This window comes from Triturus cristatus, chromosome 8 (assembly GCF_964204655.1).
Source record: "Triturus cristatus chromosome 8, aTriCri1.1, whole genome shotgun sequence".
Lineage (NCBI taxonomy): Eukaryota > Metazoa > Chordata > Amphibia > Caudata > Salamandridae > Triturus > Triturus cristatus.
In genome coordinates, this window is record NC_140591.1 from 1,480,790,002 (window position 1) to 1,480,933,658 (window position 143,657).

Below are 143,657 nucleotides of genomic sequence, written 5' to 3' on the forward strand. Positions count from 1 at the left end.
TTTTGTCTACACCTCACCACATACAGCCAGGTTTTCGCCAGACAGCCGCAGGCCATGTGGTTATCCTCTCTAGAGACGTACAGACGCGGACAGCCAAGAGTTCGATCAACATAGTGCCTTAGGTGAAGAGAGATTCACAGAATGCTACTCCCAATACTTCCTGGTTCCAAGGAAGGATGAGGCCGGAGGCTTCTGAACTCCTACTTCAAGAAGGACAAGTTCAAATCCTGATGTTAGGCCAAGCTCTGTTAGCCTTGGATGGTGATCCATATTTTCATGTGCCGACCCTGCTGTCCAACAGTTGCTACCTCTGGTTTGTGGTTGGGTCAGAACATTTCCTATTCACCGCTCAGACATTTATGTACCTCGATGACTGGCTGCAGAAGGCAGGCGCGCCTCTGCTGATCTCAGGCCACCTGCAGGTAACAGGACTGGTGTTCTTCCTGATGTTCTCAATCAACAAACAAATATTGCATCTTTAGCCAGTGCAGAAGAGTCCCTTTTTAGGGGCTATCTTGGTGGCTTTAATGGCCGTTACGCCCCCATAATGGGTCCGGGACAGTCATGCCATGATCCCGATGTTTCAGACACAAGCCCTTGTTCTGCTTGTACTGCCTGGTGCCTCATGCCTCCTGGCACATGCGAGCCCTGCAATGGAACATTCATCTTCAGTAAGCACATCACTGGGGGTGCCTTTCAGACAACTTCCGCATGTTGGATGAAGCAGCCTAGGGCTGTTGTGAATGGCAAATACCATTGGGCATGTGGCAGGTTATTCTCTGTCTTGTGCAGGCCTCAGGATAGGACTGTTACTGTTGAATGGCAAATACCAACTTGGCTTGTGGCGGGTCTTTCTCTGGGTAGTGCTGGATGTGTCATTTCTGGGCTGGAATGGCCGCCTGGATAAAGTGAAGTTCAGAGGATTCTGTTCTGGACCCTCGTCTTTGATGACGCTGTGCCACTACATCAGCCTTCTGGAGCTGTGCGCAATCCATGTGCCCTGAAAGCTTTTCGGCCTTCCATCAAGAGGAAGTCTAAGATGTTCTCAAGGACAACATAATCGCCATTTGGTACCGCAACAAACAGGGCGGTGTTGGGTTACCTTGGGATATCTCTAATAGGCAATGACTCATTACATTGCCTGAACATCAGATCAGACAAACTGAACTGATGCTGCCTTCAAGATCACAAGTGAGGGCTGCTTCCAGAGGTGGCACAGAGCATCTTCACCCAGAGGGGCATGCCCTGTGTGGATCTGCTCACTGCTTCTGAGAGCACACAGAGGCTTATTTACAAGGCCCTTGTGCCACTTTTGAGTAATTTTTAACATGGGAAAAGTGACGCAAAAGTGGCGCAAGGGGCTTGTAAATCTGCCCCACAGTGTTCAACCTTCTGCACCCTTGAGTTACTTCCTTAAGCTTCTTTAGCAGAGCTATTCTACCCTTTGATGGGATTCTGGCCTTCCCTATGTGCTTCCACCTCTGCTGCTATTCCTGTTTGTCCTGCAGAAGGTCAGAAGAGTCCGGGTACAGCTGATCCTATGAGCCCTGTCCTGACCTGAGAAAGTCTGGATTTTTGACCTGCTGAATCTGAGTATATGCCCTCCACTTTAGCTGCCAATTCGGGAGGATCATCTGCATCTGTCCTAGCAGCAGGGTAGGGTTCTGCATCTCAAACTCCACAATTTACACCATGCATAGAGATTGATTGGATTAATCTGAGAGGATATGTATGATCTTCCATCAGAGGTAATGGCTGAGATACTGGTGGCTTGCCGTCCATCTACAAAGTTCTTTTTTTCTTGCCACTGGTCTAAATTTGCCACCTCGTGCAAGGAAAGACGAGCCAACTCACCTACTTACTAAGATGTCTGAAGTTTTTCTGTTCATTTTATCTTTGGTCTGGCAAGGATTTGCTGTGGGCACTGTTAAAAGTTACTTATCAGCCCTTTTGCGATTTTTTCATTTGCCCTCTTTATTCAAGTTACAGTTTGTGTGATGTATTTCCTAAAAGGGCTCTGGCTCATATTACACTGTCAGATAATTTTTTTCAGGCAAAGGGAGATAAAATGATTTACCCAGAATCAAACGATGTTGAGCTGATGCCTGGACTCGAACCTGGTTTCCCAGTTCCAAAGTCGACAGCTCTGGCTGTTAGGCCATATCTCTTCCCTTAATTTGTTTCTTACTTTTGTGATGCGTGCATCCTTTGAATCTGCGCGCAGTTGCACCCTGAGACTTTTGACTGTCAAGACTGCATTTCTTATTGCCATTAGTTTTGCGCGCCCTGTTATTGAGTTGCACATGTGGTCTATCCAGTCACCATATATCACTCTTTTTCTTGACAAATTGATGCTTCAAAGTTCCCTCAAAAGTTGGGTCACCCTTTCATGTGATGCAGTCCAACATGCTCCCCGTGTTCTTCCCAGTACCACGTATCTCAAAAGAATAGAGGCCACACCAGCTGGATGCTAAGATGGCCCTTAGTTTGATCGACTAAAACTACATAGCACTGGATCAACGATCATCTCTTTGTTGGATTCACTGGTATAAAGAAAGGAAATGCTGTGCAGAAAATGACATTTTAAATGTGGATTGTCCTTTGTATCAAGATTTGCTAAGCTTTTGCCAAAAGGAGCATCCTGTGGTCTTCTGGCTTATTCCAACTGGGTGACGGCCGCTACCATGGCCTTTACTACAGCCATTCTGGTGTTCCACATCTGCCAAGCTGCTACTTAGCTGTCCATATACCTTCACAAGGAATGACTGCATCGACTCTCAGGCCCACAGGAAGGGCTGTTTTGCCAGGTCAGTGCTATAGGACTTCCTAGTGTGAAGTTCACTCCTCGGCCCAACCACCTTTCTGAGTTTACTGCTTTGGTATTGTTCCTTTCTGTAACATTCTTTATGGTGGATATTCCAGCTATCTGCAGATTCCTCACTGCCAAATCTTCCTGATAATATGGTCACTAGCTAGGTTTCTTATATTGTCATTTTCCCTAATTGTCTGTTGCTCTGCTTAAGAAAGCTTGGAAAATCCTATGAGTAAGTGGACATTAGCACACAGGGGTGGTGCCTATATGCAGCCCTGTGTCATCACATATGGAGGTGGAGCAGAGTCATGGAGATTGGCAGTACACCACCTACTGGCATACTGGAGCTATTGCTGAGTTTTCCCAGCCCAGTCTTTTGCACCTGTGGAGATTCCAATTGTGAGGAATCTGCAGTTAAAGTGACCACCAGAAAGACAGTTACCGAAGGTAAGTAACTTGTTCATTTTCAGAGAAACTTCAATCCTAGTGTCCATAGCATGAGCAAAATGGTGTTGCAGCGCTTGCAATGTAATTCGTTTTATTTATTCATTTATGTACTTAACTCCGGTCGGACATATGCTGGAGTTTACAACCCCCCCTGCCCCACCGCCCTGCAGCACTCCCTCGAGGAGCCGCGACTGGTCACTCATAGTCATTTCATGTCACTCATAATTTCACTCAAATTATGAAAATGTCACACATAAGTATACAAACATTATACTGTTAGCGAGAGTGTCCCTCATAGTTGCATGTCGCTCATAATTTCACTCAAATTATGAAAATGTCGCACATAAGTAATCTTAAAACTTGCCAGCTATGCTGGCCATGTGTTGTTCCTGCAAGAATCTGCAAAGTACTTGACGTGAAACTAAATATTACTGTAAACAAAATCGTATGTATTAATTCGTAACATTACTTTTCTGTCTTTGATTACATTCAATATAATCATGAATCATTAACGCAGCTTCGGAACACGTTTTAAAGTTCTTTCAATTACTTTTTTTGCTGTTTGAAGTGCATAAAGGTAAGGCTATAAATACCAGCTTCAGGTGAATTTGCTTATTTTTGAACCACGGGACATTTAAATGCTGGTGGGGCCGGTAGAAAACAGGCCAGATGGCGTTGGCGACCCGAACTGATAACGACAATTTGATTCTTTTTGTACCAGAATTATTTAATGTCATGTAGAAATTTTTATTTGGGAGCTTTGGTACTTAGCAGTCTTGAATTCACGTGAAGTCTTGTCTTGAACGCAAACTCTCAGCGTGCAGCCGATGATGGTATCACTGACTCACTCAGGCAGGTATGAATGAACTACAAATCCCGCCAGGCAGAGGGATGACGGCGTCTCTGGGTCGCGGGTGACGCGAACTACATCTCACAGCGCGCAGCGTGATAATGGCGGCTCTGCACATCCGATCACGAACTACAACTCCCAGAGGACAGGGGACAACTGCGTCCCTAGCAACGAAAAGTGCACCCGGAGCTAGGCCACCGGGGCTGCACCGAAGGCTGAACCGTGAGCTGCGCTTCTCCCACATTTAGCTAATTGCCTGTTCATCCCTCTATACTACTCGCCAGTCGCCCTCCCCCAATTCACTCACCACACCACATATTTGAGCCTTTCACTCAGACTGTAACCTACAATCACCAGAATCAATTTCCAGCGCCGAGCATCGTTTGGCTCGGGGTCCCTCGCCAGAATCAATCAGCCCCTGCAGCCCCAGTCGCCATGGGCCAGGACTACTATGCCGTCCTGGAAATCACGAGAAGTGCCACCGACTGCGCGATAAAGAAGGCGTAAGTACCCCTGCACCTCTTCTCTTATTATTTTGATGTCATTTTTGACAGGTGACTATAGGTATTGCTGTGGGCAATCTATTATTGGTAGAAGAGATTACACTCAAGAATTAGCCCAAATTCAGAGTCTGTGGCATCCGATCACGAACGAGTTAAATTGTATTTTTTTAAATATATACCGAAATACATAATGCTCTGGGCTGGAATAGGCGTGACAGGGCTGATCTCAAAATGAATAGAAATATACAACTATGACATTTATTTCCGGAAACGGTGCAACACGAACAGGGACTAAAAAATAAGTAAACAACTTCAGATAAAGCTAAATAGACTAGGAGCATAAGGAATGTCAAAAAGAGCTGCTCAGAGCTGTCAGATTACTGTAGGCAAACGCCCCAGTGCCTCACACAAGGACAGAAAGTGCTATATAAATGTTGCATTACGATACAATACATGTGTGATGTGAGGGGCGTTGTACAAAAATTATTCTAAGGGGGTCGTGCCTCAAAAGAACAGCGCAGTGCTCTGTCTCCACTTTAGAGTCGCCACCTTCACCCATGTCTCGAGGCTTGAGCTGTTATTTGACAACACATTACAGCCTAAGTAAATGATGAATGCAGTACAGATGTGTCTGGGATTGCCTGGCTTGGTTTGGTTCTATTGCACCAATTGGACTCACAGACCTGAAAATAGAATTGATTTGGAACATCAAGCTCGGAACTGGCAACAAGAAGTCTGATTCCCAAAGGTACATTCTCGCGTAAGTTCAATTTTACCAGTAAATGGATTGATTTACTAATGCAAAGTGTTTTCAAACTGTGATTTTGCACTCGTAAACCCGTAGACGTATTCACTGTATTACTCAATATTACCATACAATAGTATAATCTTGCGCATGTCTCGCAACAGGGATAGGAAGTAGATCATTCCCTGGTGAAGATGCCTGGAACATTTCAGAACACCCCAAAACCCAAGATTTTGTGGGTGTTCGCAAACATTTTGTTTGGCCCTTTCCCACCCCACACATTGTCAGAGAGTTTCTCCTGTGAAGGTCAGAAGTAAATCATTTCCCAGCATGGCAATGGGACGGCAGCACTCTAAAGTATGGTGTGGCCCTAGGGGTAGGAGGTTTCTCCATAGGGGAAATGGAGGAAAGAAAAGAGCAATTGCACCTTTGGGAAGGCCTTTCCACATGACTAGCTGTACTCTAAACACAATTACCCATGCCCAAACCATGCATTGTCGTAATTTGGTGCTCATAAAGGTTTTCCATGGGTGCTTTTTGCAGTATTAGAGGATGTTAAGGGCAAAGACCACAGCACTAAAATGGTTTCTTTAGAAGAACAGACACCACCTTGTTGTTTCCAAGTGTTGCTTGAGGAGTGATTTGAAAGGAAGTCTGTTTCTAAATGTGTAACCAAGGCCTAGGTGTGGCGGTTTAAACTCATGTAAATTGGGGTGAAATATGAACAGAGTCGATTTTCCTGGGAATTCAATGACATGCTCAATTACAGCATAGGGATTGTATGCTCAAATACAGCATAAGGATTGTATGCTCAATTACAGCATAAGGATTGTATGCTCAATTACAGCATAAGGCTTGTATTCATTAAAACGGTATAAATACCCCAGGTTTAATTTTCATGGGAGTTCTATAATACAGCCCTAAGAGTCACAACTCTGATATCCTTCATTTATGCTTTCCATGGTACCTACTAGTGGTGTAAGAAGTTGTTATATTTTTCTTGTGACCTTCACGCATTATGATCCTAAACTACAAAAACGATGCGAAGGTTCCAAAGTACTACTGGAGCTGAGCTTTCTTGGGATTAGAATGCCCCCTGCATGGCAGCACAGATGTGGGCCCTGCCCTGAGTGATACTGTCTGGTAAATTATCTGGTATCCAGACATTTTTGCACAGCACACATGGTGATATAGGCTAAGCCTTGTAGCCAGCAATGAGTGTCATGGCCTGGCTTGGAGGTCTGGAGGGGTGCCCCAAGTGCTCTGTCTGGTCACCATGGAACTACCATCCACGCACTGGGACATATACATGAAGCATTGGTGGCATTGTACCATTTTTGTGCTAGATAATACTAAAATAAAATAAAAATCATGTGTTTGTCATTTGTGCTGTATGTATGGTGACCGGTAAAAGGACCCCACAGTAATTATGAGCAAGTGGATGCAGAGGTCAGTGGGATCCGTTTTGGATGCCGCTGGTAAGACACAGCACAAGATGGTGGTTGTGGTACAGCCTCCCCAGACGGTGATATTGTACTGCTCGCTTTCCAAAGAAGAAGAGAGTAGCCGTGGTCTAGATACTGAAGTGTGGGAGGGTAGAGACTTACTTTAGAAATGCAGCAGTTACCTTGTTTTCTTTTTTTTTTACTCTCCAGAACCCCATTTTGTGTTATTTGGTTATTTTTAGATCTTCTTGTGACCGGGTACTAGCCCACAGAAATGTCAAGCTTCCAGACTAGGAGAACAATGTAATTTGTATTGTATTGTATTGTATCATAGACTTGTATAGCGCAGACTGCCACCCTACGGGTATCCTGGCGCTTCGACTTATCAGGTGACACCGGCAAAACAGAAATCCTATTTGCAAAATAGAGAGCTCGTTTTACTCATCCCTAGGGAAGAGCCAGGTCTTTAAGCTTTTTCTAAAGAGAAGTAGGGAATTAGATTGTCTAATACTCTGTTGCAGATCATTCCAGAGGCGGGAAGCTGCTACTCCAAATGCTCTGCCTCCCATCCTGATCTTCTTAAATCTGGTAGCAGTTACCAGATTTGCACTGGAAGAACGAAGGTTTCTCCGAGGATTATACCAGGTGAGTTTCTCCTGCAGAGATACTGGGCCCAGACCATGTACTGCTCTGAATACAATGCAGAGAGACTTTAACTGAATTCTCTCCTTAATGGGTAGCCAATGAAGGTCCATTAGAGCCAGCGTCGTTGAGGATCTCCGCTGCCTTTGTAACACCAGTTTTGCTGCTTTAGACTGGACTCTCTGCAATATCTGTAGTACTGATTGTGGTGCTCCCAGGTACAGAGAATTGCAGTAGTCCAGTCTGCTAAAAATTATACTCCTCACTACAAGAGGTCTGGTGGCATTAGGCAGTAGTGGGAGAATCTAGCGAAGTGCTCTTAGCAAGGAGAAGCAGATACTAACCGTTTTATTTTCTTGTGACTCCATTTGGAGGCTGTCATCTATTAAGACCCCTAGGTTACGCACTGTTTTAACTGGAACCAGTGTTTTGTCCTTAGGGGTGAGTCTGAACTCCAGCGGCAGGTACCGAGACATTTTGGCCGTGGAGCAGTACACAACCTCAGTTTTTCCTCCATTAAATTGTAGGGAGTTTGTCCTAAGCCAGTTGAGGTCTGTTGCATACACTCCTGGAAAGTGTCCATAGTTACTGCTTGATTCCCTTCCAGGGAAAACACCAGTTGGGTGTCGTCCACATAGTTAACTAGATCAATTCCGAAAGACTTGATAATAGGGATCAAAGGGCGCAAGTATATGTTAAGTAAAATAGAGCTTATTGCGGAGGCCTGCGGCACCCCATGGTGCACCGAGGTCTTAGTGGATGTGAACGGTGTAATGGACACAACCTGTTGTCTGCCCGTCAAATAAGATTGCAGCCATTTCAGTGCCCGTCCTTTCACACCTATATTCACTAGTCTTTCCAGCAGAATAGTATGGTTCACCATGTCGAATGCTGTCGACATATCTAGTAACACAAGCACAGATGGGTTACCATTGTCGGCTCACATTCTTAGATTGTCCAGTACGGTCACTAGTGCTGTTTCAGTTCCGTGTCCTGGTTGGAATCCAAACTGGTCCTTGTCCAGCAGATGATTTTCCTCTAGTTATAGGGACAGAGATTTGCTAACTGCCTTCTCCAGGATTTTTACCGGGTATGGCAGGAGAGAGATTGGTCTGAAGTTCATTGGGCTTGTAGGATCGAGAGATGTTTCTTTTAGCAGCAGAGTCACCACTGCCTGCTTCCAAACTTCTGGAACCATTCCTTCCTCCAATGACTGGCAGCAGATCTGGCGCAGCCAGGGGAATAATTCTTCCAGAAACTCCTTCCAAATCCTATGTGGAAGAGGGTCCAGAGGGGAGCCCGAGGATACACTTTGGGCAAGACTATTAAATGTGTCCTAGGTGAGAGGTTGAAAATACTCTAAAGCGGGCGGCTGACAGCTATGAGATGTTTCTATCTGTGACTCTTCGGCTGGTATCTGAGGTAGTTCATCCTGGCAGCTGCTGTTGCTGGGGTTAAAACCCCCAACAATTTTGATGATCTTCTCATCAAAGTGAGCGGCAATGTCATCACAGAGTTTTTGCGTTGCAACCACCTTATTGCCCATGCAGACTGGGTTGGATAGGTCTTTTATAATATTAAAAAGCGCTTTAGTACTATTGGGGGCTTGCAGGATGGATTTAGCATAAAATTCTGCTTTGGACCTAGAAATAGTTTCCTTATACAGAGCCTGCAGTAGTTTCAACTCTTTTTTTTATCTAATTCTAGATATGACCTTCTCCATTTCCTCTCGCCCAGTTTGCATTTTTTCCGCATCAATTTCAGCTCCTCACTGTACCAGGGGGCTGAGGATTTATTTCTATTCTTCAGTCTTTTTACCGGGACAATCAGATCCAAAGTACCGTTTATATAGTTACAGTAGGTTTGATAGTTTCACACCAACTCGTTTGCAAACTACCCTTTATATTGCAATGTGTTCAATGTACTGATCATTTGCATTGCAAATTGAATATATTCATAGAGCCTCGCAAACCACCTGCCTCATGAACATTAATGAGTCTGGTTATGGGGATGGACAATTGTGAGGCTCTGCGTCCATTTTCTCTGCTTAACAGCATTTTTCTTTTATATATTTGTCTGTGTCCTTTAAAGAGATTGGTGTTGCTTTGTTGAAATGTTTTGGCATGCTGAGAAGACCTCCGCAAGCGCATGAAGTGAATCCTGGACCACAATCGATCCCCCCTGATCGCCAGCCATGATTCTTAAAGAGGCAGCTGTTCCAAGGGGACAGCTTCCACTTAGTGAATCAGTTACCACCCCTACTCGAGGGTCTGTATCATCATCAATGGTTTGCAATTGGGATTACACACCATTGATAGCGATATTTGGTGTTTGCATAACCTATGCTTTGCTGTTTGCATCCTTTACAACCGCAAAATACCGCCTTTGTACATCATGCTGTAGACAGCTGCTGGGGCGATTCTATTGAAGGCAACCACACTGCTTGTAAGATTTAGATATTCAGAAAAACCTGACCAGGTTTATGTGGAATGTGAATGGCACAAACTTTGAGGAGGGGGTGGATATGAATAGCATGCTATTTACTTTGGTTATGAACAGCACGTTATTTTCTTTGGCATCCTGCTACTATGGAGTGGGAACAATATTATTCGAGGAGGAAAGCACTTCCAGGTAGTTACTGTCTGGGGAAATGGAGTCAGATGGCCGAGGTGAAACTAAAGCACCTCATCCACCATTTTCAGTGACTGTGTGTGAAGGCTTTTATTACATGCCCTATAAAGTCTTAAATGATTGTAGGTGCTCGGGCGTTTGCTTAGAGTAGTGGCCAACCTCCTTGAATAATATTGCTACTGTAAATCAGAACCCAATGGCTTTTTCGAGGTGTTCCTTTGAGAGGTACTCTTTTAAATGGAGGCTTACATGAAAGATCACCGTGCTTCATTCTTTTTGTGATATGACAGTCAACATATGTTTTCTCCTGCTGGTCATTTGACTGTTTTTGCGGCTCAAACCAGGAAATAAGATTTAGGAGGTCAGGTAGAGGACTGAAGTAGAGGGACATATGGCAAAGACTGCAGTTGTCCTATCTGCCCACCGCTCTGCACTGCCACCCTATTTGGAGTGCAACTGTTTACTAGGTTCCCAAAGGCAAAGCCAGCAACAGATCTATCTTCAGAAACACCTTTGATGTTGCAGGCCCTGCTGGTATTGGGGCCCGCCCGATTAAGGGTGGCCTGTCTGACGTCATTTCCATCAGTGTACCTTTTCTACAATGGTTCATGGCATACAAAGGTCCCAGGGCATGAGAGGGGTAATAGTTATATTCTTCCTGTAACTGGACCTCAGCTTTGGAAATCTATCTCCAGGTATTACACAAGTGACAACTGCTCTACTGTGCCAGGAAGACATGGCGGACTTGCTGCAACATTTTTTTTACATGATGAAACTTTCGCTGTTCATGCAGTAGATATTTGCCACAACATATTTTTATTAAGTTGTCCGCCGCTGGCACAACAGCAGTTCTGCAACTGGGTCATCATAGTTCAAGTACCCCCCCCCCCCCAACACCTTGAATGAGGGGCAGACTTTTGAAGAGTGGGTCATTTGACATCTCATGGAAATGGTCCCCACTGTGTAGTTATATTTAATTCCTATAGGAAACTTTGCTATTAAATACAAAAAAAATTGCTGACCTTCCTGGGCGCACCGTGAGTCTGCGCCAAGGTAAAGCTGAAGCTTGTTACTTGACTTTTGCGGGTAAACACCCACCAGTGGACTCCTGAGTGAGTGTTCTTCCACTCCAACCACTGGTTCTGTATACCATTAAGTTTTGGTTTGTCTGCACCATAGTGCCTTTGTTACACAGACCATATTACACTTTTCACAAGGTCCTGAAGAAAGCCACCACACCTCTAAGGAGGGTACTAGGCTGAAACATGTCGACCTGTTTCTTCATTCTATGACAAGTTGAACTCCCTCCTGTCGTAGCCTCGTTTTAATCCTGGCCCAAGGGCACCCTAATAAAGTTTGCAGCACACCCTGGAGTTAGTTTTATCTCACGTTTATTCTTCTTTTTAACTCCTCACCACACCCTGCTCACCTACAGGTTTAATATACCTCTTTCTATCAAAGAAAACATCCCTGAGCTCCTCCCTCTCAGAGAGGGTGTTGTAGCCTGCATTATGACTAAGTTCCTAATGCAAGGAGGTTGCCATATGATGAAGCATGCCACCTTCGGGTGCGTTAGGGAACGCGTCCTTTAAAATGGGCATCCCCGTAGAACTCTTCCATACTCTACAGACCCAGGGGCTTCTTTTGTGTTGTTTGGATGGAATTGTATTTACCTAATTTGACAAAAAGTTAGAACTTCACTCAGAAAGCATGCATTTTGTGATTTATTGTAATTCAGTTTGACTATTTTTGAGAAATTTGTGTTTAAAGAGGGGCTTGGGTTAGGCATGAAGGGGCTGCTAACATTTCAGGTAGGTCTGGACTCCTGATGTCCAGTTATGCTCTGATTAGCCAATTTTAAGGGGACTAGACAATACTGATTGGCTGGCGCTAGCCTGAATAATATGTTGAGTCAGCCATTACAGGACTTGGTGACATGGTCCCCATACATCTGGAAGGATTCATAGAAGCCTCAAACCTCAGGATAATTCAGGTGGTCTGAAAGGATCAGGTAAAATTAGATATTGCTGAATCACCTAGGCGGTTACAAGACAGATGAAAGCAAGATGGTAAAACTTTTAGTTGAGAACACATGGAATATTAATGAGCAGATTAACGTATTGTTGGAGGACACGGACATAATTAGAACATGTGACTAGTCTGAACTATAGTTAGAGGTTCCAGAGACTCAAGAATGTAAACAGTGGCTGGCAAAGATGAGGTAGTTGTTTTTTCATAGGGTGGTCTGAGGTGGGTCTTCAGTCTTGTAAAGTTTGAGGTAATCTTTTAGTCACTTGTGTTTGGGTAGGGAGTTCAAAGCTAGGATCCTTGAGCATGAAGAGATAGATCTGTATACAAACTTTTTAGATTTGTTTGGTTTGATACTGAGGTTGTCATTTAGGAAAGAGAGGAAACTGGTCATTTTCCGAAGATTGGTGGATGTTGTTTCCATTCTTCTCTTAGGGGCAGATTTACAAGCCCCTTGCGCCACTTTTGCGTCACTTTTAACATGGGAAAAGTGATGCAAAAGTGGCGCAAGAGGCTTGTAAATCTGCCCTTAGTCCCTCCATTTCATTTAGATGTCAGGAAAACACAGTTTTCCAGACAGCTGTGACTCTACAATGTAAGCATCTGAAGAATTCTTACATTGGATTCCCACAATGAAAATGTGATCTGATTTGGGGGGGAAATGCTTTCTGACTCCGCTGAAATTTGAAATTTCTATGTAGGAATGTCGATCTCAGAATTCTTTACAATTGGAAGTGCCTAGGAAGTGCCTCACGAGTGATGCCAAAAGTCTAGATTTGTGATCTGGCATTGATAAGTACAGGGTTTACAGCGAACATCTGGTGTATTGGAAACTATGAGCCTAGGCGTGTGGTTCTCAGCTATGTATTCTGTGGACCACACAGAGAACTCCTCAGTACAGGTATCCAGGTGTAAGTCATAGGGCAAACTTTTCCAACATCATGTATACCCTCATGTCTTCCCACTGTGTGTGTACACTCAAACTCTTCCAACATCATATATATAGAATTATAGATGGGTAAAAGTGAATTACAGGGATATTTTTCACAAAGGGGTTCCGAGTGACATTGTTAGACCTGGCATCCGTGGCGTGGTTTCCCTTGACTTTTTTTGCTTTCTGATCTTCTGTTTTACTGACTTCATTTTTGTGACTTTAGAATTCTGGGCACTTTACCACTGCGGACCAGTGCTAAAGTGCAGATCCTTTCCCAAAAACAAGGTAACATTGCTTATAAGCTCTGAATGTGCCATCCACTGCAGTAACCATTTAAAACGTGTCTAAGGCCTGCCATTGCAAAGTCTGTGGGTGCAGTTTTAAACTGCCATTTTGACCTGGCAAGTTAATCCTATTATCCGGTCCAAATCTTCCTTTTTAATACATATACATCACCCCTAAGGTAGGCCCTGGAGAGCCCCAAGGGCAGGGTGCAGTGTATTTAAGAAGTTGGGCATGTACTTTTAAGTTTTACATGTCTAGGTAGTGAAGAACTCTTACATTTGTTTTTCACTACTACAATGCCTATCTTGCCCTTAGGTTAACATTGGTATTGCCTTATTGCACCTTATAAGTGTAATTCCCAATTGGGACAAGGTAGAAATTTCGAGTTCGGTGTCTCTGGACTCACAATTTAAAATCAAAACTTACGGTGAAGTCGGATTTTAAATTGTAAGTCTGAAAATTCTACTTTTAGAAAGTTGACATTTTCTTACTTTAACCATTCTGTGTCTCTGCCTGTCTCTGAATACACGTCTGGTAGGGGAAGGGGCGTGGGGGGGGGGGGGGTTGGTGATAGCTGGACTTTGTGTGTGACTGTCTAGAAAGAATACTCAACGGGAGCTGAGGAGTGACATTCACATCCAGATGGCCTAACACCAGGCTGATGGGCCTTCCTGAGCTAGATGGGAGGGAGATCTGACCCTCCGGACCTGAATAGGGCTGTGCCTGTCCCCACACGAAGAGCTGCATACCCCCTGTAGTGAGTATGGCACCAGGGCAGAAATGGCAGGGACCTTGTGGACTTCAAAGGCCTCTCTTTGAAGTCTCCCGCACTTCACAGACACAACTGGGTATAAGAACTGGACCCCTGAAACTCCAACTCAGTGCACTCGGGACCTGAGGACATTATGCCAGGAAGAAGGACTGCTGTGCTGCTGAAAGGACTGACACTCTTCTGAACTCTGCTGGATTTGCTACACTCCTTTTCTGTTGTGCCTGCCCTGATGTCTGCTGCCCCTTGCCTGCTGGTGAGAAGGACTGAATCTGAATCTCTACATCCCCAGAACCAAGTGACTCCAAGAGCTTGCTGGCTTCTCTCTTGTTCTGAAGTCTCAGGGACATCAAAGACTTCCTTCAACTCTACTTCAACTGCCGGACTCTGCCAACTGCGAGTCCTGCCCTGCCAAGAGGTGCCAATTCAATCCTGGGCCTTGAAAGTGGGTTCTGCGGCTGTTTATTTTTCAAAAACCCATGCATCGTCTGCTGTGCACCGCTTGGAACCGCCGTATTCTCCTTTGACGTCGACGCAGCGCTGCTTCGAGGACATCCCTGCTCGGCTTGACGACGAGATGGGACCCAACTGTAATGCTGCTGCTGACGCATCGCCTGCAGTGTAAGAGGTTCAACGATGATGTGAAACCCGACTGCAGGGCTCGACGATGACACATCACCTTCATCACAAAGGGGTTTGACAATGACATGGGGCTCATCTACAAGGCCCGACAACGATGCATCTACCTGACTGCGCAACTCAGAACCAATGCTTCTTGCTCTCTCTGTCGACGCATCCTCCAGAAAGGTGCTATTTTCCGTGTGGCTTCTGTATCCAACCTGCGCTCCATCGCGGTCGGCTTGTCTTTTCAGATTTGACCCGGTCCAGCACAACCAGATAGCCCCGGTTGGAGCTTTATGACTCTAATTCTAGATATTTTTTAAAAATTCATAAATCTGGTTCTACTTATTGGATCTTTGTCATTTTGATCTTGTTTTGTTCATTAAATTAAGCTCTATTGTTCTAATCTGGTGTGGATTATTTTTGTGGGATGGTTTTCACAGTTTTACTGAAATAAGTGTTGCACATATACTTTACATATTGCCTCTTAAGTTAAGCCTGCTCTTTCCCAAGCTACCAGAGGGTGAGCACAGGTTAATTTAGGGTGTGTATCTGACTTAACCTGATTAGAGTGGTGGTCCTTACTTGGACAGGTGCCTACCTCTGCCAACTAGAGACCTAATTTCTAACACTAATTAAATATACAACAAGAACAAAGCTCGAGTTGCGTATGAAATCACTCAGAACACCGAGGTGAAAAGCATGCCCGTAATTCACTTTTTATCCATCTATAATTTTATGTTCTGAATGGCCCACAAAATCATCTGTCCTGCTATGCAGTGGCAGAAAAGTAATGGGGGAGCCATGTATAAGATCGCCTCTGTTATGTATTCCTGTACCAAAGGTTATAAAAAAAAATTACCTGCCATCATTGACCAACCCTCACCATCTTCTCTGCCTACCCTCTCCCCTCCTGCAGCTGCACTTTCTGCTTTCAGTCAAAGCAGCCCAGCAGCCCAACACTGACAGACTCCCAGCCTGACGTGGAAGGTCTTTATGACATTACAACAGGGGGTGACCAATTTAGTTATCGACTGTTACTGTGTCACAGCAGTGGATTATGAGATTCGGAAACTGAAATAAACGCTAGAGGCTCTCTATGAGCGCCATACATAACATAACCTAAACAGTCTCTCTTCTGCATCTACCTATTAGTAATGTTCATGTAATACACACATCCCTTGGGACATGCACCTGCCCCCACCTACCTCTCACTGCATACCCAGTATGTTTTTTATTTTTCATTCATAAACATAACATCAGTTATTTCTGGATAGGCCTAATGAAATATTTTAACGCAACAATGAAGAGCATTTTACGTGCTACTCTTTGAGAACTGGCTGCATAATGCAGTGTTTTACATGGATTATGGAGATTTTCACAATTGTTTTGCGATAGATTAAAAAAAAGAAGCTAGACTGACACCTATTGGTGATGGGTGATTAGTTCAGGATTTCAATAGCTTGTAATAGACAGTATTGACTCATTAATCCCAAACTGATTTCTGAATTAACTACTTAAATAGTAACAAGAATTTTTTTTCACATAGTGCTTGCTATCACAGTTTTTCTGTATCATAATTCTTTAAATGACAGCTATTATTATTACTAAATGTAATGGCGTTTAAAAACAGGTTAAAAAGAAATGTGTACCTGTAGGAAGCTGGCTCTCTGCACAGTGCACTAAAATGAAGTCCACTGAGACCCAGATTGCTATTCAGAGGCAAAAGTAGATAATACTAACGCTCTTTTTGTGGGAGTGTGGGCGAGCAGTTAGGCTTATCAGAGGGTAGTGCTAAACATTTGTTGTACTCACAGAGGCAATAAATGATACATACACTCAAGAATAAATCAGAGACCAATTTATAAAAAAACACAGATTTTCATATGATTTTCAGACCAAGAACTTAATTCTACAGTAAGTTCTTTTCAAGATATGAATTTTTCAAGTTCACAAAATAGATCACTTTTGTGCACAATTAAGTAGGGGAGAGGATGTGTTCTACCGGCTAGAGCGGTCAACCTCAAAGCTGGGGAATCAGGTTCAAGTCTCGGCAGGGTCGGTCAAAATACTGTGATTCTGGGCAAATCACGTAATCTCCCCGTGCCTAACAAAATGAACGTGTTCTTCTGTAACTCAACTGGTGCTCATGTAAAGCGATCTGATACCTTCAGGTTGACTTCGCACACCCTGGATTCGGCCGGGAGTAGGGTGCTGAGGGCGTTGGTAGCTGGTGCGCTACAAAGAAGGGGGCCACCTGAAAACACACTGCCCAGGGGACTTAAAGGTAAATCCGTGGGGTCCCACTCAAGGGAGCAGGTCACAAGGGCCTCAGGACCACAGGAGCACAGCTGGATCATTGGTACCCATCCCGGGCAGGCTGAGTGCAGAGCTTATAGTTCATCGGGCAGCGCTCGTCAAGAAGTCCCCGAAGTCAGGAACAGGCAGTTTGGAGACGCAATTCCAGGTGAGCTGGGCCACTCATGAAGTGGGTCTCAGGGGTCTCAACATCCCTTGATGAGTGCTTGCTTCATGGGCAGTTGGAGTCCGGATTGGACTCTTCGTCTCGGTGAATGCTGCAGAGGTTCTGGTACCCCGGGTATTGGTGCGGCACGGCTCCGGTAGGTCCTGGTGTCTCCAAACTTTGTGGGGAGATAAATCTGACCCTCCGGGTAGCTGGGGTACCACTTTTGGTTCGAGTGCTGCGTCATAATCGTCGGGAAACCAGATTCTGTGGGTTCGGTGCCTGGCAGGGGAGAAGTACCTCTACTCCAAGGGAGTTCCTTGGTGATTTGTCGAAGGCTGGAAGTGCTCCAGGGTTCTGGGAGGACTCATAGTGGCAGGACAAAACAGCACACCATGATTATCGAGTCCTTAAGGCAGAAGGCAGGGTTTGGTGCCAATTTTTTGCAGCAGGGCTTCAGTCCTCAGGTCAGCAGCTCTTATTTGTTCTTATCTTCTTTGTTTCCATCAAATCTAAGTTGCAAGGTCCAGGGATGCCACCTAAGTACTAAATCTAGGGGCAACAAAGGGAGTGACGGGTAGTAGTCAATGGACTACCTACCTTTAGGGTGTCTACACTTTCTAAGTGACTACTTCCTGTGGGAAGGGGCACTATCCTGACACAAATTGGCTGATTCCTCTCTATCAAACCAAGATGGAGGGAAATGAAAAGTAGGCTTCACATCGTCTACCCCATCATAGGTGTGGTGCCGGCTGAATGGGGATCCACCTCCTAATATTCCTGCATGTCCTCCCACCAAATGTGGAACAGGAAAGGGGGGTTGGCATCATCCACTATATGGAGGTGCTTGGGTCACAATTCAAAGGCGGCATCGCTTTTGAAGCTTCCCACTCTGGAAAGTCAATCTGGCCTGGGGGAGATGTGAAGCACCTCCACCCATAGCAAGCTTTATTCCTGGCCTCTGAGAGCGCTGGGTCTCACCCCATGAGGTCAGAAACATGTCTGGTAGTGGCTGGCTGGCTAAGACTAGACAGAGACCACCCCAGTGTTTGGTAGGTTTTCAGGGGACCCTCTAAGGTCTCACCTGTGTGCATTTATAAATACATCCAACACTGGCATCAGTGAGGATTTATTAAGATGAAATGTTTGGTATCAAACATCTTAGGGTACAGTGAAGCCATCATGGAGCTAGAAAACCCGTAATGACAAGTATCCAGCCCATGTGCTGTCTATGGCTTCAATGAGCACTTACAATATACAAGTAAGTAAGTAAGTAAGTAAGTAAGTAAGTAAGTAAGTAAAAGTACTTCTAAAGCGCTGGCATTCATCCCGAAGGATATCATGGCGCTAAGATTGTACAATATACAGCGAGTTCATAGGGGTCAATACTAGTTTAGTGAGTCTTGGGGAACAACATGGTTTTAAGTTTCTTTCTAAAGATGAGGTAACCGTCGGTCAGTCTTAAATAAATTGGTAGTTTGTTCCACATGTTTGCAGCCAGATGTGAGAAGGCACGGCCACCCGCCCTAGCCTTCTTTATACGGGAATAGACTGATGTATGATAGGGTCATATCTGCTCATACAGATAGTTGCACACGTGGGATATAGTGCAACCTGCCTTAGGGCTGTCAGACCTACAGTAGGGGTGACTTACCTATACCTCATGCAGTGTCTGTGAGCCTGGCACGACTCTTCAGTTTTCTCTGCATCAAGACAAGCAGTCTGCAATGGCAGTTTGTATGGTCTTGGTGAGGGGTCCATAGGGTGCTACAATTTGTACATAAGCCCTAATGGACCCTCTTCAGTCCCAATGCACCAGGTACCAAGGGTACCATTTGCTAGGTACTTACATGGGTGGCAGAAGATGTGCCAATCATGGCACAGTTTTAGGAAAGAGATCTGGCACCGGGAACCTGGTTAGCTGGGACCCACTGCACTTTCAGTTCGAAATAACATCATGAACCAGGCAAAAAGTGGGAGCTAACCATGTCAAAAGAGGTACTTTCCTACAGTACTGCATGTACTCATGAGGTTGACTGCCCAGTGCTAGAGAAAACGCTAGCCGAGACCTCCCAATGCAGATCTCTGGTTGAGCTAAGGGCTGTATATGCAACGAAGTGACAGACACTTCAGTGACGAGTCTTCGACCCATCTAGGGCTCAGCTGTCCCACACTAGGGTGACCACCTCTCGCCAGTTCATTACAGACACGGTTTCCAGTCCTGTGTGATAATCTAATGCATTCTGGGTGTTGTAGTCCTCTTATACTAACATATCTGAATGAGTGATTAGTAGGTAAAAAGTTCAGTACTGGACATTACCCGTTATGTGGGCATCCTATCCTATGCTGAACCTCCGCCCGCCTTAAGCCGACTGATGTGCTTTCAAGTCTCTTTGAATTGTATTAGTTGGAATATAGATAGGGTTAATAGTAAGAGTGTGGACAAGGAAACAGTTTCATTTACTACCTATTAAGGTAATTGTGTATCGTTTGACTGATAGTTTGTACACATATATCTGAGACCTAGCTAGAAAGTAACAAGTGCTGTACAGGACAATGTTTGGCGGGGTCCTCAGTATGACCCATTGGGGAAGTGGTGCAGCGACATCTTAAGAATTTATGGGGCCCGGGCAATATATATTTTGAGGCCCCCTGTTTGAAACAACTTTATTTATTATCCCTTTTGACTCACTCAAGCCCTCATGATACCAAACAATATTGAACTATAAATTAATAGAGACATGCAAAAACAACTGAAAACTCAAGCTACATGCCGCCAGAGAAGCAGTAGCTTGGACAATCATTGATGAAGCCATTTCTTTTTGCCATGGACGTCATGTAGGGGTCGCAACTGTGACCCCCCCCAGCTTTCCCATTCCGACCCATGGCACTGCTTCTGCGACCCATCACCTCTGAGGGAGCAAAATTAGTGCCAAGAAGACAGGCAGTCGCCCTTTGTTTTTCGCCATTTTTTATTGCACAAATAGTGAATAACAGTTAATTATTAACTATTAGTGTAATAAAAATGGAGCACCAGGAGCTAGAACAAGACCTTCAGTGGCAGATCTAGTAAGTAAAAAAAAATGTTTATGAATGTATGTAGTGAGCGGGCTTGGGGGTGAGAGTGTGTTTTGGTGCCAGAGAGCATGTGTGTTTGTAAGCGTGTGTGTGAGTGAGAGCCAGTGACAGGTAGGGAGTGTGAATAAGTGAGCTTAAGTGTCAGCGAGTATGAGTGAGTTAGAATGAGTATCAATTAGAGTGAGTGCATGTGAATGAAAAAGTGTGAATGAGTGAATGTGAATGAAGGCGAGAGGCTGAGTGAGTGTGTTTGAAAATGATGCAGTTAGTGCAAGTGAGTATGAGTATGTATGATTGACGTTACTGAAGGGCAGTGGGGTATAAAGTACGCACGGTTATGTGACTACGTAATCAGAAATATAAATTCATATGAGACTGCATCAAAGGAAATTGAAACAACGACCACAACAACGACCACCCCACGTTGTCAATTTAGTGTGTGCAAGCCTACACACACACTTATAATTTAAACACAGATTCAATTTCCTGAGCAAATTATATAAAGTCCAAAGCATAAGTCCATACAGTAGTTATTTCAAGTGTTCGTCCTTGATCTTTATTCTGTAACTTGTATCTTGGGAAGACTTTTTTGATCTCAAAACACACTTCAGTTCTTCAATGATACAAGCAACAGCCACAGTTCTTGCCAACACTGGATCTACACCCCAGGGACGATATCGGCATTACTCGCCATTGCATCTTGCTGTTTACTTAGAGGATATCGGCTGATATTACTGAGACCGCACAAAGATTGATGATTATGTTTTGATATTAGCTACTGAAAGATTTACATTGTCCATCATATCAGATGAAGGCTGTCCACGATAGAGGCAGTCCGAACCTGTTGTGTTCAATTGATATAGCAGTACACGCCCTGATGAAGTCTTTGGCTATCACCATTAGACGAAACACGTGTTGCCAAGAACTGTGGCTGTTGGTTGTATCATTGAAGAACTGAAGTGTGTTTTGAGATCAAAAAAGTCTTCCCAAGATACAAGTTACAGAATAAAGATCAAGGACGAACACTTGAAAAAACGACTGCATGGACTTATATATGATTGAGCTGAGTTAGAATGAGAGAGTACAAGATAGTGAATAAAAATAAACGAGTGCTAGTGAGAATTAACGATGGAGTGTGAGTGAGAATGAGTGCGAGTATAATTGGCTTTAAGTGAGTGTGAGTGACAATGTCGTATTATGGTTGCTAGTCTACCATTGGCCCTGGCATACTGAATGTAATTCTTGGCTCATAGAGGCACCCATGGGAAGATACTTCTGCAGGCATTCTGGAGACAACTGTTTGCTTGACAGGCACCTGTGACGAAATGCGGACACTGGGATAATGCAGGTCATTTTTGGCATATGAGGGGCACCCCAAACAAAGTGCTTGGCCTTACGCAATGGAGGTGATTTTTGACATAATGGGGCATCGATGGAACATTCTGAAAAAAATGGGGTGAACTGAAGAGCGTCGGGTTTCATAGGTGAGGCGCACCTTGAAAGGACCTGAATATGAATGAGTGCCCTTTCAGAGCCAATGACGTTTTAGCAAATGTATGTGAACATCATGCTTTCTAATACACTTTTTGACTCCATTTTGAAAACCTTTTTCTCAGTCTCCCCCAAACCCACCGAGAAGAGGTCTGGCTCACTACAATTTAGGGTAAGTATTACATTCCACCACTTTCAAAGATCATGTCAGTGCCCTAATATAGGTGGTTTCTAAAATAGTCATTTGCCTGTGTTGTGTTATACTAATAATGCAGGTATTACAGAACACCAGCAAGACACCAGCAAGGTCAATCTGATGTCTTCAGGGTTAAGGTACTGTGATACCACTTCAGGGGACATTTAGGGTCAAAGGTCATATGATGTCACTTCCTGTGATGGTATTAAGGTACAAGGGTGTGGGTTGTCACTTTCTCTATCCCAGAAATTTTGGTGAATCGACATTCGTTTATTGTGTTTGGATCTAGATTTTGTTTTACATTCAACAATAACATTTTATGTAGGTGACTTGTTAGATGTTTAGTGGACTAGAACCTAATTTTACACTAAGACAAATGCTCGTACCACTTGCAATTGTAGCTTTAGTTGACAAATATTTGTAATCACAAAAGTCCCCCCTGCACTACTGCTGTTTTTGATGCAACAGTTAAATTTAAGCACTGCTCCATTGGTTAAAATCTAACAACGTTCTTCTAATTTCTCTTCCAATTTTTCCTCTTCATGTGTGCGTGTCTCAGTCTGTCTACATTATTACCTATAGCCCTGTTAAGTAAGAGAAATGAAGTAGAGCAGATATAGCTGATGGACAGAGACATAAAGAGAGCAGTATAGTGAGAGTGGTAAAGTTGAGGGAAAAGGGGGTAGAGACAGAGATGACAGAGAAAGATTTGTGTGGTGAGAGAAGGAAAGTAAAGAGAGAAAGGTGAAATAGCCAGACGAAAGACGAAGAGAGATAGAAAGAGGAAGGTTTTAGTGTGCAGTAGGGAGAGAGATAGAGATGGGGATAAGTGAATCAAGAGAAGCAGAGGAGTGCCATACTCCAGTGGATAAAGTAGGAAAAGAGGTTATGTAGGCAAAGAGGTTGACAACAGGTTAGACACTGGAGACCTGCAGCCACGTTTGTGCTGCCACTGTAGTGTGGATGGCACAATAGGTACCGCAGTCCACACGTGGCATTTAACTTCCAGGCCCTGGGTGCATTTTCTACACCATATACTAGAGCACGGGTACTCACAGTAATATTCTCAAGGGCCAAAAAGCTTGGTCTGTAGTGTGACCGAGGACCGCAGTGATACCAGCAGGGTGGCGGCGGGTGTGTGCGTGTGGGGGCGAAGATGGTGTTGGGCACTGTAATGTGGGTGTAGGGGAAGTGAAGTATGCACATCTAGTGACTGAATTGTATAATGTGAACCCAGAAAACCTGGGATCAATCCCAGCTTCCCTCTTTGTGTGATTCTAGGCAATTGTTTTATTTCACTTTCCTCCTTTTTCTTCATTATCACATATAAGAGGTTGTATGTCATTACCATGCTTCCTTCACCACGCGCGCCTTTACATCGCACATTTCACAACGCATACCACTACCATGCATTTACATTAATTCACATTACAAGCACCTTCACCATGCATTTCACTACCACGCATACTTTTACCACGCTTACTGCCCCTGAAAAAATATATGACAATGTAACACTGCCACCTACTGTTGAAAATTTATACATTAACTCTTAATACATTTTTTATTCCATTTGTTGTTTAAACATTTGTTAGTAATTGAACATGTTATATTTTTTGGTGGAGAGACCCCACAAGTCCCCTTTTTTAATTATCCTCAAATGCGTGGTTTTGTCTTGCGATGTAAAGACTTGCGTGCAAACAGTCACTAGGATCTAAAAAATGTGTGGAAAATGAACTACGAAGTAAAACTTTGGAGTAAAGGCTGTTTCCCATATAAGAGGACCTTGAAATACAGGACTTTGAGACTTTAGGATGTGCGCTGTACGAAACCTTCTCCGGTGTATGATTTAATAAACTATAATGTTATCCATGTACAGTAACAACCCAGGCCACCCAAAGAGTTCACATAACCAGTAACTTGCCTTGTAGTTCACTATTGCGATTTTGTCAGTTTGGGTGGAAGGCAGCATGAATGTTTCTTAAATTCATGTTTGAAAAAACATCTCTTAAAAAAACACTTCTCAATGCACTGGCATAATCTGATTACTAAGGTGAGCTGCATGCTAATGAAATACACCTTTGGAATTTTGAAGAAGTTTTATCATAGTTTCATCGGTTTGTTGCAAGATGTCTTTAACAATTAAAGTGTTCCTAAAGTTAATTGTTGCAGGAAACCTTAGTTGCTTTCTTCCTATAACTGCAACTAACCTGAAAACAAATGCTTGCCCCTTTATTTTTTATTTTTTTTATGTTAGGGCTGATTCGAGTAAACAGCAGCCCAGTACTGCTGTTGACCAGGAGGCCACATCTAAAGGTCAGGAGGGCCGCATGTGACCCCCGGGCCGTACTTTGAGTATCACTGTACTAGAGACTTACAGGCAATTTAAATGTGCCAATCATGAATAAGTTAGTTTAACCATGTTTAAAGGGAGTACACAAGCACTTTACTCCTGTTTAGCAGGAGTAATTGGGCACACAGTTATAAGGTAAACATAAATAGGGTGCAGAAAAAGGTGAGAGATCTGGGGTGCACATGCAAAAAAGGCGTATTTCCTACTGAGGTGAAGGCAGTGAGAGGTAGAGGTAGACTGAGAGACTTGAGGGAGAACAAAGAGATGTAAGTTAGAAGAGGTATAGAAAATGGGTCATCTAAAGAGTGTAGGTGGAAAAGAGAGAAAGGTTGGAAGAGGCGTGAAGGTTAGAAAGAGGAATGTAGTGTGGAGTGAAAAGAGGAAGTTGAGAGACAGAGAAGAGAGGTTATGTTTAGAGGTAGAGATTTGTGAAAGTAAAATACGTTGAGGTAGAGATCTAAAAAGAATGAGTCTGAGAGAGATTGCTGAGGCGGAGAGGTGAGTTGCAATGGAGAAGGGAGAGAGTGAGTGTGCGTGTGCGTGTGCGTGTGTGTGAAGGGAAAGGAGTAAGATATTTCGAAAGGTGCAGGAAAGAGAACAAAGGTAGAATGAGAGAAAGGGGAGTTGCGATAGAACACTGTCTGTGAGGTAAATGGAGATATTAGGTATTGAGAGACAGTAGGTGGGGAACAAAGATGTGAGGAAGAGAGAGAAATGTGATGAGGCAAAGAGAGGGCTCAGAGAGAGGTAGGTTACAAAATGCCAAGCCCTCACAACATGGAAAAGCTATGAGGGCCAGTGGTCTTTGCCAGAGATAATGTTCATTCAAGACGTAACTTTTTTTCCAAACTGATTTTGAGGGATTCATGTAATACACTAACATTTCCTGAGCACTCTATGGCTATTGATTCGTAAAGTGTATCTAATGCACCTAAAGCGCCGGCTGACAAGGTCTTGGCAGATCAGATCAAGGCCCTTTCAACAAACAGTAGAGAATCCTTACAATGTTCCTGTGAGTCTGTACGTCGATTACAAAAACTAACTATACTAGGCGTGTCTATGCAGAGGAAGTAGTGATGAGCCCCCTGAAATTGACCCTTTAAATACATTTTTTTATTTGTCTGTCAAAACATAAGCTGCATCTGGTAAGTGGGCATTACGCCAGCAAGAATCCGCTTACCCTTACATACTCACTGTTTTGTATGCGTGCATATGTATGCTGTGGTATTACAGACAGAGAACAACTACACCACACCTTACCTGATCTATTTCCTTGAGTGACCAGGCCTCCCCACAACAAATGCAATCAGCAGCTGCTGACTCGGAGGTTCATAGTAACCACTTAGTCCCTTGTAAACAATAAGACAATATTCACATGAACTAACATACCCCTGTCCCAACCACCCTCCAATAATCACATCTAATTGCCTCGGACTCACCACAAACTGGGGTAAAGCATGGGAGTGTTTCTACTGAGGAGACCAGACTAAACCAGCTAACCAAAACCCACTAAATGAACCACTAACCTTCGGTTCCTAAGCCGTGTGCTACTCCACACAAAGTACTTTATTGCCTCACCAGGTAAGCGTAGGACGCGGCACAGAAATACGATTGCGATACAATACAATAACATGGATTGCTTTGACATGAGAACATCATGTCTGGTTTTCTGATCCTATTCACAAAATGAGTTCTTTAGCGGATCCTGCTATCTATTCATTCTTTCACAGAAGCACCCCTTCTTCCAATCAAAAAATAATTCCATATAACTGACAAACCCACCTGGTCTGGGTTGGCGACGACTGCCACCCGATAAAAGCAAAATGTAAACATATGGTTCCCGACACCGCCAGAAACTACCATTGACTACTGTTGGCCAATAGGTTAAAAATGCCTTCTCCATTCAAAGAAGGAGGAATGCACCTTAAAAAGTTTGGATCTCTGCCTGAAATGAATGTTGGTAACAATAGAATTGCAAAAATGATAGAAAAAAATGTTGAGTTTGAATAAATAAATTACAATCAATTACATTTGAAAATGCATGTTTTGTACCGGAAATTAAAAAAGCCAGAAGCTTGAAAATTAAACGTAGTAAATTATGTTTATTTTCTATGTATACACGTTTTTAAGACACCGAAGTTTAAGGGGTAGTAACTTTTCCCATTGGAACATTTATGCCTTTCGAGTTTCAAAGCTCCTTGAAATGCCTTTGTGTTTGAATACAGAGGAGTAGCAGTTCTGCTTTCAAAGGTGGTAAAATAAGCTTTTTTTACACAGGTGTAAAGGTGGAATTGGTGGCCTTGTGTTAACACTGCATGCTGTACGTACATATAAAAACGTATGAACATGTATTTAACAACATTTCCACCTTGCAGGTATCGTAAGCTTGCCCTGAAGTACCATCCATTCAAAAATAAAGAGCCGGGAGCGCAGCAGAAATTTAAGCACATTGCAGAAGCCTACGACGTGCTCAATGATCGTAAGTCAGACCGCCTTCTTGTTTAGACTTGTGTTCGTTTGTTCACACAAATGCTGGAGGGGTGCTACAGAATCAGCGTCATATTTTGGAGAAGTAATGGTTGTATGACGGAATCCTGCATGTCTTTACAACGCAGTCACTACCCCGACTGCGACGTTACCATGTGTTACTTTACCACGCAAGTCGTTACAACGACTTGCTTTAGGGGGCGCTGGACTTTGGAATAGTATATATTACTATTCCAACTCCAGTCTATGCAACAGTAGGGAAAGTGTTGGACTTAAAAATCCAACACCAGTCCAACAACGCAACCCCTACAGCAAGTCGTTGAAACGACTTGCGTGGTAAAGTAACACGTGGTAACGTTGCAGTCGGGGTAGTGACTGCGTTGAAAAGGCAAGTCGTTGTTGTGACTGCGGGGTAAAGGATGTTTCCTGTAGGTAACACTTACGTCAGGAGTATGTTGTACTCTCAGAAAGGCTAGGTGAATTGGGTTATAATCCCACCACTGGTTCCATCCTCTTTTACATTACTTGTTTACTTAGCCAAAGACATCAAGCACCTACTGGGCTGCTACATGGCCAATTACTGTTTAGTTGCAGCCCCCCAAAAGTACAGTTCCCTGCTGCACAAAGAGCTTATCTGAACAGGCAGTGCAGGTGTCCCTCTGAGCTGCATGACTTTGGTTGGCTGACCTCCAGCTTTACATCTGCTTCCCAAGATGCTCTCTGGTACGGGCAAAGACTCAACAGGACACGGTAACAGAGCACTGCTCACACGTCCAGTCCAGCATAGCACTGAAGGACCTACAGTGTGGTGTCACTGCTCACAACATCATTCTCCACTTAACACATCACTGACTATCGAACAACTGTCACCAGTTATGTTAAGCACACATATTTCTGCTAGGGGCATGCACACTCTCCTAAAATATGTGTATGCTACTGGTACACCCCTGCGGTCTCACACATCAAACACCAAGAACATTCACCCACAAATCATTAAAACTCATTCACCAGAGATTGGAACATGTCCCTTTACACAACTAATAGCATATGTTCTCTTGCCACTTAAACCACCATCTGTGAGCAGGACATCAGAACCATTTAGAAAGTTATCCATAGACTACAAATATAATTCTGAAAAGCTGTACCAGCAGCAAGTTGTGCACTCTACAAATACCAGTACCATAGCTTCAGAAATAAGTCTGTTGTTCAAAGATGGTGGACCTGTTGCTAGTGGTACATCTGACTGTGGGTTCAGAAAACCCACCCAGAAGCCTAGTATTTGGCTGGATGACATTAACAAAAAGAATCCTACTACACCAGGGTAGTTCTACATAAGATGGGAAGATCCGCTGACCCGGGTTGTCTGTGGCAGTGCGGGGACGTGGGCACCTTCTATCACATATTGTGGAACTGTTCAAAATTGAGACCGTACTGGGAGACAGTACTGGAGATCATTGTAGAGGTAATAGGGAAACAAGTCCCAATGGAGCCCAAGTGTGGTCTTTTAAATGTATGGGGGCCTACGGACCTTACACATGCCGAACGACACTGGGCAACGACAGGCATGATGATAGCCAAGAGGAACATTGCACAAAAGTGGGGGGCTGGAAATGTACCAGTGGCGGAGCAATTGAGTAATGATATGGATGCTGCTATGGTGGCAGAGAAGACCACATTTGTTAATAGGAAATGCCCTAAAAAATGGTGTAGAATATGGGGGAAGTGGAATGTGTATAGAGGAGAGATATGTACCCCCCCTGAAGAGGACAATGACTCGGAGGATGATATGTAATAATAATGAATGTGATGGTATAGCCGAATATCGCTAAATGTATTGGAATAACTGTACTGCAATGTTTACAGGTGAAAATTGTACATGCGGATCTCTGTTGGTTCACTAATAAAAATAAAAAATAAAAAATATCCTATGTAATATTCCACACAATATTTAACATATGCATATTAACAGAATCTCAAATCAAATCAAATTAGGTGTTTGTTAAGCACGACTACTCACCCGTAAGGGTCTCGAGGCGCTGGGGGTGTGGGGGCGGTTTGCAGGTTCCAGTCCATCAAGGAGGGGGTCTGTCGAAGAGCCAGGTTTTGAGGTTTCTTGCGAAGATGGGGAGCGATGTTATCTGTCTGAGGTGGAGCAGAAGGTCATTCCAGGCTCTGGCCGCGAGGAAGGAGAATGAGCGGCCTCCCGATCTGGTCTTTCTGGTGCGGGGGACCACTGCGTATGAGAGCTGGGCTGATCGTAGGGTCCTTTGGGGTGCGTGGAATTTGAGTCGGCTGTTTAGGTATGCTGGTCCGGTGTCGTGGAGGGCCTTGTGGGCGTGGGTGAGCATCTTGAAGGTGACTCTAGCTTCGATGGGGAGCCAGTGGAGTGTTCGCAGGTGCTGGGAGATGTGGCAGTGTCTTGGCAGGTTGAGGACCAGTCTTGCGGCTGCGTTTTGGATGTTCTGTAGCTTGCGGGTGAGGTTTTTGTTTATTCCGGCATAGAGTGCATTGCCGTAGTCGAGCCTTCTGGTGACCAGGGCATGAGTGACGGTCTTTCTGTTTTCAAGGGGGATCCATTTGAAGGTCTTACGTAGGAGGCGGAGGGTGTGGAAGCAGGAGGATGAGACGGAGTTGATCTGGCGGTCCATTTTGAGCTCTGAGTCCAGGGTGAATCCCAGGTTGCGTGCGTGGTCCGCGGGGATAGGCGGGCTTCCGAGGGCGGGGGTCCACCAGGTGTCATTCCAGGCGTCTGGGCCCATGATGAGTACTTCCGTTTTGTTGGTGTTTAGTTGTAGGCAGCTATTTTTCATCCATTTGGCGACGGCTTCCATGCCTTCTCGAAAGTTGTGTCTGGCTGTGTTCATATAAATAGGGGCAGAACTGTTTTGTCCCACTCTGTGCAATGGCAGTAGTACAACACTACATTTATTGAGGAGACCTCTTAGTCCTATTGTGTCTGGACCAAAGTCTGGAGATGTTGACAAAAAAAAGAGTCATTATGTAAATTAAATACAACTAAATGCCAGGAACCTTGCAGCAACCTTTGGCTATGGATTGAAGGCCAGAGTGGACACAAGAAAATAAGCATTGCTTAGTCCAGGTGGAAGCAGCTGCCACCTTCATTGAAGTGCTATGCTGGGTGACAGCACAGGATGCCGGCACCTGAGTTTCCCAGGGGTCGATGCTTTTCCAAGGGGAGTGGCCCTGTGGGGATCCAGCTGATGTCCATGGGAGCATGTCCTGGACGGGGGGGTGGGTGCGGGGGGGGGGTGGTGGTGATTGGTGTCAAGTGCATTATCTCTCAGCGTGTAAGATACCCTGGGCCCATACTGCCACCTTATGCGCTACTCATCTCTCTCTTATTCCTATGGTTTCCTTTTTGGGGACAACAGCAGTTTTGGAATTTTACTTGAGAATAATAAAATACTACTACTAATACTGGAGTAAAAAGGTTAGAACTCTTAATTTTCCATATTACCATTTGAACCTCCTGTGAGTGCAATGTATTAATCAGTTGTTTTTTTGCAACTCTTCTGTGTATGCTTAATAAGCAGATTTAAAATAAGATATGCATGGTACGTAGAGAGGTAAGCAAAACACAGAAATCTAAAAACAGATTTTGAGTATCTGAATTGGAAGTCTATTTTTAAGAGGCTAAAATCTTAGTAAGTGGTCACTGATGTGATTACACAAGCCCTTATCCCAGTGTCTGGAAGAGAAACTAAGTGTACAATGGATACTTAAATATTTAGAAAACATATGGCTCTCCCAGCTTGCTTCCTGCCTAGAATATTCACCTATGTTAGGTTGGTACTCACACGAAATACTATTTTTATATATTTTGAAAACTACCACAATCCAGACTGACGTCAGTACCACAGAAACTTACTCATGCATTACACCCTGCCCTGTTAACCCTGAACAGTCCTCCCAAATGTTAACAATCGAATAATTGTACAACTCCACATCTTCCCTAAGGGCAGTTACATACAGTGATGGCATCCTTCCCTCCTAGATCATCAGATTCCTTCTGCCTGACTTGCTTTCACCTCTACTTCGAACTGTCTACCCCCCCCCCCCCCCCGCCCCCCCTGTGGTGCTCTCCTACCATGTTCACTAAAGTAGACCAAACCTGTGCCATCCTTAAAAAAACATAACCTGTGTAGGAGAGTAGGATCTGCCTCTTATGGTTACCCCCACTTTGTGCTGCTGTAACACTGTTTTTCGACTTTAGTCTGGCTGGGGCCCTGCTATTCAGGACCCCAGCCTAGCTGCTTCCTCTTTAAATTGATTCCATGTACCTTAGGTACACCACAGATTGGACTCTGAGGTGCCCTTATAAGTCCCTAGTATATGGTATACTATGTACCCAGGGCATAGGTACCCCAGAGGCCTACCAGGGGCTGAAGCATGTATTATGCCACCCCTGGGAAGCCCTCCAAAACGACACCACAGGTCTGCTACTGCAGCCTGGGTAAGGTGGTGCATGCACCCCTTACTGAGATATAGGTTCACTATATCTCTCCATATCACTGCACATATAAACCTATCAGTCACCCCTATGGCAGGCCTTACCAATCCTGAAGGCAGGGTGCTGGGTTTTATGTGAGAGGGTGCCCATGCATGAGCAGAGCCACTCAGCAGCCTTCAGAACCTTTATTCTGGGGTTGTTTGTGATGCTGCCAAACCATACACTCTTAAGTGCATTATAACCAAACGGTAAATGCTAACTTTGGAATGGCTGCACGGAAACATGTTGTATTTGGTGTCAAACACTTTGGAATCATACCCCCACACCAGTCACCCCTATGGCAGGCCTTATCAATCCTGAAGGCAGGGTGCTTGGTTATATGTGAGAGGGTGCCCAGGCATGAGCTGAGCCCCTCTGCAGCCTTCAGATCTATCCTCCGGGGTTGTCAGTAGTACAGCCTGACCATATACTCTTAAGTGCATTATAACTAAACGGTAAATGCTAACTTTGGACTGGCTGCACGGAAACATGTTGTGTTTGGTGTCAAACACCATGGAATCATACCCCCACACCAGTTACTGGTGTGGTAGTATGATCCCCCACCCTTCTAGAGGGAGAGACATGACAGCACCGGTATACCCGGTACCAACTTAAAAGAGCCCTGGCATCACAAAATGGATGCTGCAGCCACAGACACGGGTCTGGCCTCCTGCTGCTGACCGAAACTCCGTCAGGGGAGGCCTGGACAATAGGTTTCCTGTCACAGGGAGGTGTAACCACCTCCTAGACAGGCTGATGTGTATTGGGGCTAGGTGGGAGCACTCTTAGAGTGCTTTGAAGTCCTGCACTGGGGGTACATTTGGTGTCTCTGTGCATAGTCCAGCTCAAACCGGTCAGGGGCTTCCAGCCCCTGCTCTGGCGTTAAACTGGACGAATGAAATGGGTGTAGCCACCCCTCTTTCCAAACCCTCCCATAGGTGGGTCCTCAGAGTTAGGCCAACCCCTTTCTTAGGTATAAGTAAGGAACCCCAGCCAACAGGACTTTAGATATCCCTGGACGAAACTCTGCAACTGAATCCTGGAACTTCGACGCTCTACTCAAGATTAGAGGACTGAAGAAATCTCCCTTGGGGTCAAGGAGTGACTCCCCTGCTTGGCAGGCACCAACAAAGCAATTGCAGGTCTGCATCTCCGAAGCTCCCGATGGACTCCGAAGTATCAGCAGCCCAGGAAGAGGATTTACAGACTTCTTCAGAGGCCAACCCGAGTCCCCAGCAAAGCTGAGACCCGCAGCGCTCGTGAGTAACGTGGAACCGGAACTCCTGGTCACCGTGCACATTTGCAAGTGCATTGACTTCTCAACGTCTCTTGAAGTCGTGCTTTGGGTTATGTGTAGCCCAAGCCCCGACCACCCTTTGTACCGAAAATTGTGGGCCTACACTCCACAAGTGTTCGGTGAGCCCGCTTCTTGCATTTCAGCTCGAGGCTCCTTCGCCATCCCTGGTCCGTCGACTGGTGGGTCCCGGTGAAGGCAACTCTGATTTTCCTTGGACTTACCTGGTTGCTCCAGACGTGCCCTGACTCCCCACCGCGTGGTGAGTCCCTCAGACCTTTCTGGTCTGCAACGAAGCATCTTTCTCCTTTCTGCATGGGTTGCTGTTGCCAAGGCATGTTGTGTCCAATCCGGGTACCGATGCTGCAGCACTCGACATCCTTCATGGGACAGCTCGAATCCAGCTCCTGGTTGTCCTCGACACCTCCTGGTCCTCGTGGCTGAAGAGTCAAGCTTCACCTTCTTCACCTGAAATCACCCGACATCGGTGGGCATTCGTCTAGCGTGCCCCTGGTCGCTGGCCAGTGACCCAGACTCTGTCCCCTCTGCTTTCAGGTTCTTCTCGACTTTGATCCAGGCTTGGATCTCTTCGGACACTTCGCATCTTCCTGGCAGCAGCACTTCTTTCCCAGCTCCCATTGAAAACGACGATGCGACCCAACACCATATGACACCTATGCACCCGGCTTCCCTGGGTGAGGTAACTCGAGTACTCCGGTGCTCCCGTGGGTGATGACCATAGAACTTCCTAAGTCCAAAAGGGTTTGGTCCTAGCTCATCTCTAAGTGTCCCTAATCTTTTAAAATCTAACTGCGACTTTCCCCATAGAAGCTAACGGGAGCTTGCGGCTGTGTTCTCACACTGCACACGGCCCCCGTGGGTCCCCTGTGTCACTACCTTGGGTGGTTTCTTGCGGTCCCAGCGATTCTACAGGCTCTAGGCCTTGTGTCTAGTTAAGTCGCGGTTCTTATTCCACTATTTTAGTATATGGTTTGGCTCGCCCCTAGGGCCTGACGTGTATTTGTGCTATTTTACTGTGAAATTTGAAGTGTCAGTTATGTGTTTTGACCTCTAGTCTCATAAAGAGACTAGAAGGGTGTGTTTAGTAATAAATACATATATTTTATATATATACCTGGTGTGGATGTCTTTCATTTAGGCACTCAAGAGATTATAGACTGGTAAAACAAGCTGCTTTACATTCCTTCAAGACTTAGCCTGAAGGCTGCTCTCCATAGCTACCACTAGGATAGCTTTCAATAAAGGTTGTCTTTAACCTATCACCATAAGGGGTTGTTTGGACTGATACAAGGTGCCCAATAGAACTAGTGGACAGCATATATCAGGCCAACTTCTCACATTGGTGTGCAGCGTGTGGGATTCCAGCTCGCTATTGTTTTACCAGATTGTGAGAGGACCTCGGACATGTCTCTGACCTCGCATCTTCCCCGCTCTTACCTGTGGACTATGCCTGGGGAGACCGTCCTCGAGAAATCCCACGGTCGGCCAAACCCATTACGGAGGCTATCCCCGCCCCGTAACCCTCAAAGTCGAACAGGTCATGGCGCTGCCCAGAATTACCCGGAAGGGGGAGGGACTAAACCCGGATGTCCTTCTTTACTACAGGAGAAAAGCAGGACCAACACAGAAGATGGAGGCACTTGTGCCGGAGAGAGACGGGAGACAGAGGAAGCAGCGAAGGCGAAGCAGGAACCGGAGGAAGAAAGAAGAGAAGCGGAGGACGAGGAGCAGCGGGACGAGGAATCGGAGCCGAGGAGGACCGAGCCGGAGCTGGGAGGAGAGAGAGCGACGCGGCAGAGTCGAGAGGCTGAGGAAGCAGAGGAGGCCCCAGACGAGACGTGGTGCGAGGAGTGGTGGACCCCACAGGAGGAGGCTGGAGAGCGGCCGCAACCAGGAAGTGTTGCGGCGGGGCCGGTGAGTGGCTGAACGACGGGGAAACGGGAACGGGAAGCGGGTGGTAGACAAGGGTAAAGGGGAGGAGGGTGGTTACGGGATCACAGGGTGTTGCTTTGTGGTGGTGGTGGTGGTACGGTGTTGCAGTTTAGAACGTCTCTTTTCCCCTTCCACCCCTTCCCGAAGATACATACCCAGAGTGCCCGCGGCGTGTTTGGTGACCGGGTCTTTTCACCTCCCTGCTCTAGCCTAAAAACCTTCGGTACAGTGTCACAAAACCTCCATCCCATATAAGCCACGGGTGCGGTGACGGATCTCTCCCTTGATTGTAGACTTGATCAGTCAAACTCCCTGACGGCCTCTCGTTTTTCTCTATCCCTCTCATGAGCCTCCCTGGGGAACCCATCTCGGCCATTACAGAGTCAGCAACCGGAAGAGGAGACCGCCCAGAAGAGAAAGAAGAAAAGGAGACCGCGAGACCACGTCAGGAGCCCCTGACATCCGATCCAACAATCCTATCTGCTGCCTTGCCAATAAAAACCTATCCACTGGCTCATTACATTCAGCCTCCGCGTCTGTTTATCCGGCCCGCCCTCCCACACAGATAATCTCAATTAAGTGACTAACTGAAAACCACTAAAGGTACCCTAGGTACATATAATACAAGCTTTAGAATACAGTAAGCCTTTCTGACACCAGTATCAAATGAATATGAAAGAGTGCATTGTTACTGTCCCATTTTTTTTTCAAACGACATTCATAATGCGTTATAAGTAAATAGATCACTCAGCGCAATCAATGTGATCTTGAAAACATGAGAAATCAGTCTGCAGAAACACATAGTCAATGCAAGAGGTGAGGACAATTTACTTCATCATCCAAAAAAGGTGCACAGTGTCCCACACGGTGATGACGTGAGTGAAAGTGCTTCTAAGTGTGATCATGGATGACCAAGACGATGGGAATCGGGCTGACCATAGCAATTTAATGATTACACAGCTATGTCCTGCAATGAATGAGCCTAGACACAGTCTGAATGTAAAAATGTCAGCGACATTTCGACCCTTAAATGATTTCCAAGACCATCAGGACCATTGGTAGTAAGACCTACAGTTTGACTTGAGAGTGAATCTCCAGCTACGTAACGCAGGCGAAGCACAATGGCTAATAAAGAACCTTTTACTGATGCCTCGGATGATAAGGTCTGGGCAGACTAGTAAATGAGCAGATGGCCTGGCTCTTTCCTGACCCTACCAGTGACGGTTGCACTGCCAGCTCGGTGTCATTATTCTAAGGGTGCCGGTGGCCATCTGCTATGGAATAACCTCTCCCTGCACCCAAGAACTGCTCCACCCTTATAGTGCATCAGGATAGACTTTATGGCTTGCCTCTTCCCTATTTCGCCAATAACAAACCTCCCTTTTTCCTCAAAACCTTCATTTCCCTCTTCTCTTCTTCATTGCAGTTCACGCAATGCTCTTTTGTAAACACTCCCACATCGGCAGTACTGAGTGTGGGGGGTGTATTCAAGTACGGCCCTTCATGATATATCTAAATTATTTCATGGGTGGGCGAGCAGCCCCCAATTAAGGGGTTTCTATGGGAGGATTCAGCATGAGAACCTCAATATTGTTAATCTAAATCCATGCAGCTTTCAGTAAATAGTGCCCCAGTTACTGGGACTTTTCAATTGGGGTTGGGTAGTTGAGGGCAGGATAACTGTGTGATTCAGTGCTCTGAACCCCTTTTTAGGTCTCGCCTGAGCCAGTGCATGCGCTGCTCTGGTGAGACATTTAGTAAGTGGGTTTTCAAAGTGCTACCCAGGCTTTTGCTGGCCTCAAGCTTGCGGTTACACGCACAATCGTGCGCAGAGCCGCCATCTGCCTTTCCTTTCCTTTGTTGTCATGGGTAATTAAGTGCCACGCGCGCACCACTCGCGTGCTTTTTAAAAATTTTCTTTTATCGCCACCAACTCCGCAATCACTTTCCGTTTCGCGCCCTCGCGGCTGCGTCACTTTGACAGCTGCGCGGCCAATGTTTGTTTACCAGGCATTTTAGCCTGGCACACGTGTCATTTGTTTAATGCAGATTCAATTTACAGTCGAAGAAAAATTCGAAACAAAACTCGAGGCATATGCGCGCTGTGCTGCGCTGAGCAGTTGGGGATAATCTCATCTGACACACGATTATAGCTCCATATGTTTGGCCTGACATTGCGGGCTGCTGCACTGACATATTTACAACCCAAGCATTATCACTGACCAGATATTTTTAGTGAGTTTGAAAGAGGAAGATATAACATGTGCGTCATGCTGTTTTCCCTGCTCTGTGTGTTAAAAGGGAAAGGCTTTTTGAAAGAGAGAGTTCAGAGTCCAAACACAACACCTCAGGCCTACTAAGGAATGCCACGTAATCACACTCTAACCGGACAGTGTAAAGGCAACGATGCTGGTCGGAACTGGTGCTTGCTGACCAATCACAGGGCAGACCTTGCTTGAGTCCAATAGCACGCTTCTGCTGTATGGTCATCAAAAGGCTGCACTTTTTAAAAGCTCTTAAAGCAAGTGCAATGCTTATTTGAATTACAAGTGTTCGTGGGAGCTCCTCAAGGGCAAACCACAACACGTAATAGAACTTTGCAATAATTTACACCCACGCTATGAGCTCAACCTCATCTGGTTAACATTCGTACAGAAAAAATAAAGAATGTATATTAATCTTGCGCCCTTCCTCTGTTGCAATTACGGAGGGTTAGGATGGGGCACCAGTGTGCAGAGAAGCTGGCAGCTGTGGGTCATGACAGACTCTCGAAATGAGAAAATGCGGATTCCTTTCAGAAACTATGAAAGTTGAGAGCCTGGCAAGAGAAGATAAGACCGTGATCATTTGTTTCTCAAGCTCTGTAAGCAGTAATCAGTTCCCTTTGTCATGACGGTCTCTTCACTTGTTCGATAACTTCGGTGTAGCACGATTCTCTTAGTGGCTGGCCCACGCTGAGCTTGTTTTGAGTATGTACTTTGAAGAACTGCACATCTGCACATGTTTCCCTACCTTCCCCTCCAACCTGAAAACTTGCAAAAATAAAGGTGTAACAAAAAAAAAACTCCTGTTGGTCTGCTGTAAACATATACATTAGATGGATAAGAGAGAATAAGGGGGATGGTTTGCATCACGAGGTAGACACGTCAGAGAGACACAGACCGAAGCTCAGGTTGTCTGTGTCGTCACTCAGAACCCCAAGTTGAACAATTTTTCTGTTATGAATTTCATGTTCTGCATAGCCCCGCCCCCCAGATCATCTTCCCCTGCAGTTCTGTTATTAACATTTAGCCACCTTTAATTTTAGATTATGCACAACCCCTCCAGATCACCTGCCCCTGCTTTCAAAATCCATCCAGGGGCAGATAAGTGATGGGAATCCACGCATAGCATGTGATGTCCTTCCCTGAAAACAAAATATGCCTGGCCTCCTGCCACGAACTTCCGTCACCCTCTATATTTACCCTTACACGACCCAAACTTAAAACAAGCATTGGCATAGCCAATAGGTCTCACCTTTGGGACCTTATAAGTGTTTAACCATGCAACAGTTAATGTTGGTGCACCAAGGATATTGTGCTGCATAACTAAATACTTATAAAGTCCCAAAAGCGAGACCTATTGGCTATGCCAATGCTTGTTAGAAGTAGAACTGGAGTAGGAGGAAAGTAGAAGTAATGTAGAGTTTGGTATTTGAAAGCACCCTTGACAAATGACTTGCTAGTTCCAGAGCACACCAGAATGGGGGGATCTGATACCCCTCACCACCCCACTCCCCAAACGGGCCTGGAAGTGGGCAATGTTGACGGGTCAAAAGCTGTGGCTGAAAATAAGACGTGTTCAACCCAGAATAAGTAGAGCATCAGAGCTGAACAATAGTTCCTTCCCATACTTGTAAACAAACCTTTCCCTTCTTTTGAGTGTGATGCAATGATACGTAAAAGTTCTACTGCACCTCCCCTATCAAAATGTATATGAGGTGAGATGGGAAAGCTGTAAATAATATGAATAATAATGCATCCGACTGCTCCATCAGTCTTTAACAGGTGGTGAAGTCCTGGAGTGCTTAATATTTTCTGCTACAGAGGAGTGCTGTGTTTGCAGTGGAGGATAAGACCCCCCCCACCGTTACATGGTGCGTTACATTCTCTGCCCCGCCCCTTCCAGTCTTGTTTATAAATGTAATGTGGAGGTTGGAGTGGGGGTTCGAGAGGGAGCAGGGGTGATTGACATACAGAATAATGGCACATATCTACTTCAGGGGAATAACGAATGTGAGTAATCTTCATCCTCTATTTCTGTTTCTTGTTCACCAACATCCTTTACAAGGAACCTTTGTATATAAAGTCCTTATTACCCAATCCAAATTAGTTCACATTTCATCAACTTCACCACAAGAATCCAAGGTTAATTTGACTTTGGCAGGATTTAAATGTATGGCTTGTAGATCCCAGACAGATCTCCGCAGGGAAGGCTTTACTCTGAGATTTATGAAAGTGACCACCTGAGATCAGTGAATCCGAAGCGCACATTCCTCCGACTGTGGCAGTCGCTGAGTAGGTCAATGTAAGTAATAACTGAGTCCTCTTGGAGAACTCTTGTACTGCGATAACACTTCAGGCCCGTCAATGTGCCAAAGCATTGTTCTCCACAGTCCCAGCTCACACCACTGCAGGCTCCATCAATCTCTTTCTCGGACTGAAAAGTAACTATACCTTTGTTCTAATATCAGCAGGGAACAAAGGTCTGTCAGGAAGTGGTCTTTAAATCATTTTGAATGTGAAATTAATTGTGACAAGACAGCTTAGTATACCCAAACCAAATCCCTTCGAGTTTAGGAAGCCACATTGTTGAAAAGGGGTGTAAAGGCAAGAGTGAGCAAGCTTACAGTGGTTCCTTGGGGCTTTAATAAAGCAGCCATAGGGTCATCCTCCCCATACAAATGGCAGCTGTGCATGAAAACTGTCGCAGAAGATTCTAAGAACAGAAGTTTCTGACTCCCTGGCACAGAAAGCATTAGAGGTGTTATCGCTTGCACGGTGGGTCCTTTCTGCTGGAGGATCTTCAACTGGAAAAGTCTGCTTCCTCATTTATCACAGGCACAGTGGGGAACTGTGCTGGCATCTGCCGTTCTCTTGTCTCCCTCTGATTAGAGCCAGCAGTGCCTAGAAATTAGGGAGTCAAGAAAAAGGAGCCAGCAGGATACCAGGTGTAGCTGCTCCGTGCTGATGCCGTTCATGCTCAAGTTCTTCTACTGTCTTGGTATGTGAGGAGTAATGGACCTAGGCCAACATTTGCTGGTTCCCGGCAAGAGTACTGTATGGGGACCAGGTCATAAGGAGACTACTCTAAATAGTACTTGCTTGTGGGAATTCCTACTCTACCATACTGTTTAACTGGTTTTGTGGGCTTCAGCCCTGGATGATTTCATTGCCCATTTCTGGGGATCACAATGATATCAGCCGTGTCCTGATGCCGGCGATCTCCAAGGTAGGCCTTCTGTGGAGAACCTGAATTCTTGTTTCACTAGCTGGTTTTCCACCCAACTTGGGTTCTCTGTGGTTTTCTAGGCATTATACCATATGGACGCTTTACTATTCAGAAAGTGGTTCACCCTATGCTGTCTATTACCGCTCTTCCAATCAAGAAACATGGATTGCAAAATCAGGTGTCCGTGGAGGATGGCACCTTATCATGAACATATAACGGGGATAAAAAGTGAGGGCACATGAGTAGTTTATGTTCAAGCGTTGCCCATACAGCAGCATCTTTTGAGCCAAGTGAGAAGCTCACTAGTTGTGAGAAATGAAAAGCCACAAAATATGATGCCACGTGAGGAAGTCTAGGCCCATTAGACGCAGTATGTGGCCTACAGCTTTGCTGATTTTAGTCTTGGTTTCTTCCCACTCCACACATTGGACCTAATGTCAGAGTTGACTTGGGTCAACAATGTTTAGGGATTGAGACTTGTAGCACTGCAGAAATATAACTAAACTTGGGGGGCAGTAACTGCCATTTAGATCATTCATACGCTCCACCAGTGGGAGAAATCAAGATGTGACCATCAACAGGAGCAGATTAGCTTTCAATTTTTTCTCCAAGTGTTTGAGCCACATTGGCATTCTCACATGTTGAAACCATAAATGCAAGCCTTGGTGTTAGATTGTGTCATGGACAATGCGTCCCACTTACCCCAGTTGATTCTATATCCAGAAAACCTGAAGAATGTGAAGATTAGCAATATCACCTCAGGTATGGAGAAGCCAGAGCTGGACAACGTTTGTATCATCAGCATATAAAAACGGTTTAATGTGACCCGCCTTCTTGTCTACCCCATGGATAGCTACTTGCTGATGTATCATCACCAACAGTGGAAGAAAGAGCCCGAAGAAATAGCAGAGGGGACAGTGGGCATCCTTGATGAGTGCTCAGTTTCATCCTAGATAGGAGTTCCCCAGTCATTTCCATGAAGCATACAACACAAATTTGGTGAAAAGTATGTTTCATCGATGCATCCAGGGGTCATAACTAGCGGGCTTCTCCCTGAAGCACGATTCACCCTGAATATAAGATGGAACCAAGAAGAACGTGTACTTTAGATTCACATCAGTGTGCAGCTTACAAGGCTTCCTGGCTTTAGAAAGGGTATCTGCTGCCACTTCCTAGATCATAAAATGTAGCTTCAGGATTTTGTTAGATACTTTTTACCACTCAGCATGTAGGCACAGTGTGACCACCATGCAGATGTATAATCTGTGTTTTTGCTGCCAATCTAAATGAAGAGAAATGGTTTCATCCCAGATTCTTTTTCCACAGCCAGAAAAAAGGCAACTTATGATAAATTTGCAGAGGAAGGTCTGAAGGGAGGAATCCCCCCTGAATTTGGTGGAGAAGGTGCCTGGGTTTCTGGATACGTGTTTCATGGAAATGCAGACAAAGTCTTCCAGGAGTTCTTTGGAGGAGATAATCCATTTGCTGGTAAGAAATAGCAGTGAGTTACTGAAGTTGTATATTATCTTCTACTTTTCTTTTGTGTTTGGAAAAATGAAACCTTTCAACCCGATTTACCGAGCAACCAAGAGGTAAAATCAATCAATAACCTTTATTAGACAAATCATTCCGATGTAAATCTATACCCTCCGGTGAACGTACAGGATTGTGAGAAGTCAGTTTAAGGGGGCATCGGGGTACTGTACCATAGAGAAAATATTGGTCCTCTGCTCAATCAGCGTTATGTGGGGTACCAAGAGGTCTCATAAAACCACCTACCTTGATTCCAGTAACTAATTCCTCCCTTGGCAATGTTTGCTAGCTAATCTACCTCTCTTTATTCTGGCTGCTAAATGTTTGAGAAGACACTTGAAGTGCATGACCCAAGGTTCTGCATCACACGCACCCATGTATGAACACAGGCATACACACATGTACGTGCAAACACACACAATGTTTCACATCAGCACTCAATACTGTACATTATGCAATTCCCATGTAATATAAATACTTACCTACTCTGATAAAGCATTGACCCCCATACCTATTTGTCACTGCCCATGTTCCTGCCTGTCCTTAATATGAGGTCCAGACGTTGTTCCCTTCCACCGATAGGAACCATAGAGAGAGTAAAATGTACAAAGGTAACCGTGGAAGGTATGAGTCCCCAATTGTGACTGACCTAATGGGATGATGGTGAACCTGTAGTCTAGTGTTTTGTGCTGTTCCCACTCCCAAACAGTATTGAGTTCATGTCTGATTCTACAGTTTACCTGGGGCAAACATGTCCTTGTTGATTATGCGTAGTTTCTAAGGTAACGTAACTGCGCAACAAAATATTAAGAAGCATCATAATTGGCAATATGTGGATTACTCCCGGCTGACATTAAAGAATGACCCTGAAAGACATAGTGAGCAAGTCAATGCCGTCCTCTGCAGCCCCACATGCACACAGGGGGTAGTTAGACACACTGGGCCAGTGTCAAGAGACCTGTCGGTGTACGTGCACTCTATAAATCTCCCCTAACATAACATAACATAACTGGACCCTCGCGTGCACTTCATCCACTCGTAGCACTAGTGGCTTACACTCAACTCCCCTACCTGCACATCAGTACAACTGCTCTACCACAATAGTACTGAGTCCAGCTTACCATTACCTTCATAATCAGCACACCCCCTCCTTTATTTATGGATCTCTTACAAAGTGAGAATGACCCAACACAAAGGGGTCACATAACTGTAACACCAGTACTAAGCAAAAACCTATAAATCTCTGAAAGTAGGGGGTATAATAAATATGGGCAAATGTGACTGTCCACCTTTTCAGTGCCCCTAGTGCTCCTCTCGCATCAGGCCCCTTGACGAAAGGGGATGTGGAGCTCAAAGGGGTTTCAAATATAATCACTCAAAAGAGTTTCAGATTTAACCACTCTAACATCGGATTCACCTTCAGTCCTATATATTAACAAAGCAGCATACCTTAGGTCCCGCTTTTGCTTAGTCACCCAAATGAAAGGTTAAGCCAGGTGAGGCTCAACCTTAAGACACAAGCATCATCTGCCTGCCCAGGACCTTCCTCATCTCTGCCACAAAAAGCTGGCCACCATTTATAAAATTATGGGGCCTGGTTCACATAGCCATGTTCAGCCATAAACGGTTAATTTATGCCAGTGCAGGAGTTCACAAAAGGATTTTTAGGATGGCATGAATGAGTGTAACTGATGTGTGCTGCATAATGCACAGAAGTAAATTCCAGGCAAGGGATGGAAAGTGGACGGCACAAAGCATGTGTAAAAGCCTTACCATGAGTAGGCCCGTGTTCTTTTCTTCCCTGCACCACAGCTGCCTTAAGGCCTGTAGGAGGTCAGCTCAGTGCATCTACACATGACATACCCTCTCCAATCCACAACATATGGGATCAGCACTGCCCAGGTGGTCCGAGGGGGTGTGGGGGGGTGTGCAGGGCGTTTAAAACCCATACAATACCATCTCGTATCTCCTTCACACCACCTTTCTGGGGGATCATGTAGCAAAACAGAGAATCTTCTAACACGGCATCTGAGGTGCCACAGCTACCCCACATGGCTTGTCTTAAATATTACCAGACAGCCAAGAATTTATGGTGATCCATACCCTGCCAGCTTCACCTACCCCCTGCCCCTTCCTTTTAAGGGGTGTCATTGAGAACTATGATCCCCAGTGACAACAGGTGAAGAGGGCTAGCAACTATACACACGTATGCTGGTGCAGAAAAAGTGCCTACTGAGCCTAATGGTCACCTGAAGCAGTAGTAACAAGGAAGTGAGGTTTGTATACTGGATGGTGATGGACCTCAGTGCCTGGTTCATTCCTAGGTAAACCTAACCAAGGGGTAATCCTTTTGTCCTTCAAACCTGTGAGTTATCAAAGGCCTGTAGTGGTCCAGACACAGCACCCACTCAGCTTCTCAAAATAGAGGCTTCCAGCTCCTCCACACTGGTCTTCATGCTTCACAATGTCCATGCCAGCTGAAGGTTTTCACCTCAACTCGGTCTTCTATACTGAGGAGTGGGTGTCCGGGCTTCATGACCTAGTATGAGTGATTTCAGAGGCTCAGGAAATACCTGGTGTAAGCCTGTAAATCTCATGGACCGCCTATGAAGTTTGACTATGCTGAGACCCCAGAGTAATATAACCATTTATACCGTGCAGCCTAGGTCCTAACACAATATGCAGAAGGCATTCGTGCATTAAAATACACCCAACATTAACACACGTGGCATACATCAGACTCTGTATAACAAAGGACTTGGGCTATAATATATGATAGTACATGTGGACCTCCTCCATACCTAAAGATACTAACAATCACCTCCACTCCGAGGGTCATTCAAGTTACCTAAAGATTTCTGAGTGAAGAACATATCCGTACATGAACCTTAGGTGTACCCAAAGAGATTACCACCAAGGAGCCACACCCCCTTGAAAGATAATGCTGAACATCAAGTTTAGCCCTCACCTTTGTGCCCATTTTTATATTTATTTATTTGTGGTATTTATCAAGAGTACGGTTATCTGAAGCTCTTCTGGTGCTACTGACTGACATAAATCTCCTAGGGTGAATGTTCCCTTACTGCTTGAAGAGCCAGGTCTCTAACTGTTCCCTGAACACCAGAAAATTAGAAAGGCATCTCATTTGCATGAGGAGACTGACCCTGGCCTTCACTACCTGGGAGGCTAATGATCTACCTCCATGATAGATTTTCCTTATCAGAGGAGTCGTAGGAGCACAGCGGAAGTGAAGCACAGTGGCTCCTTTGAAGAAAACCACTATCCATATCCCATATCTTGTGATCTGTACACTGGGACAGAAAAAGTGGCTACTGAACCCCATGTCCTTCAGGACTCCTACTTGCACATGCCCCACGCATACACAGAACCAGATAAGGGGGAGAGGTGTTCTCTTACTTCGCTCCTAAAGCGTGGAACGGCCTCCCACTTCACATCAGAGCCTCCTCCTCTCTTCTTTTTTTTTTTAATCATTCTTTTTATTAACAGTAACCAATTCGACATTACATTTGAGGTTGTGTATTTCTTGAGACGACACAAATTTTTATCAGCACGTTATTGAGCATTTCCAATGAGACATATTCATTTACAATAATTAGAGTGTGAGCGGTTCACCAAAGGTGGGGAGATCAGGAGGAGCACACATATTACCCAGATATGTGTTCCATTTGCCCCATATTCCGGTCCATTTTTGGGGGCAGCCACGGGCAACATACACCGTCTTTTCCCTTATCATGCACCAGTCCATATCCGCTTTCCAGGCTTCAATCTTTGGTGACACCTCCGCCCCCCACAACTGTGCAATGTTTCTTTTGGCCACCATTAGACCCAGAGTGACTCATAGTTTATCTTTACTGCTTAGGTCGGTTGGTTCCCACATGTTTAACAGACATCGTTTTGCCTCCAGCTCAATCACAGTGTCTGGAACTTCTCCCATACAAACATGAATTTTCCTCCAGTAATTCTGCACACATCTACATTCCCACAGGATGTGCATAAAGGTGCCTATCAAGCCACATCGTCTCCTGCACTGCCCGTCGGCCATCCTCCCCATCTGTACCAGTCTGGGCCCCGAGACATAGACTCGGTGCAGGATTTTAAGTTGGACTAGGCGCAGTCTGGAGGAGATCGCTACTTCCCCGGGCGAGGCCACCACCTCCTACCAGTCCTCGTCATCCAGGACTAGTCCGTCAGCTTCCCAATATTCCCGTGTCTTTTCAAGGGGATCGTCTGTGTTGTTTATTAGCTTTTTGTAGGTCAGGGAATTGCTTTGTCTGGGAGATAGCCGTCAAGTAGCCTGTCTTCCAGTGGAGAGTACTCAGGGGGGTGGCTTTGGTGCATGACGTACCTGGAAGTGTCTGAAATACTCAGTGTCAGCCAGCTCGTGTTCACGCTTGAGCGTGTCAAACGACACCACCTCACCCTTAACCCAAAGGTCTCCGATCTTAGAGATCCCAATGAGATCCCATTTGTCAAACCCCTTTGTTCTCCCCAAGTTGCCCAGCTGTTCCGAGTCCCTTAGGGGAGTGGCCAACGTAAGTTTATGGTCCCACCCCAAGCTCCGATTCGCTACGTGCCAGACACAAACTGAGGGATTAGTTTGTCCTGTTAGGGGGTATCGCCGGGGTCTGGAGTAAATTGCCCTGTTGTAATTTCCGCCTGGGAGCAGCCATTTGTCCATTCTATATCCGGGATTGTCCCCGCCTCGATAGGGGCAATGATTTAAGGCTGCCAGCTGGGCGGCCCAGTAGTACTTTTTAATATCCAGCAGTCCAATCCCCCCATCATACCAGCTGAGTGTATGCTATTCGAGGTCGGCCATCCCACAGCAGTTCCCTTTGCAAGCCCTCAAACTCCTTGAAGTATCTCGCCGGGACTAGGTCCAGAAAGTTCTGTAGGGCGTAGAGGAAGTGTGGGAGTACCATCATCTTAAAAAGTGCCACCCGTCCTAGCAAAGAAAGGGACAGCACCTTCCAGCTTGAAACATCTTGCTTCAGTCTCTGCAAGGGAGGAAGGAGGTTGCGTTCATAGCAGAGTTTGGGGTCTGAGGTGATGTATATACCCAGGTATTGGAATCCCGCCTTTGCAACTTGTATCGGACAGCCCCGGGGGGGGGGGAAGGAGGGGCTCCATGCAAAACGTACAGTAGGGACTTGCTCCAGTTAATGGTGTACCCTGAATTCCTCAGAAAATTCATAAAGATCTCAAGTACTATGTGGAGCGACGTCCTAGGGGAGGCGAGATATAGCAGGATGTCATCCGCATACAGGAATATACGGTCCTCCCAGCCCTCTTATCATTGGATCCCTATGGATCCATGCCTCTAATGGCTCCAGCGAGAGGGCAAAGAGCAAGGATGACAGCGGACAGCCCTGGCGAGTCCCGCGGCCCAACTCAAATATTTCCGATTTCTTATTGTTGACCACTACTTGTGCCAATGGAGCTGAATAGTTTTGTGCTACAATGGTCCCTAGGGAGGTAGGGATAGGAAGTAACAAATGAATACAGACCCAATCAGTGCTGTATTGGTTAACTTATCCAGCCGGACAGAGTTTCAATATTTAATTTATCAGCAAGTTTTTTTTAGATCTAAACAAACACAAATACTGAAAAGTGGGACACAAGCCTGCATCCTACTACACAAACATACAAACATAAAATAGGGAGAACATTTAAGCGAGGCTCAGGCAACGCTTACGGTTTGTTTTGACAAGTAGTATGAATTTTAAGAAACAAATCGCAAGTAACCGATAACTGTTTTTTGTTCAGACTAGCTTGTGTTCTCTCGAGGCTGTATACCGATGATATACACCCCCCCTAATTTTCTCCTTATGTCTTCTTCCTCCCTTCTCTTGACCTATGTCTAATTTACAGTTATCTTAGGCACTCATATACAGGCATGCTAATATAATGTCCTGAAGATGATCCACATATTGCTCACTTGGATCGAAACGCCGTTGACACCTTAAAACGCCTCATGCACTAAATGTGATGTCATTATTAACTGTGTAGAGACGTTACTTGCGATTTGTTTCTTAAAATTCATACTACTTGTCAAAACAAACTGTAAGCGTTGCCTGAGTCTCGCTTAAATGTTCTCCCTATTTTATGTTTGTGTAGTAGGATGCAGGCTTGTGTCCCACTTTTCAGTATTTGTGTTTGTTTATATCCCAAAAACTTGCTGATAAATTAAATATTGAACCTCTGTCCGGCTGGATAAGTTAACCAATACAGCACTGACTAGGTCTGTATTCATTTGTTACTTCCTATCCCTACCTCCCTAGGGACCATTGTAGCACAAAATAATTGCTTCCCGAGGTACCTGGCTGACTTTACTTGGGTCCCCTTGTTGTTTGAAAAAATGGATATGAATAGAGCAGCCTCACCCATCCAATGAAGCCGGGTCCAAAGCCGATCTTAGCCAGGACTGCAAAGAGGCATGGCCATTCAATGGTCTCAAACGCCATTGTGGCATCCAGCGCCACCACCACCGCGTCTTCCTGTGTCGTATCAAGTCTGCCCATCACGCCATGAAGCCTTCGCAGGTTTAGTGCTGTGTTACGATGGGGCATGAAGCCCGACTGGTCGGGATGCACCAATTTGGTTATGACCTGTACTAGGCAGTTCGCCAACAGCTTTGCCAATATTTTGGGTTCTGCATTTAATAGAGAGATGGGTCTATAGGAAGAACACCTATCCCTAGGTTTACCTTCTTTATGTATAGTGACCAATGTTGCGACCCTCTGGTCCTGTGGGAGTTGGCCGAGTTCCATACTCTCTTCAAACATGGCCCGTAGGCGCGGGGCTATGGCGTCTGGTTTAAGTTTATAGAGCTCTATGGGCAGGCTGTTAGGTCCCAGGGCCCTACCAGGGCGGAGGAGCCTTATTGCTTGTGCTATTTCGTCATTAGTGAGGGCACTATCAAGCATGCGTCGTTCCTCATCAGAAAGAGTGGGCAGGCTAATATCCGACAGAGGACACGTGAGACTTCTTCTGGCAGATCTGTACTACTTTGGTATACCCCTCTATAGTGGTCCGCAAATTTATTGGCTATAAGTTGTGGGTCTGTTATTATCCCTTCCGAGTCACTCATCAACTCAGGCACCAGCCTACTCGCCCTCTCCTTCCTGTCCAATCAGTCTATTAGTTTTCCGGCCTTATCTCCCTGATCATAAAGTCTACCCTCTGTCTCCCTCCCTAGAGCATTGGCCATGCCTGTAGCGATAGATTTGTATTCCTCTTCCTTGAGGTTGAGGGTGTGGAGAGCGTTATGGGCATAATTTCCGTCCATCTGCCCCTCCCTCCTCCCCCCCCCCCCCCGAAACGAAGGATGTCTTCTTCTAAGCTGGCTAGGTTCTTCGATTTTTCTTTACGTCCCGGCTATTGACGACAGTGCCTGTCCCCTCCTTACCGCTTTGAACGCCTCCAGAGCATTTGGGCCGACTCTATCGTCCCTCGTTCTCCTGGAAGTAGTGATCCAGGGCCTGCAGGAGTGCCTCTCTGACCGTGGGGTTTTGGTGGTAACATGGGTTAATAGGTGCAATGCTTCCTGCCCATTTTTCCCCTAGTGCTAGTTGGGCTCACACCAGAGAGTGGTCCGAAATCCCTCTAGCCATGTGCCTGATTTCGCAAATGTGAGCTATTTGAGATGCGGGCACCAGTAGGTAATCTATCTGGGAAAAGCTGTTGTGGGCACCCTAGTGGAATGTGTATTGTTTACTATCCGGGTGGTATGTCCTCTAAACGTCCGCGAGACCAATGGCGTCCCAAAAATTAGGAAGCCATCTATGTGCAGGACCAATGTCCCGGGGGGACATCGATCCAGGGGAGCCAATGCCACCGAATTAAAGTCTCCTCCCACCAGTATGTGTCCATCTGGGAATGAGTGTTGAGTTTCAATGGGGGAGCCCACAAGAAACTACCCGACCTGGGTCAATAATGCAGTACGATATATAGATGGTCGTAGTAGCAATTACTTAGAACAAACAACCATAGTTAGAAAAGCGCAATCCACACGGTGTGATTATTAGCTACCTTAATCACGTTTAATACTATCATTCAATCGGGTATTTAGAATGCGATTCGAATTCAAAGCATTTCATATTTTGGCAACACAGTTGCTCCAGTATGTTGCGATACAAAAATACAGTGCTCTTAGTGATTGGGAAAGGAGGAGAATGGGTAGGAAGTGGTGGATGATTGAGAGGAGGACAAGGAAAGGGTGTCGTGACATATATATAATGATGGACCGTGCTGCACAGCAGTATAATGGCAGTCCGCCGTGGGGCCCACTGCGATGCCACCACACCCTGCCCCAGGCACCGTGAGCACACAGCCTCGTCCAGCACTCAGTGCGACCACATCCAGGCCGAGCGGCATGAAAACCAGCGGAGGGCGGGCCCCAGACAGGATCGCTCTCACCCCCCTGGCTTCAGTTGTAGCTGTCTCTATGGTCTCATCTTTCCAGCGGGGCAGTCTCTTTGCGGAGTCCACCACAGGTCCGCTCAAAGTTACGGGTCGCGATCTCGGCCCTGCGCACACCCGGTCATCCACACGGGCCACGGAGCCTCACCTGAGACCCCGGCTTCAAGGCCGATTAAGGCCGCAGCTGTCAGCCCCCGTTTCACCCTGTTCCGAGTCCGGATGCTGCGATTTTGTGCTCTGTGGTGCCCTGCGGTGTTCCAATGCACTACACACCCCGGGGGGGTGGTCGGATTGTTGTGTCGGATTGAGGAAGGGAGCTGTGAGTTCAGGAGCCCCTCTAACTCGCAGCCATCATGCTCCGCAGCGTAGCCACGCCCCTCCCTCCTCTCTTCTTGAATTCACAAGAAATTAAAGACCTGGCTTTTCTATTAACCAATCCATCATAGGCAGGGCTAGGCACACACACACACACACACACACACACACACACACACACACACACACACACACCTGCTCCACGCCAGGTTACCCTCGTGTGTGATAGTGCGCTTTACAAATAGACATAACATGTTGACTTGAAACGAAAGCGCTAAGGAATTGATGTCTGTATACTGGATGTGGGAGGACTTTGCCACCACTGACGCTTCTAATACTCCTGCTGAGAAGCATGTCCGCAGATAATCAGAACAGATGGGTAGTGCCTGATCTCCTAAGCAGCCATGTCTACTCGTGTCACCTCATTGGCTGCCACACAGGCTACCCTCTACTGCCATCACTCACATTTTATGCCAAAAGGTAGAATTATTACTGCACGAAGGAAGAGAGCTGTATTGCACACCATGTTTATATGTCAGCCTTCATCACCTGTACACTGTTATATGTTAAATCCCAACCTTTTCCCTCTTTTACATCCGTGCTTTGTGGAAAAACTGATAGTCATGTGCTGTGCATTTTTACGAAGATGGTTGACTTTTGTATGCCTGACCAATGAAAAATAAAGATTGTGCCACATTTTTTTTTAAAACACTTTTTATTGGCATTTATAAAACAGGACATACAATAGCACATCTGGTAATGCGATTGATATAGGCCTACAACCAGGAGAAAGATTGTGCCACATATTTATATCTATTATTGTAGATACACAAACAGAAAAAAAAAATGTGACTACATGCTAAGCTGTGCTGTTTTGTTTCTGGCATGCTTAATGCCACTTCCAAGTTATTGTTGATGTGGGCTATGTAAGGAAAACATATTTTGTTAATGTGATAATTACACATAGGAACAATGTCAAGTGAGAGCAGACACAAACACATAATGAAATTAAAAACATACAAATAGCAGCTGACAGACTTACAAATGGCCACACAGATCACTGTTACCAATAAAAATCCAACCCTCTCAATATTTCATTACAGGTGCACAAGTTTAAAAAGGGATCAACCACCCAATCCCCTATTCGGAGACAACGAAAGGTTGACTCCCACCTACAAATGTTACAATAAGACTCTGCACTCTTATTGGTCACTTACATTGGAAAGTAGGCAAATCCAACAGGAAAATTCCAAGTTATTTGTGTAATAATGAAGTCCTTCTAATTGTAGACAAAACAGAATACAAGATGGTCCGATGTTGGTATGTGACAGTTCCTTTATTTATAGCTAATTTGTACTAAAACTTGCCTGTGGCCTGTAGACTTATCATTTTCCATATCCAACGCGTTTCGTTTGATCAGAACTTCTTCAGGGCTCTTAACAGTCCATGTTCTCTCTGTCCATATTTATGGGAGTGATCTGGTTCAGTGTTCACTGTGTGTGCATAATGGTCATTATTCAACCTCTTATGTCTCAACGCCCTATCGGAGGAGAATAAGAAATAATTAATGACCTTGGAATTTGGAATAACGTAGATTTTCTCCTGTTCAAAGGTGCTCACACTGAAATTTCACACTGTTTTCTGACAAAGATTTCCTGCTAGGTGTTAACTGCGCCCAACTTGGAGTTCCTATTTGTGGACAAACTCCAGTGTGCGCCCAGAATGGGAATAGTTGGAAGGAGGGCCATCGTGTTTTGTTGCAGTGCTCTTGAAACTTTTCCAGGATTTCAAGAATTCTGTCATCTGTAGCTCATTTGTTGGCTCCATGAAGTCAGAGCTGCTAGTGAGTGCATGCTTCAGTGGGATTGGTCTATCACATGGAGGAGAATATGGGAAAAATAGATGTTGTGGTTCAGATCACCCATACAATGTTGTGAAGTCCTCCAAGATGCCAGAAGTACTTATGGAGGACAGTGAGAGAGATGTAGTAGGCAAGGTAAGTGGTGCTGTGGAACTAGTGAGTGATTAACAACAGAACCCTGAATTGTTCACACTAGGGTTACATTTTAATTTGAGAGACAGATGAACAAATAGCTATTTTGGTTCAAAACGGTGTTCTTGGAGGCAGAGGCTCTTATGTCGATCCGAAGGATGTGATCATAACACGTAAAGAGAATAGTATTTGAATTCTGCTTATAGTTTCAATAAAGGTGTTACAATTATTCTAAATCTTTTAATCCTTAAGAGTTTTACAATCAAGATGGCTCTGAAGTCAACAAGGGATTTGGCGGACTCAGAGGCAGAGGAGTGAAGAAGCAAGACCCACCTATTGAGCGAGACCTCTATCTATCCTTGGAAGACTTGTTTTACGGTTGCACGAAAAAGATAAAAATCTCTCGCAGGGTAAGGAGCCCTATATGGTTGGTAAGACAGCACAACACCTGTGTATGCCAATGCACAATGGGGCACAGGACACTGATTCACATGCAGACACTTGTGAATTGTCCTTCTGAATTCGAGGAAAGACCTACCTTGAGTACCAGGGAAGTGAAAGATAAGGATGTCATTTATACACAACCCTGTGAAACTTTAACACTGCACTGATAAAAGTGCCATTTATTTTTATGATCATTTAATAAATGTTCTAAATGAATTTAATAATAAGGTAATGGAGGGATAAGATGGACATAATTGGTATAAAACATGATGTGGACTTTAGTAGTCCAGCTACTTGATTCCCAGAGTTACAATGGAACTGCGACCACAAAACAGGGATATTTTGGGTGTACATGATGTGAGATGTGCATAACTCAAGTGACAAGGAAATGTCTAACCATTAATAAAAACACTGTCTGTCCTTGTGATTAAGGCCGCAAATTGGGACTGACTCACCAGAAGTTTTGTCTTCTGTAAACCAAATGATGTTTATTGTGAATCTGTAAAGCATTGTGAGCAAAGAGTAACAGATGTGGTCAAATTTCAGGTGATGAACGAGGACAGACACACATCTGGCATCCGAGACAAAATCTTATCCATCGATGTCCACCCTGGTTGGAAGCAAGGAACCAGAATTACTTTCCCACAAGAAGGGGACCAGGTAAAGTCTTATGAGGCCAGCATAGGTATTGCTGCTATCACAGATCCATCATTTTGGGGAGAGGATGTGTCCTTACGGCTAGAGTGGTCGACCTCATCGCTGGGGAACCGGGTTTGAGTCTCGGTAGGGATGCTCAACATCCTGTGATTCTGGGCAAATCATGTAATCTCCCAGTGTCTAACAAAAAATGAATGTGTCCATCTGTAATGCAACTGGTGCTCAGGTAAAGTGCTCTGATACCTTTGGGTCAAGTTTGCGCTATATAAAACTCTGGAGAAAAAATAAAAAATAAAATTTAAAGTAATACTGAGAAATGATGGGCAGTGCAATTAACAATGCACATTACAGGTCTTTATGTGGCATTTCAGTGCTAGCACTAGTTTTAGACATTTAGGGGCCGATTCCGATCCGGGTCGGAAAGCACTCTGACCGAGTCGGATCCGGAGTGTTTTCCCACCGAGCCGGACCCCTACAGTCTGACCGAGCGAGTACGATGCGCACGTATGCTGTCTGACTCGGTTCGGTCGGACTCCGACCGAAGTCAATGGGAGCCAGTTGTACGACACGTACATGCGCTCCCATTGACTGAATGGGTACATCTCGAACAAGTGCGCCCCCTACAGTAGGTACGCGTTCGGTGCCATCCGCACCGTACATGCCTGTGTTGGGGAGACCCATAGGTCTACCCCTGTGTGCAAGTCGTACAGCTGCGGGTGTCGGGGGAGGACCGACGCGGACCCCCGAAGTCTGACTCCGGGAGCTTTTGCGAGCCGGACACTCTGGCTCGCACAGGCTGTCCAACGCCTTTATCGTACTGGCTCGGTTGTGAATCGCATCCATTGCACGCCACGGTTAGCTTACGACCGAGACGTACGGAGCGGTTCAGACCCGGAAAGGACTCGGACGGTGAATTTCATGTAGCTCGCATCGTATTGGCTCGCTCGTACAGCTGTACGAGTCGGCCGGAAAACTCGCATACGGCTCGTAGTTTTTCTGGCCAGATCGCATTCGGTGCCCTTCCGACCCGGATCGGAATCGGCCCCAAAATGTGGGATTGGTGATCTCCAAAATGGTTTTAGTGAGATAATCAAATTTGTGAGTAAACACAGTGCTTATTATTTTTTTTATTCAAAAGTTTTTATTGACATTTTTAAGTAGGTAAGACTGTGATCGATTCTCATGGTATGAAAATGCTGCTTTCCCACTACTGAGAATCCACAACCTTGATGTACCATTACAAAGATGCCAGTACATTGAAATTGCCTCTACACGGGGCGAAGTGCATAAAAGGCCAAAACTAGGGAGGATTTTCAGTTTTAGGATTAGCGTGAGTAGTTTTAGATTTATGGTAAGGGTCAGGGTTTGGATTAGATCTAGGATTAATCTAGCTCAGTGGTCTTCAAAATTCTTAATGGCATGCCCCTCCCCCCAGTGAGAAAAAATAATCTGAGCCTTCCAATGTTTAAATATGTGTAAACATATTTAAATATTGCCGTTAAGTTCTGTTATCTGTTCTATAAATGCAATCAAATACATGATTGCCATACTTCCTATTCTGGTCAGCCAGGTTTTACTAAAGGGTAAACCTATCCACAGTGTAATTATCAGGAATATGGGGGAGGTTTGAGGAATATTTGGAGTCTCACCCCTTTGACACCTCCTCCCAGCCAGGATATGAATGTTAGTGATGGCCCATCACAGAGTAGCTTACTGCACACACTTGTTTTCACTTAAAGCAAAGCGCTGTTATCAGCATGATGCTGCTCTTCGCCACTGCCTGGCACCTCCCCAAGGATCAAGTAAGGCTCCCCCTGGGGGGCCTGCCCCCCAGTTTGAAGACCTTAGATCTAGCTGTTAGGGCTTTCGGTAGGGTTTAGGTTTAGAGTTTGAAATAGGTATAGGCTAAGCTTCAGTTTTAGGGTTATATGTCGGTTAGTACTTAATTTGTTCTCTGTAGCGTCCTTCTCAGTAGAGGTACTTTTGAAGTAATGGTAACTTGATGTAGCTGCATGTAGTGGCCTAATGCCATGAAGCAGGTTCTTACAACACATTACACTGCATGGTTGTCATATCATAGATACAAATGTTACATTACAACTGCAAGAGTTTAGATCGGTAAATGGGAAATGAAAACAAATGTAAAAGGTGGTAGAAAAAGCTTGGTAAGTGAGGTTCATTCCTGCAGAGGAATTAAGAGCAGTAATTATTACTGACCAATCTTGTCACACCGACGCATCTTGGTGGTAGACAGCCAAGTTCCAGACCATTCTAAGGCCAGGACTTACATAGCTAATATGGAGAGGTTGTCAGGGACAAGGTTGGAGGAGGGATTGTGGCATATAGCCTGAAAGAGTAAGAACTGGATGGGACTGAAGACTAGAGTAGACTGAAGAGGAACTGGTTAGCTCTGAGGGCTGGATTGGACTGGGATCCCAAGACTGGACAAGAACTAGGTAATGTATGCAGTGGCAAACCTAGAGAGAAGAAATATACACACTCTAAGATCTCATACAAAAGTGAACAGCATAAACAGTATGAAGGAACAAAACAGAACATTGATAGACATAGACTAACTATCTCACTGATAGTTTGTGTGATCCTCAGAAAATACGGTAACAGGGAGAGTCGGAAATGGATTTAACAAACAAAACAGGGACAGAACAAGAGTAAAAAATACAGACCGGTGTATATGCAGGAATGGATTCGAAGAAACAGGAAACTGACTGAGCAAGAGCAAAAGAAAACAAAGAGTAAACCACGTCTAACTAAACGCAAGAGTCTTGGGTGGCCATCTTACACCAAGTCATCAGGGAAAGAATGATTATTATATGAGCTCTGGATGGAATGGAGGAATAGCCAGGAGTGTACCAAGGATCAGGGGTTTTACAAGAGGGTTTGAAAACCAAGGGTTGAGCACAGTCACTACCGATAGTAATTAAGAATTGAATGAAAATGTGGTAAAAATTTAAAGACAGGACAGAACCAATGACAAGGAGGCAGAGGAGATGGGGCAAGGGAGGACAAATAAGTGGAATGTAAATCCTAACAAAAAGGGAGAGTTAGAGCCAGTCAGATGGAGAAAAAGGTGGGCCCCAGAAGAGAGAGATAAGGAGAAGGTTAGGAACAGTTCCTCACTGATAGGAATTGGAAGCGAGGAGATGGGATAAGGCAAGGAAGCAGGGTAGAAGATGAGGTATGCAGGGGAGAGGCATTGCTCAAAGGAGGCAGAAAATCATTAAAATGGATTCAAGACTAGGGACAAAAGTGGAGAGTCCATGGGGAGAAAGATGGAAGGTGAAGCCATTAGGCAGCAGTTACAGGCACATGGTAGGAAGGAGTGCATTCAGGCCATCTCCAGGCCACTGTAAATGTAGGTGAGGGTCCTTATGGCCATAAATAATGAGGGAGAAGTGTGTGTATGAGATGTTTGATACGCTTCTACCTCTCCCCAAGGATCTCCTTAAGCCAGTTATTATTGGAAATGCACCTGACACTTGTTTTCACATTGTTCACATTGCTCAAGAAGGTGGTCGATCCACAGAGAATCAGTCCCAAGCTTTATAACTCCGCATTCAATATAGTTTGTGTCCCAGCCACTGCAATGATCATCAATGATTTTTTTCTACAAATCTGAATTCTTTGTTTAATGTGATTGCCCCTTTACTCCATTTTCTAACATTTATGCTTTGTGATAATGATTCAAAACAATGTTAATACATCTAAAATGTTTGCAGGATACGTCTGTAATTCTTGTAGTAAGGTGCTGTTTTTAATTGAATTGGTGAATCTGCAGCATTCTCTTTTTGACTCTCTGAGCAAAGAGTAAAGATTTAACACTGGACTGTCCAGACAGTGGTGTAGAGGAGGAACATCCAACAAATGTAAACTTTTCAACCACAGCACCAGCTTTTTCCCCCCATTGATGCTTCTGCTGGCATTACAGGAAGCTCTTTGGAGGAATGGGAAAGCACACTCTCACAGCAGTTCCATCATGCCTTTGTGGCATGGTGGAATTGTCCTCCACAAATGTGGGTATAGAAAAAGTACCCCCCAAAGCGTCCGTAGTTTTTCAAAATCCCCAATTGCAGTGACCTTGATCTGTTTGTACCTTTTTACACAGCACATCAGGGACACCATGTGTGTCTTCATACATAACCATTTTGATTGTCACTGCAAGTTTGCATGGCGGTGGCACCAATAACAAATGTCGAGGAATTACATTTCTAAAATTTTGTGACTCTTACAGTACCATTTTTGGCAGTTGTGACTGCCAGATATCAGAAATGTTGTCATCCTCAAAATAAGGAGACACAGGTAGAGATGACCTGACAAAACTCCTGCCTTTTTTGTTCCATTACTGTCAGCCTCCGAATCGGGTCCATGGCAATAAAGTTGAGTAGAATTTCCTGGAAAGAGGAAATAGTGGGACTTTGGCCCAGATGTTAAGGTCCACACTTTCCACTTTAGAAAAGCATGCTGGGAAGCATACATACAGTTTAGCCAAAATCTTAACAAGAAGCATTGTACGTTTTAATGGTAAAATGTTACATAGATATGTCTGTATTAGCAATAGAAATTTGAGTAGAACCTTCCTTCAGAGAGTACTTTCTTTGTCATCATTTCCAGGGGCCAAACATTATCCCGGCCGACATCATCTTCATTGTAAAAGAAAAGCCACATCCAAGGTTCACGCGACAAGGGAACGACCTGGTGTGCACAACCTGCATTCCCTTGGGAAAGGTAGGAACCTATATTTATTTCACTCCAGATTGACTGGTGCTTTTGATAACATGGTGACCCTCCATGAAATACTCAACAAGGAAGACATCCTGTTTCCTGGTCCAAGTCATCGCCTGCTCTTAAATCTGGTCCCCTTTCATATATGGAAGATCCCATTATCTTTCTTAGCTGTGCTCATTCCCTTGGCTTACAAGAGGAGCTTCTTTTTTCTGATCTTATTATATTTAAAGCCCCCTTCATTTTGTTTTGTTCAGCTGTGTAAGTTGTGCCCATACTTCGCTTGTTCGAGCTCACTAATGGGCCTTCATCTTCTCTGTATGGGCGGAAGCGGGCTAATTTCGAGGCATTTTCTGAAAGGTAAAATTATTCTAGCAATCCTTAGCTTCTCCAAGTCCGAAGCACACTCTGAGGAAATTGTAAGAACTCATTAGTGTCACATATATTTTATGACCATTAATGTTCATCAGTATCCAACACCTCTCCTAGTTTTGGGCATTCTTCTCCCCTCAGCAGGGGAAATTTCTTATAGCCCGATTTAATAAACAAAATAACTTGAAATGAACAACTCTCATTTCTCCATTATGACTTATTACTTTACATATACATTTTAAATTGTAGATGGATAACAGTGAATAACGGGGATATTTTTCACCGAGGGGTTCTGAGTGACATCAAATAGACAGCGAGAGTGACGTGTGAGTTGCCTATGATATCATTCAGAACCCCGAGGTTATGGCCTCCAAACTCATCTACCCCTGTTTTCAACTGCTATGTAGGGCAAAAGGTAATAGGGGAGCCAAACTTAACATGACCTCTCATCCCTGACCCAAATGTGAAAACAAAATACTTTAACTGCAATCTTTAACTAGCCCCCATCACCTTCCTGGCTTTCCTTCCCTCCTCTGCAGCTGTGCTTTCTGCTTTCAGTCAAAGCAGACAAGCAGGGCTGCCCTGACAGTCTCTCAGAGAGCCCTGCTAAGAAAAGGGGAGACAGATCCTGTATTCCAATGGAACTAGGGTATATAAGCCATTAATACAACAGATGTTCCAAAGGCAATTATTTAAGAACTAACAAATAAGCAGGGGAGCCAATTATAAAAGATCCTGCTGCCACAGTAACAATTATGAAAAATGATTACATTTTAATGATTGGGTTACTCCTATTCATCAGATGACAATTCCAAACAATGGTGAGGTGCTACATGTGCAGTGCAAGTGAAAATAAGTGACAAAAACATTTGTGCAAGAATATTTACAGTGCGCATAACACAAAGTTGTCTCAACCAACAGGACAGCATTTGGATATGAAGGAACAGCAAATTCCATCAAATCAAATATTTTTCTCAAAAATGTCTTACGTCCCATGGTCAATAAGTAGTTAAGACATCAGTCGATGTTTCGACCCCAAAAGGAATGATTTAACAGGGTCTTCCTCAGGACAGATGTAGCACGCTGGCCAAACATGAAGTTATGTCTCACAAATGAGACCATCAATGGGGAAATAAGGTTGCTGAAGGCATTTATAAGGAGAAACTTCCTCATAATTCAGGAGGACTCTGTAGGAAGTGTTCAACGCCACCATCTGGCACACAGGCCGACGAGCTGTGTCCTTTTAGTATAGGAAAGTGCAAAGTCAATTACTTGCACACTTCTCAGAGTCATCTTGATTTATGAGGAGGTTCCTCTTTCTATATGCCTTCAGCAACCTTATTTCCCCTTTGATGGTCTCATTTGTGAGACATACTTTCATGGTTGGCCAGGCTGCTACATCTATCCTGAGGATGACCCTGTAAAATCTTTCTTTTTGGGGTCGAAAAGTCGGCTGATATGTCTTAACCTTTTATTTGTTGATGAAAGACATTTTTGAGAAAGATCATGGATTTGCTGGAATTTGCTGTTCCTCCATACCTAAATTTTGTCCTGTTGGTTGAGACAACTTTGTGTTATAGTAGCCAGGGCAGCTGACTTCGGAGCACAGGATTCACAGTTCGAATCCGGCAGCAGCTCAGCTCAGCACCATGCGACTCCACTTAATTTCCACGACGGCCCCCAGCGCCTTGAGACCTGTAAGGATGAGAAGTTCGCGCTTTACAAATACGAATTTACATTTATTTACTTTACATTTGTTATTTGTACTGTATATATTCTTGCACACAATTTTTGTCACTTATTTTCACTTGTACTGCACCATCACATGTAACATCTCACCATTGTTTGGAATTGTTATTTGAAGAATATGAGTAATCCAATCATTAAATTCAACATTTCTTCATATTTGTTATTGTGACAACAGGACTTTTTGTAATTAGTTTCCCTGTTATTCATTAAGTTTATCTTAAATAATTGGCTTTGTAACATCTGTTGTATAATTGTCCCAGAGAGCCCTGTCAGAATAGCCTAGAAGGCCTTTTTGACATAGTAACTGAAACGTGTTTTGCTGTCAACTGTTGCTGCGTTATCGGATTTAGAATCTGGTATAAGCATTTGAGGCTTCCTATGGAAGTCATGCATAACAATAGCATAACAATGTTGCTGATTCTTTAACTCTTCTGTGAATGGTGTGGGGCAACCCCAAAATGTGCCAATCCAGTACACGAAAACAATTTAGGATAGATCAATGTTGATGGTGTTGTTATTTTAAGAGTGTTTAACCCATACTTGGATTTAACAATCTGATGCATTTTGTGGTTGCAGGCTTTAATAGGCTGTACTGTGGATATTGAAACTCTAGATGAACGGCTGCTCAATATTCCCATCAACGACATTGTTCAGTAAGTAGTAATTATTAAAACTCACAAAAACGAGTGAACTACACATCGTTCACTCTATAAACTGCTCTATGCAAGCATAACAAACAATTAATGTATACATTCAGTGTATGTAGTGCTGCGTTTAGTAGTGCGTGTCAGAGCCCAAAATACTGGAAAAGTCAGGACTTGCAGACAGTCTAGGAGGTGTGCGACCAGAAAAATTGCCAGTTTGTAGGTACAGTTCTTATGTATGCTCTTCTTGCTTATGTATGTCAATGAGCCATTTGTGCTTCTCTCATTATGGCCAGTCATCTCTCTTTTGTACTCTCCGGGTTGGTAGAGTTGTGCTTTTGAAAAGGGCTATGTTCATGATGGCCATCCCTGGCAGTGGGCGTGGCTCCTGTCGAGCACTCGACTCTACGTCCAGCGCCGTCTTATGTATCGCTCATTTGGTTCCAGAGGCCTCATGAACCCCGGTGTACTGTAGATTTTTCTAGAAAGGCTAATAGAATGTAAATCCCGTTGGTCAGTAGACAGAATGACAGGCAATGTCCTTGCACCCACTAGGCCAGTCTTGATGAGGTGGAGTTTGAAGCCCACCTGTAAGCAGTGGCACGGGCTCAAACACAAGAGACTCTGCGGAGTTCAAGTATGACCTGCAGTGAGGTCTAAGGAGGCTATTCAGTTTCATCTCAGCATTATAGAGATGAATATAATCTCTTAGCTCCGATGTTGTTGTCCTCGCTGCATTTTGTACTAAATCAAGTAAAAAGACACTTTGGGGATATTTGCAACAAAATGTCAGAGCCCGGTCTTAAGCCAAAATAGGCAACGCCGTGCTCCGACATTTTTAAAACGCATGGATGCACCATATTTACAAAAATACGGCACTACCCAGAGTTTCCCCTAGCGCTGGCGCTAATAAAGCTGCCTAGCGCCAGCACAGGCACCCTTGCGCCATGTTGCAAGGGTGCTTGCGCTGCAGGGGCACTTCTTTATGTGCAGGAAGGGACACCTTACTGCATAGAAACAATCTTAAAAGGCGGTTTGCTCTTTCTATGTGTGCTGCTGAATGCAGCACACATGAAAAGAGCAAAAAAACGAGGACAAAATAATAATTTCTCCTGGTATTGCCAGTCTGAGACCAGGTATTCCATGGTCTTAGTTTGTGGTGCTGCCCCAGCCTTGTAAATAGGGGGCAGCGTAAAAAAGCAATGGGTGTTGCAGCAAAACGCCCACTGCAACACCCATTGCCCTCCCCTTTCATGCTAAGTGAAGCGTGAAAAGGGGTCTTATTTACAAGCCAGCGTTAAGCTCCGTTAAGTGGCTTAATGCAGCTTTGTAAATAAGGAGAAGGGGATATTGCCACTAGAACGTATCTAAAAGTGATGTTCTGGTGGCAATATCCCCTTGTAAATATGCCCCCTTGTCGGCTCATCTATGCCTGATGTTCACAAACCTAAGGGCGAAGCCTAAGGTAGAATTCAACCTTTGTCAACATCCATCTGGGGTTGTCAAGAATATAGATGTGTTCTGGCTGAGCTTGTTGCACTGTGGCCCACCTGATCGGGAGGTGAATTAGTAGATGACACATTGAGGCATATTCACAAGCCCCTATCGCCACAGGAACGTCACATTTTTGTGACGTTCCCGTGGCGATAGGGTCAGCGCCCTATTCTCAAGGCAGCGTTAACCTACTTAACGTGGCTTAACGCTGACTTGAGAATAGGGCCCCTTTCACGCTAAACATGTGTACCACCGCAACACCCATTGAGTTTGACGCTATCGTCTATTATCACGGGTGGCGATAATAGGAGGTAGCGCAAAAATTTAGACCTAGAAAAATCAGGTCTTAAGGTGGCTAAACGAGGAGAAAACCTTTATTTCTCCTCGTTTTTGCTTTTCCCATGTGTGCTGCATGTAGCAGCACACATGGAAAAAGCAAACTGGCATTTTCGGTTTGTTAATGCACAGGAAGGGACACCTTCCTGTGCATTAACAAATCTCCCTGCTCACAGACACCCTTGCGCTCTGGTGCAAGGGTGCCCGTTTTGGTGATAAATCGTGAGATTTATCGCAGTCGATGTGGGTAACGCCAGTCTGCACCACATTCTTGTGAATAGGGTGCATACTGGCGTTTCCGAAGTGGCAGTGAGAGGTGTTAAGCCAAGGAGGCTAACGCCTCTCACCGCCACTTCATTGCGACTATCCCCCATTGTATCTTCAGCAGACGGGGGACTCAAAAAGGGGAACTCTTCTCTGTCGACAAATCTCCAAGCCACATTATGCTCATTATATGCCTTGGGTGCAAAGGGGTCTGAGATTTGAAAGTGATACAATCCATCTTCTATCTTATTATTACTATAAAAAATAAGAAAGTGGGGTTATCTACATATTAATATAATAAAATCTCAGGGTCCTATTCCTAGAGGAAATTTTACATGTGTGGATTGATAATGACGACATTTATTTTTACACTTTTAAGTTACTTTACTGCTTGTAGCTATTCACCATTTGAGTAAAGCTACTCAAGACTTTGTCTCCAACCCTTGAAACAAGGGGAGTGAAACAAGAAGGTGCATTAGGATGGCGGCGTGACTACAGTTCGCCCGCCACCCTAGCGGTGCTGGAACTGGCCGCCAGTGGTGCGGCAGTCCCGCACTGCCAATTAGGATGCGACCGCCACCGTGGTGGTCGCATCCCGCATATACAACATTGTAGCAGGCGGTGCTGTGAGCAGCACCTGCCACAATGTAGTAAATGCATGTTGTGCATTGACATGCACAATGTGACAGGACCTCGCGGTGCCTGCCACCTTGTGTATGCCAATGTAGGGGGGTACAATGGGTACCCCCGAAGTGCAGCCCTCCACCCCCCACAGACCCGGGGGCCCACAACAGGCCCCCAAAGTAATTCCTGCATACCTTTCCATGGCGGAGTGTCCGCCATGGAAAGGCATTAAACCGCCAACATCATAATATGTATGGCGGTGCCTGCAAGGCACTGCCACCATATTGCAGGCCTTTTGTGGCCTTTTGTGGAGAGGTGTGGCTCACTGGTTAGAGGCGGCAGACCCGTAAGCAGAAAATCGGCCAGGGACCAGGGTTCAATTCCCGACGCGGCAGGGTCGTGGACCAGGGTCAAAACGGACTCGATAATTCTCGCCTCGGTACCTACTCTAACCAGGAACACACTCGGCAACTCTGGGCATTAACCCCTTCCATGCTCATGACGGAACGGTTCCGTCATGAGCCACGGTTGAGCTGTGCTCATGACGGAACCGTTCCGTCATGAGCCCGCCCGCGCTCGAACCCTTCAGCACCGCGGCGGAATTCGCCCAGCGCTGAAGGGGTTAAGCTTGCCTCATCTCTACAACGGCCCCCCACAGATGCCGGGGATGCCTGGTTTCACCTTGGAGATACCCAGAAAGGGACCATCTCACAGGGATAGCCAGGACGGGTTCCCCAGCGGTCTACAGCGCCGGGACGCCCCGTTGCTGGGGCAGCTGTGCGCTTTACAAGTCTACAACATTTACATTTACATTTTCTGCCCGGTAGGCAATTGTGACGATTGCCTACCGGTGGAAAAGTGGCGGATGGTCTTTCTGTCCTCCGCTGTACCCCCGCCATGCTAATGTGGCGGGGGGTAAAAGGCCGTCCTGCGGGGTGTTTTGGCGGGCGGATCGTCACCGCCGGTCGGGCGGTGGTGATCCGCCCGCCATGCTAATGGGCCCCAAGGTGTGTATACTAGTAGTAACTTTACAAGTGCAAATTTACTACTGGTATCTTTCACACATCGGCAGAAATTTCTGCCACTGTGTGACAATCACTCTATGGTAAAGTATAGGGAAATTTGAAAAAGTTTATTAAAACTTTAAAAATTAGTAAAATATTTATTTGTTACAAATTAATATATATTCATTTCATATATTTAATTTAAGCATATAACAAAATCTTTAAATATGCTACAGCACTATTACCTTAATATTTAATTAAACAGTTAATTAAATATAAATATATATTATATTGACTAGTTTTAAAAGGTTTTATTATATAAAGTTAATTATTTGTTTCATATAAAAAATCATAAAAAGGTATACATAGAAGTCATTTAGATGAATATACGTATTAAAAAAATAAAGTTCAATTATTTTTTTCATTTAAAAAGGTTTCAAAAAGATATTATAATAGGGACAATGTGCGTGGGTGAAATAGACATCTCTCTCTTATTGTGTAAGTGACTTTGCAAATGCTGTATAGCATACATAGAGAAATCCCAACTAAACATATTAAAGGGACATGGGATTCGAGAGAATTGAGAAGTACATAACAATTAAAATAGAAGAAAGAAGTGTTTGTCTGTACAGAAAGTCTTAAACATAAATCTCTAGGTATTTACTCTATATTTTAATAAAAGCTAGTTTGTCATTTGACAAACTACAGGTTGCCCTTTTAAATGATGCCTGTGGGTTTAAGTTGTTCAACCAGTCTTCTGTTTTCAGCTTGACATAACTTTTTCAATTCTTCAACACAATGAGCTTAACCGTAACAAAGCTTTTTGCAATCCACAGAGCAATTTCTTCATTTTTATAGAGAATAAATCATGTACAATTAACAGCTCCAACATTAATGCGGCAGGCCACGGTCTACTTCTATAACAGCTATGGGTGTTCCCACATAATGTTTAGGGTGAGCAAACTCAAATTCTGAATCGCAAAAATCATCCCAGATGAAGGCAATTGATCTTCATACTGTGACATGAAGTACATCCAAAGATGGAATGGGTTCTGGTGAAATAGTGACTGTTAGCATGAGGGTTGCAGTAAATCTTAAAGGAGGCGATCTGTCAAAAAGAAGGACACAGTGGGAAACAGCAAGCTTGGCAGTTCCAGGACTTGAGTCCAGTGATGCTGCCCAATAAAGGCCCTTTCTGTCCTACAAAAGTGACTGCATTCTAAAGAGTTTCAGAGCTGTGATCAGCTTTTCCACTTAGGGGCCGATTCCGATGTCGGGGACCTGAGTCCGTCCGACATTGGTCAGGAACCGTGACCGACCGACCCACTGCCATCGGTCACGGGCCTGCAAGTACGATGGTCGCAATCGTATCCCACACAATGGGAGCATGCATTCCGGGCGGAATACATGCCCGCATTGTGCAATGGAGGGGTGCAGTCCATCCCTGCACCCTGTGGCCGGCAAGCCAGGGTGTCTGCCACCAGGTGCAGGGATCTACACAGGGCACCATAGGTGCCCCCAGGCTGCCATTCGGCGACCTCGCACCCATAGGTACCCTTCTGGGGGCCCCCAAAGAGAGTTTCCGACTGCCTTTTCATGCCGGAAAGACCGGCACGAAAAGGCAGTGAGAAACTTCCATCGTTCTCCCTCGGTCGTAAGGAGGCGGCCGGGGGAGTACTGAAGGATTTTCAGACGGCAGACGGGCTCTCCGAGCCTGTCGTCAGCCGTCTGGAAATCCGAGTTGGATTCCTTTCCGACCAAGCCCATCGGAATGGCTCGGTTGGAAAGGAATCCGGCCGGCACATTCCGATGCGGACGGAAGGGCTCTGAACGTCATTCAGAGCCCTTCCGACAGGAATCGGCCCCTAAGTTGAATATTGTCCACCAGGACTAGAAAGAATTTTTTTTCGAAGAGGAGGCGGGTTGGACTTTCAGAGAGGGTCTGAACAGGATGAAGCTCAAAACATGTTCTTATTACCTGCCATTGCAGTGGTTTTCGGAGTACAACTTGGGAAAATGGTCTTTATTCTCCTGGGCCTGGCTGTGGGTCCTCTTGGGAGAGAGGGGGGCTGGTATTTGTGTTTTGTGGCGCATTAGTCAGGCTGGAAATCTTGTAAGGTGTGGTTTCTTGTTTCTTGCTTCGCTTTCCCCTGTTGGTATGCCAGGACTAAACAGTTTTTCTATTTTTTATATACCGTATTGTTTCCTTACTGTCTAGAGAAATGTATAATTATTTATGTATGTTCTGTATTTAGCATTTGTGGCACGTCATCAGGCTGCGGTTTCATTACTTCATATTCTCCTGTCAATTTTATTTGTGATTTATACCATTAAAAGCTGTATATCATAATAACATTTAAGCTCCACGTACGCAAACATATATTCCTAGCGCTGGCACCACAATTCAATGGTAATACATGCACTTTGGGAGAAAATGAAACATGCAGGTCCCACTTAATGATTTACCTACAATAATATTTTCCTTCACTGGTGCTGCCCATCACCTTCCTATTTTGCTGTATAATTTCAGCTCAGAATCCACCTTCTCCCGTAAGCAAATAAAAATGTCAACAAATAGGAGTTTTTTCGGCAGACAGCTTTAGTGAACAGACTGTGTGACTTCTTCAGGATAAACATTTCCTCTCCAATCATCAATTTAGTAGCACTCAAAATCTGTGCCATTCATAGTGTGAAAGCCTCTGACACTTTTCAGTTTTTTGATCCCCCCACCCCAGTTTTCTGGAATATGCTTACAAGTACAAAATATTTTGCTTTTTGGTCACAATCGCTTCCACTTCTCCATTCAAAATTATGAGCAGGGATGAGGGATCAGCTCGACCGTGGATGCACAACAGGATTCATTCTGATGAAAAAGGTGTCCTGTTGAAAAGATTTGAAGTTTTTGAGATGGAAAAAAGGCTGGTGCCCTGTTGGCTTGGAAGGCTAGAGCTGACCAAGCAAGGAACAACATTAAAGAACTAATAATTAATGTTGAAGGGGAAACATCAGCTAGCTTTAATGATATGCAAGCCTGTCTCCTCTCCTCTCTCTTTTTTCTGACCTCTATAAAGAAGATTTGTTACCTTCTTCAAGTTCAATCCAAGCATGGTTGAGGGATACACGGTTACCCTCTTTGTCAGAGGAAAGCAGGAACAGGCTAGAGGCTCCTATCACACATGAAGAAATAATAGAGCAAATAAAGAAGTCTAAAAACAAAAAGGCAGCTGGTCCAGATTCACTTCCAAGTGAAGTGTATAAGCACCTGGCAGAAGAGCTGACCCCCCAATTAAGTACCATCTTCAACTCAGTCGATAGCTCTAAGGGTAGGGTTCCTGAGTCCTGGAAACAGGCAACAATTGTTTTGATTCTGAAGCCTGGCAAAGATCCTTTAAAAGGAGACTTGTATCGTCCAATCTCCCTGCTAAATGCTGACTATAAGATCTTTATGGGTATATTAGCAGGGAGATTGGCCAAGGTAATCTCAGAGTTGATCCATGTAGACCAGAAGGGTTTCGTTGCTGGACGGCACATTCAGGAGCAGACACAGTTGTTAATCGGGAACATTGATTTGGCCACGCAGAGATCAGATCCTCTGGCTATAGTTGCTGTAGATGCCGCCAAGGCATTCGATAGAGTTTGTTGGATGTACCTCTGGGAAGTAATGGCGAAGGCGGGTTTTGGACCTATTTTTATTCAAACGTTAAAAAATTGTTATTATGGTGCCTCTGCCAAAATTCTCCTAAATGGAATATTGACATCAAGCTTTTCCATACAAAGGGGTACTAGGCAGGGATGTCCAATGTCGCCTCTATTGTTTAACATCTATATAGAGCCGTTAGCACAAGCTCTAAGGTTAGATGATTCAATCCGACCCTTTAGGTCAGAACAATACAGTTGTAAGCTAGCTCTATATGCAGACAATCTAATTATATATACTAGTGACCCTGAAGGAGCTGTCCCTCGGGTGGAAGCGCTTCTGTCTAATTTTGGGGACTTGTCTGGTTATCTGATCAATAGGTCTAAGACAGAAGTAATGTGCTGGAATTTAGATCAATGGTCTGGCAAAGTTAGTACTGAATTCAGATATTTAGGGATCTACATTATTAAGAATCTGGAAATGATCCCACAGATAAATTTGAATAGAGTAACCAAAGAAATAGATCGCCTCTTTAGCCGATGGAGGAACCTCCCCTTGACCATTTTTGGAAAAATTAATTTGGTGAAAATGATTATCTTGCCTAAACTCTCTTATCTATTTTCTACCATCCCCCTTGTTTTTCCTAATAATTGTATTAGTAAAATACAGAGTAAAATCGGGAGTTTTGTATGGGGAGACAAGGGGGCTCGGCTGACATGGAAGAAGTTGAGACGAAGGCTTGTTAAGGGGGGGGTTGGCCCTCCCAGATATCAGTCTATATGCGATAGCTATCCAGTTTAAAGGTATTCGGATGTTATGTGTGAAACCCGAGAAGTCAGCGTGGGGTAGGCTGCTGGGAGAAATGGTTAGAGCTGAAGGAGGGGGTGGGGGCCAGTCTTTTCTATATAAGTTTGGCGCCCCTAGGTTCTTCAAGCGAGCTCGTCTGAAGGTGCTAAGGGTAGCCTTAGAGCTATGGCATAAGATCAGACTTAAGTGGGGTATTGGATACTACTCTGACTGTGCCCCAATTTGGGATTCCCCTGGAACTCCGGAATGCCTTAAAGACACATTAGCGCTACCTATTAAAAGGGCGGGTATTAACACCTGGTCCGAGCTGGCAGACTCCGAGGGGATTCACCCCTGGGAATACTTCCAAGCTAGAATAGGGGCTGGATTCTCTAGGTTTAAATTCTTGCAGCTGAAGTCTTGGGTCAATGCAGAAAAAGGGGAATTTAGAGGAAACCGAGATATAGAAAGCTTGTGTCAATCTATCAATCCATTGAAGAAAGAGATCTCAATATGGTACAAACTGTTAATTGATGATGATGATCAGAAGATATCCTCTTCTGAGATGGTTTGGTCTGGAACATCTCTGGGTCCATCTATAGGTTCTTTGTTTGAGCCATCTTTGAAGATTTTATACAAGCAAGTTAAACCTGCTTGTTTGAAGTAGAACCACTTTTTTGTTATTAATAGGCTGTACTATACCCCGGCAAAGATTGCTAAATTCGCCCCATCCCCCCCTCCTAAATGTTTCAGATGCTTATTACCCTTGGCAGACGATTTACATGTTTTCTTTGAATGTCCGGTTTTGAAGAACTTCTGGAAAGAGGTTGGAGATTCACTTCAAGATATTTTTAAGATCAACATTAGCATTAATTTGTCATTCGTGTTCTTTGGAGACGATGGGCTAATAAGCCATATAGTCACTCCACTACAGAGAGGCCTCTTGCTATACTTGGTTCTCTTGGCCCGGAGAGAGATCTGCAAGAAATGGAAAGACCCCCAACCACCAACAAGGGAGAACTGGCTCAGGGCCTCATTTAGTATGGCTCGTTTGGAGTACGAAAGCGCTGCAGACAAGCCATCTAATGTCTGGTATCCTCTTATTTGTTGGGGACGTAGTCTCCGGTTAATAGAATTGGTCCAATTATTACATCAAGCTACCCTAAGCTAAGGGGTTTGGTCGGAGACCAAGGTGATTGCGGAAAAGCCAGGAGGCCCTCAGAGTGTTAAAAAGGCTTTATAAGATCCGCATAGAAAAGCTTGGTAAGATGAGGACAAAAAAAAAAATTTAAAAAAAAGAGATGGAAACTGGCAATGCCTGCATAGTTTGGAATAGAGAGGTTCTTCAATTTATCACTGCTTTATACATTCTTACCCATGCTCTTAAACACCATGCACTCATCCCCATGGCCCTAAAGACAGAGGGGCTTAGTTACAAGCTCCTTGCGCCGCCGGTGTGTCACTTTTTCTCCTATAAAATGTGACGCCCGGGTGGCACATCAGGCTTGTAAATAAGCCCCAGAGTTCAGCAACACCTTGGGGCATATTTACAAGCCCCTAACGCCACCGGAGCGTCACTTTTTCTGATGCTCTGGTGGTGTTGCTCCATACCCCATATTTACCAGGTGGAATTAAGCCATTTAAAGTAGCTTAGCGCCACCTTGCAAATATGCCCCTTTCTGCAGCAGTCCACTGCGGCAAAGGGGCATTCCTGGGCATTCCTCCGCAACACCCAGTGCTTTTTCATGCTGCCCCATATTCACAGGGACGGGGCAGCACTAAAAACTAAGGCCAGGTAAAACCTGGTCCTAGGATGGCGATATGAGGAGAAAATTAATTTATCCTCGTATTTTGCTATTTCCATGCATACTGCAGCACACATAGAAACAGCAAATCGCCTGTAAAGATTGTTTATGTGCAGGAAAGGACATGTTCCTGCACATAAACAATCACCCCTGCAGTGCAAGCACCCTTGCAACGTGGCGCAAGGGCGCCTGTGCTGGAGCTAGGCAGTTTTTTTATTGCCATCGCTAGGGGAAACGCAGGGGTGCTCCATATTTTTGTAAATACGGCGCATCCCTGCATTTTGAAAATGTCCGAGCGCGGCGTTACCAAACTTGGCATTACACTGTGCTCCGACAATTTTCTTGTACATATCCCCCATGTCTGTAAACCCTATACACTCCAACATCATATTCAACAACAACATTCTCTTCAATGGCAACTTTCCAACATCATTATCAACCATACATGCACTCCCAACACGGCATCCGAAAACACCGTACTCTCCAACACCATAAGGCAGAATTACTACACTCTACAATGTTTATAACAGCAGACGACACTCCACCATCTAGAACACCATCCTCTCCAGCACCATACTCTTCAATACCATAAGGCAGAATTACCACACTCTACAATGCTGTTACCTATACCAGCAGACACTCCACCATCTAGAACACCACCCTCTCCAGCACCAAACTCTTCAACACCATAAGGCAGAATTACCACACTCTACAATGCTGTTACCTATACCAGCAGACACTCCACCATCTAGAACACCATCCTCTCCAGCACCATACTCTTCAATACCATAAGGCAGAATTACCACACTCTACAATGCTGTTACCTATACCAGCAGACACTCCGCCATCTAGAACACCATCCTCTCCAGCACCAAACTCTTCAACACCATAAGGCAGAATTACCACACTCTACAATGCTGTTACCTATACCAGCAGATACTCCGCCATCTAGAACACCATCCTCTCCAGCACCATACTCTTCAACACCATTTGTTTCAGGGAGGTGGAGCATTTCCTTGAATTATAATGTATGTTGTTATCCTTTCAGCCCCACATACAGCAAAGTGGTGCCAGGGGAAGGCATGCCTCTTTCCAAGGACCCCAACCAGAGGGGAAATCTCATCATCAAGTTCGACATTCAGTTCCCTGAGAAGCTGACCCCAGAGAAGAAGCAGCTGATACAACACGCCCTCCTGATGTGAGGGCAGCTGCACCCAGGACATGGGGGTTCCTCATTACAATACAAACATCCTCTGGACTATATCATTGCAGCTAATGTCACATGACTTTCTACTGTTGATATTCCCATTCATTTTTACTCTGAAAACAGGATTATATATTTATATATTGTAAATGGTAGAAGCCATATTCTACTAGGGGTGTCCGCGCACAATAAAAAGCTTATCTCTTCCTCAATTCATTGTTTGCATTTCGCATTACGTTAAAATAGGAATTCTTGTCATTCATATAGTAACTGACATATACACAGAGAAACATACTGTGGAGTTCTTTTTTGTATGGCTATTCCTGCACTCTTATTCCAGGTAATGTAGTAGGTTTGGGAGCAAGCTACCACTGGGAACACTACTGGATGGATTTCTGCAGCCAGTTGGAATGTATTTTTTTTTAGGACTCTAGTATCTTTTCCAGACTCTTGTGCAAGCTTGGGTGGAGCTGTAGCACTTTACAAGTAACGCGGGACTGGATTGAAGGCTGCGCTGGGGATTGGCTTGGATTGGATGGATTGTCATGATTGGATGGGATGACCCGTTCAGCTTCCACAAAAGCTACTAAAAACTGGTTGTAACAAAGCACTGTCTGTACTTGACACAGGAAATATAAAACCACACGACTCACTGCTAACAAGGGGGACGGTATGCCTAGTGAATGATCAGCAGAATTGTCGTGTCAGGTTATCTGAAGCCTATTAAAGGGCAGTGCTTGATAATGTGTCTCTCTTCTGCAAGGGAATCGAGTTAAGAGCAACATGGCTCATGGTCCCTTAGCAGACAGATAAGCAGCCACCTCAGATGGCCTTTTAGAAAAGGGTACATATGTCCTCCATCACAGGATGGGGGGATGTCAAAACATATTTTCAAAGATAGTATTTTCATTTTGGAAAATGATCTTGTATAGAAAACATGATTATAGGAGGCTATATTTTGAAGTCAATTACAATTATATTTTTGCAGTATAATACATTTTGCTAACACTTTTTGCCTGGGTCTCCCTGTCACCAATTCCTCACTTATAGCTACCTTCAGATTCTTCAACTTTTGAATCGCACCAGATGCTAGACTAGATCTATAAGTGCTGAAATAGCTCTCAGGCGCCAGAAGGTGGTCACATGGTTCCTACTCGACTGCTGCCTTCTCTAGATATGACGTAATAGAGCCATGAATGATACCACTGAGGGCTCTGACGTCAGTTGCTTGTTTCCTGTGCCCATCGACATTGATCCTGAGTTTCACTGGAGTTTTATTCAAAAACATTTTTGCTTGTAGGGAATATGCCACATCTGCAGTTGCGGCTGCCTCAGAACGAGGGGGGTGAAAAATAAATAAAATAAACTTACCTCCGCCGCACGCCTCTCCTCCGTCTCACTCTGGTAGCACCGGAAGCACCCAGATTCTCCCAGCCAATCATGACGCTGCATTAGCAGCATCATGATTGGTCTGAGTGGCCTGTTTGGCCACTCAGGCACTGCCTGGGAGCCTGGGCACGTTCTCCACCGGGATGTGCAACACAGGCAGGTGGAGAAAATGCTAAATGCGCATGGCTGTTTGGCCGGCCCGGAGGGATGGCAAAACCATCATGCGCACTTAGGGAGTGCAAACCACTACTCACTCTGCTCTGGCGAGCTCAGCCCCACCCCGCCCAACCTGGCTCAGAGTCCCGCACAGAAAAATAAATTTATAATAACGTCTTGATATCATTTCTTTTACATTTTTGCACTGCTCAAACAGCAGTGGGGCAAACCTCCTCCGCCTTAGCGGAGGAGCCGCTACTGCACCTCTGATAGGATCAGGTTCTCAACCGGCCCTCCATGGCTCAATCTAAAGTCTATTTTGGATTCCCAGGGCCCACGCTTTTAGATCGTTGAGCCTGTAATGAGGTAGTACCTTACGGGCTGCCACGCTCGCTACATGAATGCCAGGGTCCGGCCCCTCAAGATTGATGGCACTTTGTTTTGCTGTTCTAACAGTTATTTCCTTAATTGTTCTAATTTTTTGTTCCCTCATATGAACGGAGTTTCATGTTCCTTTCTGGGTCTTCACAACCTCAAGTCTGTTCTTGCTCAGGTTGTGTTGATAATGTGGTCCTCTGTGTAGGCTCTTATTCTGGGGCTTGACAACCGTATGATATCTATCGACCCACAGATCATGGTTACGATATACTGCTCCTCTAGTCCACCAGGCAGATCTTTGCATTTCAAGTTGGATTTCACTCCTTATTAGTTTTTAATTGTCCATTTCACTCCATCTTTGATACCTTGGCCCAGATGTACGAAGCCCTTGCATTGCCATTGCACACAAGCCAGCGCAAGGCAACGCAAGGGTGTCGGTGAGATTCATTGAGCCACGCAAAGCCATCTAGCGTGGCTCTGAGTGGCTTGGTAAATCTGGAGTAACACAAGGCAGTGAAAGGTGCTGCCTTGTGTTACTCTGCCCTGGGAAGGCTTTCCATGGGTGGATTGGGTGTCCCCATGCATCCACCCATGGATTTTGGCATATTCCCGGATTTACTAAACTTGGGAATGCATCAAAAGGCCACACCATCCCAGGTGAGGCGTAACAAGGAGAAATATGTCTTGTGAAGGAAGGTATCCCTTCCTTCACAAAAACAATTCTTGCTAAAAACAATCCTTGCTATAACGCAGGCACCTTTGCACCATGGCGCAAAGGTACCTGCGTTGGTGCTAGGCTGCACTCAGTGTGCCAGCGCAGGGATAGAGCAGGAATGTGCCACATCTCAGTAGATCTGCTTAATTCCTGCCCTCTCTTTGTCACGCAACACAGCAAGCAAGCTGTCTTGCTGCATCTGCCCCCTTGTGTCTCCACTATGGCCATGTTGCTGGTTGCAATACATCTTCATTGTCGGGTTTGTGTGTTCCAGGCCTTTTGGATTGGCAACTAAGACTGGTTACTGCAGCTTGTGTCAAACCAGCGGTTTATATTTTACTTCTGAATCTAGAGTTTCAGTAGTAGCTTCAGTCTTTGGAGCATTTCCTCTTCTTCGAGGTAGTATAGGGCATGCCCTCCCTATGGCCTTCCATCTGTACAGAGAGTTTATGTTCTTTGAATTAGTAATGTTTAGTGTTATGTGTCACTAGGTTTTGATGGCTGGGTATCCTACTACCATTTGTACTAATGGTTAACCGCCAGGGCAAAGGGTCTTTTGGCTTCATCTTGCTGGCAGCTGTGATTGACATCTCTACCTGGAGATGACCAGGTTCATCCTTGTCATTGGAGCACTCTTTCAATGGAGCTTTTTCTTTCGTACTACATCTACAGTTTTACTGCATCCTTGTGATTCCCTTGCAGGGGTCTATAGAGATCTCATTTCTACTGTAGTGGGCCTGGCATTCATTGGTAAAATGTTGGGTGATGTGTGGCGGGCTCATCAAGGTGGTGCATTGGTGATTTTGATCAGATTATATTGGCCATGGAAGGTATGGGGTGGAGACCGTGTACGCCTTCTCTGTGTTTATGTTTTACTCATTGGATCCTGTCCTGTGAGCGTCTCTCAGGGTCTCACTCTACTCCTGCACACCTCCCGTCCAATGAGCTCTTCTTGTAAAGGCTGGTCCAGCCAACCTATTTGCATTCCAGGTCATTGGTTTTAACCTGCATGTTTAGTCTGGGACTGTTTTGTACTTCTCTTCGAATGCTGAGTACTTTTGGTGTGTGGTACTCAGCAGTTGTGCGATTGACAAAATGTTCTCCAGGCGAGACATTATGGCAAACAACAGCAACATCTCATCAGACTGCACGTTCTTATGGCATCATTTGTTGGTTTGACCATTCCCTCTACTACCCCATGGAGCAGTTTGCAGAAAGACCTTAAAAGAAAACCTTAAAGAAGTAATGATCTCTTCAGATAAAGCGTCCATTCTGCCAAAAATGTGGCAGAACTTTTAGCCTTTAGCCATTTGCCATGGTGTGCTTTCAATCCTGGTATAGCAGAAGATTCAAGATAGTCCTTTCTCCAGGAACATTCTGTTTCTCCTACACGGGATCTTTGATATATTCACATGCTTTAATTTTTCCCAGTAGTCAGGCTGGGAATTACCGGTAAAATAGCAGTATACAGTGCGAAGCACATAGAATCCAGTGTAAAATGGGCAGAGGCCTGAAACAACATTGTACATTTCATAGCACATCCACCTCATTTGAAAGCACTCAAACGTCAGCCAATGAGGTGGAAGCTTAAGCTCTCCTACTCCCCTAGAGGCCACCTTAGCTCAGACTTTTCCCACACTTCATGTGTGAGGGAGTCCCAGACAGAGCTCTGATCAGGTCTTTCGGTGAACCTTAAATTTGTTACTTTCGTTATCTGCCCTAATTTAAACCAGCTCTATCTTCAACGCAGAAGTAATGTGAGTTGTTTTTAAGGAAATTATAAAAGAATTCTGGAACAGGGAAATCTTTTTGCTGGACAGCCAACTGTCACCAAATATCACCATAGCTGATAGACAAGAAATCTCTTTTCAAGGCTTATTCATCCTGTGGTCTAAAAAAGATTAATATTTACTGTGTATTTACTGGCTGTACCCAAAACATAAGGGGGCAGATTTATGAGACCCTTGCGCCACTTTTGCGTCACTTTTCCCATGTTAAAAGTGACGCAAAAGTGGCACAAGGGGCTCATAAATCTGCCCCAAGGTATCTAAATGTGACATTTGTAGGAGTTTATCATCTAAACCTCTTAAGGACAGAGAAAGGAGGTTGGCTTTGTATCTGATGGCAAAAGATAATATTTCTCCTTCTAAACTGGATCCCCCTCTTCAGGTGAAGATTTCGTGAAAAGTGCTCCTCCAACCACTTGCACGAAGGCAGCACAAAAAAGGATACATAGTCAGTGTCATGGGTTGGACTTGTTTGGAGCAGAGCTTGCTGTTACCCCATCTGTCCATAAACAAGAAAAATATGCCTCTAAGGGTTCATCAGATTGCATTGAAGATAAACCTCTAAAAAAGAAATGTGTCTCGTCTACAATGTTACCGTCAACGACCTCATCATCTACGAGGCCATCGATGACAAGACCTTCAGCGTCGATGGCGACAACACCGTTGACGCCGTTCCCGTCAACAAAGGAACCTTCTCTGTCGACGACAGCTTTGCGGTCTACAACTATGTTGACGGTGACCACCATACCGTCCATGGCAGAAACTATTCCGTTGACAACTATTCCATTGATGTCACTACCACCAAATGCAGTTTTCACACCTCTGCTTTCACCATTAGAGGTATCAGCATTACCACCTAGTCAAATTTGCAATCTGATAAGGAAGATGAGGCAAGTGAATATGGTTCGCAAACGGCTTATAGCCCAACATAGTTGAATGTGCAATATGTCTCAGAGTTTGGGTAGGACATAGAGGAAAATAACTTTTATTCAGACTATGATTACCATATTGATTGTATTCCTCATGCTTCAAGGTCTTGCCTTCCGCCTAGACACCCTGAAGTTGTTCAGGTGCTTATGGCTTTTTTAACTACATTACAGCAAATGATGGTAACTTTTCAAAAGTTAGTACCACAACAACCAACACAACAGCTTACGCCTTTATCAGCTAACCCTCCTCCTCAGCAGTTACTCCACCGCCTCCAAAAGAATCACCCAGATTAGTCGCACCAACGCCTGAAGACATGGGCAACAATGACTCCAATCATTCTATCTGTTCTGATATAGATGAGGAAGAGGGTGAACTGCTACAGGATTATGGAGGACAAAATGATATAGCAGATGATATAATGATCCCAAGGGAAGGAGATGGTGCACCTGTTTCTCAATAACTGATCGGTGATATTTTCAAATTTCATTCTCTTATGGAAGGAGCTGTGAAGAAATGTAATCTTCCAATGAAGTCCATAGAACAATGTTTCCTTTATGAGCACTAAGGAAGCCTGTTAAAGCTATTCCAATTCTAGATTTTATTTGGACAGAAGGTCTCAAGTTAATGAAGACTCTGGATATAGTTCCGACAGCAATTACTTGCCTGGATAAAAACTCCGGAAGCCACTTCAGCTTGCCTCTCCGGGCAACTAAGCGGATTCAGTTATTTCCTTAGCAGCTCAAAGAAGACTAAAGACTCCACTTGCACCGTCTTCCAGTCCTCCGGATAGAGATAGCAGGTATATAGATAATCAAGGCAAGAGAATCTCATTTACGGCAGCAACCTCCATCAAATCAGCCAACACTTTGGCAAGCTTAGGACATTATGATTGCCAGATGTGGCATGATATGCACCATTGCTTGAACAGAGGCTTAGAGGGAGACATTGAGAGCTATCCTTAAGGAATAACTCACTTCTTCTTTCATTACTGATTTAGCAATGGAAGTCTCCGAGGTGTCTGTCAGCTTGCAGGATAAATTGTGTTGGGAAGGCAAGATTGGCTAAATTCTACAGCCTTCCAACCTGAGGTGCAATCAAAGATTTTGACATGCCTTATAATGGTCTTACTCTCTACAGCAAGCATGTGGATGAGGCTCTTTCGGGTCTTAAAACAGATACAGATACTGCCATGGTTGTGGGTGTCCTACAGTAGCTCAGATTTAGATCCTCTAATTTCTGTGCCACTCAAAGATCACAAAGTTTTCGGGGAGGAATCAATCAATATGGAAGTCAACAATCGCATAATCCTCAAAGACAATGTGGGTATGACCAAGGATACTGCGAAAAGCATAGTTAAAAGCAGCCCCATGGGAGACCATCAGGAAGAAAGAGTAGTGTTCTTCAATCATGTACCAGAAAAGGGATAGACTATCTGCCTTTGTCCCCTTTTCCATCTCCTACACTGCAATTTGGGGAGGGGGGCAGAATTTCCCGGTTTGCCCCTGCTTGGGAGTCTATAACAATGGACAAATGGGTGAGGCAAATTATTCTTTCAGGGCATACATTGGAATTCGTCCAGAGACCCTCTGTGAACCCACCCTAGAAAGAGCATCATCTTCATCTAAAGGAGCTTCAGCAAGAAATTATTTTACTGATCAGGGGAGCTATAGAGATAGGCCCCAAATCACAGAGAAAACAGTTTTACTCCAGGTATTTACTGATCAAAAAGAAAATGTGTCAGTGGAGGCTAATCTTGGATCTCAGACAGCTAAACAAGTTTCAGAAGAAGCAATCTTTCTGGAAGGTTACCCTGCATTCTGGTGATGCAGGTAGGAGATTATGACATTCCTGGATATTTGGGATGAGTATTTCCACATGCCCATTCATCAAAAACACAGAAAATGTCTACGATTCCTGGTAGCAGGGCACCATTATAAATTCAAGACTCTGCCTTTTGGGCTCAAATCAGTCCCTCAAATTTTTACCGAATGCCTCGCTCCAGTAGCTGCCTTCCTCAGACGGGAAGGTCATCAGGTGTCCCAATACCTTGATGACTGGCTCATCAAGACTCCATCAAAGGAAGAGGTAAGAAGGTCTATGGCGGCCCGCATCAACCTGTTCAGGAAACTAGGCCTCACGTTGAACAGGAAGCAGTCTTCATTGAAGCCTCGATTCAGTTCTTAGGTGCATTACTCGACATGCAACTGGGAAAAGGTTTCCCATCTCAGGAAAGGGTCAAGAGGTTGCAAATTGTGGCAACAAACATCTCTACAAAACAGTAAAATACAGTGAGCCAATACAAAACCCTACTGGGCCTGATGGTGTCATGGTTAGAAATGGGGGCCTCTGGTTGGCAGTGGTTTGCACCCTGTCCAAGTAGGGACCCTTCCTTTTAGTCAGGATAAGGGAGTTACACACCCACACCTAGATAACCCCTGCTCACCCCCTTGGTAGCTTGGCATGAGTTGACAGGCTTATCTCAGAGGCAATGTGTAAAGAATCTGCACAAAAAAGACACAGTAACAGTAAAAACACTACAAATGGACCCAACACCAGTTTAGTAAAGTATATTTATCTAAACCAAACAAGACCAAAATGACAAAAATCTAACATATACAACTCCAAATATGACTTTCAAAAGGTTTCAAGCAATTCTGTCCATAGAAAACTATTGATGTGTGATTTTTACTCAAAGTACCTCAAATGCGTCAAAATCCACAAGGCAAAACAGCTGCAGAGGAGGGAAGCATTTAAAAACACAGTGATGCATCAGTTCCTGAGTGCTTGGGGAGGTGATGCAACAGTTCTGCTGCACGCAGGAGAAGTGGTGCATCGAATCCGGAGTGTAGAGGGAAGTGACGTGTCGATTTCCCAGGCGATTCTGGTCTGCGGGTGTTGCGTCAGAAAAACTTGCCGCACAGGTACGATGCGTGTGAAAATTCAGGTGCTATGGGCGCTGCGTGGATTTCCGTAGCCATTGACCAGTAATGAGTTGATTCTTTTATCTGCACAGTGGGGACTGCGTTGGAGGTGGTGTGTGTTGGTTTCTCGGACTGCAGGCAGGCGCTATGTCAGTTTCTTTGACCGCAAAGGGCAGTGCATTGGAAATTTCTCCCGCACAGAGGTGCTGCATTGGAAAATTCAGCTGCAAGAAGAGCAAATCGTCGATTTTGTAGATTTCTTCAGTTCTTCACTGGTGTCTGTAGCAGGAACAAACTCCAGAGGCCCAGAACTGGAATAGGCACCCCCAGGCAGGTCAGAACTCCCAGCAGTAGAGTTCAAGAAGTCTGTAGATGGAGTCTTGGTGTCCCTGAGACTTCAGAACAGGAAGACAGCATACATAAGCCCTTGGAGATTCTTCTCAAGCAGGTTTCACAGCAAAGTCCAGTCTTTGTCTTCTCCTTGGCAGAAGCAACAACTGCAGGCCAACCCAGCAAAGCAACACATAGCAAAGGGGCAGTCTCCTCCTCACAGCTCTTCTACTTGACAGAGGTTCCTCTTGATTCCAAAAGTAGTCTAAAGTTCTGGAATTTTAGGTCTAATACTTGTACCCCTTTTTTCCTTTGAGCTTTTTGTTCAGAAAGTCTCTCTTGCTCAGTAAAACTAGTTCTGTCCTCTCTGGGCCAGTTTCACTACAGGAGGTGGAGACAGTATTCTGAAGAGCAGTCACAGCCTATACAGCTGTCAGTGACAACTCCTCCCACCACTCTAGCCCAGGAGGGCCAATCAGCATATGCAGGGCACACCTCAGGTCTCTTTGTGGGAGTGTCTGGCGTGAATGCACATACAGTCCCTGTCAGTTTAAAACCAGACGGTGAATCCACAAGCAGGTAGAGGCATACAGGACGGTTAAACAAGAATATGCCCACTTACTACAAGTCAGATTTTCAAACACACAAATTAACAAGCATTGGCATACCCAATAGGTCAAGCCTTTGGGGCCTTATAAGTGTTTAGCCAGAGCTATTGACTTTGCCAATGTCTTCAAGCTGTGCTGTACAGAAGTGTGGCTGCTGTGCAGCATGCTGAAAAGTTATAATAAAAAAGTGTCAGAAGCATTTTTGTTACCTTATGTATGACCAAGAAGGAATTATGTACAACTGAACGACCATATTAAAAAAAGTATTTACAATAAAAAATTCTCAGTTTTCTTTTGTTCTTGCAATGCTGGCAACTTGTTTCTGCCTCTTCCAATGGCTGTTTGTTTATGCCCCCTAAAAAAAAAAAGCTTTAACAATCAGAGGGTGAAGGTTGGGAACTAGTACCTGTATTATAACACTAGCAGCGGCCAGACGCTAGGGGAGAATCAACAGATGCCAGATTCCGAGAGCAGGCTGAGGTGGTGCTGAGTGATGCTGAAGTGGTGGTGGTGACTGGTGCGGAGACGATGCTGAGGTGATGCTGAATCATACTCAGGTCTTGCTGAGTGATGATTATGTGGTGGTGTGCAAAGGCGATGCTGAGTGATGCTGTGGTGGCGCTGAGTGACGCTGTGGTGGCGCTGAGTGGCGCTGAGTGACGCTGTGGTGGCGCTGAGTGACGCTGTGGTGGCGCTGAGTGACGCTGTGGTGGCGCTGAGTGACGCTGTGGTGGCGTTGAGTGACGCTGTGGTGGCGCTGAGTGACACTGTGGTGGCGCTGAGTGACACTGTGGTGGCCCTGAGTGATGATGTGGGGGCGCTGAGTGATGTTGTGGGGGTGCTGAGTGATGCTGTGGGGGTGCTGAGTGATGCTGTGGTGGCGCCGAGTGATGTTGTGGTGGCGCCGAGTGATGCTGTGGTGGCCGCCCTGAGATGCTGTGGTGGTGCTGAGTGACGCTGTGGTGGTGCTGAGTGACGCTGTGGTGGCGCTGAGTGACGCTGTGGTGGCGCTGAGGTGGCGCTGAGTGACGCTGTGGTGGCGCTGAGTGACGCTGTAGTGGTGCTGAGTGATATTGTGGTGCGCTGAGTGATGCTGTGGTCGTGCTGAGTGATGCTGTGGTCGTGCTGAGTGATGCTGTGGTGATGCCGAGTGATATTGTGGTGGCACCGAGTAATGCTGTGGTGGCCCCGAGTGATGCTGTGGTGCCCCGAGTGATGCTGTGGTGGCCCCGAGTGATGCTGTGGTGGCCCCGAGTGATGCTGTGGTGGCCCCGAGTGATGCTGTGGTGGCCCCGAGTGATGCTGTGGTGGCCCCGAGTGATGCTGTGGTGGCCCCGAGTGATGCTGTGGTGGCCCCGAGTGATGCTGTGGTGGTGCTGAGTGATGCTGTGGTGGTGCTGCGTGATGCTGTGGTGGTGCTGCATGATGCTGTGGTGGTGCCCCTGCATGATGCTGTGGTGGTGCCCCTGAGTAATGCTGTGGTGGTGCTGCATGATGCTGTGGTGGCCCTGAGAGATGCTGTGGTGGTGCCGAGTGATGCTGCTGCAAATTACACCAACTTCACGTCATCTACATTAAAGGTTATTCTATTAGTCTTTTGACGAAGCCTGCGTGAGCCGTAGCCCCGCCGGTAGGGTAGAGGAGCGCGAACTAGAACCATGCCCCTTGAAGCACTGTACAGTGTAATCAGATGGTCGTAAACTGCATTTTACACTGCGACCCTGCACGCTTCAACAGTATTTTGTGGATTCAACAGTATGAGAGGCGAGGCCAATATCAGGGGCAAAGTAAAGCATCACTTCCGCCCACAATTGTCAGTCAAATATGAAAACTCACGAGAAGCTCCTGCGACTTGCAAGTCCCATCCTGAAAACTAGTGACGCCATGACTCTGCTGTTGAAGGGCACCACGCGTAGTCTTTCAGCAGAGGCTGTTGGCCGATGGGTAGGCGGGCTAAGGGAACGAACGGTTGTTTCATTGGGTGCCGTGATGAGGCGTGGGAAAGGCAGGTAACTTGATTGACACTATGAGCAAGTTGCATGTACTTGCAGGCTGCAGCGGGAGAGAGAGGCGGAGGGGTGCACTCGCGAGTGATGCGCGCGCTGGGGAGAGCAGTCTGCTCTTTTTCAAAGCACATACTCGTGCTTGTGGCGCGCCGCTGCGCACTCCCGCAAGGCGTATGCCGCCACAAGCACAAGTATGTGCTTTGAATAAGAGCTGCACGACGGCTAAATGTTTCCTATGCAGCGCATGCACGCTGCGTAGGCGAGACCTAAAAAACACCTTTACTTAAAGGAGTGTTATTATATTCTGAGTTCAGAGAGCCTAAACTCCAAATCTCTAGTTGTTCCCAATTGAAAGTTACACTTGTAAAATGTTAAAAGGCAGCTCCAGGGGGAGGAGCCTAGCGCTTGACCAAGATGGCCGCGTGAGCCTTGAGCTCCCGCGACTCTCGCGCCCTCCTGCAATTATCCTGTCCTAAATCCTGATTTTCATGCACGGAATCCTGCAGATGAGTCACAGCTGGGGCGATTGACGTTGTCCGGGCTAAGATCGCCCACCGGGAACCGAAGTTGTGCATGGCGGAAGATTGCGGCCTACCTCCGAAGGATGCCAGGGGCTTGCGTTGGCAGGAAGCCCAGCCACTAATTGAACAACAGCGGCCTCGGGAGGTGTGAACTGGCGGACGGGTGCCGCTGCACTTTCACTTTCGCTTTCTCGCCATTTGCTTGCTCTGGGTTGGGAGTGCTTCATGCTGGTCCCCTGCTGTCTGGAAGACCTCCGCTCGGCCCTGGCTGGCTGCTGACGTCCTAGTTGACCCGGTTTCCTCTGGCTGAGTGAGGGACGTCTTTTTGCGACTGACCGCCCTGCTGTTCGAGATGTCGACCAAATCGGAGGCAGACAAGTCGAAGTCTAAGACTACCAGGCGGGGAGGATATACCCAATCCAACAATATAGATCGCTATGCCCAGCAGAAGGGGTCGCCTGGTGGATCGGGACAGTCGCTGGAAGCACAGAAGGCCGATTCATCCCCAGCCTCGGAGTTATCATTGCAGGATATCAAGGGGGCGATAGATGGGATGCAGTCTTCGATTGGGCGACAATTCGAGACCCTGGCGCACAAGGTGGACATGATTTTGGTTGATGTCAACTTGATTCGCGCGGACCTGGGCAAAACCAATGAGCGGGTCAAGTCCCTGGACCTCAAGACTACTGGTCTCGCGGACGATGTCTCGGAACTCCAGGCTGAGGTTCGTAAGCTACGAACCGCGAATGACCTCTCCGCCCGCCGGCTTGAAGACTTTGAAGGTCGGGCCCGGCGCAACAATGTGCGCCTTATTGGGGTCCCGGAAACTTCGGAGGAGCTCTCCGTGGATTTACTCGTCGAGGACTTGGTGGTGAATCATCTTGCGCCTAAGGGCCTTGGCAAGTTTTTTGCGGTGGAGCGGGCTCACCGAGTGCCTGGTGGACGGCCTAAGGTGGGAGCCCCCCCGCGGCCGATTGTCGCCCGGATCTTTAATTTTCGGGATCGAGACGCTATCCTGCAAGCATCGAGGGTGACAGGCCCGGTGCCTTTTCAGAATGCCTCTGTGAGCTTTTATCCTGACTTCACCCAGATGGTGCAGAAACAGAGGCAGAGTTTCCTGGGGGTGAAGCGGCGGCTTAGGGATATGGACCTGAAGTATGCCATGCTTTTCCCCGCCAGGCTACGTGTGATGTATGAGGATCGGACTTTCTTCTTCGAATCACCGGACACGGCGGGGGACTGGTTGGATGCGCTCCCTCGGCGGCAGCCCGGCCGGGACCGCGTGGATGGAGCGGAAGGCGACCGGGATGGACAGAAGTGATACCTCCGGTGTCGGTCTGTTTTGACTCAGCCCCGGACAGTGACTCGTACCCTACTGCAGTAATGGGAGGGCGGCGGGGGGAAGATAGGAGCTCTTTCCTCCCTTGGGGTACTTTTTGTAGATTTGTTTTTGATAGGGCGACAGGCACACTGCAAGTTGGGGGGGCTTTGTAAGCTGACGCAGGGGTGCAGGGAGGGGGGGGGGATTCGGGATGTTGGGGTTGTTGTTGGGGGTTGTTTTTTTCTTGCAAGGCGTAGCAATGGTTGTCAGTATTGTCCGATCGTGGCTCTCCGGGGGGGGGGTGGAGGTCTCTTTGTGTTTGGGGATGGGGGATAGGGGCTTAAACATAATTAGCTGGAATGTCAATGGCTTAGGGGATCGTATTAAACGGGGGATAGTCCTGCAATTCTTGAAACGGACCTCGCCAGATGTGGTCCTCCTGCAGGAGACCCACCTTATAGGGAATACATGTTATGCACTTAACAGAAAGGGTTATAAATTCATTGCTCACTCGGGGTTTTCCTCGGGCTCCAGGGGTGCGGGCATACTTGTTAGAGCTTCCCTACCATTTGAGGTTGACTCCACCATCGCTGATGACAGGGGGCGCTTTGTGGCTGTGGCGGGGAGGTGGGAGGGCAGAACGTTGGTATTGGTTTCTGTTTATGTCCCTCCTGCCCTGCAGGCCTCCACGTTTGCTGATCTGGGCAAGGCCTTGTTGGAACTCCCCGAAGGGATGCTAGTGGTGGGAGGAGACTTCAATGCGGTTGGGTCTGGAATGCTCGATAGGTACCCGCCCAGGGACACCGGGGGTGCTCAGAAGTGGCTTCCCGACTTTATAGATACTTTTGGTCTGGTAGACTGTTGGAGGCTACGGCACCCCACTCAGAGACAATATACCTTTCATTCCGGGGCCCACGGGAGTCTCTCTCGGATCGATTACTTGCTCACTCTGGCTGCGCACGCCTCATTGGTATCTGAGGCTAGGCACATGGCACGGGGCATATCTGATCATTCGCCGGTGTGGGCCCGTCTGGATATTGGCCGGGTGGTGGGGGGCAGGGTGGCTCCCATTAACCCCTGGTACTTTTGTGACCCCAAGCTGCGCAGTGCGTTGCTGAAGACAGTTGATCACTATTTTCAAGATAATAAGGGTTCAGTTGAATCTGCGGTGTCCTTGTGGGAAGCTTTTAAGACTGTATTGAGAGGGGAGGCCCTTTCCTCGGTAGTGGCCGCCAAGCGGCAGAGAGACGCCGAGGTGACACAAGTAGAGGACGAGATAGCGGCTTTAGAAGTGGCCTTGGAAGAGGATGTTGCAACGGCCACACTGCATAATTTGAGCTTAAAGCAATTGGAATATAGGGATCTGGTGACGAACGCTGCCAAGACCCTCAATAGGGAGCAGCAGGGTCGATTGTACGATGTTGGTGATAAGGCCGGGAAATTGCTGGCGTGATGGATAAAAAAGAGCGTGTTAATCGAGTGGTGCAGGAGTTGTCGATAGATGGGGGAGAGGTTGTCACTGACCCAGACGGTATAGTCCAGTGTTTCTCGGACTATTTTCATACGGTATACACCTCGGTCTCGGATAGGCCGACTGAGGACTCGTGTGACCTTCTGCGTGATATCGCTCTGCCCTGCCTTTCTGCCATTGATAGGGATGACCTCGATGGCGATATAACTGTAGACGAAGTGGCGTGTGCTATCCGTGCGTTGCGCTCCGGTAAGGCCTCGGGCCCAAATGGTTTGCCGATTGAGCTGTATAAGCTTCGCCCGGACAAGTTGGCTCCTCACCTGCGCGCCATGTTTGTGGAGGCGCGGGTGAATGGGTTTCTTCCGCTTGATCAACGGCTGGCGACGATTGTGGTCATACATAAAGACGGTAAGCCCCGGGACAAGTGTGGCGCCTATCGGCCGATATCACTTCTCAACGCCGAGCCGAAAATCCTTGCTAAGATCCTTGCTAACCGCCTAGTCCAGGTGCTTGGCAACTTGATCCACCCGGATCAGTCGGGCTTTATCCCGCACCGTAACACTGCACTGAATCTTAGACGTCTCCATGGAGTGATTGCTAGGACGGGCACGATGCGAGAGCCGGCTATTGTGGCGTCCCTCGATGCCACGATGGCCTTCGATACGGTGGAGTGGGCATACCTGTGGGCTGTGCTAGCCAAGTTCGGCTTTGGGCCTGGATTTGTAGGCTGGGTGAGGTTGCTCTATGAGGGGCCTCTTGCTAGCGTCGTGGTGAACGGGCGGGCGTCGACACCGTTCGCGCTCGGGAGGGGCACCCGGCAGGGTTGTCCCCTGTCGCCGTTGTTGTTCGCCCTTGCTCTTGAGCCGCTGGCGGCGTGGATACGATGGCACCCCGATATACGTGGGATTCGTTGGTCGCCTGACCACGAAGACCGTATTTCACTTTACGCCGACGATATTCTGTTATACCTCGCCTAAGAAATCTCTTATAGTGGTTTGTGACGTCTTGACTTCTTTCGGTAGGAACTCTGGTCTTGTCATCAATTGGGGGAAGTCATACTTGTATGTCCTGTGTGGGGATGTCCCGCCTGTCCCGCGCAACTGCTCGATCCAGATAGCCCAGCAGGGTTTTTTGTATTTGGGGATCTATATTTCCACTGACCCCATTTTACGATACGAGAAGAACTTGCTCCCTCCTTGGCACGTCTGCGACGGGACGTGGCGGGCTGGCGGCGGTTGCCGCTTCCCCTCCTTGGCCGTGCCGCCCTGTTTAAAATGAGGTCTCTTCCCCGTTTCCTCTATGCCCTGTAGAATACCCTTGACTTGGTCCCGGCCAGTTATTTCCGTGAGGTCGAAAGCCACCAGCGCGCGCTATTGTGGGAAGGGCGTCCGCGCATAGCGATTGCTAAGTTGACGCTTCCATGGTATGACGGTGGTATCGCGCTTCCAGACATTAGACGTTATTATTGGGCCACTCAGTTGAGCGCGATTAACCATGGTGTATATGGTCCGGCGCTGAGCCCCGGCTTCGCCATGGACCGATGGTTACTACGTGGGGGTAATTACCACAGAGCGTTGTACTCTAAGTCGTTGGACTTAACTCTTACGGGGCCCACCAGGGTGGCCGTGCATGTATGGAAGGTGGCGACGGATTCACTGGGCTGGAAGGGTAAGCTTACCCTTGCCACCCCTCTGTTTGACTCCGATATTCTGGGAAAGCTTTGGCATACAAAAGGGTTTGAGAAATGGGACCTGATCGGCATATCCAGGGTTGGAGACCTTTTGGTTAAGGGTAGGATAAAGTCATTCGAGGAGCTGCAGAAGGAATACGAGCTAGGGAGCACGGAGTTCTTCCGATACGCTCAAGTGTGCCACGCCTTGCGATCAGTCCTTGTAGAAGGGGAGAAGGTGCCTGAGTCCTCTCCGTTAGAGGACCGGATCCTGGATGGCCATATGCCAGAGAGTACGATCTCGCTCATTTATAAGAAACTAATTAATGTTCGGGCGGATCTTCTTCTAGGGTTGCGCGATCAATGGACCAGGGATGGCCTCGAACTCGATGATGAGGATTGGCAGTATGCAGTTTCTTCTCCCAAAGAGGTCGCGATCCCCGCGCGCCTGCGGCTGGTGCAGCTTAAAATACTCCATAGGGTCTACGTGACGGGGCCCAGGCTGGTCCATATGGGTTTCTCTGAGGAGGGCTTATGTAAGAGAGGCTGTGGTATGGTGGGCACCTTCCTACATATTATTTGGGAATGCGGTGCGATTATGGAGTTTTGGAAGCGAATCCACGATGTGATGGGGGAGGTGACGGGCATCGTCATGCAGCCTGAGGCGCGGTGTTGTCTCCTGAATGTTTGGGGTCCTACTGACCACGACGCGGCACAGACTCAATGGGTGACCCTAGGGAACATGGTTGCCAAGCGCGACATCGCTCGTCTGTGGGGCTCTACTAGGCCTCCTACATTGACAGCGTGGATGGAAAACATGGATTGGAGCATGTTTAGGGAGAAGACAGTGTATTGTGCTCGAGGGCGCCCTCGGAAATGGCACTCTGTATGGGGGCGATGGAACCAGTACAGAGGGGGCATATGCCTGCCCCCAGACCCGGACCCGCCTGAGGAGCAGCTCTCCCCTTAGCTTTCTTTCCGGCTTTGTACTTCTTGCTGGTATGTGTTTGTTTTCTTGAGTCTCTGACTTCCCCTCCTTTCCCTTGCTATCGACCTGTGTCTGTTGGACGAACTGGGGCTCGCTCCCCCTGATGGGAACCCTTTTTATGCTTTCAGTACTTATCGCCTTGCTTGTGTTTAGGTTTGGGTTTGTGTTTATTTAAAACTGAACCTTTGACTCTCCTGTCAGTGAAATGTGGACGCTCGCATGTGTTGTGTTTCTAAAGCTGCCGTGCCTCCGGGTTGTCGGCTGAATAGCTGTGTCACTGATTTAAAAGAATAAAGGTTTTTAACAAAAAAAAAAAAAAAGGCAGCTCCAACGGTAGCCTATGGGAGAGCTAGCCCTTGCAAAAGTGAAAACCGAAATACACAGTATTTCACTATCAGGACATGTAAAACACACCAGTACATGTCCTACCTTTAACATACACATCACTCTGCCCATGGGGGTACCTCGGGCTTTCCTTAGGGGTGACTTACATGTAAGAAAAGAGAAGGTTAGGGCCTGGCAAGTAGGTGCACTTGCCAGGTCGACATGGCAGTTAAAAACTGAACGCACAGACACTGCAGTGGCAGGTCTGAGATACATTTGAAAGGCTACTGGTGTGGGTCGCACGATCAGTGCTGCAGGCCCACCAGTAGAATTTGATTTACAGGCCCAGTGCACACACAGTGAACTTTACTAGGAACTTACCAATAAATCTAATATGCCAATTATGGATAACAAATCATATTCACAATTTACACAAGGAGCACTGGGCACTTTGCCACTGCTGATCATAGTGCAAGAGTACCTATACCAGCAAAAATTAAATCCAGCACATAGTAAAAAATACAGGCGGTAGAGGCAAAAAGTCTGGGGAAACCATGCCAAGTCTAACAGTCATGCATAGGCCTTGTTAGTTTATGCAGGCTTTGCATGATGCCAATTCAGCAGGAACTAGATTTGCAATGGCAGCAACTCGGGGGTTCTTGGTAGCATACAGTACAAGTCACAAGAGGGCTCATACAGGCATTGCTTTGGTGGATGTTTTAAGCAAATCTGAATGCAGGACAGTCTTTCCTACCTGTGTCAAACAAGATGATACTTACAGCAGATGCATCCATGGATGGATGGGGAGCTCACCTGCAGGAACTCTCAACCAGAGGCCTATGGTCAGATGTGGAAAAGTCACTTCACATCAATGTGTTGGAATTATGCGCCATTCGACTTGGCCTGCAGGCATTTCTTCCCAGGCTAATAGGTCAGCCAGTCTTAGTCAGAACAGACTACACAAAGTCCCTGTTCTATATAGCCAAGTAAGGAGGAACGCAATCCCGATCAGCAGAGGCTCAACAGCTCTAGAATTGAGCCATTTCTCATATGATTGACATCTCTATGGAACACTTGCCAAGTTGCCAGAATGATCAGGTGGATGACACGAATGGGAGCTAGAACAGAGATGGGTAGATTAAATTTTTGCTCAATGGGGTCAATCGGTTTGCCACTCCGAACAGGAAATGCCTGTGCGTTGCAAGAAGGTTGTGGCATCCAGGAACAATGGGCAATTCTGTTTCAATCAGTTTGTCCAAGATATTTGCCTACGCCTTTCCTCCTTTTCCTCCGATTCCCAGGGTGCTGAGGAAGGCGAAACAAGATCATTGCGTTCTGATCCTCATTGCTCTGGCATGGCCACGCCAATATTGGTACAACGAGCTGCTGCAGTATCAACACGTCCAGCCAGTCCTCTGCAGGTGTATCCCAGGATTCTATCCAGGTATCACTGAGAGATTCTCCATTACGATCCCAAGTCTCTGAACTTGACAGCATGGCACCTGACCACCTAGAGTTTGGCCAATTGGATCTGTAAAAGAATGCAGACCATTTTTGCACAAGCTCGAGTTCCAGCAACCACAAAGACCTACAACAAGTGGATGCTTTTCTATATATGGTGCAGGAATAATGCTCATCATCCACTGAAAATAAAACATCAAATCCTTCCGTATTTGTTGGACCTAGCCAACAGTGGACTTCAATATTCTTCAGTCAGGGTGCATCTGGCTGCAGTTTCGAGATTTAGGAGAACTGAGCAGTCAACATCTTCTATTCACTCAAAGAATCATAAAACAGCTCATGATGAAGTTTTTGGGAGCTTTTCCACCTCTTCGACCTCTACCACTTCCATGGGAACTTAACACTGGCCTTGGTCAGTTGATCATGCCTCCTTTCGAACCAATACATAAGGAACATTTAAAATGTGTCTCATGGATGACAGCTCTTCTATTAGCATTAACATCTGCGAAGAGAGTGGGAGCATTTACCATCAAGGAACCTTTCCTTAGCACAGGGTGCAGAATTGTTGATGCAAACGGATGGAGCGGACACAGATTCCTCCAGTGAAGTGCAGCCGATACCCTACTTTAAATGATGGGTGAGACTGAGGGTGTATGAGCAACATGTTTGGGACTGTAGGAGGAGAGGGTGCCTGAATGAGAGTTGCGTGCCTGACGGTTGTGACCATATGTATTGGTTACGGTGCAAGGCATGATGTTGAAGTGTCTGTGCACATGCTGGGGGTGGCGGGTAGGGCATTCCTAGGATCCTCTGGGTCGAGTGTGTGTCCATTTTACATTAGTTCTGTTATATGGTACGCCTCGCCTCGGTGCTTGTGCTGGACGACATTGATTGTGCAGATGGGGAGTATGATTCCATGAATGCCAGGCCAGGATGCTTTTTGACAGTTGGGTGTTTGCTAGTCCCCATTGGACTGGCCGGGGATGCGGTGCGAGTCCTGGCACGTGCGATGGGTGGACATAGATTGACATATGGTTGTGCTATGTTTGTCTGTGGATGTGAGTGGGGAGTTCTGTTCACATAGTTTGTTTAATTTTAGTGGTCAAATTGGCAGCCGAGGTGGGTTGGCAATGCATGGTACACATTCGCACTAGAAATGGGGGGCACATACAGAGTCCTGACCTTGAATGTCTGGGGATTGGGCACATATGTAAAGAGATCGGTGCTCACCTTTCTAAGTACTACAAAATTGACATTGGGTGTCTGCAGGAAACTCACACGAACGATGCAGGTGGCGCTACACTAGCCAAGAAATGGAGAGGTCAAATTTACCATTCTTCCTTTTCCTCATAAGCCAGAGGCACATTGATCTAGGTGGCCCAGGTAGTCCCACTTTCCCTCACTTACATGGAGTGTGTGGGGGGGGGGGGGGGGGGGAAGAGATATATGTCCTCAGACAGTGTTCCCTAGCGGGGCAGGCTGTATCCCTGCTTAACACATGCGCCCAAAACCGATGACCCGGCCTTTTTATTTTATACCATGCAAGATCTCATCATGCAGGAGGTTGATTTGCCAATGCTGTGGCTGGGCGACTTCAATTGTGTTTTGGACCATCATTTGGACAGGGCTCTGACAAGACCAGGCACAAAACCCCACAGGACGACTGCGTCCCGGGAGATCATGTCCAATATAGGGTTAGTGGACGTCTGGCTCCATAGACATCCAGATCGCAGCATATTCACCTGCCATTCTACGACAACACATAGATTGAACAGGCTATTGGTAGCCGGGTTCCCTAGGCCAAATGGCGTTCAGGTAACGCACTTTGCACAATCTCGATTAGATCACTCTCTGGTCTGTTGCATGGTTGCTCTTGGGGATGCACTGCTAGGGGCTCATTTTTGGCAGATGCCAGTGGATATACTGGAGGACCTGACAGGCAGGGAATCGCGGTCGCTTACCTGACAGGTTACTTTGAGTCGACTTGGGGGCACCGCTGGAAATAGATCTGTAGAGTGGGAGGCACTCTAGGGGGTGCTAAGAGGCGCATGAATGGGACTGTCCTGGAGGGTCCGTAGACTGCTCCAGGCTAACCTGAGTGAGGCAGAGCAGACGCTTGCTTGAACCATGGAGATGCATCCAACTACTCCGGCCTTGCTTCGGGATGAACACAACATATGGGTATGCATCTCTGACATCTGGGATGGACTAGACAAATACACTTTGAAGCAGTATCAACAACATTTGCGTCACGAAGGCAATAACTCTGGGCGCTTATGGGCCTGGATTTTGCATAGGGAATGGTCACCCCCGATTCTGATGAGTTTAGTCACTCCGAATAGGACCAGGTTTACCTCCAAGGCGGGTATTGTGGAAGTGTTTAACACACTTCCAGAGTGTATATACGGTAGATCAGAATTTCAGCTCCCCTCTTTTTGAAAGGGTTGGCCATTCCCAAGTTGGAACGGGTGGCCTCTCAGGAGCTGGATGAACAGTTAACACTAGAAGAGCTTAGGTCGGCGCTTACTATGCTTCGACAGGCCAATACGCCAGGTGGTGATGGGTTCCCACCTGACCCTACAGCATACAGACCTCTCACTATGATAAACACAAACATGAAAATACTTAGTAGGAAACTAGCCGTTCATTTATCACCATATATGCCACCTTTGGTTCAGGATGACCAGTGTGGTTTAATCCCGGGAAGGAGCTCCGGCATGAACCTTAGGCACCTGACGGATGTTTTACATGAGACATTGCAACGAAGAACTTGCGTCGATTGACCTGGAAATGGCCTTTGACACGGTGGATCGGAGTGATTTACTCCAGGTACTGTAGATCATGTGTTTTGGCCCTAGGTACTGCGGGTGGGTTCAGCTCCTCTACACAAACACGGCTGCCAGGGTGAGGGTGGGACGATGTTGTTCGGAGGTGTGGACACTTGGTAAGGGATTCACCAGGGGTGCCCCCCCCCTTTTTTTGCATTGACGATAAAGGTATTAGCTATATGGGCATGCCAGGAACTGCACAACTGGGGCATACGGGTGGGTGAGGTACGACATGTCATTTGCCTATATGCCGATGATGCATTATTTTATATTTCCTCCCAGAGGGTCGACTTCCCACGGCTTCTACAGCTGCTGGATGATTTTTGAAACATCTCAGGGCTTCGTCTGAACCGCAGTAAGTCTTTAATATTCCCACTCGCTTCTCTAGCAGGCACCCCTATGGATCGTATACTGGTTTGGGGACTGCGTTGGGAATTAGAGCAATTTCAGTATTTAGGAATCAAAGTGGCATGTTCTAAAACCCAGCAGGTTCGCTTAAATGTTGAGGGTCCTGGCGTCCGAGGAAGTCAGTAACTTTCTGAACCACCTTGCCCCTCTCCCTAATGGGCCAGATGGCTATTGCAAAAATGGTGCTGCTTCCTCATTGTCTCTACGTGCTGCAGAACTCACTCTGCCTTACACCGCATGATATTTAAGCAGCTCGACTCCCTCTTAAATGTGCTCCTCTGGGCGGGCCGGTATAGCAGTATGGCTTTGACTACCTTAACCAAACATAAGTATGGGGGATTGGAGGTTCCACGTCTAGATTTATATTACTATGCCACACATCAATACGAGGCCAGATGGCTTGGTCTGGTTGAAAATTGGGAGAAGAGCCTACGGTTGGGCAGTGCAGTAGCAGGTCACTTTCCGGAATTGCTGATGGAGGGGGCTGGGATGTCTGCAGACCTCCCATACATAGTGTGCCTCTCTAGCGGGAAGGGTCCTCACCAATGGAAGAAAACAGTTGGGCCACTTCTAGAAAGCCAAATCTTGACCTCCACCCTCTGCTTAAGAGAATTACCGGCCTATTGCTTGGTTACCTGGCGTTTCTAAAGTTCTAGAAAAAGATGTGAATACAATTCTTTCTGCATTTCTGGAATCTAAGGAAGTGCTTCATCCTACTCAAATGGGTTTCAGACCACAACAGCACCATTAGCAGTGGTCGACAAACTAAAGAGACTCCTGGACCAGGGAGGCTCTGCAGCCATTATCCTTCTCAATCTGAGTTCTGCCTTCGACACCGTGGACCATCTAGCTCTCATTCTGAGAATTTCTATGGCCGGTGTCGGGGGCAGAACACTAAAATGCATGTATTGTTTGGGAGAATCAAACTTCTCATGTCCTGGATCAGTCCGGTTATTCAACTAGTCTCATTTCTCTCTCTCTCTCTCTCTCCCCCCCCCTTCAGTTGCAGGGCTTCTCAGAGCTACTCCCTGAGCTACACCCTTTTTAATATGTATATGCTCCTTAGATATTGTGCGCTCATTTGGATCGTCATTTGTCTCCGACGACGACACCCAGCTGGTCTTGTCAATCTCCCCTCAACCCTAGTTCCAATCACTTATCGGACTCCGTGCCTCTAGGAAGTAACCAGTCGGATGGCCGGCTGCGAACTAAAACTCAGTGAGGACAAAACTGAAGTTATGCTGCTGGGCAACAACTTGCGTAGTAACACCTGAGCTCCTTACCAGACTGAGCAAGTAGCCAACCCCTAAAGGCTCGGTTAAGAGCCTGGGCATGTGACTGGATCCTAAACGTACGACGGACCATCAAGCCCAAAATAAATTTGCCAGCTGCTTTGGAATCCTGATACTACTGAGGAAGGGTCTTCACCTCCTATTTACAAATAGAAGAGTGATCATACTAGTGCCATCACGTCTGGATTATGGGAATGCCCTGTATCTTGGCTCACCCTGTTATGTGATTAAAAGGCTGCAAACAGTGCAGAGCGCATCCACCCGACAAGCACAACCAAACAATCTGTCACTAGGGCTCTCAGACCTTCACTGGCTCCTGGTGGAATGCTGTATCCAGTTCAAATCTCTGCATTTGGCAGGGGGTCCTTAATAATAGAGGGCCCCCCTCTGCTACAATTAGCCGCCCCATATTTTCCCGGGAGAACTTAGATCCACCTCCACTCACCTACTGGAGATCACTAGGATTCGCACATCTTGCTGGGATGGAGGCTCAACTTCTTTTCTGGCATCTAAACTCTTGAACTTCCCTTCGGCAAAGCCCTGAAGACCTGGCTGTTCAGAGAAGAACCTTTTTCAGTCCTGCTGTTCTATGGCATCTGCTGCAGCACTGGGAGGCCTCCAGGTAGCCATGGGCTATACAAAAACCCGCAGAATTGGACCAGCGACTGTTTCTTGCAAAGGCAACTGCTTCTTTGGACCCTGGTGGCCTCCCAGACTGGCTCCTTGCCAGAGTTGGTTGCCCAAAGTAACTAACTAACCATATTCAGTTTATGCAACTTTTTGCAGAAAAGCTACATGTCAAATTTGTTTAACAATGCTTGTTCACAGTAAAGTAAAAGGTCTTGATCTACTGTCCCTTGTAAATTCTATATACACAGAATACCCCATGGATCCTGGTCTCATTTTGGTATTCATAAAACTATAACCTACTTCTAAAAATTGGTCCTCTTTTTTCTTCTAGTTTTTGGTGCGGTTTAAATGCTTTACACTTCCTGTATGCAAGTCAGACTGCTCGGAGCAACAGCTATCCAGGGTTAAGTTAAGGTTTGTCAAACAAAACCTGACCAGTCCTAAAGGGGTTGGTTGGTGGTGTGTCACATGGTGGGGTCTCACAACAACGACTTAATACATTCCATTTCCTCACGGATTCCTTGAAGGAACGGAGGCAAAACCGTCACACTAAGTGATGTTCACAGGTTCCCTTCTTCATTTTTTCTCATTCAAAGGGGATTCTGGTTTTTCTAGCTGCATTTATTTTACATCGCAAAATTCACTATAAATCTACTCAAAATTTCACTGCTAATAATATTTTGCTGGAAATGTTGCCCGACTATTAGAGCCTTTAAAAAAAAAAAAAAAAAAATATTATCTATGGAAATGTGTTCTGTATTCCATCGCAAAGGCCGCGATATTCCGACGGAGGTTATTTCCGGTTTTGTTTAGCGAGGACCAGATTCAAAGGTGCCAGAGTGCTGAACAGGTACACACAATCAGAACAATTTTGGCATGTTAGAATATCTACAAAAGGATCTACGTTTTTTTCTAAGGAACCACCTGTGCGTGTTTCGTTCAAGCAAATGACATGGTGGAAAATGTATGAAACGCATCGCAAATGTCTGTAAATATAAGCTGTTACAGGGTAAATGATGCAGGCTACAGAAGATTCGGGGTTATGTACTAACATTGGGCGTGAACACGTGTGTAGTGCAAAGGATTGTTTTATTAAAAAAGGTCCACAAGGGTAATGCAAAACTGTAGCACCATGTGATAATCTACGCAACACTTCGTAAATTTAGATCCACGTGAAGTAAAATAGGAAACACAGGGCTGTCCATGATTCAATCACCCGCGAGGTCATTTAATAATCTGTGGTTGCATGGTTTAAGTTGTGGTAACTCCAGATTCAGAAGTGAGGAATAACTCGTGCTCAATGTTTGGGCCTACAACCCACTGAAAGAAGAGTGTACGGTTAGTACATTTCGATTGGTTGAGAATTCCTACATGGACAACTTGAACTTTTCCTTTGAGGAATCATTAGAGGCGGATACTGCAATTGGAGTAAGAGTTCATTAGTGGAGTACAGACTGGAAGAGGCCGCCTGCTCCCTGGAGTTAGGGTTGTCCAGCTGGAGAGATCCGTTTGTCGTTGGGCAATGTTTATCTGCAATGATCTACTTTGGGGACAGGTATTTAGGGCAGTTTTTGTGCACCACATTGGAAGTCAGATGCAGTCTTGAAGGAGCATCTCGCCTCCCAAGTGTCAATTTATTGGTGTTAAAATGGCATTATGTGATCAAACCTATGGGAAAACATTACACCTTCGTCAGAACTGCTTATAGTAAGAAAAGTCTGATTTTGGGGATACCAATATAAGGTATTTTCCATGGTAATTTCTCAATGACTAGGCACCAGTGGTCCAGCCACTAGATGTTCCGAGAGGAGAAGCCACTTCGCACCCATTATAACTCAGAGGCAGGGTCAAAGGGGTAGCATAGGTGCTTTGAGGCAGTCGGAGGGCCTGAGGGCTGTGTGTAATTAGCCCCAAGGGCCAGCGGGTGTCTCCAGGGCTGTGGCTGCTGGGTCTGAGGGTCTGTGAAAGCCAGCTAAGGGGAGCGAAGGAGTGCTGTGGGACTCCACAGATAAGGCTCTTTTGGGTCCTACATAGAATTTACGATGGACTTTGGGAGGGTTGAGATGCTTTTGGAAAGGCTGAGGCGCGGTAGAGGGTTGACATGCTGAGCATGTGCTCAGTCATTTTGAGCCCACTATCGGAGTAGGTCAGAAGGTAAGTTTAGGGAAACCGCACCAGTGAATGATGGAAACGCCAGCGGAGTTTCAGACCGACAACCGTCGGTCTTGAGGACGGTCTCTGGGCTGGCTATTGATACTCTGAACTGGAGAAAGGTCTGCAAGGGTGGCAGAGGACTGGCTTATGGTTCAGCATTGGATTTCTTAAGGGGGTGGGGGGGGGGGGGGTGTCTGAGGGCCAATTGACCTGTGGCACCATGCACAATATCCAGGCTGGAAGGGCACCTAAACCATCCTGCATATTCAAACATCAAGCGTCCCTCCCCCAACACCAGTTTAGTTCCCCAGCTTTAAACCTGCCCATTGGGGCAGCAGCTCGGTCAGCCCCAAACTGACACTTCAGTCCTCCATCTGCACTTGAGAAACTCTTAGGCAGCTATGCTCTTAGCTTCCTCGGTGGGGCCCCCAGACGACAAGCTCCCAAGAGACTTAACCTGGCGAGACTATGCACTTTATAAATCCGCAGAACTAAATTATCCCCATTGTACGAATTAGAGACTACCCGGATTAAAGGGTGGGGGCGGGAGTAGGGAACGCCCCTTCTGCTATGGCTGTGTGGACAAAGGAGAGAAACCAGTGTGAACACGGTGCGGAGAGCTTTGCAGCAATTTCATCTGACACTTGGGTACATGGCTGCAGGCTCGCTGGTCCCACAGATTGCAGTACACACTAGAGGGTGGCATCACAAACCACCACCACGTCACCAGCAATTACATTGCAAAATCCAATTTGGCAGCCACTGCAGAGAGCAATTAAGGTTAAGTTCTCAACATTTACATACGGCCAGGATTTTTTCCCCGGGAAATTTGCGAATGTATTAACATTGCACAGAGCAAAGCGGTCTGCCTGATTTACCAACTGCCGCAAAACGCCTCCCTGGCCAAATCAGACTGGAATGCGGGCTCCAGGACTAAGACCTGGGCCATGGGGCATTTCTCAAACATGCATCTCTGAGGCAGGCAAAACCAGACACTACGAGCATTACCACGGCAAGAAACCCCATCAAACAAATTCCTGGCTCAGGAAAATAGCAGCGTCAGTTAGCCCTACAACTGAAGGCAGAACTGCCGCAAAACCGCTTGCCTCAGTCAAACTAGTACTGAGTGAACAAAACAAGCTGCTCTCCTGGCGAGAAGATAGTCCAGTTTAGATTACACAATCACGCACAATGACCACCAACTCATACACTGTACCGAAGGCACAAACCTACATGAACGCCGTCATATGATATAAAAACACAAGTGCGCCAAGCCAGCGTCGGGAGCAGTTTGGTATTTGACAAACGTTTGCGCAAGTTATTGTTAATGGCAAGTAATCAGTCACGGAGGAGGCTTATGTGCGAGCTCGGGTGTATTTCCTAAAGATTTAGTTGTGGACAGTATTTTAGCAACTCATCGTGCAATTAACAAAGAAATACACTTTATTTGTGACGCCCTGCAGGGAAGATTTCAGCACGAATGGGGCCAGTACTTGCATGGGCGCGGCGGGCACCTCCCCCTGTCCGTCACCGCGATGAGCACAAGGAGGGCACTGTAGCACATTCCCTTCGGTTAGATTAGGACCATGCCAATCACGGATTAACTGTCCTTTTAGTGTTTCACTCCGTGCTTAACTTGAGCTGGTGGTTGGTGCCCCGTACCATCACTTCTCAACACTAACATGAGTCCTCCACATGAGGGCACTGTGCCTAATTTTGAGACGAGCAAAGCAGTGTTTAAATCAATACAAATGAAAAACTAATAATGCACAATAGCTGCCGTCCACGTCATTCGTATAATTTTGGGTGGCCTGGAATAGACTGCATGGTCACCACTGCAGGATGTCGATGGTTACGTGTGGGTACCGTCATTGATGGAAACCCAAACAATGCAAGCTTCGTTGACCTGAAAAGGGCACGCGCTTCGACTTTATACACAAATTAAGCATTGGTTTACTGTTTACGCAATTTATGCCAGTTTATGGCATTTTAACCGTTTCTGTATTTTTAGCTCGTCCTGATTTTTTTTTTTTTTTAATAAAGTGCCCCTTTCTCTCCACTGCTTGATGTGGATAGTGCATTTGGTACTTTTTTTTTTTAAAACCCATTTGCAATGGTTTTGGGTTAATCGTGCAAGTAAAGCTAAACTTTACACACACGGGGGTATCTTTGGGGGGGGGATACGATAGGGCCGCACTGGCAGTTTCCAGCAACCCGCAATGGAGGTTATATTTAGGCATTTTAAGTAACACCATTCGAGTACGGCAAAGCAGGAGAGGGAATAGAAATCCCCAAATCACACTTAACTAGCCACGTTACTCAAAACCTACAAACTATAACGAACGTAATGGGTGCACACGCCCGATCCCACCCTGCACAGAGAACTTGAGAAGTGTTGGAATAAGAGTGGACTATTTCGGAGACACCGAGGGGCCGTGGTAGGCACTCCGGTCTTCCTACCGCTGCCCCTTAAAAGCAGACTTACTCCAGGCTGGTGGAAAGAGAGTATCGAAAGCCGAGGCAACACGACTTTCCACTCCCCTCAGGCCGGGACATCTAAAGGCAGCGTGAAGGCTCCCGAAGGATTAATTGGTGTTAAAATGCACAGCTCATTTACGTGATAAAACAACCTATTAGTTCTTAGAATTGGGAGCGGTTGCGGCTTTATTCCCTTACCAAGGGATTCCTCGGGGGATAGTAAAGGAAATTGGGGGTATCCATCTGTAACTTCTAGTCAGGGAGTGGGCATCCGATATCTTTTATAAGTCACATGCGACAGGGCCCGGTGCGTGGCATGTCACGAGCACTGAGGCCTTGCAGAGGACACCAGGCGCTTGCCAGCAAAGCCACATCTGGAAAACATTACCCGTCGTAGTTCGCACGCGCGTGGACGTCATTATAAGACCAGAGGCTGCCACTGTGCATCATTTCTTCCGATGCAACTTCAAGATCTAGAAACGAATGCTCATGTAGGACAGTAGCCACCAGCCTAGATAGATCCGCCTCTTAAATGCGGCTTCAGGCAGACCAGTACTATGCCTACGTTACTCTTAACATTTGTTTAGACTGTTTCCGTTATGCCATTTTGACTCTTAATATGATCAGTTTAGATAGCCTTAGACGGCTAATTATATGGTTTCTTATTTTTATGCATTCCATGGTGCCAACACTGTATAGCTAGCCTTTTCTGCTAACCTTAGTTCCTCGGTGCTCACACCATCTGGCATGATCACCTTTCCCTACTTGTGCTCCAACTTACTGAGACGTCACCCACCCCTCCCCTCCCCTCCAACTTTGTTCCTACTGTTTTTTTAAGTTGCGGAGGGCACCTCTCCTTTAACCTACATCAGAGGCAAGCGCGGCTTGTTGTGCAGTTCCCCCACTCTGCACACCCTCAACAGCCGCCTTCGCTCATTTTCATGGAAGGAGAATTCATTATTCCTTACACCACCCTTCTAGCCATCTCCAACCATGGTTTGACAACCTTGGAATTAGCTTACAAAATGCCCTTTCTACTCCCAGCCTCGCGAGTTCTCCTTAGACAGATGGTTTGGAACATCCCCTACTCCAGAGCAGGCCTTTGAACCTTCTTACCTGGTAAGTGTCAGGAGAGCCCATGAAACCACTAACCTTTTGGCACAGGCTTCGACTCACCAAGAATCTTGGGCCCCTGGTACACTACAGATACGGCATATGGAAAAGATGGGTTTGTTGGTGCATGGAAAGGAACCTGGACTCCGTGGCGGGCCAGATCGTCCTTGTAGCAAATTTCCTTGTAGAACAATTTAAAAGAGACCTTACCTATAGATCAATTAACTGCAATAGGTCAGCCTTTTCAGAGGGTTATTCCCTTTTAAATGAGAGAACTATGGAGGAAAAACTAAATTCGCAGAATAATGAAAAGCATTAGGCTTAAAAGACCCCCTAAACCCAAGTACGAAACACTCTGGGATGTGGAGCTACTACTTGAGCTTTTCTGTAACTGGCCCGACAGTCTCCTTGTCCTTCATGAAATCCAGATTCTCTGGTCATAGTAATAGGAGAATCGCAATTTAATTGTGGTAAGAGGCTGCGGTTGCTAGCTCCACAATACTCTGCAGTACAAGAAGTATAAGGGCTATGCATCGGAAGAACTATGCTTTGTAGTTATGAGTCACAGAACCGTAAAGAGCCAAGTCGGAAGGCATGCGCGCCTGTGTAAAGACTATGCAAACCGTTAGTACAATAGTACTAATTCACCAATGGTGATGGCACTTTATGCAAGTGTCAGTGAAAAGTGCCTGTACTGATTGTGTACTATGATTTGCAGCCTTGAAAAAGTCTATGGCCACGACAGGTCGGCTGCAGTGTTAGAGTATTGTACCTGGATGGGTTTTTGAATTAAACAGAAATCATACCATGTGTGTTTGGACTGAATTTGACCACGGAAAAATTTGGAACTCTACAAGGAAATGGAATAAAAATACAAATTGGACTACGTGTGCTTACGTGCACTGTTTCATGCGAATAGTAACCCTGCGGTTAATCAAGATTAGAATATTGACAAAGCCACTGGGTGTGGCCTTTGCTAGCAGTGTTCACTGCCACAATTCAATCAAAAATCGATTATGGCCTGGATTAGGATATGGGTGAACCCAGAGGCTGAACTAAACAGGCAAATAATTAGGGACAGCATTAGTAGGGATAAAGGATTCCATTCCTTGGCTGAGATATGTAAAGTCCTCTCTTGAGTCTATTGGATGTAAAAACCTTTAGTACCCCCATGGTAATTACCCGTTGGACAGGAAGTTGGTGATGAAGATATATTTCAACTATGTCCAATTGCAGAGAGAAAGAAGGGGGCAAGAACTCTGATAGCTTACAATATAATGAAAACGGTGGTGGTGATGGAACCGTATTTGACTCATGTGTAATGCTCAGGATAGGTTTTTAATCACCCGTTTTAGGCTCAATCTTTTACATCACTTGTTAACTGGCCTCATGGTTTTACTGTTTTGGTTGAGCAGAAGGGTCCCTGTGGCTGCGATCTACGATCTCCTCAGGATACCCTTCATTTTGTACTGTTATGCCCATTTTATTCAGTGCAGAGACGTCGATTTTGTGTTTGGTATTTTAAAACAGGCTAAATTCAAGTAGGCCAGGGTCGCCTTGCTACACCTACAAGTGGTAAATGACTGACTGTTTTGTGTGGTAAATTTCTTGAAGATGGCCTTAAAAATAAGGAAAACAAGAGGGGTTTGCTGAAGCAAAAATTAGTACTGTATTTGATGTATATCAGCATGGATTTTAATGAAATTTTTTATTGCTATGCGCTTTTATGGTGTTTTCTAGATGCCGAATAAAGATTTTTTGATTGACACTGCCACAATTCAAATTACCACTACAATGCATTGAACTCTCAAGGCAAAACCAAAAGGGGTCCCATTATGGCAAGCAAATACTTGGTTTACCACAGCATTTCACACCAGCTGAGCTCTCCACCCTTTGTCCCCATCCAGGTTATGAAACAGTACACAAATGAAACTACAAAACTATTAATAAAGAAATGCTAAAAGCATGGTTATGTCATTTTAAGTTTTATTAGCCATCTTTTATAAAAGTGACAAACATTGGGGTACCATTGCTGCAATTAAAAGTGAATTCTCAGCCCCTTATTTCAATAAAAGTCAGCTCCCTGTTCTGCTGGCACAGATGTTCCTAATCACCTCCCACCCAACAAGACCCACTCACCAAACGCCTGCCACAGAGGACCATTCTTAAAATACAGTAAGCAGAAGGGAGTGCCAGCCAGCTAAACATTAAATACAGCAATGATGAAGAACCAGACAAAATAAATAGAAGGGTGCAGCTCATTCTACATGTAGGGAATGTTGGTGTCACATGAAATTATTTGTTTGCGTACAGAAGTGCTAAACACCCAAGACTAGCAAAGCACAAGATACTGTTTAAAAAAAAATCCCCAGACCCACCTGTTCTCATTAGTCTTAAAATGCGCTAAGCACACACGGACAGCAGACAATCCCTAGAAACACGAGAGAAATCAAGGCTAGAGGTAGAGGTAAAACAATTGAGTGCAAGATCTGGAGCAGCCCAAACCATGCTCCCAGCAGGCTCAGAGAGGAGCCACCCATGAGACCTGGGCCTGCATCATGGCCCTCTTCAGCTGCTCGTAGGTGACAAACATGACCACGTTCCAGGATCCGAGCCGAAGGAACGAGGGCATAAATCTGAAAGAAAAACCCCAAAACAGTGTTCAGCATCAATGTGGTCCATTATTTGAAAGTCGACTCCATCACCATGCATCCAATCAACATCGACGGTTACCAACATGTCTATGCAGATACTCTAGGTGCACAGATGCAGAGTCTTACAAGAACAAGTCCCATATGCCCTCCACGAGAGCCAGGAAGCACCAAGCTACGTCTGGGCATGGACGGACTACCCATCTGCTGTGCCATGACAGCTACATCCGAACAGATGTTGGAATGAAACCGCCCAATGCTCAGGTTATCTATATCAGTGGTTCCCAACTTGTGGTCCAGGGACCCCTAAGGGATCCACCAAGACTCCTCAGGGGGTCTGCAACTACTTAGAAAATTGTGTATATAAAAAAAAGCCAAGTATACCAATTAAAATTTTAAAACCTACTGTAAATATGAAGGAATTTTAAATTGGAGGCTAAAAATTAAATTGGTATCTTTGATTCGTGGGAGCGGAGCAGGTGCATCAAACAGAATATAGTATGGGTGATGAGTGGCCTCAAATTGAGTAAAGCTCCAACCTTTTAGATTGACTAATTTTATTTATATCGTTTGTGAATTAAATTAACTATGTCCTCATTTGTTTATTGTGTTCAAATAGACAATGCTTGGGCCAGGGTCTCTGTTTTCTATGAAAGACTCCCTGCGGGTTCCCAGGTTCCAATATTAAGTAAGGAAGGTTCTCAGCAGTCAAAAGGTTGGGAACCACTGATCGATAGAACCAGAAGCAGCAGGAATATTAAGAGGGCGCAGAAAGGGATGCCAGTGAGCTAGATGCATTCAAGCGAGCCTTTAAAGGACAGTGGACCAACCCTCCCTCTAGCTGCCTGAGGATTAGTGCAGGGGGCGAAATACTGCTCATAGATCAGGTTCTGAAGATGCCCATGATAGAAGCGCTACAGTCAACTAACTCCGCTACAGAAGCTGCAACTTGTGCAAGGACTCAAGAGAGGTTATTCCAGCTCCTGGAGAAATTTAAATAGTTTGAGGGACTGGCATAGTCTTCATTAGACACCCCTCCCTCCCCAAATCAGTAAGATTTATAGCTGGGAACCAACTAACAAGCAAGCCAATAAACCCGCCCCCCCCCCATCTCAGAATAATCATTGGTTAGGTACATTTTAGCTCGAGTGTAAATTTGTGCTGCAATTAAAACCTGGTGTGGGCAAGGCACTCGTGGCTATTCGCTTGATCCCTAGTTACTACCACCTCTGGGGTTTAAAGACTCCATTTCTACACAGTACTTACCCCTTGTAGAAGGCCAAAGGCCCTTCCTTTCTGAACATGGTGAGCGCACAGTTCAAGGCGCTGCCGTACTGGCCCGGGGCAGAGTTCATGTATCTAGTCTTCACTACATCCACTGGGGAGGCGATCACAGTTGTGCAGAATCCAGCACCGAAGGCAGAGGTGAAGTGACAGGGAAGAGTATCTGAGGGAGACATGGACCGACAGCTGATTGGCTGCATCCTGCACAGAGCTGAGGCATGTCCCACGTGACTGCAAGTGCAACTCCCCACCCAACCCATCAGCCACAAGGACAAAGCCACAGCACGCAACACCCCACCCCACCCCACTCCTTGTGATCTGAAAGGAAGCCAGTACCAGAAGGAAGTGAGGTCACATGTTTGCGTGGTGTAACCTGCAATGTATTACCACTGTTCAGTGTGGCAAGGGGTGATGACAGGCAAAGCCACGAGTGGGTCATGATGCCCTCCTTCAGCGATAGGAAGGACTGGCATACTATACAGCTCAACACCTGGCATCTTTCAAGTGTGCTTGTTTAATCAGATTTTAACAGTGTCAGGATTCAAGGTGATCAGGTTTATGCAGCAAGGTGGAACCACATTGACGTGGTTATGACTATTAGCATAGGTAGATTTGTGCAATCAGAGAGACAGCAAACCATAGCTTACTCCCAAAAAATGAATTAAATGGAATCGGACCTTGGCACCGCAGTGAACAGGAGTTTTAGTACAGTTGTTCCCAAGTTTAGGCAGCCTTCAGTTTCATTGCCACGGCATGCATATTTACACCCCCCCCCCCCCTCCCATGAGCCAAGTTGCAATTCAGATCCTTCCAAGCAGTTCACTTCCACCCCTGAAACATCCTAAGCCTACCATTTGCCCAAAACACATCTGAGGCGCCCGAGGAAAGCTTTAATCTCGGCCCAGTGTGCTAGAGTGGCAGTGTATACATAAGGCAGTCTGGCTGGCTTGGTCTGCAGGTGATACACGCCTCATCTCATGTACAACTGTCCTGCCCTTTCAAGGATTTAAGAATGTGCACTTCAGTACTTAATTTGAGCCAGTGATTTCAAGTGCTCGGCCCAGGCACTTATGAAAGTCAACCACATGGTAGCAGGTTTGTTTAATTTTGCGATAAGCAGAACCGTTATTTAATTGAATGTACATAAAATGACAGCTGCCCGCCACCCAAAGCTAGAATAGCTTGGGCAGCATGTACTGTCATGTCCCATGTATATTAAAGTCGGAGTGGTCTTGTTGGTACCGTCATTATCAGCACTGGCAGGGCAATGGGCGCTTTAGAAAAAAAATAAGCATTGGCTCACTACATACAGTGCAGACAAATAAATGTATCCTTTCCAACTCTGAATCTCCAGCTACCCCACACCCCTGCACAACACAAGTGTGGAACCCTCCCGAAGGGGCACCCAAGACCCCAGTGTCAGCTCCCACTCACCTGTCATGAGGTTGGACTTCAGCAGCAAGTCTTTGATCAGATCGTAGGTGACCAATTCAGTGCAGTTCACGATGGCATTGCGAGTGATGTTGGGTGCAGTACCTATAGACAAATGGAAACCGTTTAATGTAAATGCAAACAGCTTCCCAACATTTTCAAAGCCGCCATATTGAACCCAGATGCACGCCAGGTTCTGCTGCAGACTAGCTGTGCACCAGGCAGCGCTTCAAGCATCGACGGAGCACGAACCTTTCCAGAGGCCCTTCATGCCTTCCTCCCTGGCGATGGTCTTATAGGCATCCATGGTGCCCTTGTATCTCCGGCTGGCGCTGGTGACGTTCGCCTGGGCCTGAAACCTCACCTTCACCACGTCGGTGGGTTGGGCGATGGCCACGGCCATGGCTCCGGTGGTGCATCCGGCAAGGAGCCTGCTGCCAAAGCCAACATCTGGATGAGGACAAGGAGGGGAGTTTAGGAAATCAGGATGAACACTAAAGATGGTTATGGAAAAGCTGCCTCTTTCAAGTGTGCGCGTGCAAGAGATCCTGCAACCGAATATAAAACCAGTATCAGGCTCCAAAAGAACTTGAGGCCTATAGTGCCAGTGAAAGGAATACTAAAATGGACTGCACAGCCAGATGGGACATCCAGTGATGTCACCTCCTGTGCTGATGGGTGTACCACTAAAACCTTAAAGCCAAATGTAGAAGTCTTGTTTTGCACTGAGTGGGTTTAGCCGAGTTAGACTACCTACAGTCCTGTCACAATTTAACAATCACAGTTTGAAGGCAGGCAGCTGCCAATAGGAGGCCACAACACAACTACGAAGATTCCTACAACTGTGGCAGAGTTACCATACATTGGAAACCCCACAAGGCTGGAAATCACTGCACCACACAAACGAAAGCCAGCCAATCACGTCTGCTATTTAGCCAGTGAGTGTTTATGTGCCAATTCTGGTTAAACACCGGTTCTTCAGTGTGGCATGTGCCAACAGCTTTAGAGACCAACAGGATACAGCTTTATGTTACCATCCGTCCATGACGGAGATGCATGCATAATTTAGATCAAAAGTCTACAACCTTTTCTGTAATGAGCGCTACTTCTCATCATTAGAAATTGTCATGCGCTACCAAAGCCCAAGTATCTTGCACATGGTCATGAGACCTTGCCCAGCTTCCTGGACTTTAAACAGAGTCCAGGGAGCCCAATACTATGGTTTGAAAATACTTTGACCAGGGGGGTACTATGATCGGGCTGCCATGTGCGTCAGTGCATGCATTGTCAGGGGGTAATGTATGAACATGCATGTGAATGAATGGGATAGGTGTATGGGTGACAGAACGTTTTGTATGTACAGGCGGCACAGTTAATACTTCTTGCCATATGTGGCACAGTTACATGTGCAAACATACCTTTTTTTTTTTTTAAACAGGAGAAATTCAAGTGTAGAAGAATGTTCCTTAGGAACATTTCTGCACTTTAAATTTCTACCTTTTAAAAAAAAAAAAGCTGCGTTTTTCCATTTATAAATGGCTGTGTTTCAGTTATAAATATGGCGGTGTGTCTATCAGTCACTTGGGCATGAGGCCCGTCTATAAATGTAACACTTAAATGAGAGATAAGTCAACTGAAGAGCTAACTTTGCTTACATGCATTGCATAAAACTAATTTTAATTTTCTCCCATGTTAAAGTGTCTTTACATACAGCAGGCATTACACAGTGGCTTGTACACATGGTGCCGTATCCGAAATAGGATATGTCATTTGTTTCAATGTGGAATTTAAGGTGAAATGCGCGCTTCATAAAATATTAGGACTTAAAATTAGAGGAAACCGTTAGAACAATCTTTCTTAGAAGCACGTTTCTTCACTTTGGAATTTTCTTTTAAAGGGGAGAAATGTTTAGTTTATCAGTTATAAATAGGTCACTGTCTTCGGGCCACTAGGGGCAAGATGCCTGCCGTTTGTACATGCAACCCTTTGAAAAGGGAGACATTTTAAATTAAGACTAAGGATTAAGTTCATTCATTTCAATTCTCCAATTTAAAATCATACAGATTCATGTTCAAATACAGAGTTGAGAACTACTTTCTTGAAAGAGTTAAACGCCTCAGCGCATCAGTTCCGAAGCAGTGACCCGCCTGGGCCGAGTGCTGCCCAGGCTCCGCTAGCTGCAGCCTGATATTATCTAAACTTTAAAAGATAACGCAACACTTATTGAAGTTTTGTTAAACACGAAGGTTATGAGCTACTCTGAAGGTTTGTGAGCTACTGGTCGCTGACACTGGACTGGTTAGAGACACCTGGTGAGATGGAAGTTACACACAAGAGTGGACCTGCACTTACGTTCAGAGCCCTTGGTGTAGAACTGCTTGACGGAGTCGTACAGCCCAATCCGGACCGAGGCGAAGCTCATCTGGCGCTGCAGCCCGGCGACCAGGCCGTTGTAGAGACTCTTGGGGCCCTCGGTCTTCACCATGGTGCTGATGGTCCCAAACACGCCCCTGTACTGGCTGGACAGAGCCTTGCTCTCACCTTGTATCTGCACAAGAGAGAATGGGATGGAAAGGGTTTACAGTGATGGGCACGGCCCAAGTCACTAAAACCACCTGTAAGAAAAGGCTCTTCCACTGCCATCCAAAATGCCATTCTTGGGCCAGGGGTTACCCTTCGTCCGCTCCTTTGAGTTAAGAGAAGAAATTGTACAAGAAAAGGCTAATGAGTGATGGTTGGGAGCAGTTTGATACAGTATTAAGAAAGATTGCAATATATTGGTCGACGAGGGGCTGAGGGTTCAAGAGACGCAGCCCATCCGCAGCAGAGACGCCACCTGCATTAAAAAGTCATGCGACACATTTCACTGAAAAGAAACAAAATGACATACAATGCCCCACCCATCTTTCCACTAGGACCATCAAGCACCTAAAAGCTGCAGTCCTGCAGAAATACTCTGGCAAGGGGACAGCCAGCAGGCATTTAGTATGGACCTACGCTAAACCTAAAAATGCATGCAGCGGTGGACTAGAAGACGTGGGAGAGAAGTACAAGGAGCCGAAGAGGCCACTGGCCTGTTGGGACTCAGGGATGCCTCTAAGATCAGTGTGCCATGAACAAGGACAAAAATGCGTCAGTGTACCTGAAGCCGGACTTTGGCAGTGTCCAGTGGGAAGGTGAACAGGTCAGCGATGCAGGCAGCGGTCCCAGCCCCTACGAACTTCACAGCTGCAGTGGCAGGCACATCTGTAGGCTTGAATCCAACCATGTTGATGGACGAGAGGTGATTAGGTTAGAACTTGGAAAATAAGTCGATGGGAAGGAACCTTGAGGGATGCGATGTAGTGATAAGACAAGGCAGACGAACTCTGGCCCAAAGTCTGCAAAAAGAAAGCACAAAAACGTGTAGGAACAGCAGTATACAGGACAATGCAAACAAGTAAAGGAAACCTGTGTGGGGACCCCCTCGCCTGGTGGCTGCTGTGCGCGCTTGGGCCCAATTGGGCTATTAAGATGAAAATGGCCAGTAGCCATAACTGCTGGATGGCCTTCTCCTGACAAGCCAATTTAAAGTTGCACGTTTTGACTTTTATATCAGCAAACACTAGGTGAAAGTCCAGTGGGTGAAGTTTAAGGAGACAGACCCCTAGGGTGGCGGGGCTGCATACCGACTCCATATCTGGGCCTGTTTCTGCTATCAAGCCTAGGACAGTTAGAGAGTTCGCTGGGAGAGCATTGGTGGGTGTGCCCGTGTGCTTCCTGTAAGCAAAGTGAATGTCTGTCTTGCTGTGTATTCAGCTGCTCGCCTCCCCAGCCCACCAGGATTCTACAGGGACTGTAAAGCGACCAGCACTTATCTGTGCTTAACAAAAACATTCCTCTGCTTGGACAATCCACCCCTCCACACATGTATCCTGTGTATCCGCGTTTCTCTTCCTTTAGAACTCTTTTCCAAGTGCCTAACCAAGACAACATCCCAAGCCGTGGACTAATGTTTAACTACACTTCCAGCCCAGAGGGAGCAGCGTTATTATACAGCACAGCTGTCAAGTTTCCTGGGTCTCAACGGGAAGTGCTGCTCCAGGGCGGGGTTTTCCTGTTTCCATTTGCGGACGTGAAGTCTTGTTTACTCCCTTATAAAACGGGACTACAAGTCCCAGCATTCAAATGAAAAACCTGGACTGGCGTTCACACCTGGAACAGCACACCACACACACACCTGGGAAACTAGGCTGGAGTGATACAGTGTGGGGTCTAATAAGACTCGCGACCAAGAACTGGTGATTCAGAAGGATGGATTGAAGACACTGGATAGTGAATTTCTCAAATTGCTATTGACATTTAACTCGTTAATGAATTTTGAAGTCAGGTGAATATCTGAACATATCAAACTTTGAAACTTCATGGTGCCAGGTTTAAGCCTTTGCATTTAATAGTATATGTGTGGCATTTGTGTAGAGGCAGTAGAGCTATCCTAACAAAGAGGTCGCTATTAATCTAGTCTTAATATCACAACACAGGATGTGCCCAAAAGGTTCAACTAGGAGTAAACTTAGAATATAGATGCGTTGCATTCCAGGCTGTTATCGGGCCTACTTCCTCCCGGATTGGCTACTCATGTGAACAGGATTGTCTGTGCGCATAAGGTTGGCCTCCTATTTGCTGCTTTAACAAGACTGTCTTTCTATTGGCTGCTCCGGTTACTAGGCTGGGTGAGGAGAAATTCGAGGAGGTCGGGCCGGTCCTTATTGAAAACAAGAGACAAAGGGATGACCTTTCACACAGTAGCAGCAGGAGACTGCCATTGGCTGAAACGGGAGCCTAGCCTATGGCAATGCTTCCGCACAGAAAACAATACCATGGACCAGTTATTGTTAAAATGCTTATAGAACCACGGCGAGCCGGGGTCCATTTACAATAAATTAACGGACCGGCTAGGTGAGGGTGGTGGAACAAAAGAAAATCCTGCAGCCACCCGACAACTAAATAAGCCCTCAATACTTAGTGCCCCAGTTTAATGGGAGTTACAATCGGACATCAACGAGGCAAATATCCCCCAGCTTGTGTTCAAAATATTTTTTTCAAACTCTCCCTCGGTCCTTCCTGGTTCTACATTAGTGTATGTGCGTTCTAGTGGTGTAACGAACAGGCCCTCCCAATGTATTTCTACATGATGCGCTGCCGAGTCGCCGCACTGCACCAAGCGGCCCCCGGGGTGCTAGGCCCCTCCTGCCCGCTTGGGGAGGGTTAACAATCCCATGGAAGTGAAGTCTAACAGCTGTGTGTTTGGGGGGGGAGGGGGGGGTACTTGTGCCCATTGCATTAAGTGGGCAGGTACTGATGATTCACTAGTGAAAGGTCAGCCCCGATTACTCACAGGATGTGCGGTAATTAGCACCCGGCATCAAAGTGAGTGTAGTGGGAGCTGGTGACGTTAACGGGAGGGGGGAGGTGAATGTCATGACATTAGAGGAAGTACTTGTGGTGGGGGGGGGGGGGGATGCAACAACTCCGGCGTGGACGGATTTTGCGCATCCAGTTGTCTCACTGTGCGGTGAGAAGGTGGTGAAGGCAGGGTTGGGGGTGCGGGCCGGCAGGTGCGCTATACAAGTCGAGTCGGTCGTTCCTGCGCGAAAAGCGTCGAGACCCGATGGGGCTAGCTATGCACATGTGAGGCAGTGCAAGAGTCAAAGTGAAATTAAGACTCCTGCTTATCTTTGTAATGTTCTATTGTGTAACACTTCTCTTGTAACGTAACTGGTTCTATTGTACAGCGCTCCGACACGTAAGGGTAATGTCCGCGCTTTATAAAAATGCACTAAGGCGGGCCCCGGTGCCATTGCGCCTCCTGCACTTTTGACAGCGCCGTCTCGGGCTCACACCTCACTCGGCTTTTCAGGGCTGGGCGCATGCGCAGAGACTTACCTTACTCAAGTGTTTCAGGACGAGGTGGGCGCAGGATCAGGATTCCCTAAAGGTGTCCCGCATGTCGAACTTTCTTTCCCGGTAGCCCTGATCTTCCATAGGTGAAGGTTCAGAAAACAAAGTGCGAATGACCATACTACTTATCCTGTGGAAAGAGAGGAGACGGGCGTTATTTCACACACACGGCGATCAGTTACTACACAGTGTAGCGATACCCATCTAGGCAAGCGCTTCAGCGCCCACACGGGGCTAGGTAGCGCTATATAAAATGGCACAATACTGTGAACGGGACACTAGTAGCCTACCACATGCCGCCGGTGTCATCTCTTTACCGACGACCACAGCATTATACGACAAAATCACTTCCCTATAACAGAAAACTCAACACGCGATGGGGGGGGGGTACCCTCAGAAGATCCATTACACAACAATGCAGCGCTATAAGACAAAGGCGGTAGCCCGAGAAGAGAGTACACCGCGACACTTGCAAAATGGTTGTTATGGCATAACACCCAACCCCCCCACAAAAAGCACAGCCCTAAGCGTACCAATAGTAGGGGGAACCCCATCAAGAGGGAGCCACAAAAAAAAAGTTTTCTAATATTACGGGGGGCGGGTATCTCAGGTTACAAAAATATCTTCTGAAAAAAATTACAAGTTAACATTCAGAGAAAACGACCTTTTTCCCGTGTAAAAAAAAACATAAAATAAAAAAAATGCATCCCTCACAAATTAAGAGCAGAAGGGCGCCTTACTATACAGAACATTAGTAGCCTGACACCGTGCTTAAAAACACACAAATTAAACCAGAAGCCCGCCATTCCTGGCGCCCAACAGCTGCTCCAGTGACACAGAAAGCGGACAACACAAAAAGCGCACAAAGGCAGCCGAGACTCCGCGAGGCGCTAGAGCCCTAGAGTTGGGCGCCCTCCACTTACCTGGTTACAATAAATTAAAAGAGGGGTTGAGGGAAAGTGGGACGGAGCCGGGGAAGATTGGCGATTGGAAGCAGCAAGATTGGAAAGTGCCGTGTCGGGGTGAGTGAAAGAAGCCGGTTCCGCTCTGTCCTTATATACGGGTGAGCACGCAGGGCAGAGGGCAGGACGTCCAAGGTAAAGCCCGCCCACCCGGACCTGCTGGGACCGCCCCGGAGCCGGTAGAAGCATCCTCTGGAACCGCTATAAAGCTGGACATGTGGCGCCCCCTGTTGTCGCACATCCTTCGGTGCGATCCCGGCGCTCCCACCTCGCACCGGTGATTCAACCATCCTCCATGACAGCCCGTATATAGGGTTGCCTGCCATCTGGCCGGTTTTTGTACCGGCTCCACGGCATTTTAACGTCCTGGCCGCCACTAAAATAAGCAAAATCGCCTAAAGTAGGCATTTGTACATACTTCTGGAGCCCCTTAATGTAAACTTCACCCACACATGTTGTTTTAACATATATTTCACCATATACTCTGTGTGCCTAACCTTATTAATGTGGAGTGACCAGTCAGATGTACTTCTGAAGTGTATTCATTGTGGAAAACTAAAGACTTATGAACAGGTGCACGTTAATGTTTAGTTTAATCATGAAAACGTGTAATTCTGATTTATACTTCTGTCTCAAGTCGTTTTGCATTTATTTGAAGCATATTACATATGAAACCATGAACACATTATTCTTTTATTCTTTATTCGGATATAAAAATATCCATAAAAGAGCATGACACAAATAACAAAATAAAACATTTCATGATTAAGACAGTTTACACATAATTAAAAGCAATAAAAAACTTTACATCATCTGAAGTTAGTCAAAACAACATCTCTAAACCACCAGAGACATGAAAATTATAGGGCCACTAGGTGAAAAGGACTCGAAAAATAGCAGCAGAGTGTGATAAAGTGCAAGGATTTGACAAGTTAAAACGGGATACTATAACGTGGGCCTGACCACTGTAGACAACATGATACACCCTAATAACGTTAAGCCAGCCAATACACAATGTTAAGCAGGTCCTTGGCTGGTACAATGTTAAAAGAGAGGCAGAGGATCTGCATAAAAACTACTCCCAAGACGGATTTAAAAATAACTACATACATCCAGAAATTAGCAAATAAAAACAAGGAACCCTGGCTATATTGGTGCAACCTACCCATCCATGCCCACTGAAAACAAAGGTAGCTACACCTCACTTCTAGTATTGCTTAGTTTTACGGCTAATCTTAAAAAGTTCACAGTACAAAACAGCGTAAATGGGTCTGAGGAAAGTTTCAAGAACAAAAGTGCCACCTTAACCTGGGTAAATTTATTACGTCTTAAAATAGTTTTTAAAAACAATGATCTTGGGTACGCATAAAAGGGACAGAGTAAAACAAAATGAAGAGTATCTTGCGGAGATCTCTGATCGCAGCCGCAAGGACCCTTTGTGTCAATGTCTGCAGTGTACCCTGCAGGAACTGATAAAACATGGTGCAAAAGATTCAATCTGAATCTAGTCATTAAAAATCTATCATTTTTGTTGCGTATATACGCCAAGTAGGGTTCCAGTCCCGGTGATGATTTTGTTAACAGATGGCCTCTCACTGAGACTTTATGGCACCCTTAACTCGGGGCGTGAGTGTAGCGGGCTCATCAAAATAGTTGGCATAACCCAGCCATTTCAGGGTGTCCTTTACATATTTGATCCAGGGTATCCGATGGCCTTTATCCCGATCAATACAGTCCTCAAGTATTTGTCTACTTAGGCTAGCCTCTGGATTAGTCCATATTTTTATCCAGCAAGTAATGGGTTTAAAACTTAACCTATCACTAATATAGGTGAGGCCTAGCTCCTTATGAGCAATATGGGAAGACGTACTTTGGGGCACTTGCAGGACCCTTCTGAGGAACTTATTTTCCTCAGTTTGGATCAATGACGTGTTTCTGAAGCCCCATACCTCACTCCCATACAGGGTTTTGGCACAACATATCGAACTATACAAGTGCAAAATTTGATTTGGTGACCAACAACCTAATCTTGTAGCACGGTTCATAATTGAACCCATCGAACTAATTTGTTGGCTACATTTATCAGAGATCAAAGTTTTGAAGTTAAGATGCTTGTCAAATGTAATCCCTAGATAGTTAAAAACCTTTACTTTTTCTAGTTTGTGAGCCCCAATTTTAAAGTTAAAATTCTTTGTCGGTCTTTTCCCTGTTTCCATTATATATGATTTGGTGAGATTGGGAGATAAATCTAAATCAGCCATAAAACTGCCGAAACCATCAATAAGAGACTGTAGTCCCCTTCCTGTGCGGGACAAAAGAACCGCATCGTCCGCGTATAGGAGGACAGGTATACTTCTCCTCCGTATGCGTGGACTGTCTACCCCCAGATCTACAAGCGCCTTATCTAAACCATTAATATATAGCATAAATAGAAAGGGCGCCAGGATGCATCCTTGCCTTACCCCCCTGGTGCACGAGAAATGTTCTGTTAGATTCCCCTTATCACTATATCTAACCTGTGCTGTTGTGTTCAAATGTAACATTCTTAGGATGTATATCAAACCTGGGTCAACGCCCAGAAGCCCTAAAATTTCCCACAGTTTCCTTCTGTTTACCCGGTCAAATGCCGCAGTTAAGTCCATGAAAGCCAGCTACACTGTCCCCTCACCTGCCAAGGTGTACTTGGCCACCAGGTGGTAAAGATTGAGGCACTGGTCCGTTGTAGAGCGGCCATTTCTGAACCCATACTGGGTGGCTGTAATAATATCGTTTTCATCAGCCCAGACCATCAAACGGTTAAGAATGACCTTCCCTAAAACTTTCGCTGTCACGTCTATTAGTGAAATCGGGCGGTAGCATTGCGGGTCACTCCTATTTCCCTTTTTAAACAATGGTACAATACTAGCCGTGGACCATGACCTGGGCATTCCTACTTCTACTGCTGTATTGAAGACTCTAGTGAGTATGGGAGCCCATAGATCAGCCTGGCTTTTAAATAGGTCTGGGGGAATCGCATCCGGACCTGGAGCCTTATTTCTTGTCAGGGCGTCTATTCCTTCCCTGATCTCGCCCACCAAGAAACACGTCCAGGTACTAGGTAAAATACTTATATCTGGAGTTGATGGGTCAACCGAGCCGGCATGATTATACAGGTTTTTAAAATGAGACACCCACGCTTCAGGCAGGATATGACAAGCCACCTTCGGGTTATTCGGTGCCTGGAAACAAGGGTCATTAATCACCCTCCAGAAACTATTCATGTCCCTGCGCTCGGCTGCCTCTCTCAAAGTTTCCCATGCCTGGATCTGAAGGGAATATTTTCTCTGTTTTGTGGCCAGTTCATATTGGGCCCTGCACTCCGCAACCCTGCTCCTATCCTTAGGGACCATTTTAAGTGCTAGGTTCAGATCCCTTTGTGCCCTGGAGCAAACTTTGTCAAACCATCTGGGAAACAGGTGGGCCTGGGACTTCTTTTTGCCCCTCAATAGCCTATCAATGTTCAGCGCAGTGCCCTCAAATGCACTAATCAATTCTCTGCCCTCCACTGTCGGATCTAGACACCTCCATATCCGACTTTCAGAGTTAGCGAGAAGCGTTCTATAAAACGCTTCCCCGTCTACATTTCTCCATCTTATTCTCCTACCCTGGTCAGTCGCTTTAAATAGGCCGCTAGTCATCCTGTTACCTAGCTGGGTGGATTGGTTAACGTCCCTCAAGGACAATAGCAGTGGGTTGTGGTCACTAAAGGCACTAACATTTATGCTAAAGTTTATAACCCTGCGTTTAAGCGCATGTGAGACAAAAATAAAATCAATAATTGTGTCCTTGCCCCTGCCCTTAAAAGAAGGATTGATTGTGTTGAACATCCCACCTCGGATTAGATCCATTGTGTGTGTTAAATCATAAGTACCCAGAATCTTACTTAATTCCCTGCCTTCTCTGGTATGCTCTAAATGCCAGTCCTTAGTGGATGGACAAGAAACCCATTTTCCCCCACCCCATTTCAGGTAAGGGCATTGATGGCAATGGAAATCACCCAATAGTATGAGCTGGGAGCTTATGTCCTCTGCCTCTTGTATGCCTGCCAATCTGTCGTCTAGCTCACGCAGCCTTTGCATAGATTGTCTCGCATTATAAAAATGTATCAAAATGAGTTTTAGGCCCTTCTTGCGGTACCTAATACCCTGAATGCAGTCCGAACCCCATCCCAAATCCTCCCAGGACTCTTGGGAAGTCAACGACACGTAGGTTATTAGGCCACCCGTCGCGCGACCCATAATTGTTTTGCAAGCAGGTACAAAAAACATTTTGTAACCCTCTAAGTGTGGGACACTAATGTCAGTTTCCGACGTTTCCTGAAGACAGATAATGTGGTGTTGTCTAATAAAATCTAGCCATTCCTTATTTTGTATTTTGGCTGAGATCCCTGCAATGTTCCAAGAGACCGCTCTAATCTCTTTGGTTGCTGGGTCATCCACACTTCTATCTAAACTAACCTTCCCTATGGGTGATGTTATTTCTAACCTACTTGCAACTATTGCCCTACCTTTCCCCCCCTTCTCTCGCTTGGTAACCTTGTGATATACAATGCCTGAATCTAAATCTCCTGACGGGCCTTCAGCGTCAGTCTTAGAGAGACTTTCATATGTTATAGCACTCACCCGACTCCCTCCCGTACCCAGTCAGTCCAGTTCGTCCAATATGACTGCGTCAGAGAGCGGGGAAAATCTATTTGTTACTGGTCCGGGCCTATCCGCCCAGCCTTGAATATTTGCCCAACGCCTGTGAGCCATAAGGCCTACCTCTTTCGCTTTATCCCTATAGAAGAAATTCAAGGGCAACATTTTTATACTGATCCCTCTATCAAAGTCCCCGCGGCGGAAATCGAGCAAATCTCTTACAAGCTCTGTGTACCTAAGATTAACAATTACACAATCTCCTGCAAACTTCTTCTGACTGTCCCCGATCCATGCCACCCTCCTAGCCATAAGAATGTGTCTGTGCTGGAATCTACTCACATTCGTGTTGTTATGTATCCAGTGTGAAACCTTATTAATCAGGGTTCTTGTTGTCTCTTCTCTGTCCTGAGTAAGTGCTGGAACCCCTACTAGTACTACTGTGTAAGGACAAGATTCAGAAGGTAAATCCAGCGTCTGGAGGCCCGGGGTGCTCTGTACCTGGTCAGCAATATTTCTGGTGGGAGCATTGACAGGCTCTTTTCTTCCTTCGCTGTGTGACTTGAGAGTGGCAGGGGCGGGGGTAGCGCTTAAACCCTTACTATTTGGGCTCCTAGTAATGTCAGTTGGACCATCTTTAGCTATCGTCTTCATATCAATGGGCTTGGTGCCCCTAAAATTTTCTTCCTCCATCCCCTTATACTATTTGGGCTCCTAGTAATGTCAGTTGGACCATCTTTAGCTATCGTCTTCATATCAATGGGCTTGGTGCCCCTAAAATTTTCTTCCTCCATCCCCTTATTAGCATAATGATTCTGGGCATTGGACGGGCCCTGTCCCCACCTCCCTCGCGTGTAGTAAGGGCGCGGATACCCACCCCCTATCCTGTTCTAACAACCTACTTATTTTCCCTTCCAGTCTATTTATTTCTTCCATTACCGGCCCCAAGTGTTTAGTTAGGAGCAATTCCAGTTTTACCTTTAACGCCTTAACGATTTCCTGGGACCAATCCGCCCGCTAAAATTTAGGCAGTTTTGGCATACTGTACCACCGGCTCCCTCCCCTGCTACTTTATTCACTTTAATGGCCTCTCTACGTTTAGGTTTAGTTGCATATATATTATATGCACCCCACTGTTATGTGGGATCCCAGTGACCCTGTTCGCTTCTAATGGACCGGCTGTAGGGGGGTGGCTACGGCCAGTAAGGACTTTTTCGAGCGTGTAACCACTTCCCTACCCATCCTCCGTGAGGAGTCTGACTCAATCTCTACTATTAAAGGGACGCACCCCTGGTCCAGACCACCCGTCTCCATAGTGCCGGTCGTGCTAACCGCCAGCCCTTCCTCTCTACTTAAAGAATGTTGGTCGAGGTGTGGCTCAGTATTGACCAACCCAGTAGTGTTAACTAACTCCATGTCCCCATGTACAAGAGTATTAACGTGGACTTGTGCTTTAGTGAGGCGGGGGAGTATGGTGTGAGCTGAATGACCCTGATCTAATAGAGTGTCAACTCGAGGCGTGGAACACTTAGCTATTTTGTCCAGCGATGATTGTTTCTGCGCTATAAGGGAATCTAATGACAATCTCTCTTCGGTCAGCAGAATCTCATGAGTTAGCAAAGACTCTGCTCTTGTAATGAAGGCGTCTAGGGTTCCCTTGACTCCTCCCCCCACCCTAGTTGGGGTATTTTTGGACTTAGCCATATTAAGTGTATAATACTGAGGGCAGCACTACAATGTGCACCCCCTCCTTAAACCCAACTGTGTGGAAAAAATTTGCTGATTAATGATACAGACAGGCTGGGATTAAATATAATAAGGGTCACAACAGACCCAACGATAGGGCGATGAGCAGTACCTCATATCTTTATCTTTTTGCTTTTGATGTATCACTGCAGGATAGTCTACAATCAACCCGGACTCAATCCTCTACAGATTACACTCAGCCTGTCCTAATGCGAGGCAGCCCATAGATGAATCCGGTACACTAACCAAGAGGGGCGGCCCAGCCCGGCCTCCCTTGGCCCCTGACGGCCACAGACGGTCCCGCCCTTGTCCCGGGCTTCTCCCGGGGCATCCCGCGCGTGTCCCGCGGGACGAGGTTCCGCCCACACCTTTATGCGCCTCCTGGCGCCCGTTAGCAGCGTCGGCGGCGTCCTCGTTGATAGCGGGGCTGCTGGGGGATGAAGTCCTGATCTCGCCGTGCAGCGGAGCAAAGCCCGGCCAAATGGAGGGTCACACAGGGAGGGACAGCAGAGCAAAGCCCGGCCAGAAAGAAAGTCACACAGGGGGGGCAGCGGAGCGAAGCCCAGCCAAAGAAAGTAATTTCGAAAGGTTCCACATTATTCATTTTGCAGTTATTTTAAAGTTATGCATGCATTTATAATCACATATTCCAAGTGCACATTGAAAATTATTAACTAGAGTTACCTTGACTAGGACTTTATTTCCTAACATGAAATGTATTTTTCTTGCTCTGCATGTTCTTCTCCGTTTATGTGATTTCATAGCTAGAGAAAGGAGTATTGTGTATTACAGATAGCGAGGCCTGAGAAGAGAAATCTTGGCAAGGACTGGATGATTTAATGAGCAGAAGAAGCCTCAGTTTCATTGCGTAATAGGATTGGAGGGAAACTCAAGGTTGCCGAGGCTGTCCAAGTTCTGTGGGGTGGAAAAGTCCGAAGTAGTTGCAATTGTACCTGTGGAGTAGAACACTATTGGTCCTTGGAGGGGTGGTGCGAGGCATGGCTCACGATTAAGGCTCCCGCTTTTATGGTATTTATTTTTTTAACATTTCCATCTGTATTTATCCATATTTATTTTTGGGCCATTTTATTGGTATTTATCCATATTTATTTTATATTTTGAGAGGAAATGGGGTCATAAAATGGTATAGTTCAACATTTATTTAACTGATAAACACGCACTCATACTTTGATGCCTGTCAATTTTAGTAAATTAAGCAGCTAAGTGTAACAAAATACTACACCAGGAGGGTAATATTAGCATTATATACAAATATGTCAAAATACCTTTATTTAAGGGAATCTCATCCTGTTTTTAAATCCCCATGGTGTATATCTGCCTAGCGGTTGGTCTGGAATTCATGAAGGACAACAATGAGAGTCACTCATAAGAGGAACCATTTTCTGTATTTTTCCGCTTTTAAAAATAAATACAGACAGGAAATAGATTGTTTTCTGTTTGTATTTATCTGTAAAAATCGGTAAAAACAGAAAACTGGAAGCCTTACTCATGATGAAGCATCTCTGTGTTTTAATTAGTGTACACACTGTTAGATGTTAGAGCTGATCCCTTTGGACTTAGAGAGGTACAGACCTCTCTGTTTCCTTTTTGTCCTTGCAAGTGTGTAGCTTAATGCTAAACACTATTTTTCCTTTTTTGAAGACTTCTACTGGTGTCATCACTATGCTGACACCTGCCTTCCATTATTCTCGAATTCTTTGAGACCGTTTATTCTGAAACATCTATATTCTAGACTTAAAGACTGGTTAGATGACTTTAAACCCTATTCATGTTTAGAAAGAAGGTGCGAAGTTCCTTCAAAGTACACCAATACCACATTTTTGACTTCAGTACTGTTCTGATTGTCGTATGCTTTGTGCTATTGAGTCGGAACTTGCTTCAATGCTTTATTTTGCTGGTCGGACTTCTTTACGTTTGCAACATGTCCTTGACTTTTGCATTTATTGGAATAATTATTAACTTGTAATAAACCCACTTAAGTTTAGTTACTGATTCCTGGTCCTTATGGTGTTGCCAAATGGGTTGCACAAACTTTAAATTGTTTATTTGAATGTGGACTCCCTTTTGCCTCCCAGTCAACCAGAAAGATCCATCGGGTGAGAAATAGTAACCGCTTCCTGGGTGCTCCCACTTCAAACAGCAAATATAAACAGGTAGCACTTTTATATGTGTTCTAGAGCTTGGTTAGAGCTCCATGGTTAATAATTAAAGTAAACAAAGGTAGATAATCCATGTTACAAATGAATACATACAACTTTTATTAAAGACCTATTTAGTATCATAACCGGACCTTTGCAGAAACTTGAAACAACAACAAATGGCGGGTATTTTTCTATGGGAAATATGGCAACCCTACCCATAAGCATGGTGGGGCCCATGATACCCAGCCCCTGATGGATATACCGCAGCTTTTGGATGAATTATGGGGGGCCCTTGTGTCACAGGACTGCTGTGCCCTTCGTATATCTCCAGAGCACCCCCAACAACAACCCTTGAATACATTGATCTTGCGCCCCAAGCCACCAGGCTCACCAAGTGCAGGGGCCACATGTAGGAAAGTATGATCTGCTTCTATGGTTACCCGCACTTTTTGCCTGGTGTTAAGCAGTATTTGACTAGTCTGACTGGGATCCTGCTAATCAGGTTATTAGTGGAACAGGTGGCAGGTTATCTTTGCCTGCCACCTGTACCACTGTTAAGCGCATTACTGTAGCTCCCTGCAAAAAACTCAGAAATATTCTGGGGTGGGAAATCTTGCGCCGAATATAGATCCTTGTAAAAGGATCCTAACCTAGCCGCAACAGCCTCCTCTCCCTCAATCGCTGTCCCTTCTTCTGTCATCAATGCTTTCACCGCATTGGCCTGGCACTGTCCTTTAAGTTTATTCCATAGCATTCTCCCACATTTGTTCCCCCCTACGTAAAATGCATGTTTAAGGTATAGTATTGAGTACTCCGCGTTCTCTAGATCCAGGCCGGCCAACTGCTTCCTAACCGCCTCTAATTGTTGCCAAACCTTGGTCACCCCAGTGCGGTGGTGTATGCGTTTCCCGCATTTGTTTTTGCAATTGTATGCACTTGTCTTGCCTGACTTTGTTGTTCGCTGCAGAGATGGCGATCAGCTCCCCTCTAATTACCACTTTCAGTGCATCCTGAACCATCGCTATTGAGGTCTCTGGGGTGTCGTTTACTTCCAGGTAGTCCCTAATCGCCCTGTCTACCTATTGTACTACCTCTGGTCTGTGGAATACGGTTTCACGTAAGCGCCACGAGCGGGACCTCTGACCGGGAAGTGGAAGGGTGAGGTCCAACAGGACCACTGAGTGAATGGATAGAGAGCGTGGCTCAATCTCTACAGAGCGTGTCGCTGTCTGGACCTCCCTGGAAGCCAAAAAGTAGTCGGGCCTAGCGTAGGCTTTATGTGCGTGAGTGTAGAAGGTGTAATCTCTTGACTCTGGGTGTGTGACCCACCACAGATCCTTCAAAACCAACTCTTGCAGCCATAGGGACCCGTGGACTTACCAGCCCTGCTGCTTCCTTGGTCTGGGTCGACCGGCCTAGTTCGTTATGGAATACCAGGTCTAGATCTCCCCCCAGAACCACCCATCGGTCCTGTGTAGTCATGATGTCCGCTACTGCATCATTTAAAAACTGTTCCTGTCCCTCGTTAGGAGCATAATCGGCCCCATTGAATTATGGAATGAGAGCCAAAGTGGATGCGATATCCCAGGAGGCAGCCCTTAATCTCCACAACTTTCATCCCCTGCTTTCCGCAAAAAGAGCGGGAGAACAGTAACTCCACTTCCGCCATCTTGTGTGGTAATGAGGAGAAGAACTGCTGTGGGAAGGCTCAGGATTTAAGTCTATTCAAATCTTCATGTTGCAGGTGCATCTCCTGTAAAATGGTAGACATCCGCCTGAGAGTGGTCCATATAAGAGAGTATCTCCCTCTTCTTGACCGGTTTATCCAGGCCCTTGACATTGAGGGTCAGCACCCTCAGGCCTTTCACTAATGACGCCATAGTGACCTCCAGTTTTTCTTCTGATATGTTCTTGAAAGCCCCCTCCCTTCCTCTTGGGTCCTTTGGGGTTCCTTCTGATCCATGTGTGGAAAAAGTATGAGCTTTGCCTTCATGACGGGTACCCGTTAACAACCATATCCCTGTATCGGGGAGGGAAATGAAAAGTTCATCCCTCTACCAGTGGTGAAGTCTCTGTGTGGGATAGTGATCAAGTCTTCTGCGTTCCACTCAGCCTCCCCAGCCCTGGCCACCCGCCCTCCCTGCCAGCCCCCCAACCCAAGCTGCATCACCGCCGGTGGAATCGTTAGTCGTTAGATGCAGTATCTTCTGCTAGGTTGTCCAGCAGGGCCCTGCTTTCGGATGCCATGGTCGCCAGGTTCAGGCCTCCCCCCCCCCGGTTGGCGGCGGCCCATCGCAATCTCCATCGGCCCTCTGTTCTTTGTCTTCCGGATTGCGCCTTCGGTCGGGTCTCCTCCTGAAGCTCTATCTGTAGTAGTTCACATGCTGCTGTCAGGGAGCAGAATTAATGGAGCTGGTCCTGCCATCGAAAGATCAGCCTGAATGGGTGTCTCCAGGAGTAAGCCACTTTCTTGGCACGCAGAAAGGTCATGAACGGGCAAAACCCTCGCCTTTTCTGCAGCGTGTAGGCCTCAAGGTCCTAGAACAGGTGAAGGGCCTTTCCCCGAAACATAACCGACTGCGTCTCTCGGGCCTTTTTCAGGATCCGTTTCTTCATGGAGAAATTGTGGACAAAGGTCCAGATGCCCAGTGATCGGGGCACACCAGGGCCCCGCGGCCCACCCTGTGGGTTCTATCCAAGTGGATCTCTGATGCAGGGGTGTCTCCCAGGATCTGGGCGAACCGGTCTGTGAATTAGGCCTCTATGTCTTCTGCCTGTCTAGGGGCCCGCTTAATCGAATGTTATTTTGTCTGGAGAGATTTTCAAAGTCCTCCACATGTGCTTGTAGATTCAACTGTTGATCAGATAAGCAAATTATTTCTTGTTGCAGTGACTCGATTTCCTCGTCTCGGGAGGTTTCACACCCCTCAAGGGCATCCACCCGGTCACCAATGTCTGTCACCTCTTTCCGGACTATTTGAAGTTCACTCGAGAGGTCTCTTATAACCTCCACAAGGTCATCTCTCAGGTCTGAAAATAGGGCCTCCAGGTATGGGCGCGTGACCGGAGCTTCCAGTTATTCCACTGACGGTGAGGTCGTCCTATTCGTTCCCTCCCCCCCGGGGCTCTCTGCCTTGGGAGCCCATTGGTTTCATAAGCATATCCTGGATGGAGCTCCCTTTCTTTGCCTTTGCGGTCCTCATTCGCTCTGTACTGCTGGGCCCTCTGGAGGGGGGTGTGAGTATTCGTGTGTTGGTCCAGCACCTGCCCTCACTCTTCTGGGTCCCGCAACTCTCAAACTGACCTCTAGCTATGACTGTATGACGTCCACTTAACCTCTGCACGTGCCCCAGCTGTCCGGTGCAGGTAAGATCAGCCTCCTCGCATGGCAGACCCTGTACCTCACTCTCTGCTGTTGGTGGGCCGAGAATGTCTCCACCACATCTGCCTGGGACAAGCCCAGCACCCTTCAATTTGGCTCTCTCTTCGCCACTCCTGTGCCCCGTGGCCCACGTCGACCGACCACGCCTAGAATCTGTCAGTGCTCACTCACTGTGCCTCCGTTGCCTCCTTCAGGCCAGCCGCCGACTTCTGCTCAGGTCGTTGTCCTCGGTGCTGGTCTGCGCACTGTCCGCTCTAGGGCTCTCTGCTCTTTCATGGCGGCCCCAATATGACTCTACACACGGGCATCTGGGCTCCGTCTCCATGGATCCCCGCGCTAGTTCTCCACACCAGGTTGGTGACCCCCCCCCGCCTCCCCCACTGTGTTCTTTTGGTTGTCGATACGTCCTCAGCCGTTCTTGGGGCCATCCAACACGACAAGATCTCAGAGTTCCTGCCAGGACCCTCAACTGACTGCTTTCGTCGCTAACCCCAACAGGGGTGGGGGGGGGGGGGGAATCCAGTGCCAGAGTCAGGCCACTTCCCAGAGGTTCCTTGTCACTGCCTCCAGCAAATCGCCCCTACTTCAAGGCACATTAAACCCTCTAGCTTAATGCACCTTCTCGGCTGGCGGGGTTCACTCTTCTCAGGAACGAGGCTCCTCTGTGCAGGTCCAAGGGGCTTCAACTTGCAGAATTCTCCCACTGCTCGGGGCCTCCTCACTGACAGGGCCGTCTCCACTCAGCCCTCTGTAATTGCGACATAGCCCAGAATGGCCTGCCTAGCTCCATCACCAGTTGTGTTTAAATTGGCCCGCTCACTGCCTCTCCGCAGATCCACTGCGGCAGCCCCCAGCTCCTGTCTTGGTTTGCTGGGACACGTCCCGTGGGAGGTCGAGCCTCGTCCTCTGCTTGAGGCTCTCGGCAGCTCGAGACGCGTCCGGGAAGGGCTCCGCGTTTTCCCGTACGGGTCCCGGGCTGACCTCTCTTTTCTTTGACCCTGGGTGAGCCGTCAGGGTCACACTCACACTACTGGGAGTCTAGGCCCTCCCTGATGTCCCGCTGGTAACGTACTCCACCCACATAAGCTTTTACTGAGGGCGGCAGGTAGGCCTCTGCACGGCAGAGATGGAGACCTACGTCTTACTCCGTCGCCATCTTGGCCACTCCCCAAGTTATGGATTTTAGAAGAAACCTAGATTGCAGCAATTCAATACTGCAGAACGTTTGCATTGTGGTCAATGGGAAAGAGTGGTAATGAAAATCGGTCCCTTGCAGGTCGATTTGCGTGGAACCCAAGGAGGGTAAAGTTGATGTAGGTCCTAGCACCAAACCATGATAGCTAGTTCAATTTTATCTGGCCCATAGAGCCTGGGTGCAGGGTTGTCCTGGCTGTCCCTGGTGCTGAACGGGAGCCACATGAGAGCTGCTTTTACCACTTACACAGTGCTGCGGGGGAACAGGGAGCAACATCTCAACAATGGGGCAACTGCTGATGTCGAATAAAGGTAGTATGGAGTTTCCTCTAAATGCAGCGTCGAGTGATGGGGGTCTGTTGCTTGACTGGCAAACAACAATCCTTGGCGGCGGTAAGCACAGCAGATGGTTACTTCGACGTCTGGAGGTCTGGGAAACACAGTAGCTGCCTGAAACTTTGTGGAGGGCAGGACTACAGTTCCCACATAGTACTAGACCTTCTGGATTTGGGCAATCCCTTGGAGGGCCCAATGGCCAGCAGGTCTTCAGATTCGGAGAGTTGTTTTACCTGCAGTTTGCAGGGGACTAGTGCCACTAGTCCAGGGGAGTGTGAGGTTGCTTCTGGCTCTCACATGGGTCGCTCTGTGTGGGGGAACCAAGCTTTAGCCTAGAATGAGTCTCCGTTTTACAGTTCCAGGAGTGTTGCCACAGGTGTAGAGTATTCCTCTCTTGGTTTGTGCAAGTCCTGTTGTCGCAGACTCGGGTCTCCTTTTTGTCCTCTTTGATGCAGGCTGGTTCAGAGCTGAGGTTATGGTGTCAGGGGTAGCCCTTAAATTCTAGATTTAGGGGCATTAGGAGTGTGGGTGCAAGTGGCTAATGGGCTACTAGCCCCAGTGGTTAATCCACCCCTGAGGTGACCACATCCAGGGTTGTAGGTCACCTTTTCTACTCTGAACCCACTAGTCTACCACTTTTAAAACTGGCTTACTTAACTGTACAGACCAGGTATGTCACTCTAGAGGTCTGGCTAGCCTTCTGGGGGTGTCGCCCCACTGCTTTCTCGCAGTGCGAGAAGCAGAAACTGTTTCTGCTTCCCATACTGTGAGAAAGCAGAAGGGTTTGGTGGGGGGCGGGCGAATGGGCAGGGCTGCTCTACAAGCAGGGCTGGGCAGGGGGGGAGCGGTGTGCCCACTCCTGAGTTTGCATGACTGGTTTGGTCGGCCCTCTGGGGCCGACCAAACCAGTCATACACACTCTGCCCTCCTCCATGTAGGCTGCAATGTAGTCTACATGGAGAACATGGGCAGGCCATTAGCCCTTAGCTGGGCTGCATCCAGACCAATCACAACGCTGATTGCAGCATTGTGATTTGCTTAGGGGTGGAAGCCTGGCTGCCTGCTTTCTGTTCCTGCAGGAGAAGAGACGACGTGATACCCGACTGGCTCAAAGGTAAGTACATTATTTTTTTTTTTTTAAATTAAACCTCTCCTCGCGCAACCCCCCTGTATGACCCCCCCCCCCCACGTGCAACCCTCCCCCGCGCATCCACCTTCCCCAGCGCATCCTCCTCCGCGAGTCATGCCGGCCGCGACTGACCTACTGAATACCTAATTTTCTCACCTGCCAGGGTGTAAATGTGCCTAGGGCAGGGTAGGGCTGTTTCCTCCTTTATGATGCAACCTGGTTGTATATCACAGGCAGTGAAGGCTTTGAAGCACACTGCCTTGATGTGCCATTTCAGTTGCTAGCCTGTCAGGGAGGGAGGTGTGACCGCCTTCCCGTTCAGGCCATTGTTCCTAACTCCTGGGAGATTTCACACCTCCTGGCAGGGGATTAGATACCTGTCCTGGTGGCAGCAAGCACGGGCTGTCAGCAAGAGCACAGGAAAGGCTAAGGCAACCAGATGGGCAACCTCTAAGGAAGCCACCTGGGTGCATGCTACATCGACTTCAACCCGAGATTCACTTCAGGGGGGATGAGGCACGTTGTTTGATACCAAACACAACATATTTAGGTGGTACCATAATGGAGCTGCCAACCTTGGGTTTGCCCAGGTCCCAGCCTACGTTATCCTATGGACCGTCTATCATTTATAGTGTCCTTTAATTGTGAAGGCCATTATAGGGTCATGTCCACACCTTTAATATAATGCACCCTGCCTCCTGGGCTTTGGGATGTCTTCCTTAGGGGTGACTGGCATATATTAAAAGAAGTGTATTGACTTTACCACACCTGGTGAGGGCAAAGTCGAGTTAGTACAGTTTACACTGCTCCTGCAGTCTACAATGACTGCTGTCAGTAGTTTACTCGGGGGGGGGGCACTCAGGGTGGCACAAACAGTGCTCCAGGCCATGGTGGCTCATTTAACATCTATGTCATAGGTACCACTAGTACTATATATTGAGGACGTATGGGGGTTAAAGTCCTTTGCCAATTGGGGTTACCAGTTCACACATGTCAGTTTTAGGGAGAGAGCACTGGCACTGGGAAGGGTTAGCAGGCTTCAGTGCACTGTTTTTTTTTTTTTTTTTTAACAAACAAGATCTTTATTGGTATCGTTGGTCATACAGCTCAGCCACTGCCTACATCCCTTCGGGCCGGAGCAGGCTTCAGTGCACAGTTAGAGTTGAAAACCAGCATCCAGTTGTCCAAATGGGGCAAAAAGTGGGGGGCATCTGTAAAAAGAGCTGTTTTCTCACAATAGTCTTCACTGAACCATAACACTGTCCACTTCTCACTCAGGCAGATCTCTAAACCTGTGGCAGGGCCTCAGCATTGGTGCATAAGTGTTGATACAAATAGGTTTGTCCAAGGACGGCCACATTTAAACAGATGTGTTGAAGTCCAGCTGCATGAGTGAGAAGCCCCAGGAAGTTGGACTATTTCAGCTGAGATCATCTATTCACACATTGGGATGTTGCAAGAGAAATGTAACCAGAAAATATGAAAACTCCTAAGTCTGTGGCGCAGATAGTGTTTAAGAAGTTCATCTGAACAGTGGAGACACATAGGGGCATATGTACAAGCCCCTATTGCCACCACAACGTCACTTACATTGATGTTATGGTGGCGATAGGGGCTGCGCCTTATTTACAAAGCAGCGTTAAACCACTTAACATGGCTTAACGCTGCCTTGTAAATAAGGCCCCCTTTCACGCTATGGTTAGCGTGAAAGGGGTGGGCAGTAGGTGTTGCGCTGGGCGTTCCACCACACACACCCATTCATTTTGACACTGCCCCATATGTACAAGGGTGGCGTACATAGGAGGCAGCACCAAACTTAAGACCAGGTAAAACCTGGTTTAAAGTTGACGAAACAAAGAGAAATGCATTATTTCTCCTGGTTTTTGCTTTTTCCATGTGTGCTGCCTTGTGCAGCACGCATGGAAAAAGCTAAATGCCATGAATTGTTTATGTATAGGAAGATGTCCCTTCCTGTACATAAACAATACTTTAAAAAATGCCATTTTGTGACTTTCATGTGTGCTGCATGAAGCAGCACACATGACAGTGACAGAATGGCATTTTAGGATTGTTTATGTGCAGGAAGGGAACCTCCCTATACATAAACAATCCTTCCCTGCATGCAGACACCGGCGCTGGTTTTAGGTTGCGAAACTTAGTATCATCACAGGGGGAAACGCAAGGCTGCACCACATTCTTGTAAATATGGTGCAGCCTTGCATTTCAGAAGTGGCGGCGAGAGGCGTTAAGCCAGGAAGGCTAAAGCCTCTCTCCGCCATTCCTTGTACATATCTACCATAAAGTGGTGGCTGACTGGCCTATGTGGAGTATGACTGCGTGCCTCAACAATATAGTCCACCCTTCGCCTAGATTAGTCAGGTCACAAAAATGTTCCTGGAGAAACAGTGCAGTTTTTAAGAGTTGAAATTGACTACATTTCTCTCATCAATGAGTCCATTGCACAATAGACCAGACTTCTCTCCATGCACTCAGTTTCAAAGTCTGGAGGCTTTGTGGCATGTAAGGTTGGTGGATATGGTTTTGCAAATTCATCTCTGCTGCTTTGACAGGCGGAAGAGAGAGTTTATTTTAAGTGAGATGAATATTTGCAGCTTAGACGCTGTTGGAGCTTAGCATCTGCGGAAGGCAGCTATTTAACAACAAACGGAAATGGAGAACAATCTTCGAGGGACTAATAACATTTCTCTGTGATGTACCCATGCTATCTCCACACCGATGCACTGGTGCAAGCAAGACTTAAGTAGTATTTTCATGAAAGAGGCCTATCAAGAAGCTTGGGACAATGCCCCCCAGTCCTCAATGAGCACCTAGACAAAATGGCAGTTATTGCCTTAGCGTAACTGTACTGCTGCAGCCATATTTTCTTGCTCATGCTAACCACGCCTAAAGAAAGTCCCCATCTGTGGTCTTTAAAGTCTCTTTCCCATCATGGCTCTGATGACTAGAAATGGAGTTCAGCTTGCTGAGCTGAAATAGTTGGCATTCATGTAACTACCTGAAGGTCATCTTCCTTTCTCATGCTACCTGAAGATCATCTTCTTCTTCCCTTCTCATGCTACCTGAAGGTCATCTTCTTCTTCCCTTCTCATGGTACCTGAAGGTCATCTTCTTCCTTTCTCATGCTACCTGAAGATCATCTTCTTCTTCCCTTCTCATGCTACCTGAAAGTCATCTTCTTACTTTCTCATGCTACCCAAAGGTCATCTTCTTCCTCTTTTCTCATGCTACCCGAAGGTCATCTTCTTCCTCCTTTCTCATGCTACCTGAAGTTCATCTTCTTCTTCCTTTCTCATGCTACCCGACGGTCATCTTCTTCCTCCTTTCTCATGCTACCTGAAGTTCATCTTCTTCCTCCTTTCTCATGCTATCTGAAGTTCAGCTTCTTCTTCCTTTCTCATGCTACCTGAATGTCATCTTCTTCCTTTCTCATGCTACCTGAAGGTCATCTTCTTCTTCCCTTCTCATGGTACCTGAAGGTCATCTTCTTCCTTTCTCATGCTACCTGAAGGTCATCTTCTTCTTCCTTTCTCATGCTACCTGAAGGCCATCTTCTTCCTCTCTCATGGTCTCAGACTTAGGCACCTGTGTACCCCCTTTGTTTTACAAAATAATTGCGAAAGAGTGTGTAAAACACTATAAATGTGATCATTGTCTTTGCCAACGGAAATTGTGCCCAATACTGTTTGCTGGTGAACCACCTACGCCACAAAATCTATGATTCACAGATAATTCATTTTTCTTTTGTTAGTATACCCTCTCAAACTTTTATTGGTGTGTGTGCAGATTTTTATAAACACCCAACAAAGAGAGTCACTATAAATATGTCATTGGGACTTTTTCCCTTTCTCCCACTTGCTTAGGACTGATAAATAAAAATGGAATGCCACAGACCAGGGCGAATGTGTCCAGAAAAGGAACATCTTTTATATTTGGTGACGATGACCTGTAAGAGCTGGTTTGAAGGACTGGGACGCTCAAGGGCAGCTCAAGGGCAGCCATGCGCTTTAGAAATCCTTTTTCATTTCATTTCATTTCAAAATGTAAAGCAAAGATTGGGCACCCAGATATTGTCTGGGTTTGCTCAAGTCACTCATTAGATTCATGTGGTACTATACAGCTATAACATCTGCATCCATGAGACAGTGATGGCTGAATGCCGGATGTGGACTGTCCAAGAAACATGCTCCCAACCATTTATAGACATTGGACGCAGAAAAGGTACCTCATCCAACTCCTCATCGGTTGAGTGAGTGGGTAGTTGTACTTCACTATATATCACAACAACAGCTTTTCATCTCTGCAATCAACAAGCAGCATAGGGTTTTGTTGAGTACCACAGCAACCAATGACACACTAAGCGCAATTGGAACAAAAACAATGGAAACTGGAGGTGTCAGTGAAAATCTGAGGTGTAAGCAGAACTCTGTTGATATATACACATCTTCTTAAAGATCGCTTATCGGTTCATCAACTCCATAAAGTCTGAATACAGAGATCATCCTTTTGTTTACAGAAAACCCAGGACTGGGTTCCGAAAAGCTGCAGAATACTTGATGAAACCACCTAGACTCAAAAACTCATGTGTAAGCCTGTTGCCCTAGCTGTGGATTGACAGTGCTTTAGCAATATTTGAAATCCACATGGAATGCTGATGAAGCACTACAGAAGGGAGACGATAACTGTAGGCTTGGAGCACCACCTGCATTTGTAATCAAGCAGATAAACAAAACATTACTGGTGTATTTGTAGAGGTCTGTTGGCGCTATTGATAGATATCAGATGCTTGTTACCCAACTCAATGTTGCTCATTTTAGCAACCTCAGGAGGACAGAGGATGAGTGGACCTTCCAGAAGCTGCACCTGTAATCATGGGGTCTAATACAGACACCTGGAATGTTTGCATTAGTCCACTGCACTACCAGACCCATTCCCCCAAATCATCACCACCACGTCTTTTCATTTTCACAATTCTTACCATCTTGGAATGTTTCCACCAACCCACTTTCTAATTTCCCACTTCCCTGGAATTTAAATCAGAAAACCCCCCAAATAAATGTTATTAAGCTTAGCGTAACCTCTTACCATAGACGACCCATAAGTAAGAACGCCACAGTAAATTTTTTATTTCCATTCAGTAGGCAGGTGCTCTGTTGTTCCCTTCTTGGAACAGAGGTCCCTTTTTAGGTTCAGCTAGACAGCGCATGCGCTGTCTCGAAGAGACATGTTGTGTTTAATCTGTGTACTTCAGCCCTCCCACTGGCTTCCCGTTTGCTGGCTCCATCATCTGTCTCATATTCTTTGCCCTCTCCCCAGAGCACGGACCAAGTACTTGTAAACATCCACTGCTACCGTTTTTGCGACCATTTTACGACCTACTTTTTTCTTTTTTTTTTCAGCACGCCGCACAGTGCTTGTGCTTTTACCAGCTCTGTCTCCTCCCACGCGCCCTAATGCCCCATCCGCAGATCACCCCTCCCCATCACTGCTTTTCCTATTGTTGCTGCTTTTTGTTTCCCCCACCACCTTTCTCACATCTCTGCTTGCTCTCTCGCACCTCCCGGTGCTTTCCCCATCCACAAATCACCCCCTCCATTCCCCCGCCACTGGTTTTCCCTTTGTTGCTGCTTTCCGTTTCCCCCACCCAGTAGCTTCATTTCCTTCATTGTTGCTTTCCGTTTCCCCCACCTCCTTCCTCCCATCTCTGCTTGCCCCCTCGCACCTCTGGGTGCTTGCCCCATCCCCAAATAGCCCCCTCCCCCGACCCGTCACTGCTTTAAACCTCCATTGTAGTCTGTTTCGTTCTATTGAGTGTTGGTGTTCTGCATTTTAATGTCCTGTTAGTGTATAGCTGATGTGCCAATTGGAGCATTTGTGCATGGCTGCTATTACTTGGCACACGTGCAGTTTCTGTTTATTTTCCACACGAGTGGGCACTAGGTGTGTGCTTGTTTACACCTTATGTGTTTGTTTGGCAATGGTGTTTATAGCTGAAAAATCTGACTTCAAGTGAAGGTATGCGTTATCACAGGTCGTGTTAGAGCCTCTAAAGTACCTGTGTCTTCTGCTGTGATTGCATAGCCATGTTTCTCCTGTGCAAAATGATGGAACTGCCCATGACTCACCTTATTGCTTCTCCTTTCATAGTGTGTGGCTCTATTTCTTCAAATTTCTCCTGTTGGGGTACTTTCTTACCTTTTCAGCATTCACTGGTGAAATGTTTCCTTGTGCCAATTTTTGCTTAACTTAAACTCTCTTCAAAGGAGCCAGGCTGAGAATTGATGTCATCAAGGTCTGCCTGCCCCTCAGTGTCCATAACAAAAGCAGTCCTTTTAATGTGGTTGTCGATGCGCTGTATTTCCTCATGTTCACTACTGCAACCCAGCCTAACACTGTGATTGTTTCAATTTTTTTGTGCAGTTTTATATAGCACCAACACCACCCAAAAGTATTGGAGCGCTTTACATTAGCACCAGTTACTTTTTATGTGCAGTTTTATAGAGTGCCAACACCACCCAAAGTTATTGGAGTGCTTTACATTAGCACTAGTTTCTTTACACATTCATTTTTGTAGGCACGGGGAGATTAAGTGATTTGTCTAAAATCAAGGATGCTGACACCAAAATCCAAAACTCAAAACCTATTTACTAGCTCCATAGTCGCCAGCTCTGGCCCTCACGCCACATCCTCCCTCTCAAATGTGTTAATGAAGAATTAGGAGGCAGAGTGAAATTAACCAATTGCCTAGGATCACACAATTTCGTCAAGTGGGGAAGCCAGGACTGATACCAGGTTTCTGGTTTCACATTTTGCAATTCAGCCACCAGATGAGTATCTCTTTCCCACTCATGTTTTATATCAGAAGTTAATGCTTTGATTTTAATTCTTGGTGCATAAGAATAGAGCATAGGTGGCAGATAGAAGTCACGTGAAGGCTCAGTTTGTTGTGCACACCATGCATCTGCTTTGGGCCCCCCTACGTTCACCTTTCATTATCCTGATGCTCCTAGTGTTGGCATCGGTGCAGCCCTCGGGCATGCCACAGACAGTACGTTTCTGCCCCTGGGAAAATGTTTGTGAGTACCCATACTCTAGATCAACAGGAGGGGGATATACGGTCCCAGAGAATAGTGGATCTGGCTTATCTAACCTTTTTCCCAAGCAGCAGTCAACATTTATTCTCTATTGGTAGTTGAATACACGACAGGAAAATGGACCAGTTCAGCAGGAAGTTCCTTTCATCAGAAACCTTTCAGATTGGATGGAGTATGGTGCATTTATGGACTGCCATCTTTGCCTCCCTGGAACAAAGCATGCTGGCCTGTCCCAGGTTCCTTGATCAAATACCTTGAGGATGATAGACCCTTTACTTATGGCGGCTCATGGGTGTCTTACACACTTTGTAGTCTCTATAGCCTAATTTATACCCTTTTGTTAAGATAGGAGGTGGCTCTGGTCCTGGTGGCAGTTGTGTTCCCTCTACTGTTGTCACAGAAAGGATTCTCCCTTCTCTCCTCTCAGCTCTCCATGTTTATCGTTCAGGCCGGGCTCCGTCTCCACCTCTCCCATTGGAGGTTAAAGGTTGCTTTCAAACTGGAAGTAAAAAGATTCCTTATGAACAAGTTCTTACCTTAATAGGGTGATGGATCGCCTGCTCTAATGCATTGGACTTACACCTTTAAGCCCTGTGCTGGATGCTATTCTTGTTGGTTTGAATCATTTTGTCCCCTCCTATTTCGCTGTGTACCAGTTTTTATCTTATTCTTTGTCGACCCTTTGTATTTGTAACCGTTCTTGTTCTGCGAGTCCTATTTGATATGTGTTCTGTTTGGTATTCCTATGTGGCACATGTAATGCAACTGTTACCTTCCTATCCGCCAATAGTAAAGCGCGCTGATATCCCTCGGGATCATGTTCGCGCTATATAAAACTTTATAAATAAATAAATAAGAGAATCCTGTCACAAAGTGCCAGTGCCAGTCAACCGACTTGTCATCCTTCTGCCTTGAGGGTCTTTGTCAATTAGGAGACCTCCAGGAACTCCATCCTTTAGAGAGGGAGTTTACTAAGATACTCCAGTTTGGTGGCATTTTTGCTATTTTTATAGTTTAGTGGACAGAGGTTAAAAGTGTTTTTGAGCCCTCGGGTGGGTTGATGGACATTAAGCCGTACAGGATCAATCTGTTTCAACGTTGCTGTTAGAAATGGGGGTCTCTATTTGGCAATGGTTTGCACCGTGTCAAAGTAGGGACTCTTCCTTCTAGTCAGGATAAGGGAGTTACACTCCTAAAATAACCCCTGCTCACCCCCTTGGTAGCTTGGCATGAGCCGTCAGGCTTATCTTAGAGGCAGTGTGTAAAGCATTTGCACATATCCAACAGTAATACAGTGTAAGCACAACAAAAGGACACCACACCAGTTTAGAAGAATATCCAATATTTCTAAATACTTGAGACAAGACCAGAAACAATAAGAGTGCACAATACAGTATTTAGAAATCTTCAGTTATCAAAATAACCTTGAAATAAAGTTCCTTGAAATAAATAGCTTCGTCCGGGGCTATCACGGCGTTGTGAACAAACAAATCCAAACAGTTCTGGCTCACTGCGGCGTTGCAGGCCAGCCACGGTGTCGGGAAGACCCGCAAAACAGTACCTTTAGAAATGCAGGGCATTGGCGTCCTCTCGTTGAGCTTCCGAAAGCACAGCATCCGCAGGCGTCATTTCCGGTGGTCGGTGCAGGAGTCATCAGGCCCTTGAAGTCACACGCGTTGCAGATCGAACTCCTCGCGGTTGAAGTCAGGAGCACTGGTGTCGGCGGACGTCGAGTGCTGCGGTGCGAAGTGCAGCGGTGCGGCGTGCGATGCCCTCAGGTCTCGGTGCGAGCAGCGGCTTGATGGTGGCATCAGATGGCGGCATCGGTGAGACCAGGGTCGCGGTGCGAAGTGATGCGGTGCTCGTCGCGGTGCTGGCAGGTCACGGTGCAAGCAACAGCATTGTTGTTGCTGAAGCGATGTCGTCGGCTGACGAACTGGAGTCAATGTCGCCGGCGTCAGTAGGCCAAGGCTGAGGTACGGGATGAGGTCGGTGCGTCGCATAGCTTTACGAGCGCTGCCCTCGAACTACGGTGCAGGCAGCTGCGTCGATTTATAAACTTTATTTTCCGATCTGGTCCCAATTGGACGTTATATTTATAAGATGTTATAAATGAACTCTCATGCTTTCCTATGGGACAGATAGCCGCACTGTAATTCAGTACCAGGACATGTCACACACATCAGTGCATGTCCTACCTTTCACATACACTGCACCCTGCCTACAGGGGTACCTTGGGCCTACCTTAGTAGTGACTCACATGTGAGAAAAAGAAAGGTTAGGGCCTGGCAAGTGGGTGCACTTGTCAAGTCGACAAGGCAGTTACAAACTGCACGCAGACTCTACAGTGGCAGGTCTGAGTTACCTTTTCTAGGCTACTCATGTGGGTGGCACAACTAGTGCTGCAGGCCCACTAGTACCATTTAATTTACAGGCCCTCGCACACTCAGTGCACTTTACTAGGGACTGACAAGCAAATCAAATATGCCAATCATGGAAACACCAATCCATAACACAAGTTACACAGAGAGCATATGCACTTTAGCACTGAATAGCAGTGGTAAAGTGCCCAGAACCTAAAACCAACTACAGCAGGTCAGGAAAAAATAGGTGGAAGAAGCAAAAAGTTTGGGGATAACCCTGCAAAAAGGGCCATTTCCAACAGTTCCATTCTGGCCTGTTCTCCTTGCGAGTGTTTTTTTTATCACATATTTACTCTACCTTGCCTTGCTCTTAAAACTCTTCAGTTTCATTCTTTTAAATCATTTTCAACGTTCTCTCTGAGTTTTATTGCTTTGTAGCTTCTCAACCATTTAGCGAGTACTCTAGTCACGCACATAGGGGAATTAGAGAAAATTCTTTGTGAGGAACCTTATTCTAGGGATGTTTTAGTCAAAATGGTTCCACATCCTGTCCTTTGATATCTGCTTTTGGAGGCAGGAGATTTTTTTTTATATTTCCCCACTCCTTCTTCTCCAAAGGAGCATCACTCCTAGCCTTGGTGTTGGAAGGAAAACCTTGATATATCCTAACAAAGTAGCTCCTTTAAGATGAGCGCTCATTTATGGTCTTTGGATGCACTAGAAAGGTCATCTGGCTGATTAATGCTTTTCGGTTTATTTAGTTGAATTGTGTTTTCATTTTTAAACGCAATACAGTATTTCATTAAAACTTTTCAGGCCTAAAACATTTTTTAATGCAGTTTATAAATCAGCTAAATACTCTTAAGAAATTAATTTTGATTCTTTCTCCTGTCCTCCATAGTAAAGTACTCAAAAAAGCTTGACAAAACATGTTATGTACTTATCGTACTCTCGCTTAATGCTGTGAGTGCTTAATTAGCATAAAAGTCTTATGTCAAAGAGATGTGTACATTTAATATAATCATCTTGGTTTACAAAAATGAAGACATTTCAATAAAATATGATCAAGACATTCAAGTCCTTTTGAGCAAAACTTACATTTAAGAGGGTGATATGGAATTTGTTTCAAAGTACAGTCAATTGTAAACAAATGCAAGTAGAACACACAAATTCTCAAATAATTCGACCTAACATTAGCTGTTAGTTATTTATCAAAGTAACTTTGAGGGAAACCTACAATTTTTTTTGCAGTAATCCTACTTGTTTTTTGTTGTTAAAAAAATCAAGATCTGTTTCAGCAACTTCCTGCTTTCAGTAAGTGGTTCCGAGGAAATGTTTTCGTCTAACCATTGTTGATAACATTGTTTTATTGAGATTGGGTTTCACCTGTTCAAAAGCCTTTGTTGACGAAATATTCTTTTCATCAGGCAGATTTTTTTGTGCTCTTCTGTGGGTAGAGTTTGGCCTCTTAAACCCGCGTTTGTTTTTTCCCCATTTTTGTTTAAGGCATATCGCTTTTCTTTCTATACTCCGTATGCTACTCTCCTTCTGCTTTACTCCTGTGTTTTTTTTTTACAAAACCCTTTATTAAATTATTTTTTTATTAAAAATCCCTTAGTCCCCTTTTGCTTTACTCCCTTTTTGTTTTTAAAATCTCCAACTTGCCCTCCTGCTTCATTCCTATTTTGTTTAGCAAGCGCCTTACTATAAGCCCTCCCCCTTCCACTCCACCCATTTTTCCTGTATACCCACCCACCCTTTTCCCTCTCTTACTCGTTGTCACGCTGTCCTCTTCTTTCCCTGAATTTACCTTTCGAACGAAAACATATTTTTGTGGGAAAGGTTATTTCATCATTTTAATCCTTCATGCAAATGAAGTTTCGTCAGCCTGTTTTTGTCTGGCTGGCTTTCTTCATTTTAGAAATTTATCAGAATGACAGATTACACATTAACCTAAACACACCTGCGACTAACAGTAAAGACAGGAACATGTAGGGCCTCGGTCGAGCTACTGATTGAAATGCATTGGAGACCCTGAGAGTGGAAAAGTACCCAGCCAAACTTAAATGTGCTGCGGGGCACAGTGGCAAGAAAAGAAACAGGGAGGCATGAGTCGGTATTGCAATAATTGGAGAGAGTGTCCTATATTTAAACACAATGAGAGAAAAAGAGAAGCACTATATTACATTGAATGTACATGTAACCTGTACAGACTTGTGCACATTTGTGCTTGTGACAAAGGGTGGACGGTGCAAAGTGGCAAGTGAAAAAACAGCAAAAAACGGCACAAAGCAAAACAGTATTGTCACTATATACAAAAGGGCTTGTAGTGGTTCAAAATCATTAACAAGGATTTGAAAATGATAAATTATTTGATGAACCACAACGTTTCGACCTGTTGTAAGTTCAGGTCATCTTCAGGACCAGGTTACAAATTTGTAAGTGTTGAGGACAGAGGAAGAAGCGACAGACAGAGTAAGAAGATATAGAAGAAGCACTGTTGTAGCCACATTGATGGGGGGAGGTTAAATCCAATAATACCTGCGTGACGATAGGAGGTTAATTCCAGGGGGGCAAGCGAGGATAGCACCCAGATTCGGTGTGCTGGGGAGGCGGGACGTCTGCGAGTTGTTCAAGGAAAGACCTGTGAATGGAAAAAGAGGGTGTTTAAAGGGGCTCCTAGTATTAGTATATGGGGGCGTGACCAACATGGTGGATGGAAATTGCTAGTACAGTCCGCCACTTCCGGTGCAAATGCAAAGGTAGTGAGTGGGACTCGCCAAGGTGGTCCATTTGGCTAGAGTCTATTTATGGATCACCAGTCAGATGCTTTAGTAAACAGCCACATTTTCTGCATAAGGACGATTATGGCAAGGTTCCAATATAACCGGGTGTCCTGCATTAGGAGGACAACATCCGGTAGCGTGACTAAAGGTAGAAAAAGAGGGACTGTAGTCGAGGGCAGTCAGGGACCGTGAAGGAAAATGACCAAAAGGGGGACAGACTCACCGTAACTCACGATCAGTGGGGTAGGAGTGAATAATCTGGTGGTCAGCTGGGACAGCAGGATCCTCCAATGGCCTTTCAGGCTGCAGCGTTAATCGGAGCGGGCCGGTGGAGTCATAGAAGTAGTGAAAATAAGGAGCAGGAATGTACATAGTGTCACGACGTGGAGGACGTGCGTACGCGTCATCAAGGTGGCAGGGCTTAAGCGCCGAGCAAGTAAAGTTAAAGGGCGAGTAAGAAGGAAAAATAATGGAATGAAGGATCACACGTGTCATTTGTCTTAAGCTCAAAAGTGGACAGTTGCTGCAGCGATCAGATGTACATGGGTCAATAATATTTTTCCGAATCAACATTAGGCACAATAGTCTCATAATAAGCCCAGAAGTGATCGGTTGCTGCATCGATCAGGTGAGGCCACAATTGTATTATACAGGTCAGTAAGGAGGCCAATATCTGTAAACGGAAAGGTACAGTAACGCTCCAGATAGGGCCCTAGATGGGTAATGAGATGGATATAGAGATGGACACAACTTATTAGCCCGAAACATAGAAAAGGGATTATAGCCCCAAGCAAATAAGTAGCAGGACGTGGAATGGGTTACCACTCGAAGGCAATGTGTATGTATATATTGGTGTGTGGCTATCATAGGGTGATCAGGGAGAAATTAGTTAGTAATGATATTGTTCCATTCATCCAGAGTATTCAGGCCATGATTAACCAAATTGCAGGGAGTGATCCATCTGCACTCGCATTTATTCAGAGCTGTTGTAGGTTACCACCCCATTGAGGTAGCATAGGTTGATCAATGACTTGCCAGGAGAAATCTGTCTAACAATGGCCTTTCTCAAGGTAGTACATGACTAGTGGGCAGTGTCCACTTTGCAATGGATGCGGCTCTTATAATGGATATTATGCTGTTTCACCATTTGTGTTGTTTGACCTATATATAATAGGTTTGTGGGGCAGGGTATAGCGTAAATCACATTAGTAGAGCGTCTGTTGGTGAATTTCTTTAGTTGGTAGCAACAGTCATTCACTCTGAAGTCTTTGGTGTTGGTCGTGAGGAGCAGACCACACAGTTCTGGCATTTGTAGTGTCCGAGTATGGACGGGAGGCCCCATGATGAAGTAATGGAGCCCCTGTTGTCAAGTTCTTTGGCCGTTTTTATTGGCATGTACCAGGTGGTCTGACAGATTTCTTCATTTCTGTTCGAGAATCGGGGTGGTTGTTGAAAGATCTTGTGAGTGCGCAAAATGTTCCAGTTTTTAAAAAATAATTTTGCTTACTTTGTTACTGCAGGAACTAAAAGTGGAGACAAATGTAATACGTTTGTTGATTTGTTTCTATTTGGGTGTAAATAGAGTGTCTCTATGACTGTACCAGGCTCGTTTGCGGGCTCTTGATACAGATCAGTGGGGATAGCCATGTTGAGTGAGTTTTTCAGTTAGGATGGCAGCGTCGCGGAAGTAGTCTTCTTTCCACTTGCAATTCCTACGGATACGGAGGAATTGCATATATGGGAGGCCGTCTCTGAATCCACGGGGGTGAAAGCTGGAGTAATGTAGAAGTGCGTTCCGTTCCGTCGGTTTGCAGAATAATGGTGTCCCTATTTTATTTTCTTCAACATGAAGAGTCAGGTCCAGACATGGGAGACCATTTTTTTCTGGGGCCAGAGGTGAATTGGAGGTGGGGTTGGAAATTGTTGACCCATTCTACGAAGGATTTACTATGTCAGTGTTGTCATGCCAAAGTAAGAGAAAGTCGTCAATATAGTGTCGCCAGAATCCTATGTGTCAAAGAAGGGGTTGGTGGGTGTCAAGATATGGGTGGTTTCAAGGTGATGGACATACAGAATGGCGAAGTTAGGGGCAAAACAAGCCCCCATAGTTACTCCTTTGATTTATACACAGAACCTATCTTTGTACAGGAATTGATTATTGCAATGGGTAATACGAAGTAAATCCATAATAAATTCTGTAGAGATGCGGGTAGGCTTGGGTCTGGCATCAAGGAGTTTCTGTATGATCAACAGGCCTTCTTCGTGTGCGATGTTGGTATATAATGATTCTATACCGAGACCAACCATCAGATCGGTATCGGTATGGAATGGTCTGTCTTCGGCTAGGTTGATGAGGGGTATATGGTCATGGGTGGATTATTCACCGAAGAATTGATTGAGTCAAATTCTTCTGAGAAATTGAAATAGACTTTCCTGGAGATCAAAAAATTGCTATGTTCCGTGGGGACGAAAGACAACCCCTTACTTAGCAGGACAATCTCTTGAGAAGATAGGCTGTGTTCTGAGAGATTGAAGATAGGTATTGTTTTAATGTCTG

At 46.0% G+C, this 143,657-nt stretch overlaps 2 protein-coding genes across 2 annotated transcripts; one reads left to right on the forward strand and one right to left on the reverse strand.

Moving 5' to 3' along the window:
- Positions 1–4,300: 4,300 nt before the first annotated feature.
- On the forward strand, positions 4,301–72,280 carry DNAJB13 (DnaJ heat shock protein family (Hsp40) member B13). Its single transcript, XM_085623326.1, has 8 exons — positions 4,301–4,612; positions 26,667–26,770; positions 41,352–41,513; positions 52,561–52,718; positions 53,299–53,412; positions 58,039–58,152; positions 60,847–60,923; positions 71,913–72,280. Exons 1-8 carry the CDS (start codon positions 4,545–4,547, stop codon positions 72,064–72,066), a joined length of 951 nt encoding a protein of 316 aa, XP_085479452.1. The 5' UTR covers positions 4,301–4,544; the 3' UTR covers positions 72,067–72,280.
- Positions 72,281–103,915: 31,635 nt separating this feature from the next.
- UCP2 (uncoupling protein 2) lies at positions 103,916–114,433 on the reverse strand. Its single transcript, XM_085623327.1, has 8 exons — positions 114,176–114,433; positions 113,238–113,382; positions 110,455–110,692; positions 109,665–109,860; positions 107,565–107,762; positions 107,316–107,417; positions 105,864–106,044; positions 103,916–104,582 (listed from the first exon to the last, which is right to left on the reverse strand). The coding sequence occupies exons 3-8, from the start codon at positions 110,578–110,580 to the stop codon at positions 104,468–104,470; spliced, it is 918 nt and encodes a 305-aa protein (XP_085479453.1). The 5' UTR covers positions 110,581–110,692; positions 113,238–113,382; positions 114,176–114,433; the 3' UTR covers positions 103,916–104,467.
- Between the last annotated feature and the right edge of the window lie 29,224 nt (positions 114,434–143,657).

What these genes read in the sequence shown, in the direction of transcription:
- DNAJB13 (XM_085623326.1), top strand. Translation starts at nt 4,545, where the DNA reads ATGGGCCAGGACTACTATGCCGTCCTGGAAATCACGAGAAGTGCCACC. An exon ending in AGATAAAAATCTCTCGCAGG is followed by an intron (nt 52,719 to 53,298) that starts GTAAGGAGCCCT and finishes GTCAAATTTCAG; the next exon opens with GTGATGAACGAGGACAGACA. An exon ending in CCCATCAACGACATTGTTCA is followed by an intron (nt 60,924 to 71,912) that starts GTAAGTAGTAAT and finishes TTATCCTTTCAG; the next exon opens with CCCCACATACAGCAAAGTGG.
- UCP2 (XM_085623327.1), bottom strand. Translation starts at nt 110,580, where the DNA reads ATGGTTGGATTCAAGCCTACAGATGTGCCTGCCACTGCAGCTGTGAAG. An exon ending in GAAGTCCAACCTCATGACAG is followed by an intron (nt 106,045 to 107,315) that starts GTGAGTGGGAGC and finishes TGTCTCCCTCAG; the next exon opens with ATACTCTTCCCTGTCACTTC. An exon ending in CCTTTGGCCTTCTACAAGGG is followed by an intron (nt 104,583 to 105,863) that starts GTAAGTACTGTG and finishes TTTTTCTTTCAG; the next exon opens with ATTTATGCCCTCGTTCCTTC.